This window comes from Setaria viridis, chromosome 6 (assembly GCF_005286985.2).
Source record: "Setaria viridis chromosome 6, Setaria_viridis_v4.0, whole genome shotgun sequence".
Classification (NCBI taxonomy): Eukaryota; Viridiplantae; Streptophyta; class Magnoliopsida; order Poales; family Poaceae; genus Setaria; species Setaria viridis.
This window is the reverse complement of record NC_048268.2, coordinates 9,185,605-9,303,250: the sequence shown is the minus strand read 5'-3', so window position 1 is coordinate 9,303,250 and position 117,646 is coordinate 9,185,605. Positions and strand designations below refer to the sequence as shown.

Below are 117,646 nucleotides of genomic sequence, written 5' to 3'. Positions count from 1 at the left end.
ACTAGATATACTGAACACGGCCCAATTCTTGGCTCAAATTTTCGTTTATCATCCACCAAAACAGCCCAGCAACTCGAAGTTCACAATGGGTCAGTCTGCCCCTGGAAACGGTTTCTCTTCATTTGTCAATATTTAAGTGCCTACTAGCTGATAGTATTTCTAATTATATTCTCCTAAAACATTTCAGATTTGGTAGCTTCCTGGGAATTTGTTTAGAGTGAATCATCCGGATCATAATCATTTCTGAAATCGTTTGTCCTGCTGACTGGGAAGAGTTTTTTTTTAATCGGCTATATATTTTTGTGTGTATACACCTTTTAATTCTGCAACAATCCATAATCGTAATACAACAGTCAACAATGAGCTGCATATTCTTCTCTTCAAATCTCCAGTCTCTTTCTGAAATTTTGGGTTCCACACCCCATAAACATATTGAAATTTAAAGAAAATTTCTCAAAAAGAAAAACTAACGCTAATTGCTTCATTAATTGAATGTGCAAGAACACAGCGGGGTATGTCGGAATGGCTCAGCTGCATGCCATGTGGATGGAGAAAGCTGTTGCACATGGTGATGGTGTAGCTGTTGAAACGAAACCAACTGTTATCCGCTCTATCCATCCAGGACGGGAATCCAAGGAGGACTGGCATGGCAAACGAGCTCCCCCTCCTAACTGAAGATGCTCAATCATCAGATGTTTGATCCGAAGATTACGCGAAATCGAGTCATCAGTTTGTGCGTGCGGCGTGCCTTTCGTGGCTTGAGATTTAAGTAAGTTGCTCCTCATTGTTAATGCACACTTTGCTTTTGGTGGAGGAAAGCTACTTTTGAACTAATTCATGGGATGGAGTGATGTCGGCCGACCAGCAGGGTGGACTTCGCAACTTATTTAGCAGAACAGCGTGTTACTAACTCATCACTCATCCTGGAATTTCCGTATGTGATTCCGGTGCATTAGATTCTCTCATATGGTCCACATGCTGAAATACGTAAATGGAACCCAGATGCAATGATACTTGTGAAGCTGCGGTGTATCGAATTTGATGCTTTGAAAAAATTTGCTATCAGACTTCTTGATAACAATTAATAATTTCTTGAAAATTTTCTTATAGGTGCAAATGTTTACATGCAAAGTTACTTCGTCTTTTGCTTTTGCACAATCTACTGGGGCATGATTGGATGCCCACTACCGGTGATCCAGTTTTTTTTTCACATTATCATATCCCATTTGGAAGCATAAAAACCTGAGGTGAACAGATAAAGGTTACATTGCATTGTGACCACAATTGGTATTCTAGGTGTGGTAAGATAACGTTTTATGCTTTTTATGATTTTGCTTTTCACACACCCATTTAAATTGTGTAGGGACTTTAGGTGCACAAATGCCTTGCATTGTGCCCACAAATTGCTAATATCATTGGAGGTAAGAAAGATACTGTCCTTACAAGTGGTGACTGATGTCCTTGTCAGCCAGCACCACCAAAAAGGAGTCCACTAGCAGCTGCATCCTTTGACACTTCATAAATAATTGGAACATTTAGCCCGAGTAATACAGCTCAAATCAACAGAAATCTTTACACAATTACACTAATTCTCTGAGTAGTGTATCTGTACAAGAAAGGAAAGGAACAGAAGCAGCAAGAGCAAAATGAAATGGCTTTGGCTAGTTGGATTTTGGTGGCTAGTGGCCAGTAGGCAACAAGCTATCTTGTGCCATCTGTTCCATCAGGTACACGTGAACTGGCGCATCTGTAGGACAGGTCATTGGGTGCATAATTTGGCTGGTGCCTCCAAATTAAAGCACATCATGATTATAAATGATTGGTCCTTACAATTAGTCATATAAATATGTTTTTCTGTGATCATGGTTCAAGATTATCTCTTGGATTTTTCTAATGATCAAGCAGTGCCAGATTGCCATCCTTACAGCAGACAGCAGATCTGATTACACTGAGCAAATCACATCTTTTTTTTCTCAGTTCTGACAGGTGTAGCATTTTATACTAATGTACAAAATAGCGGGGTGTGGAATTTAGCGTAGAGCTGTGCTCAACCATTATAGCGGAGCTATTCGCTGTAACCTGCTAATTAGTACAACATCGTGGTTGCGGTAGCTAGTACAGTGTCGCTATATCCCGCTATTTCATACTTTGGGGGTGTTTGGATACGAGGTGCTAAACTTTAACAGTGTCACATCGGATGTTCGGATGCTAATTAGAAGGACTAAACATGAGCTAATTATAAAACTAATTGCAGAACCCTGTGCTAATTCGCGAGACGAATCTATTAAACCTAATTAATCCATCATTAGCAAATGGTTACTGTAGCACCACATTGTCAAATCATGGACTAATTAGGCTTAATAGATTCATCTCACGAATTATACTCCATCTGTACAATTAGTTTTATAATTAGCCTATGTTTAATACTTCTAATTAGCATTCAAATATCCGATGTAACAGGTGTTAAACTTTAACAGGATGTTCCAAACACCTCCTTTGTTTTGTAAACACCTTTCCTAGGAACTCCATGCTGCTGCAGGCATGTTGTTACAGCATGTGTGTTGGGTGGCTGGCGCATCAGCGTCCATGGAGCTAATTTTGTGGCCACACGAGGTCAGGCCCACCACCATCGCCATCAATGCAAGCCTCGATTTTGTTGTCTACCGGCCCCTCTGACCGCTGCCGCCAACAGCCGACACTTTTAGCCTGTTTGGCTGGAGCCGGCTGAAAAAGCTAAAATGACTGATTTGTTGTGAGAGAAAAACTGTTCGGTGGCTGATAAGCTGAAACGGATAGGTTAAAATTTACTTTTTACTCCATCCGTCAAATTGCAGTTGGTTGAATTGTTAGTTCATGCTATATCTTTTAAATTGTTAGTTCATACTAACCAAAATGACGTACAATTTAAAATGGAAAGAGTAATACATAACTGATTTTTGTCCGATATTTTTTATTATGAATTTGCACTTTTGTCCGGTCCACAGGTCATGTAACTTGTTTCTAGCTTGTAAGCTTAAAGAATCGATATTTAGAATTTGTAAAGATAAAGCTGACATGAGATGCACAAACCCTTGCAAAGAAATCCTACAGCAACACTAAAAGCGTTAGAATCCTTATCTTCGGAACATGGCCTAATACTGCCCTTTGAAAAAAGTTGGAAACCGCATTTTCCAATCTTCTATGCTCTTATCTTATCCAATCTAATACCAGCACATATCTTTTTTTTTTTTGTCAAGGATAACACACCACATATCTAATTGAACAATAAACATGTTCCTTTTGAAACAAAAACTTGAAATGTGCTCATTCTTATAGAAAATTGCTTTATTCAAAGTGCCTTTGTAAAAAAAAGATGAGACATCTTATGACACGTATTACATTAGTGTAATTATTTATACAACAATAAATTACCCATAAATTGAGGAGTAGAAAACTTCCCTGCTAAAAAAAAATGAAGTAACTTGTGTGCTAAAAAGAATATGGTTGATGCTGGTGGGGAAGAAAGAGGCTAGGATCCTGAAGCCACCGGAAGGAAGAACCCAGACCTAACAACACCAACAAGGGGCGGCGATATAGCTGGGGAGTAGTTCACTTCCCCTCCCTCTCCCCTCTCCTTCTTCCCCCAGCTACTCCCCGTCGCGTCGCCCCTCCTCCTACGTCTCCTTCCTCTCCCCGCTTCCGCTTCCTCGAAGCGGAGCGGAGGCGCGCAAGCAATCGGCGCCTTTTCTTGGCGTGCACAGCCCCTGATCGGCAGGACACCACCCGCGGGATCTCGCTTGCTGGCGTGGCCGCGCGAGATTGAGGCGGGGCGGCGGTTGGATTGCGGAAGCCGCTGCGGGTGGTGTTGGCGCTTCGCGGCCGGCCGGGCGTCTGGTTCCTGATTTGATCTGCTGCGGAGGTTGAGGCCGACATGGCGGCGCCGGGAGGGCTCGAGCAGTGGCAGAAGGACGGGTTCTTCCCGGCGGCCGAGGAGGTGCAGGAGTCGGCGGACTTGTGAGTGCCTTCTTAATCTGGGTTCGATTCGTCGAGTAGGGGCTGCAAAACTCGATTTTTATGCATGTCTACCGTTCGGCGATTGTTTTTGCCATGAATTTTGGTTGTTCTCCTTTGTTGGAAACATTGGAATGCTGTCTTTGATTATTTGGTGGATTTGGTGTACTGTGTTGAGGATTGAGGATGGGATTCTGAATTCCTGATCCGTGCTTGTTTGTGCGGTCGAGTAATTCTACTAGAATTTTTTTGTTGAATTTTCTATTTCATTCTGTTAGTGATTAGTGTGCTTTAAAGGTTGTCGGTTCAGATTAAGATGAGATTTGGATGCTTGTTTGCACTCTGTTTGGTGAACCGCTGGTTAACATTTTGTGGCTCTACCTATTTTGGCCATACTTTCAGTTTAGTTCAGATAGTGATTTGGTGATGTTCTGGGTAAAAGAATTGGTTCTTTGGTGCCCCCTTATATCTTATTGGGTTGATTTATGTTGGTCTTTTGTATTGTGTGGTTGGGGCAACTGGGCAAGTATGTTGCTAATTTGCTCGAGTTGACAATTCTATTTCTTTTTTATTTTGCCATGTAAGTGCCGTTTGGATTGTGACAATTAATACAAACCCTTGATGAAACAGACATATACACTTGCTAACAGTTATATTTATTTAGGAACCTAATAGTTTATTGCAAAGTTATTGAATTTGGTGAATTCTTGCAGGATGGAATCTATTTATAGAACTTGGATGCGAGAACGAAGTAATGGTTCTAGCTCAGAGGAGGTAGCTGATTTGCAAAGGGAGCTTCAGACAGCTTTAGGGACTGCAAAATGGCAGGCATGTTTTTACCTAAACCTTTGTTGTTGACTTGTACATATGTTCATATGCTGCAAAAGTTTATTGGTCTTGCTAATGGTCACCAGTGACTGTATTTGCAGTTGGAACAGTTTGAGAGAGCTGTAAGTTCCAGCAATGATAAGTATTCACTGGAAGAGGGTACAGTGGCCAGACGTCGGCAGTTTGTTGTAGCAATCAAGGATCAGATTTCTCGTGTAGAGAAAGAAATAAACGGTTCTTCAGTGGACAGTGGCAGGAGAGGGCTCAACTGGGTGAAGTTAGATGATGAGGAGCGAGATGATCTAGTTGCTTTCCTTTCAGCACCTGCAGAGTTCTATTCAGAAATGAAGAGTACAGATAGTAGTTACCATATTCCATCCAGGCAAAAGAATGTACCAATTGGCATGAACGATCAGAAGGATGCAGCTTTGATCATTAAAGACATTCATGAAGTACCACCCAGACAAATTTCTAGTGTTAAGAGTGATGTTTGCAGTCTAGCTGACCAGTTACATGGCCACAGAACAAATTTGAGTTCTGGTGATGGTCATTGGAAGATTGACATTGGTAATGAGATGGATGATGATAGAAAATTATCTCCGAACGGGGTTCAGGCCTCAAGTCAGACAACTGCTTTATCAGGCATCCGGAGAAGTACAGAATCTTTAACAAGAGTGAGATGGTTCTGGAATAGCTTGTGGAAACCGAAGAGTGATGAACATCGTCCATTAAGATATGATATGCCAAATAATCTGGACTTCAGGGTTATATCCTTATTAACACAGGTATACCAACTTCCCCTGCTGCACCACTCTATGGTAGATTTAAGGTGTTAGATGTCAATACTCTTATATTTCACTTATATGATAGAACCTAATGATCCCTGGAGATTTTGAGTCGTTCAAATAGTGTAGTATCCCTGATGGTTACATGCCTCCTTTAAATAAGTAACAAAATCAAACCTTGTTTTTTCTGGAAAAAGGTAATGGACTCAACCCTAGACATAGATATTTACGACTGATATTTACAAGCTATAAGCAAGAAATTGATATTATGATATTTCTCAAGATACTCATGGGAAGTTAGAAGAATATGAATAAAGGGCGTACCCAGTGTGAAAGCTCCCACACAATGTGGGGTCTGGGGAAGGGACTTCCTAGACAGCCTTACCCTTGCAAAATTCTTTTAAAATTCTGCAAAGAGGCTGGTTCGAACCCAGGACCTCCGGGCCACAAGTGTAGAAGTTAGGAGAATATGAATATTGATTTATTTTGGCTACTGTATGCCAATGCAGATGACATATTAGTGCATCCGAAACTGAGTGTTGCTTACTGTTTTTTTAATAAAATTTATGAGGTTACACATGGACATTAGCTTTTCTTGGTGCATAGCAATCCTATTTGCTTTCTTTAACTGTACGATCCATTTTATAAATGTTCTTTGACTGGTTTAATCCAATGTCAATCACTTTTGATTAAGTTTATTTATAAACTTGTTACTTGTTCAAGAAACTGGTGCTACCATTTTAGCTAATTTCTAACAACTCGTGGTTATGTTTTACAGAGATTGATAGGGCTAACTGAAAGAAGCCGAAGTTATTTGACAAGTTGGAAGGAAAGTTCCAGAATTTCTGCAAGGACGGGTGGGCTTCATATACAAGGCCAACAACAAACCATTCAGTTTGGCCGTTCTATTCGGATCACCCTCTTACTGGTGTTGAGTATCTTTCTAATAGGTTAGTGCCAAACTTGTCATGTTTCCTACTATGAGAAGAATATATTCGCTTGCACCATAAGAAACAACATAGATATCTGTCATGCTTTTCGAGCGTATAATCTATCCAATCTTGAGTGGGGATCACCATGGCATGCCTTTTTTTTTTCTCCCATACTCACTGTGGATTTATTTAATATCATTCATAGCTTGAAGCATAATGACCTGCATCAACATGGATTGATACAGTGTTAATACTGCACCTGACAAGGACATTGATGATCAAATGCATAAGTAAAATGTATTAAAGTTTGGTTTCTTTTTGTTCTAATGGATTATAGTGCATTCTTGTATTACATTACATTACATACATTGGCATACATTAAAATTGCATTTTGAGAAGTCTTGGCAATAGCATAACCAACAGTCTTGGATTAAGATCAATGTTCAGCTGGTCAATTTTAACAATGAAACTATGTGTTTTGCAGTACCATTTCTCGTCTCCTCTGCATAGCAAGGCTTAAATTGTTTCACTGGTGATGCAACCATCGGGACAATTAATCAGGGTTCTGCTGTTCAGAGAAGTGTCCAATTTTATTATACAAATCATGATTGGCGCTATTTTACAAGCTCAAGCTCAGGCAAACACTGCAAAGCGAGCATGTCCTTGCATGTGTGGCTGCATGGATGGCAGGAAAATGAGCACATTGGCGAGGATATTGATGGCACAATGCATGATTCAGGATCATAAATTCCTCACCAGCACATAATCATCATGAGGCTACTCAGATTTATGGTTGATTTGTTATCTGTTGGGATGGCTGGTTTCTGCCAAATGTAGACATCTGCTTTCTCACCCCCTGTTTCCCCACGAAGGCAATTGTAAAAAAATGTAGATCTGATGGAAAAGATATAAAAAAAGATGTGTCAAATGATTTATACGATTTGTCGAAAGTACCGAGAGTCTCGGTGAATGAACCGTTTGAAGGATCTGAAGGTTATTCATGGTACTGCATTTGTCAAACTGTTGAGGCACGTATGTATGATTCAGGTTTCAGGTGCCTGTGGAAGTGTAACAAGCTGTTGGCTACCTGCTTTACTGATCCAGGTTTCTACATTTTTCTCAATTGTATGGATACCTGAACAATCCATAGGTCAGTATCTCACCCTTTTCAAACTATACGTTGAGGAAGTTTGAAATCCTCAGAAATTTTGTGATGAATTGTTGCCTAATCGAGTAGCCGATGGTCTCAGGTTGCAAAGCTTGAAGAGGTCAGCAGAAAATCCGCCTTTTTCTCAGAATACATAAAAAGAACCATCCACCCTTGCTCCACGAAGATGGATGCCGCCCCTCTTTTCTGTGTGAACATGCAAACGCTAGCAATAACTCTCTTTTGGTTTGTTTACTTGTGTAGAATTAATTAATAATAAGTTTTTTATTTGAAAAAAAATAAGATTCATCCTCACAGAAAGGACCTGCAGTTCGAAAATCAACTTAAAGACGATTGACGAGGAACACCTCATGATGCTTTTTTTGCATCTTATAACACTTCACTTCCCCACGTCCTCCGCGCCCCAGCGAGCTCGTCGCCGGCTCGCCGCCTCTCCGTCCGCGTCTGCACCGACGTCCGCAGTCGGGCTGCGCCCCCACTCCTCACTCTGCATCGCGTGCTCAGCTGCTCTTTGCCCCCTTTGTGCTGGCACCGGCCGGATGAGCACGTGTTGTCAGTTGTCACCATGTCGGACGCACCCCACGTGTTCGGTAAAATGCTTATGCCGATGCTGCTCCCTAGTGAGGATCTGGATTTTGCGATGAATGGGCACAACCTGCCATCACACTGAGCCCCTCCATCGAATTACTCGACCAGCTAGGCGAGTTGCACGAGGGACTAGTCTGTGTTGATTTAATCAAGGTATGAATTCTTGAAATCTGCACAGCACTAACTAATTCAGCTTTTTTTTTTTAGAAATGGACTAACTAATTCAGGTAGGCGCTGACTGCTAAATCACAAAAGATGCAATTCCTTCTGCCTGCAACTTATGTGATTGTTTGCTATACTTATCTTTACAATAGTGTCTTTTGGAAGCCTGATTGGAATTGCAGCGACAAATCTTCAAGCGCAAGGTACTAACGCCAAATCGTAGCCTGTTGGTGTTCCATCAATTGAATTTAGCAGTATCATCGATTTTCATTCTATGGTAGCACGGCATTATTGATTCAGTTCAGTTTGACAATCGCTGCACACATTTGTTCAGTGCCCAGACCTCTCCTTGGAGAAGAATTGGAAGGTACTGTAGCGTGGCATTTAGATGTATGTATACTCGCATCACCAGTCATTAAACTAGATACAGCCATCTGGACCCAAAATCTGCAAAATGCATCACCTGATGCTAGGATTGAACATTGTGATTGTTTGTTTAGGATTAAACTGCTAACGAATTAGACATTTTGTCTTGATATTTAATTAATGGAAGTTGATTGAATTATTGCAGGTAAACGGATGCCACGGATGATGGTTTTTGGTTGGACCCTGGGGACTTGCAAATTGTACCTGCCAAAAGATGAATGTTCTTCAGGTAGTCCCCCATTGTTCCTAATCTGCTTAACTAGTGTGTTACAATGGCAATATGCTAGTCCCTCCAAAAGGAAAGTACAATAAGATACTGATACAACGAATCGGAAGCAATGCAAAGGTTGTCGTCGAGGCTTTTCATTGGACACAGAGAATGATTCTGCAGCATTCATAGTTAAATGCACATTTTATTTGTGGCGACTTCATTTATAATTGTTTAAAGTGCTCTGTCGAATGCAATAATATAGCCAGAAAATCCTCTTCAAGCAACCAATTATTTCAGCATTATTTATGTGACGATGGCATGAACCATCTTCTGTTATCTGAACATTGAACTTTGATCGAGTGTTACTCTGTACTGTTTAATTAAAGATCTGTATAGCAGAAACTGACAAGATCACTTTCTTATTGGGCGACCCTTTATTTAGACCATGGAGAAATTCAAACCATGGATGTAAATTCTAAACGCAGCAAGACAACACACTACAAACCGAGACACTGTCAAATTGAAACTTAATACTACATACGCCACTAGACATCAGTAACTGCGTCCCCAAAACGACCAGGTCTTTGCAGGCTTTCCAGAAGCAAAGCACAGGGTTCCATCCGGCAGTTCTGGCTGGTCAAATGGAGTGCACAATGTTTTGGCAGCTCCAAGCTCCCCTTCCCCCTTCGTCCGGGCTTTCACATCTTTCTCGACTTCCTCTTCATCGCACCATGGCGCCAAGATCAGTCTTTTGTCATTCAGAGCTGCGATGAACTCATCCCATGTGTGGATGACTCGGATGCAGGCATCTCTCCTTTCCTTGGCTGCCCTGAACAGGTTTTCTTGAATCCCATCTAGCAGCACTCTAACCTCCTCAACCAGATTAGCCACAGGAACATCAACCTTCACGCCATTGTCTCGCCGGACCATACGGACCAGTTTGTTCGCCAGATCTCTTGGGCCGATCTCGATCCTCAAAGGAACACCTTTCATCTCCCAGTGAGAGTACTTCCAACCTGGATTGTGATTCTCACGGTCGTCGAACTCCGCTCGGATCCAGGATTGGCTGAGGGTGTGCACGGCGGATTCACACGCTTCCTTGAGAGCAGCCATCATGTCAGCGTCCTTGTAATAAAGCACAGGGATGACGATCACCTGGAGTGGCGCCACCCTTGGTGGCATCACTAAGCCCTTGTCGTCGCCGTGTGTCATCACCATCACCCCGATCGAGCGCGTCGAGTACCCCCAGGAGTTCTGCCAGACATTCGACCTCGAGCCTCTGTCGTCCTCAAACTTGATGCCAAACATGTCGGCAAAGTTTTGGCCGAGGCAGTGGGATGTCGCTGCCTGGATCCCACGGCCGGTGTTCGGGACGAATGCCTCGACGCTGGTGGTGTAGAGACCGCCGGCGAATTTCTCCATTTCGCTCTTCCGTCCTTTGATCACCGGAACCGCCAGGAACTCCTCGTAGATCCTCCGGTAGAGCTCCAGTACCTGGAGAACCTCCTCGTCCGCCTCCTCCCTCGTCGCGAACGCCGAGTGGCCTTCCTGCCAGAGGAACTCGCGGCTCCTGATGAACGGGGTCGGGTCGCTGAACTCCCACCTGACGACGTTGCACCACTGGTAGCACCGGAACGGCAGGTCCCGGTAGCTCCGGATCCACTTGGAGAAGTACGGGTACATGATGGTCTCGCTCGTCGGGCGGATGGCGATGGGAGCTTCGAGGTCGGAGTCGCCGGACTTGGTGACCCAGGCCACCTCCGGAGCGAAGCCGTCGATGTGGTCCTTCTCCTTCTGCAGGGCGCTCTCGGTGACGAACAGGGGGAAGTAGTAGGGCTGAGCCTTCAGCCTCCTCATCTCGCCGTCGAAGAAGCCCTTCAGGAGCTCCCATACCCCCACCGCCGACGGCATCAGGATGTAGCAGCCGGAGACGGTGTAGTACTCGATCATCTCGCCGTGGACGATGACCTCCGAGTACCAGTCGCCGAAGCTGACGTCCTTCTTGCACGTCATCCCCAGCTTCGTCTCCTTCTTCTTGCTCTTCTTCACATTGCCGTCGTCGTTGCCGCCGGTCGACATGGCCTGATGGTCACTGCTGATCGATTAGTTCTCCATGAACGGCTAGCAGTGGTGAACCGAGACCAATGATGAGAAATCAAACATTGTTACCGGGTCGTAGACGACGGCAAGATCCCAAGAGGATGGCAACCGAGTCGATGACTTGAGCCTCTCCAGGTCTCTCGATCGCGGCGTAAGAGGGAGCCGGTTGATGACGGCAGGTGCTTTCTCCTGCTGGCCTGCGATGCGTCGTTGCTTTTTGAAGGGTACGCGCAGATGCACGTTGGTTGACCGAATTGGTTTCGTTGTTTCCTGGCTGCGTGCGGCGTAAGTTTCCTTGCTTGGTGTCTTGCCCGGCAAGGACTTGTACGCCGGCCGGCTACGTCTTTTTGTCCTTGTTGTATTTCGAGCATGCCAATTTAATTATGTATATGTATCTCCAGGAGCTCTATAGGTTGGAGGCAGTACTACTGATGATGAATGACACTGCAGACGTTGACAACTAGTGAAGCTAATGACACGAAACCACCAAAGTGAGGAAAGTCGTCTCGGTTGCATGCAGAATTACAAAAACCAGACGTTGACAACTAGTATAGCTTAATCGTCTCTGCGCGCTAGGGCGGAGTACCTTCATAGAAAGAGGTCGATCAGTGCATCACCTCGGTCGTGGCTCTTGGCGATCTCTTACAGGGACCAAGACTCATGATCGGTAAAGGCCCTATTGCAAACTCAGAGCTCTTGATTATTAGCGTGCTAACCTCGAAGCAGCTCCAGCGTTTGATTTTGGAGGGTGTTACGAAGAGAGAAGAAGATTTCCAGGGTGCTATACGATGGACCATAGGGTGCTTTGAAGCACCCTGTAGTTATCGTGCTAGATTTTGCACCTGGTGCTTTAAATAAAATATCTTTCTTTAGAATAAGTGGGTGGTAGGATCCCAGTGTAGTGAGAGAATAGAGAAGAGATGAAAGTTTTGTTAGGTATATTTTATTCCATATGGGATCTACTTTTGATAGAGTTGAATGGTTGTACGCTTGGAGAAACAAGCATTTTGCACCTGCATAACATGCATGGCAGCACCTAGCACTAACCTCTGTTAGTGTGGCACCGTCCGCTACCAATTAGGACCCACCAACCCTCGATGCGACGAGCAAGGTGTGCCGTATCCTTATGTTTCCATTAACCTCTGTTTCTAAATACTTGGCAATCTTGACCAAATACGGTTACTAAAGCAATTCACTTTTTAAACAATGAAATGACCAAAATACCCTCATGAAGCTATTCTTAAGTGTTTCTAGAACATTCCTATAATATTTGTATAAGGGCAAAATAGGAAACTGAGTTTTTGGATACGTGAAGTGCCTGAAACAAGTAAAGTGGTCAATTAAAGTATATTTGGAAACGGAGTACAATTGCTCAGGAATTTACCACGCACCCTCAAAAAATATGGTGGAATATGAGAATCTTCGGTGTTGGAGTCCCATTTGTCCTAAATATCTTAATAGGGACACATGCTACGCTCATATCTATAGTTATATCGCCCTAAAGCCCGGTTTGGTTCTTTAGGAGCTCCTAAAATTCCTATCACATCGAATGTTTAGATACTAATTATGAGTATTAAACCTAGACTAATTACAAAAACAATTTCATAGTTGGAGGCTAATTTGCGAGATGAATCTATTAAGCCTAATTAGTCCATGATTTGACAATGTGATGCTACAGTAAACATGTGCTAATGATGGATTAATTAGGCTTAATAGATTCATCTCGCGAATTAGCCTCCATCTGTGTAATTAGTTTTATAATTAGTTCATGTTTAGTTCTTCAAATTAGCCTCTGAATATTCGATGTGACATGAATTTTAGTTCGGACTAAAGATCCAAACATCCTGTAAGTTTTCCTATCCTCAGGTGCGTCAACGCGGTTACCGCCTCTGTCGTCGCGCCGTGTGACCGACGAAGCCTCCTGCCGCTCGCGCCTATTGCCTCGCGCCGCGTGGCCGTTGGAACCAAGTCGTTGCCCACGGAAAAAATCGCCCTTAGCTGCTTTGCTTGCCTCGCGGTGTCACTTCCTCATCCTCGCGTTCGGCCGGTGCTCTAGGCTGTGGGCATGTATTAGGAAGTATATGTGTATTTTAGGATGTATTTATCCTTTCCTTGTACATTTGATGTATTCTTTGTACTCCAAGCCATATTGGCCATATACATAGAGGTCACCCCGTCATTAGGGTGTGCGGTGTTTTCCCATCTACTTCTCTACATGGTATAATGAGATTAAGATCATGGGCCTCCTCTCCATGCGCCTTCCCCCTACTTAGCACAACCCTAGGCGGCACTGCCTTGCTACGCCGCCGCCTCCCACCCTCCGCTGCACCTCCCCGACCGGCTCCCCAACCGCCTTCCATCCCCGACCGGCTCCCCAACCGGTTCCCCCCCGGTCATGCACCATGTCCTTCGCTGACTCCTCTAAGTCCGGCAACACCACTGCTCAGGCTGCTAATCCTGTACCGCCTCCTAGACCGCCCCCTGTGCATCTGTGCCGCCACCTACCACCAGTGGCTCCTCTAGCGATGCGCCCCAAGCTCCTCTTGCCAGTGACGCACTCGGCAACAGCAACGGTGGCTTCATCATGTACCCAACGCCGCCACCCGCCGTCCACCCCTACGTCACCATCTCCGTCAAGTCTCATGTCCCCGTAACGCTGACGATGAAGTCCAATGCCTACTCCCGATGGGCGTCCTTCTTCAAGTCCATGGCAAGTTCGGCCTCAAGTCGCACATCGATGGCACGGTGGCGCCCCGACCCCAGGACCCCAACTGGGATCAAGAGGATTGCTACGTCCACTCCTGGTTCTTTAGCTCCATCGACGACTCCGTTCTCAACCTCGCCTTGACCAATGACGATCAGACCGCTCGGGATCTTTGGCTCACTATCGAGAGCCTCTTTCGCGCCAACAAGTAATCCCAGGCGATCTTCCTCAGCCACGACTTCCACTCCATGACGCAGGGCGCCTCCTCCATCGCCGAGTACTGCAGCCGCATGAAGACCCTCGCCGACGCCCTCCACGACATCGGCCATCCCGTTCAGGACTCCCATCTTGTTCTGAACCTCCTCCGCGGCCTCAAGCTGCGCTTCTCCAACACCGCCGACGACATCACTAACTCCTCCACCAGCTACCCGTCCTTTGCCCAGGCACGGGACATGCTCAACCTGAAAGAACTTCACCTCACCAACGAGGAGAAAATCTCTAACTCCACCGCTCTCCTCACCGGGACCTCCTCCTCTTCTGGCTGTACAGGCGAGTGTCGCTCGGCAGCAGCAGTAGTAGCCGCGGTAGCAACGACGGCGGCAAGAAGAAGTGTCTGAAGAAGGGCAGCGGTGGTTTCCAGGAACCCCCTGGTGGCGGCAGCTCTCATGGCGGTGGGCCCCCACGGCCCACCACCCCGTGGTTCTGTTTTAGTCCCGGGGCGGGCGCCATGGGTTTCCAGTAGGCTAGCGACAGAGGGAGCTGGCACGCCGGCGCCCCTAGTCTACTCGGCCCCCTCCGTAGGCTCACGCCGCCTATGCCCCTATTCAAGCGCCCACTCAGGCGTCAACCTGGGACCAAGCTGGTCTGGTCGCTACCCTGAACTAGATGGCACTGCAGAATAGCAGTTGGGTGGTTGACTCAGGTGCCTCTGGCCACATGTCCTTCTCGGATGGTATTCTTCTTTCCTGACTCCCTCCCTCATTACTGTCGGTAATGGTCACACCCTTGCTATCACATGTCGTGGCAACTCCACTCTTACCACCCCCACCTGCCACTCCACTCTTACCACCCCACCTCTCACTTTCGTCTTAATAATGTCCTTGCTATTCCTTCTATGATTTGTAATCTGCTTTCTGTTCGTCAGTTTACTAAGGACAATAACTACACCATAGAGTTTGATGCCTTTGGTTTTTCTATCAAGGATCTTCCGACCAGACGCGTGCTTCTTCATTGCAATAGCACCGACGATCTTTACACCATGCCTCCAGCAGCCAGCTTTACATCACCCCACGCCGGCCTCGCCATCTCCTCCAGTTTGTGGCATCTCCGTCTTGGTCATCCCGATCCTACCACCATCACCACACTTAGATAAACTTCACCCATTGCTTGTAATAAAGATAGTCATACTCTGCGCCATTCATGTCAGTTAGGTAAACATGTGCGGTTACCTTTCTCACATTCTAGCTCTCGCAGTTCTGCTCCTTTTGAGTTAGTTCACTGTGATGTTTGGACTTCTCCCGTAGCTAGCATCTCTGGCTATCGCTACTACCTAGTAATTTTGGATGACTTCTCGCATTTTTGTTGGACGTTTTCTCTAGTTCACATGTCTGAAGTCACCTCACACATCACTGATTTCTGCGTCTATGCTCACACGCAGTTTAGTCTTCCTATTCGAAGCGTCCAAGCTGACAACGGGACCGAGTTTGTCAATAAACCTCTCACTTCTTTTTTGACTTCTCGGGGTTCCACTTGCGCCTCTCATGTCCCTACACTTCTCCCCAAAATGGGAAAGCCGAGCGTGTCCTCCGCACCCTTAATAACATGACTTGCACATTGCTCATTCACGCCTCCATGGCCGCTCCTTACTGGGCCGAGGCGCTCGCCACCACCACCTATCTTCTGAACCGGCGTCCATGTTCTGCCGTTCAGAATGACATCCCCTACCGCCTCCTTACTCCCAGCCTTCCGAGTACTCTCACTTGCGTGTCTTTGGTTGTCTTTGCTACCTAAACCTTTCAGCCACGGCATGCCACAAACTAGCTCCTCCCTCAGCCGCATGTGTCTTCCTTGGTTATCCCTCTTCTCACAAGGGGTACCGCTGCCTTCACTTGTCCACCGGTCAGGTCATCATCTCTCACCATGTTATCTTCGATGAGTCTATCTTTCCCTTCTCCTCTCATCCTACTCACCCATTGTAGCTTGACTTCCTTTTGTTGAGCCCCTCCGATGTTCCTGCTTCTAACTCGGTCGCCCCATCATCCGACGTTAAGCAGTCGCAGCCCTCACCAGTTGTTTTGCAGGAACTCACCAACGACGACCCCGCCATCCTGTTCCATGGGCCGACCGTGTCCCTCGCTCCATCTACGGGCGGGTTGCCGCTCTCCACCGCGCTCTGACCTGCTTCGACCGCGACCGCGGCGCGCCCGTTCGCGTCCCCGCCTGCTCCGACCGCGAACGCGCCCCACACGGGTGCAACCCCGATCGCACCGGCGAGCGCTCCGATCGGTCGGGCGAATGCTCCGACCGCACCGGCACCCGCCACGACCGCACCAGGGAGAGCTCCGCTTGGTTGGGCGCACACTCCGATCGGTCGGCTAGACGTGCCACCTTGTGCCAATGTCTTGTCGGGCAAGTGGATCTTCCGGCATAAGTTCCATGCTGATGGGTCTCTCGCCCAACACAAGGCACGCTGGGTGGTTCGTGGCTTCTCCCAGCGTCACGGCATCAACTATGATGGGATCTTCAGTCCAGTTGTCAAACCGGCGATGATACGGACCATCCTCAGTATCGCCACCTCTCGCGCCTGGCCGATCCACCAGCTGGACGTGAAGAATGCCTTTCTTCATGGACATCTAGCGGAGACCGTCTACTGCCAGCAGCCTCCCGGCTTCGTCGACCCTGTCACCCCCCATTACGTTTGTCTCCTGCAGAAGTCCTTGTATGGATTGAAGCAGGCCCCGAGGGCGTGGTACCATCGGTTCGCCTCCTTCCTTCGATAGATCAGCTTCATCGCCTCCACCTCCAACACCTCCCTCTTTGTATGCAAGGAGGGACTACTCTACGTTGACGACATCATCCTCACCGTCTCGTCCTCGACTCTTCTTTGGCACATCATGGAGCGTCTTCACTCCGAGTTTGCCATGATGGATCTTGGCGACCTACACCACTTTCTCGGCATCTCTGTCACGTGTTCATCCCAGGGCCTATTTCTATCTCAGCGACAGTACGCCCTGGATCTTCTTCAGTGTGCTAGCATGGCTAAGTGTCACTCTACAGCGACTCCCGTTGACACTCATGCCAAGCTTTCAGCACACGACGGTGCCAAGCTCCAAGACGGCTCTGAGTATCGGAGTCTTGCTGGGGCCCTTCAGTACCTTACTCTGACTCGACCTGACCTGGCGTATGCGGTTCAGCAGGTGTGCCTCTTCATGCATGACCCGCGCGAGCCCCACATGGCCCTGATCAAGTGCATCCTGCGCTATGTGAAGGGTACGCTCTCCTCCAGACTTCACATTAGCACTGGTCCTGTTCAATCTCTGACTGCCTACTCCGACGCCAACTGGGTTGGCTGCCTGGACTCTAGACACTCCATCTCCGGCTTCTGCGTCTACCTCGACGACAATCTGGTGTCTTGATCCTCCAAGCGCCAGACCACGGTGTCTCGTTCTAGTGCTGAGGTGGAGTACCAGGATGTGGCTCATGCTATGGTAGAGTGTTGCTGGCTGCGCCAATTTCTTCAGGACCTTCATGTCCCGCTTGCTTCGGCCACTATTGTCTACTACGACAACGTGAGTGTTGTCTACATGACAGCCAACCCGGTGCATCATCGGTGCACAAAGCACATCGAGATTGATATTCACTTCGTCTGTGAGAAGGTGGCCTTGGGTGAGGTCTGGATCCTCCATGTGCCATCCTCTCATCAGTTCGCGGACATCATGATGAAGGGCCTGCCAACTCCTTTGTTTACTGAGTTTAGGTCCAGTCTGTGCATCCGTGATCCTCCCGCTTCGATTGCGGGCGAGTATTAGGAAGTATATATGTATTTTAGGATGTATTAATCCTTTCCTTGTACACTTGATTTATTCCTTATACTCCAAGCCATATTGGCCATATATATAAAGGTCACCCCCTTATTAGGGTGTGTGGTGTTTTCCCATCTACTTCTCTACAGCATAACAATGCTGCCGGTCCCTCGCCTGCACGGCTCCTGGTGCTGGGGGCTCGCGCCGGCCGTCCCTGCTGCTGGAGTTGGAGCCGACCGACCATGCCGTCGGGACCGCGCCGCTAGGCTGCCGCCGAGGTCGTGGCCGCCTGTGCTGCCGTGGTCGGGCCGCCTTGTTGCTAGGTCTGAAGCTGGGGTCGGGGCCAGTTGGCCTTGCCGCTGGGTGGAGCCGGCCAGCCATCCGTGCTGCTAGGGGTCGACAGCTCGCTCTACCGCCGTCACGCCGGCTCAGGGAGTCGCCCCGCTGGGACCGTGCCGCCGGGGTCGTGGCCGCCACGCCGTCGGGGTGGAGTCAGTCAACCACCCGCGGCGCTAGGTCCGCTAGCTCACTCTGTCGGGTTCACACTGACCAAGGGAGTTGTGCTGGCCACCTCCGCCTCTGCTAGGGTCGGGGCCAAGCTGTCCGCGCCGCGTCTGCCTCCTTAACCGCTGGAGCCAGGGCCGAGGTGGTCGCGCCTACTTTCTTCGCTGCCGGGGTGCTGGTTATACAGGCATGGCGGTATCAAATTCGAGAAGATACTTGTTGAACAGTCGGTGTTAGACCAATCTATCAACTTGAACTTCACTGCCGCAAGATTTTATACCCTTCTGGAATTATATGATGGGCATATGATCCAACAGGATGCAAACCAGGTCAAGTTTTTAAACTGGCCACTGTTGGTCGCTCCCAAGGGGCGACTCGGGCGGAACCACCGCCGCCGCCCCACAGCCCGTCCTCTCCCTTCCCTGCCCCACATTGCTGCCGGGGAGTTCCGCCGGAAGCCCGCGCGGGCTCGAGGAAGGCGGCAGCCGAGCGATTTTTCCTCCCCTTCTCCTCTCCTCATCCTCCCCCATCACATCCTGCTCTTGTGCCATGGTGGGCTACAGCCATGGTGGTGCTCCAGCCCCCTGATCTAATCCCCTGCTGCTAGGATCCACGGCCCTGCTACTCAAATAGCAGGCCCTTGCTGTTCCTCACGGGACCCAGCATCCTCTGGGTCGATGGCCGCCCTGTCTGTTGGCGATCATTATTGCAGCCTTTTTAGTGCTATTTAAGTGGTGTTTCTGGACTAAATCTTATTCTCACCCACGACTTGGCACTTGAAATAATCCCATATTCGCATATGTGTTGTATTTTAGATTACATTGCAAAATGGTAGGAAATAATACACAAAATGAAAGGTTTTTCTACAAGTTGGATTTGATCTTGGACTTTGGATATTGGAAGGTCCAAACACGAACATTGAACTGCAGGTCCGCAAAAGGAGGCGAACTTGCACAGGTCATATCTTCCCCATTCGAACTTTGATTGGTGCGAATTTACAGAGAAAATTGCATGCCTCGAAAAAATCTAATACTTTTGTATGTAGCGCTTGGGCATTGAAGGCCTGTAGGGGGTAGGCCGATCAGCCTAGAGAAGCCCAGGCCAATCGGCCTAGCCCTTTTCTAGGTCAGTTCGAGGTGCCTTTTGCCCCACGGCACCTCTGGACTATAAATATCCCTGTTCTCCAACGACACATGCATCCATCCACCAGAAGTCGATGAAACCTAACCAGAGGGAGCTGACGGCCGCCGCAAGTCTTCAAAGTTGTCTAGGGGATGGCTTAGGCCATACCCCAGCCACCATGGCCTCCCTGCGTGGTTGTGCCGTGGTGGAGTTCAGGACGATCATCAATGCTATGTGCTCGGAGGTGATGATCTAAATACATCTATTATGTAAGCAATTTTTTTCATGCCATTCGATCTATTAGCGACTCAATACCTCCTTCTATGCTTTCTGTCTATCATGGATATGCTTGTTCCTAGTCTAGTTTCGGATTAGACTATTTAGCATGCTTGGTATAATCATGGTGATTAGATCTAGTATATCGATCCTTCATGATAGCTAGACATGTCCACCTGTGTTCGTACCCTTAAACTGACTGCACCGATGGGGGGATCGTGATGAGGTCTACTTTCCGTGTAGGGTGGGGGTTTTAGGGAGGTTGACCAGAGGTGGTAGTTTAAAGATTACTTTGGATTAGATGCATGATATGCTAGAAGATGATAGGCTCTTGTTACCCTTGGTTATTCTATCTCATATGTATCTGTGGATGTGATCAACCTATGCTCTATCATTCATATCTATTAGGTTTACCTTTATATGCAATCGATGCTTCAAGTTAGGACTAATCCGTTATATTAGATGGAAACCCCTAGTCAGTTCACTGCCGATCCACGGATTGATAAACCTTGGATGAATACTCTAAGGAAAAAACTACTATGATCCGTGCGCTTGCGGTTGACAAACTGGCGTGCTAATTGCCGTCAACAAGCTTTTGTGGCGCCTTTGCCAGGGATCGGCAACTCAAACCCTGGGGCGATCTATCTAACTTTTCGGACTAACCCTAATTTTTTTATTGCATATATCCTGTTTTTCTTGTTTGCATCCTTGAAAGTAGGTAAATACTAGACGCCCGATGATCAAATATGGACTTTCAGCAAGTCTAGATTTACTCCGATAAGATGATAACGGCATCAAGATTAACTCTTTAGCAGTAGGTGCTAACTTTGTTAGTGGCCTAGCGTGGGCTTTCAACGGGGTGCGGAGCAGCATGGGCCATTGGGGTGGGGGCGGGGGGAGGGGAGGAGCGGGAGGATGGGTGCACCGAGCAGCCATGCGCCCGAGTGGAAAAGGGGTGGAAGGAAGGAAGAAAGAAAGGAGAAAGAAGAAAGAGTCTAGCGGCCTAGCCAGTGAAGCTAGGGGCAAAAGTAACATTTCATCGTGTTTCCCTCTCCTCACCCATTTAAAAATAATAGTTTATCGAGCGAGTGTCTTCTAGCAAATTGTCATAAAACAGTAGTGTCTACCAGCATAGTGCATTCTGAACGGTATCTGTCAGCAAATCGACATCACTTTTGATGTCCTATAGCAAATTTTGCCTATCTATAATCCCCGGTTTAGGGCCTATTTGTTTGAGATGCATTTTTTTTTGAGATTTTCTAAAAGTGTGCTGCTGGCTTGTAGTTGTGAAAAGCCAACAACAATTTTTAGAAGGTGTTCTAAGCTTTTTGGACTCAGTAAGCTATAAAAAGCTTAGAAAACTGAACTGTTCAATTTTCCATATAAATTTAGTTTTTCTGAACGAGAAATTGAACTTTTCAGTTTTTCATATAAATTTAGTTTTTCTGAACGAGAAATTGGCTTTTCATAATGAGAAGCTACTAGAAGTTCAAACAAACATGTTCTTAGCTAGATGAAAGTGTATTCTAGTTCAGAATGTTGATTCAAGATGGAAACTTGTTGTGCACTCTGCTTAGAATCAAAGGATTCCTGAAGAAATCAAATTGGTGTGTGTGCTGCAAGTAACGACTATGGAATCCATGGATGGGTCATGTTTAAGATAGGGAACAGTTCAAACAGTAATATAAATAGTAACGAGGTAATTAACAGAGACCACCATGATCAATATAGTCTTTTTCGATCAAATGAGTTGGATCATATCACCTTAATAGGCAGCAACAATCTCTCAGGCGTAAACCTTATTTTGTTTTCCGAATTTTTCTTTACCATATGCTATATAATGCTTTAAGAGACACAGAGACACGAGATTAATCATAGGCTGAACCGCGCCCAGCTAGCAGCTCGTGCTCCGCACTCTGTGCTACACATATCTACCTCGGTTGAAGCTCTGAGATCGACACTTCGTTCTCTGAAACCGTGGTCGTCGACGGCTGTTTATTATTGCCTATTAGCAGCACACCGTCGGAGCTCCAGGCACCGGATCTTGGGCGATCTGATTCTGTGGTGAAGCCATAGCTGAAGACGAAGGCCGGCCTTGATGGGGCTGGCCTGTCATCAGACATGGAGGTAGGGCTGCTAAGCATAAGCACCACCGCGGAGGCGTCTGGTCGGTCCACCGGGTTCTCCTGGACGCATAGAAGCCCAATCTCTATGCAGTTGAGGACCTCGCTTTCCGGGTACCCCCACTCGGTCAGCAATGGGTCCACCACATCCGTCATCAAACCAGCCCTCCACTTGTCCCATACCTGTACACACAATCGACGATGTCCATTACGTGAAACATATGTTATACTGGCAGAGAGAACGGAGCATTAGTCCCGGTTAGAAAACCTCGATTTTTAGTCCCGGCCTTTAGTCGCAATTGCCCCTTAGTTATCCTTTAGTCCCGGTTGATAACACCACCTTTAATCCCGATTGCCCCTTAGTCCCGGTTGCTAACACCAATCGAGACTAAAGGAATACCAACAGGGACTAAAGGTGTCTCCACGGACTATAAAATTTAGACCCGGGACTAAAGAGGCTTTAACCCTAGGTCAAAAACAACTAAGGGGGTGTTTGGGAACACCCTATTAAATTTTAACACATATCACATCGGATGTTTAGATGCTAATTAGGAGTATTAAATATAGGCTAATTACAAAACTAATTGCACAGATGGAGTATAATTCGCGAGGCGAATCTATTAAGCCTAATTAGTCCATGATTTGACAATGTAGTGTTACAGTAACCATTTGCTAATGATGGATTAACTCGCTAATTAGCACAGGGTTCTGCAATTAGTTTTATAATTAGCTCATGTTTAGTTCTCCTAATTAGCATCCGAATATCCGATGTGACACTGTTAAAGTTTAGCATCCCGTATCCAAACACCCACTAAGATTTTTATTGAGGATGGAAACAACCAAGATTTTTATTGAGGATGGAAAGTTGTTTTTCCACCGGTGATGGGAAAATCCTTACAACATTATTGCCCAAGAAATAGTGCGCACTTACATGGCTCAGCATAGACACGGAGTCTACAGCAGAGTCGTATGCGCTATTGTTCCTTCGCCCGGTCACCATCTCCAAGACTATGACACCGAAGCTGAACATGTCTGACTTGGTCGAGACATGCCCCCAGTAGGCATACTCTGGGGACATGTACCCACTGCATGCATCCACAATGTGCAACCAAGAGTCACTGGTAATTGATCTACGGTATGGATTGACTATTATTGATGCAGCGCTCAGCCCTGGGTGCTTACAGTGTACCAACGGGTCGTCTTGTTATATCTCTAGATTGGTCACCGTCAAAAGCCCTGGCAATGCCAAAGTCTGAAATTTTGGGGTTCATATCCGCATCAAGCAATACGTTGCTCGGCTTTAGATCTCTGTGGATGACCTTCAGGCGAGACTCCTCGTGGAGATAGAGAAGTCCCCGTGCGATGCCGCAGATGATTGTAAACCTCTTACTCCAATCTAGTAGGTGCCGTCTCACTGGATCTGCACAACATACAAAAAAAGGACATAAATATAGACGATAATCCACGTGAGTTCCCTTATTTGCTTAGGAACAGTAGTTTGATGGGTACCGAGAAGAAAGGTATCTAGGCTTCTGTTGGGCATGTACTCGTAGACAAGAAGCTTCTCCTTTTGGAGGGACACACCCAAGAGCCGCACTAGGTTCCTGTGCTCAAGCTTGGCAGCCAGAACAAGCTCGTTCTTAAGCTCTTGGAATCCCTGTGAGGAGTTCTGTGAAAGCCTCTTCACAGCTATCTCTTCCCCATCTTGTAATGTACCCTGCACAAAAGAAAATACCTATTCTTACATTTTCGTGACACTACACTGCAATTCACGATACTAGTTCTGTCAATATGACTGTACCTAGTATATTATAGTACTTCTCATTTGTGTGTCTATACATATAGGTGAAAATGTACCTTGAACACTTCTCCAAAACCTCCCTCTCCAAGCTTGTTTTCTTCCGAGAAATTGTCGGTTGCATCTCTTAACACCGCTAGATTAAGTTGCTCCGGCTCGACATATCCGATGTCCTCCTCTTTGCTACTGTTGTCTGTCACAAAAATAGTATGCAAAAGACTGTCATTATTATTAAGTAGAATCATGTTGGCTCCTTTTTTTGTAATAGGTAAAGCTCATGGAAAAAATAACCCTCAATACCAAGCGCAAATTTTGTGGGGCCATCCGACCATGCCTGCATGTACAGCTAGCATAAATATGCACTACACATAAATGTTTTCATGCTCTGCCGGTCAAAATAGCACTGGTGCTGATGGCCCTTTCCAACCGGCTAGGGAGATGCTGGGTTGAAAATGTATTCAGCTTTGATCTAAGGGCACATATCTGGTGCTTGTCAAGCCTTAGAAGGATGAAGACCGAATTCGGAAATCTCTCGTGGTGCAATGGAACTATGAAAGGTTAAAGATCCCGCGGCACATGAATGACTTCATGATAACCTTATTAAGCATTTGTGGCAGCTCCATGGTAGTGTGTGGTAATCTATGTTTCCTTTATTCATATTTACTTTGGATTATTTATTTGATGCATTTGGATCATATTTATGTTTGAATTTCTGCATTTGAAACTTAGATGAATCGTGTGTGATAGAAACATCGCTAATTATTTGGACATGAACATAGCGTATTTGTAACTTTTATCTGCAAGTACATAGCGAAATAGTGTTAAAAAGACGATTATATTGGGAACCTGCTCCAATAATCCTAAAAATTATATTAGGACATTTCTAATACTATCTTATTAGTGATGGAATATTGTGGGACTGCTCGGTTGCTGTAACTGAACTCTGCTGCACCCAGTAAAATGGACACAGCCAGAAAGAAAAATCAACTGAGGTTTTAAGCGTACGCGTACCTGGCGTTCTCTTCCGATTGGCATTTCTTCTGTATAAGAAAACACCAAGAATCACGAGTGCAATAAGGACCGTTCCACCACTAGGGAGGGCGACGGCGAGAGTGGAACCAAGCCCCTTTTTTCCTGCATTTGAGTGAGGTATTACCACTGTCGGTCAGGTCGTGCTTTCTTTAGTTTTTTTTTTACTTGTGTCACGTCTACTTCTAGATTGCCGTCAACTTGTCCTACACCCCCTATACTGCCCTACAGTGCTTTCATGATGGGACACTTCTGCAGACCGGGTTGATGCATTATTGGTCATATTTGCTGAGAGGTGACCGAAATTTTAATTGCTTTCAGTCAACGAACAAAATAATATATCATATGTCTATACAACAGTTGAAAGATTACTGAGTAATAATCTATCAGTTTTTTGGACCCTAGAATTAAGATCCAACGGCCTATACTTTGTCCCTTCCTTCGCTACGTCAGTGTTTGCGGGCACATCATGATCCAATCGGCTACCCTGAGCACCATGGCGCCGCCTGTTGTGTTTCTCTGCCAGCGAGGGCAGTCAATCTTCCTTCATCACTACTGATGTCTACGGATCTGCCTGGAATCGCCATCCTCCTCCGTGCATCCTCTTTCTTGTTCAATGATTTTTTTTCGTGGCGCCCCCGCTCTGCCTCCAGCCACAAATCTCCCCATCTCTAAACCTAGAATCGAAAACCCAAACTTCATCGGAGAAGATAGGGTTGCCGACTCTAAATCTGTCAATGGATATCTAGTATTGTTCTAAATTAATATACTAAATTTGAAGTATAGAGATTGTATCCATTTGAAATGCAACGTGTAAACATGTCTCTGTTTGCAAATATGTGACATTTAGAACATTGTTTATAAACCAGTTAGTTAAATTGAACTAATTAGCCCGTGCTAAACATCATATATATATATATATATATATATATATATATATATATATTAAAAAAGAATGAAAATATGTAGTGATTGAGAAGCTCACCCGCACTTTGTCCGATGAAGTTGGACGGAGCTGGCGCTGGAGGGGGCGGTGGATCAAGTTTGAGATCATAGTAGGTGTATATCTCCATGCGAAGGTAGCAGTTGTAGCCGAGCACCACCCCACCCAGGTTACCATAGCAGCAGCTAGGCAGCCGTGGCACCGAGTCCTGCAAGCACTTTTCGCACTCCGCCGCCGTCAGATCCCTCATGCACTGCATCAGCCCGTACATGGTTCCGTTGCGAACGCCGGGGTCATATACGGCCTCCCCCGTCGCGAACATCGGCGCCTCCGGCAAGGAGGACGGCGCCGTGTCGCCGGAGCCGTTGACGACGCGGGCGCCGAGCCGCGTCATGAGCGTGTAGTATGTGTTCTCGAAGGCGCCCTTGTCACGGGCCTCCCCCTTGTTATACATTTCGTTGCGGTACTTCTGCTCGTAGGGCGTGGACGTGTTGGTGTCGGCAAAGCTGACGAAGCAGAACATCGGCGCCGGATATGTCACAGTGGAGCCGTCGTCGTACCAGATGGCGGCGCGGCGGCTGTTGCTGTTGCACCAGCTACGGATGGCCACGGCGGCGCTCCGGAGGTACCTGGCGCAATCGCCACCAGCGGAGTCGCCACGGCAGATGCCTCGGACGAAGGCGCGGTTGGTGCCGTTGCCGCGAGACAGGGAGGCGAAGCCCGTCGGTGCTGCGGCAGACGGTAGCGCATCAAGTAGCGCGACGACGTTGGACCAGAACATGCTGTTGGTGGTGGTGGAGGAGGAGGAGGATGGCGGCAGCGGCGACGGCGATGAGGGAGCAGGAGATGGCGCCGCCGACGTTTGGCAGTCGACCGACGTGAACCGGCTGTCCATGGACATCACGAAGGTAGAGAGGCTCGCCACCATAGCAAGGAGGAGCAGGCCACGGCCATGGCGGTGGCCGGATGGAGACGAAAGCATGGGTGGTGTTCTGATCGAGGAAGTAGCTAGGAAGTTAACGGCAATGGGATCATGGCAGCCTGAGTGGTCATCACAGTTGGATGCATGATTGGCGTAGACAGGGCATTTGGCAAACACTGTATACTGATAATGACACGACTTTGTTCGGTGGACCTTCTCCATCCCTGCAGTCAATGCAGAGTCGTCGGGCGTCAGGTTGCATGCGGATGCACTTGCAGGTTGATATTGATATGATTGCTATTAGGTTGACATAGTAGTAACTAATTTGTTCAGTTTCATCACCTCATGGTGAACTTTACATGGTGTTGGGAATGCACTAACCATAATTTTATTGCACCTTTTATCTAATCAGTGTAAATTTCATTTTCTATTCTTTTCCACTATCTCAGGTCTAAGGAACTAGCAGGTGTACCACTCGAAATCAACTTACTCAGCAATTTCTCGAGGTGGGTCAATCTAACACCATATTCATTAACATGTGTTCATATTATTAATCTAATATCTCTAAATCTATGATCCATGAAAGGTGATAATCAATTAATACATGTGCTAGTCTGTGTGTCATTATTGTCCCACACAAGGATATAGACTAGGGATCATTTAGAATAACATGATAATCAACAAAGAGTTCCACGAACAAGCCATGTACTTGATAATCAGTGTAAATGATAGTTACTCAAGTAACAAATAACACTTTGTTCAATAGTACATAAATACAGTCATGACACAAATCTCCCACACACACTAGGATCACTGATGTAAATATCTAATACTCATAGATTTGGTGTGCGCCTCATGGTTTGGTTGTGGAAGAGGCTTCCTCAATGGATCAGCAACATTCAAACCCGTGTGCACCTTGCAAATCCTCACATCACCTCGATCAATGATCTTGCGGATGAGGTGATAGCACCATAGTATATGTTTGGACTTTTGGTGTGATCTAGGCTTCTTTGCTTGTGCAATAGCTCCGCTATTATCACAATAGAGATCCACTGGACTAGACGCACTAGGAACAACACCCAACTCAGAAACAAATTTTCTGATCCAAACAGATTCCTTTGCATCTTCAGAAGCTGCAATATACTCCACCTCCATCGTCGAATAAGCTACCGTATCTTGTTTGGAACTTTTCCAGCTTACTGCCCCTCCATTGAGTCAGAACACAAAACAAGAGTGTTATTTGGAATCCTCCTTGTATGTTTGGAAGCTAGCATAGGTGTAACGTGTTACAACGAGCTCTTCTTCACCTTCAAATACTAGGAACCCATCCTTAGTTCTTCTAAAGTACTTAAAGATGCCCTTTACAACTATCCAATTTGCCTCACCATAATTTGATTGATACATGCTCGTAACACTTAGAGATAGGAGATATTGGCCCACGTGCATAGCATGGAATACATGATTGATCCAATAGCCGAAGCATAAGGAATCATTCTCATCCTTTCTTGCTCATCAGGCATCGAGAACAATTTCGCATTTTAAATGGGAACATCTGAATTGGAGACATATGTCTACTGCATCTGAACAATCTTTAAGTAGCAGAACAAATTAGCACCCACTGATCCAGGTTGCAAGTTATCAGACTTCTAATGCAATCTACTTCTAAGGTCCTGTTTGGTTCTTTAGTCCCTCCTAAAGTTCCTATCACATCGAATGTTTAGATACTAATTAGGAGTATTAAACATAGACTAATTACAAAACCAATTGCGCAGATGGAGGTTAATTTGTGAGACGAATCTATTAAGCTTAATTAGTCCATCACATTGTCAAAACATGGACTAATTAGGCTTAATAGATTCGTCTCGCGAATTAGCCTCCATCTGTGTAATTAGTTTTATAATTAACTCATGTTTAGTCCTCCTAATTAACCTCCGAATATTCGATGTAGTCCAAAAAAATCCAAACACCCCTAGGAAGACTTAACCTCAGTTGGTTCTACTATTTGACAGGGCAGAAAGACACCGAGGCCTAGCCACCTGTCTTTTGAACTACACACTGATTGTTCCACATTGTCACAGCAAAGCAGGATAAAGAAAGAGCGATCCGTTGCAGGACAACAGCCAACTAATCAATTCAGAACAACTTTCTGCAAGTGCTAACAGGCAACAGCCATGCCAAATTTTGTTTGAAATGAAAGCAAACATCTATATAGGAAAATATCTAAGAAAGAACACTGTGGTCGAACAGTCCACGATTCAGAGGGGTCTACTCACCAAGCTAGGAGGAAGAGCGGCAAGATTTACAACATCCCTGTACGCCGATGATACGGCGATTTTCATTAAGCCCACACGCAAAGACATCTCCAACTTGGCAAGCATTCTGCAAAAATTTGGAGAAGCCACATGACTACGCACGAATCTGCACAAGACACAGATTGCGCCCATCAGCTGTCATACCATCGACCTGGACCGCTTACTCAACGATTTGCCGGTGACAAGAACAAACTTCTCAATGCGCTACCTTGGCCTCCTCTTATCAACAAGGCGTCTCAGAAAAATTGAGTTCCAACCACTCATAGATAAAGTGGCAGTTAAACTATCAACATGGACTGGACGTAGTCTAACACAGGCAGGAAGAATAACTCTCACAAAGTCGGTCCTCTCATCGCAGCCAGTATATTTCCTTACAGCTCTAAAACCAAGCAACGAAGTACTCCACGACTTAGACAAAATCCGTAAAAAATTCCTCTGGGCAGGAGACCAACAACTAACCGGGGGTAAATGCAAAGTCAATTGGACGAAAATCTGCCTACTGAAACAATATGGGGGACTGGGCATCCCAGACCTTGAGAAATTAGCACGAGCCCTCCGGATCAGGTGGCTTTGGCATGAATGGGTGTCACCGGAAAAACCCTGGCACAACACGAAAACCCCATGCGACGAGTCTGACAGGCAACAGTTTGTTGCATGCACGTCTATCACCCTGGGCGACGGCAAGAAAACCAGTTTCTGGACATCTGGATGGCTACATGGCCAGCGCCCAAAGGACATCGCCCCGCTCCTCTTCACCATTTCACGCAGAAAGAACAGGACCGTCCATGATGCCATCAGTAATAATAATTGGATCCGTGACCTCAAAATCGACAGCAACATTACCACTTCTCATCTAGTGTCGTTCGCCCATTTGTGAAACATGGTCAGTGGTACGGAGCTGGGAGGCTGACACTATTACCTGGAAGCTGACAAAATCGGACATGTACACAACAGCCTCGGCATATAAAGCACAATTCCTGGATTGCACCGAAACACCGAATATCTCTTCTATCTGGAAATCGTGGGCGCCACCAAAGTGCAAATTCTTCGCGTGGCTAATTACACAAAACCGAGTTTGGTCAGCTAATAGATTGGCCAAGCGCGGTTGGCCTCACAACGCCACTTGCGCTCTGTGCAGATGTACTATGGAGACTAGCCACCACATGTTGGCCGAGTGCAGGTACACAAGGAGAATCTGGGATCTAACGGCGACATAGCTGGCGCAGCCTAATCTAAGGCCTAATGCATGGTGACCCTCATCCAACACTCTGGAATGGTGGACTTCTATCACTACAACACCGGATTCACCACGTAAGGCCCTAAGAAGTCTCACTCTTCTAATCATGTGGGAGGTTTGGAAAGAGCGGAATGCACGTATTTTCAACAGGCACGAGACCTCACCAACGACACTGATGGCGAAAATTAAGGATGAGGCCTCAGCTTGGCTCTTGGCGGGAGCCAAAGATTTAGCGTTACTTTTAGCACGCGAGTAGTCCCTTAAGACTCCTTTTTTCTTTTACCTTCTCCCTTTTTTCTTTTACCTTCTCAGTTTTTTTATTTCTTTCCTGTACACTCTGCTCTATCAATGAAATAGGCACTTTCTCGTGACCGTTCGTTCAAAAGAAAACCAACTGATACTTCACGTCAGGGCCCTGCACAGACTCTCCTCCTTCCCGTGTCGACTTAGGTGTGTCTGTTAGGTTGACCAAGGATTTCACAGTGTCAGCGCCGAATCTGCCTGCAAGGGCACCTTTCTCAGCAATCACAAATGATTTCTCTTTGACAAAGCTTTGCAGTTTCTTGGTATCAATATTCAGGCGCTCTTGGTCTACAGCAATAGTAAAATGAAACAAGCAATTGTTAGTCGCTGTGTTGTCTCAAGGAACTAGTCAAATATACACAGTTTGACCAAACTGACATAAGTTTCCTTATGCCTAAAGGGGAAATAATTGCTTAAAAAATTTCTAGGAATTTTACAGAACTGAAGGCAAAACATTTCAAGGGCCCAAATGAGTCCAAGAAGATTTTGGATGCTAGAAGATAGCAGTGGTGACAAAAGAAAAGAACAAACCTTGGCACACACTTCTTCACCCCCAAGCTTGTCTAAAAATAACATGCACCAAAAAATAATATGCAGGAGTAACCACCCAAGCATGATCCTCTAGATTTCAAATCGACAAATAGAGGCTTGCTCCACATATGTATTGAACTTTCATCATTAGTAATTTCAAATGCATTTGATTTTTATAGACCAAGATTCTGGAGGGTACCTTTTTCCAAAACAGTATGCGCCACATGAAAGGGAACACGGGCAAAAATATCTGATCCAGGAAACATTAGCCAGTCTTTGGGGTCATGATCTCCACAAGTAGGGCATATCTCCTTTATCAGCTGCTTGCCAGAGCTTCCTTCCATTTCTTTCATTATGACCTCAAAGGGAGATGGCACACTGGTTTTGGTTGTCCTGGCTTGTTTACGGAGGGCTGTCACTGTTGCCATTTCTCACCTTGTCATTTTCCACCAACTGATATCACAGAGAACAACGAAACACAAGCAATCAATCGTGACACTTATCTATTTAAAATTCAAGCCAATAACACACACAGACCTGATGCATTGCCAGAAGAACTTGCTCTGCACCAGTCTCAATGTCAACCAGAGTCTCTTGAAGCTGCTTCATGTTGGGATCCATCATGGGGCTGAAAAATAATGTCAAAGGTGTCAGTAAATTTCTTAAGAAGAACATGGCATCCTCATATTATACACTAGTATCTTAAAGGGGCATACACAAATACACAATCTTCACTTCTTCATAGTCTCAATTCTAGCTATCCTTCTTCTATGATAGAAGGTACATAATTCTGTAAACCTGAGATAGTTCGTGCTTGTACGAAAGTAACATTAAGGTGAGTTGCATACTAGCATTAAAATTATCTATACTGCAGTACATTGACCACATTGCTCCTAGCTGGTGTGATAACACACCTCAGGTCAATACATAATTTTCTAGCTACTTCAATTTTAAATTTGAAGGCTCGAATGGTATACCAAATAAATTAGAGAACTTTGGCATACACAGCTTAAATTTGAAGCCTCGAATGGTATACCAAATAAATTAGAGAACTTTGGCATACATAGCTTAAATTAGAGAAGGTGCTGGGCAAGGGCCGACATGAGGTTGCTAGTCCCTAACCCAAGGATTCCCGCACAGCACCTGCTCATATGACTTGACACATGAGATCCAAATCCAAAATTTCACAATCCCAGTGATTTCAAAAATTGATGTAAGTGAATTATCGAGTAAGTGAAATTATCGAGTTCTACAGCAGTGGCGGACTCAGCTTTTTGTTAAGACGGCCAAATTCAGCAGCCAAAAGTACCGCTACAGAGTAATAGCGAGTGTATTATAAAGGTCCATTCCGATGGCCGAATCTAACCAGAAAACATAGATAGTTTTCATACTGTTACAATTTAAGCATGTAGTCGTTTAGAAATGACATTTCATCCAAAAAGTAATATAATTTGAGCCTGAAATCAAGTAATATGTTTTCTTTTACATGGAGCTAAGTTTCGAGCAGAAATGTAGGTATTGGGGTATCTAAACACACTTGTTTTTTGTTTACACAAAGTTAGATGAAATCACAACTGCGCATGTCAAATTAGAAGACTACAAAATTATCGGAAGCCTCTGAAACACTCGGGTGTTGTATAAACACTCCCTTAGTTTTCGTTTCCGCAAGGATGGTTACGTCTAGAAAGTGATTTAGAATCCTACGACGTTCAGTTAGTATTAGGTGTTGTTGAGCACATACGCAGTTACCCACCCAGGCTTTGATGTGGGTACCTACTTCCTTTTTTCTCATGTCAATGCCAAAGTTTTTAGCCTCACTTCTAGTAGAAAGTAAAAAAAACAAGGATAAATTTTTTTTGCAATTAAAAAGGGGTTGAACACTTTTCTCCTTCTGGTCGAGCGCCGGCGGTGCCTGCGTCTGCCTACCTCCTCCCAGCCGACGCAGCGGTGCGCGAGGTAGGACTGTAGTAGGAGAGGAGAGAATAGAGGAGGAGCAGAGCCGGCGGCACGCGTAGGCAGCAGCTGAGGAGCGAGGGCCAGGAGGGCGAGTCGCGACTCGTTCCGACTCGCGAACAGAGGAGGCGAGGACGAGCAGTGGGTCATTTGCGCTGCTGCTTTGCTCTAGTTGATGGGCCTGGGCCTCTTGCTTTTAGTTTGAAAATAAAGAGGGGTAGTGGACTTCGCTGGACCACGACTAGGGCCACGGCCCGGGTGGCCTTAGGCGCAGGTCCACCCTGACAGCACAATTGATGTAACCAAAGAAAATTATAAGCCATCCGGTTGAGTTGGACTATTCAACTTATACGCTTTCCGCAATTGATCTCTAACTAATCTGCCATTTGCCTGCTGAGCCATTCTCAGGACTAAAATCAAATGCATTGGATGCTTAAGTTGTTGAGTCATGCTATCAATAGTTGCCTGGAGCACAACTTCTATTTCTTAAAAAAAATATGTACTCAAATCTACAGATAAATTACCAATAGATGAACTGCTAATTACAACTTCAAAGCTGCAAATTTGCCTCCTCGCTACTACAGAGAATCAGTTTTGTTTGTACCTGTGGGGATCTAACTCTTCAACCTGAGGGCTCAAAGCGCACTCGGGCCTAAGGAGGCACGTCCCTACTGCCTGGAACTCGCCACCCGCTGCGCGCGGCAAGCCCGTGCCCGGTGCCCACCGCCTGCCTAGGTGCCCGGCCACCGCCACTGTCGCAGCGCTAATGCCTGATGCTAATGGTCATGTTGTTTTTCCATAATGTTGGTCCTCTGCATCACAAATTCAGAATCCATGATGCAGTTTTTCTGTGATGGACTCAAAGTTGTAAGTAGATGTTTTATTTAATTACGAAAATAATACCATTATTTGGTAGAAAGTGAGGTAGGGTATTATGCTTCCTTAGTAATGTCGTACATGCAGATACACTGTTTTTGCCACACACATGGAGAGCTTGTCAGAACTTGCAATGATGTATCCAAATGTGAATATCCTCCATTTCGAAGTCGACTTGAGAAATGATCGCTTGGATTTCAAGGTCTGTACCCAACACTGATAATTTCAGGAATTTTGTTGTTCATGTCTGTAACATTAACACTGTATCAACCATTGCATCAGTTCCGCCTGAAGGATGGCGTCAGAGAGGTACCACACTATGAGCTTCTGCTGGCTAGGGTGGCCGATCTCCCTGTTTCAGTGATTGACACCGCGACGAGCATCACTTCACAGATCACAGAGCAGGTAACCTGGTGCCTACTTATTCCTATAACAAGGCTACGGCATCATCTTTTGGGGTTATGCTATTGCTATTATAGGATGTAGCCAACTGCTCAAAATCAATACTTCACCCTATGTGTCATATTTCTATGGCACCCATTTCCATCTCACATTTGCACAAAATTTACCAATATTGCCTGTTTCCTTCACCTGGGGGGTGGTGATCTCTGGACTCCTATTGACCTGGTAAATTTTTTGTATTTGCCCTTTTGCAGGAAATGACAAGGATGGATGCCAACTGCGAGGAGTTCCAGTCTTTTCGGATGGCGTACCAGGTCGCGCAGCGGCTTGTATGCCTGAAGTACTCGAACCAAGGCGACGACTACATCCGTGAATCGCTGCGAAATCTCAAGGAGGGCTATGCTGCAGACCGGCTGACATGAGAAAGAGGATGTTCTCTGCAAGAATTGGACTGTTATGGGCTCAGGCCCTTATATATGTCACAACGACATGTTAGTATGGTATAGTAATAATTTTATCTGTTGCACTTTCCAGTTTCCACGCCAACTCCTAGTCATCAAAGGCGCATCATTTGTAAAATCTCGCGTAACAAGTAGAGCATGTAAATCTCTAGAACAAAGCAATTGTATCTGATCCCAGCCTCAGAACGTTTACAAAAGAATCACTGCAAAATACGAAACACCAAACGAACGAGATTATATCTGTCGATACATATTTGCATATTTGCACAAACAATGCTCGCATTGTCTTCTGCCCATAACACAGCACGTAGCACCTGAGAGTTGACACAATGTTCATGAACTAATCCAAATAAAAACATAGACTGTCCATGAATGAAACAGCGGCAGCTAGTATCCCTGACAGCCTGGCAAGTCCATCTCCGGCAAGAGGCTGCGGATGAGGCGCACGCTCTTGCCCGCCGTGGTCGGCCTAGGCGCAGTGGCGGCGACGGAGGCGCACGAGCTGGGGGCGCCGGACGGAGGCAGGGACGACGCCGGAGTCGTCGGCGACGGCGAGGGCTCGATCGTCCTGAAGTGGCCGCGCGCGACGTGGACGTTGGCGTAGGGGTTCCCGGGCGGCCAGTTGCCGTTGAAGACGACCTCGTAGCCTTCCTCCTCTGCTCGATTAACTGATCTTTTTGCTACCATGGAATTGATCGAACTGGATCAGGTAACAGCAATATTGCACAGACGATTAACTGATTGCAGCAACAGCACAAATCGACTTCAGGAAAAAACAACAAATGCTGATTGCAGCAGCAGCACAAATCGACTTCAGAAAAAAAAATCTATCACTTCAGTTGATATCAACTCCGTGATATTGCATGATAAATCCCCACCGCTGCCACTTCCCACAATCCCACTGCCTTATGCAAAATGCATCTCATGATAGTCACATTTGAGATACTCAAGAGTCAAGAGATGGCAAGTCTCACTGAATGCATCTCAAAATGCACTTCTCATGGAGTAACAAGCAAGAGGAACACGACAATGGCTCGAATAGATTAAGCGATTAATATTGATTTCAGCGGCAATGTTTACAAAGGATCGTCGACATACTACATATCTGACGCGTCTCTATGAACAAATAGCAAAATATATCTGATTGTGGCCTTGTGGGTCTCCGCACAGTAGTAGCCAACTCTTGAATCTGTTGGATAATACAAGCTCGGTCAGTGTTAGTTAGCTAGAATAAAGGAACTCAAATTCTTTGAGCGTCTGTACAGGCCGTTGATGCATGTGTTCATGCACCGGCCCTCCTTTCTTTCAGCAGAGTCGTAGGACTAGGTGGGGTGATGGCCAAGTCTCTGAAACGTGGGATGGCGCGTTTCATGCAGAGGCGAGGGGATCGCAGCGTCGTTGTGAGTTTGGGCCACTATCTACTTGTATTTCGGATCTTTATATTGAGTTTGGGAGTCCAGAAAATGCCAGTTCGTTCGGCACCAAAACTGAACTGTGTTACTCGCGTTCATTAGCGTTCTTGAGTGTTTTGTGTGAGTTCTAGGTTCCAAGGGGTGCTGTTCATCTTCTCCGGCGACGGGTGCCGGGATTTGAAGGCAACAAGTGGTATCAGAGCGGTTACGACCCGGGGAAGCCATGTCTTCGCTGCCCAACCTCGGCGGGAGGTCGAGGACGCCAGTGGGGCGCCGGCGGCCGTCACCGTCGCCACCGCGGCGCCAGCCGCGCCCGCGGTACCGCGACGGCACGATCATCATCGAGCGCACGGTGGAGCGTCGCCTCAAGGACATCGGCAGCGCCAAGTGGCCGATGCTCACCAAGACGAACTATGGCGCGTGGGCGGCTATGATGCGCGTCATGCTCAAGTCGCGCAAGCTCTGGGACGCCGTCAACCTCTGCGACGCGGATGAAGACGAGGACGAGATGGCGCTGGAGGCCATCTGCAAGGCGGTCCCTGAGGACATGGTGGAGGTCATGGCGAACAAGTCGAGCGCGCGGGCGGCTTGGGAGGACATCAAGACGGCGAACCTCGGCGTCGAGCGGGTGCGCAAGGCGAAGGCGCAAACACTCCGCAAGGAGTTCGACTCCCTGTCTTTCAAGGACGGCGAGTCGGTCAGCGACTTCCAGGTGCGGATCACCAAGATCGCACAGCAGTTGCGCACCCTCGGCGACGACCTTGACGAAACGGTGGTGGTGCGCCGTTTCCTGCAGGCGGTGCCCAAGCAGTTCCACCAGATCGCCATGTCGATCGAGACGCTCTTGGAGCTCGGGGACATTCCCCTCGAGGATCTGGTGGGGCGCCTCAAGGCTGCGGAGGAGAGGTATGAGCTCACCGGCGGCGGTGCTGGCGTTGCACAGCTGAACTTCACCGAGGACGAGCTCGTGGCGCGGGTGTCCAAGCGCCTCCAGATCAACTCCGACAAGGGAGCGGGGAGCTCGAGCGGCTCGTCGGGAGGACAGCCACGCGGTCGTGGAGGCGGTCGCGGAGGCGGCCGTGACAAGACTGGCCGTGGTGGCCGGCAGAAGGGCTGGGATGGGGCTCCCAGGGAAAAGAAGGGCAACGGCGGAGCGCGCAGCAACAGCCGCGACGTCGTGCGGGATGAATGCCGCTACTGCGGCGTTTGCGGTCACTGGGCCAAGGAGTGCCCGAAGCGCCGGCGGGATTCAGCCCATCTGGCCCAGGCTGAAGAGGAAGAGGAGGCCCATACTCTTCTGTTGGCGACGGCCGTCGAGGAGGTCAACGCCACTCCGTCCCTATCGGCTCCGGCCGGTGCGACGGCGACACCATCGCCGATCCACCTCGACGAGAGCCACCTCTTCGTCCAGCTTGGCGAGAGGAGCGACGGAGCCACCACAAGATGGATCCTCGACTCGGGCGCCACCAATCACATGACTGGTGCCCGGTCAGCCTTCGCGGATCTCGACGGCAGCATTCGTGGCTCCGTGCGTTTTGGCGATGGCTCCACGGTGGTGATCGAGGGGCGCGGTACTGTCCTCTTCAAGGGGAAGACCGGCGAGCATCAGAAGCTGGTGGACGTCTACCACATTCCCAGGCTGACGGCAAACATCATTAGCCTGGGCCAACTGGAGGAGAAGCGGTTCAAGATCCTGCTGGAGGACGGGGCTCTGAAGATTTGGAATCCGCAGCGGAGACTGGTGGCGATCGTGCAGCGCGCGGCAAACCGGCTCTACATCCTCAACACCAACGTCGACAAGCCGGTGTGCCTGGCGGCGCACGCAGAATAGGCGTCGTGGCGGTGGCACGCCAGGTACGGCCACCTCAGCTTCCAGGGACTCCAGAAGCTATCGAAAGGGGAGATGGTTCGCGGGCTGCCGCGGATCGAGCACGTGGATCAGGTCTGCGACGGGTGTCTCGTTGGCAAGCAGCGGCGCGCACCGTTCCCAGCGGCAAGCAAATTCAGGGCGACGCGGCAGCTGGAGCTCGTGCACGCCGACCTGTGTGGGCCGGTCACACCACCGACGGCTGGCGGCAAGAAGCTGTTCCTGCTCGTCGTCGACGACATGAGCAGGTACATGTGGCTTGTGCTCCTGGCCACGAAAGATGAAGCGGCGGCTGCTATCGTGCGTCTCCAGGCACAAGCAGAGGCGGAGGTCGGGCACAAGCTGGGGACGCTGCGCACTGACCGGGGCGGCGAGTTCACGGCGCGGGCGTTCGGGGAGTACTGCGCCGGCAAGGGCATTCAGCGCCACCTCACCGCGCCGTACACGCCGCAACAGAATGGCGTGGTGGAGCAGCGGAATCAGACCGTGCTGGGGATGGCACGGTGCATGCTCAAATCCATGAGTGTACCCGGGCGGTTCTGGGGCGAGGCTGTGACGACGGCAGTCTTCATCCTCAACCGGGCACCTACTCGAGCTCTGAACGACAAGACGCCGCATGAAGCATGGTATGGCCGCAAGCCCGCTGTTCATTTCCTTCGCACATTCGGCTGTGTTGCGCATGTGAAGGTGGCTGGAGGCCATCTGCGGAAGCTCGACGATCGAAGCACGGCCATGGTGATGATCGGGTACGAGCCGGGCACGAAAGCCTACCGGCTCTACAACCCGGCGACGGACCGCGTGCACGTCTCGCGGGACGTGGTGTTCCAGGAGGGGCGTGCTTGGAAGTGGGACGAGGATGGCGCGGCAAGCACGGACGGCGGCGACGACGACCCGTTCAACGTCGAGTATGAGTACGTCTACACGCCTGGCGCGGCGGCACCTGGAGCAGCAGCAACACCGCGCGCGGCATCGAGGGCGCTGAGTGTGACATCGAGCAGGCCGAGTGCGGCCCAGAGCGTGGTGCCAAGTGCACACACAGAAGCTGCAGCACCGACGGAGCAGGCTGTGGGCGGAACACCTGCTCCACTCACGCCAAGCGCTCCGGCCACACCACTTGGGGTGGAGTTCGTCTCACCACCAAGCCATGGCATCGACCTCGACGCTGACCACGATGACGGGGCTCCACTGCGTTTCAGGAGACTGGATGACCTTCTCGCTAGCACCAATCCAGTGGAGCAGCAGGAGCTGATGGTGGCCGTGGGTGATGGGGAACCGGCCACGTTTGAGGAAGCACGGGGTGACCAGAGCTGGATCAAGGCCATGAGAGAGGAGATGGCCTCTATCGAGCAGAACAACACTTGGTCCCTGGTGAGTCTCCCTCGCGGTCATAGAGCTATTGGTTTGAAATGGGTGTTCAAGCTTAAGCGTGATGAAGAGGGGAACATTGCCAAGTACAAAGCGCGTCTCGTTGCAAAGGGTTATGTGCAGCAAGCAGGAGTTGATTTCGATGAAGTGTTTGCCCCAGTTGCCAGAATGGAGTCAGTGAGGATGTTACTGGCAGCAGCAGCTCAAGAAGGATGGTTTGTACATCACATGGATGTTAAATCAGCCTTCCTGAATGGTGAACTCAAGGAAGAAGTCTATGTTCAGCAGCCACCTGGATTTGTAGCTGCTGGACATGAAGAGAAGGTACTGAAGCTAAACAAAGCCCTGTATGGATTGAGGCAGGCGCCAAGAGCTTGGAATGTGAAACTTGATAGCAGTTTGCAGGTCAAGGGATTTACAAGGTGTGCAAGTGAGCATGGAATGTACACCAGGGGTGCTGGAGAGGCTAGAGTAGTGGTTGGAGTCTATGTGGATGATCTTATTATTACTGGTGCCAATTCAGCAGTAGTAGAGAAATTCAAGGAGGAGATGAGGCAGACTTTCAGGATGAGTGACCTTGGCTTCTTGTCTTTTTATCTGGGGATTGAAGTCAAGCAGGGGAACAAGTGTATAACTCTGGGACAACCTGCATATGCAAAGAAGCTGCTTGAGAAGGCAGGAATGGTGAACTGCAATCCTTGTAGTACACCAATGGAGGTCAGATTGCAGTTGTCCAGCAAAAGCACTTCAGAGGAAGTGGATGCAACAATGTACCGCAGTTTGGTTGGGAGTTTGAGGTATCTGGTTCATACACGACCAGACATTTCTTTCGCTGTGGGGTATGTCAGTAGATTCATGGAGAAGCCAAGACAGGAACACCTTGCAGCTGTCAAGCACCTACTGCGTTATATTGCAGGCACTATTGATTATGGGCTTGTTTATCCAAAGCTTACAAAAGGAGATAGCAGACTCATTGGTTACTCTGACAGTGATTTGGGGGGAGATGTGGATGAGAGGAAAAGTACTGCAGGGGTAATCTTCTTCTTGGGAGGGATGGTAATCTCATGGAGTTCTCAAAAACAGAAGACAGTGGCTCTATCCACATGTGAAGCCGAGTACATGGCAGGGGCAGCTGGGGCATGCCAAGCTGTGTGGCTCAGGAGGCTGCTGAGTGACATTGCAGGGGAGAATGTTCAGCAGCCAATTTTGAAGATGGATAATCAATCAGCAATTGCCTTGAGCAAAAATCCAGTGCTGCATGACAGGAGCAAGCACATAGACACCAAATTCCATTTCATCAGAGAGTGTGTGGAAGATGGGAGAATCAGCCTGGAACATGTGAGCACTCAGGAGCAGCTAGCTGACATTCTGACAAAGTCATTGGGGCGAGCACGGTTCTGTGAGCTTCGTGACAAAATCGGAGTTGTCAGGTTGAAGTGAAGACCGAGCATGTCTTAGGGGGAGATTGTTGGGTAATACAAGCTCGGTCAGTGTTAGTTAGCTAGAATAAAGGAACTCAAATTCTTTGAGCGTCTGTACAGGCCGTTGATGCATGTGTTCATGCACCGGCCCTCCTTTCTTTCAGCAGAGTCGTAGGACTAGGTGGGGTGATGGCCAAGTCTCTGAAACGTGGGATGGCGCGTTTCATGCAGAGGCGAGGGGATCGCAGCGTCGTTGTGAGTTTGGGCCACTATCTACTTGTATTTCGGATCTTTATATTGAGTTTGGGAGTCCAGAAAATGCCAGTTCGTTCGGCACCAAAACTGAGCTGTGTTACTCGCGTTCATTAGCGTTCTTGAGTGTTTTGTGTGAGTTCTAGGTTCCAAGGGGTGCTGTTCATCTTCTCCGGCGACGGGTGCCGGGATTTGAAGGCAACAGAGTCTTGATTGATCTAAAATAGTGACAGCAGTTTGATCTATCGACTGAAGCGGTAACCACTAACTAGTGCTTGGTCAATAGTAGCAGCAGGCAGAAGCTCAGCACATGATAAATCCCCAGCGTACCTCCCACCGCCCAATGCAAAAATGACATAACAATATTTGAGGTGACTATGATCAGCAAGAAGGGGAGAAAATTGACCAAACAAATTCTGTATATGTTAAAAATGGGATCCATTTGCAAAAGCAAGAAGGGGATGTGTATAATTTGAACAGAGAGAGATCGTGATCACATTGCTATCAGCCAGTGGAATTTACTCTTCTCTGAATCTCAGGATCACACAACTAAAGGCGGATGTGTTTTTATGCGGAAATAGCAAAAACACCATGTTGTTAATTGGGGTACAGTAATTTACTTCAAAAAAAATTGGGGTATAATACCAACAGTTCCACAGCAGTAAGCCAGTAACCAGCTCTTTCCCTTGGCAAGGGCAGAAGTATTGGATCAAATAGCAGAAATATTTGAGAGATGGCTTGCTAACTGAATAATTTCAGATACTTTCAGCAAACTGAGAAAATGACTGATTCCTGACTGCCTGCAGCAGCAGCACGACTCAACTTAGGTGATCAGAAGGAAGTGCTACCGACACCTCCAACTGCCTAGTCGCATGTTTGAGATAATCGGGAAGCAAGAAGAACATAACAAGAGCTCAATCAAATTAACCAGCTAATGATGTCAGCAAGAACGTTTACAAATAATCATTCGAACATATAGTACATATAAATCATCAGAAGTTAAGAGAATTTACACCAACCATGCTGGGAACTTTGTTGCCCCAATAACGCATGGTCGCTTGAGACTTGAGACACGATCCAAAATCCATGAGCTAATCAAACAAAAACAGAGACTACTCATGAACGAACAGGCAACGCTTCAAACAGAATCGAGCGGCAGCTAGTATCCGTGCAAAGCAGCCTGGGCCTGGCGCTCCATCTCCGGCAAGAGGCTCCGGCGGATGAGTGGCACGGTCTTCCCCACCGTGGTCGGCCTTGTCCCGCCGCGGCGACCACGGTGGCCGTGGTGTCGGAGGCGGACCAGCTGGGGGCGCTGGACGGAGGCAGGGACGGCGACGGAGAGGGCGTGATCATCCTGACGTGGATGGACGGATCGAGCAGAGGAGGAAGGCGAGAGCAGAGGTTTGGTTTGGGGGATTGCGCGGCAGAGGTTTGATTAGCAGATCGGGCCGAAAGACGCGGTTTCTTCCTAGTCCGATCGGAAGGAAGCATAGGATGGAAGGGCCAGTTTCCGTGAGGGAGGAGCAAGCAGAACGAATCGAGGGTCGGATGGGTTCCAGCTGCTGGGCTGGGGGCAAGTAGAACGAATCGAGGCTCCGGATGGATTCTTTGCTGATAGACTAGGCCACCAGCCCATTAGCGTAGGATTTAAGTAGATTGACTCGTAGATCGGGCCAAGCGACGCGGTTTTGGGCGAGCTCGAGAGGGAAGGAGGAAGGAAGTAGGATGGATATGGCCCACTTTCCGTGACAGGGCAAGTTGGTTGAATTGAGGCCGTATGGTTTCCTCCATCTGGCCCATTAATTAGCATTTGATGAACCCATTTTAACTTTTGGGTGAGATTCAAACAAAACATCCTCCTTGGTCTATTTGACTTTTCCCCTCTAAGAAATGAAACAAGATGTCCTCTCAAGACGAACTGAAATTTCTTTTTCTTTTCTCAAAAAAATCGATATAAGCTTGTCCTCGAGCTGAGGAACAACTTCAGTCGACATCTACAGTTCAGGGACAAAGCTTAAGAATTGACACCAGTCATCGATAGAAGTACGTTCCAAGTCACCTCAAACTAAATGTTGCGGGTCGGTAATCGTGATCTCTAGGTCGAGCGATGGCTCAATGATAATGTCCCATCCTTTTTCTCTCGTGCTATCTTTACATGACTATAGCTTGGTTTGGTTCGTTTGCTTATTTTTAAGCACCCGTCACATCGAATGTTTAGATACTAATTAGGAATATTAAACGTAGACTATTTACAAAATCCATTACATAAGTAGAGGCTAAACGGCGAGACGAATCTATTAAACCTAATTAGTCCATGATTTGACAATGTGTTGCTACAGTAAACATTTGCTAATGATGGATTAATTAGGTTTAATAGGTTCGTCTCGCTATTTAGCCTCCACTTATGTAATGAATTTTATAAATAGCCTACGTTTAATACTCCTAATTAGTATCTAAATATTGATGTGACACTTGCTTAAAAATAAGCAAAGGAACCAAACACCCCTTATATCACGTGCACTGCAGCTTGAACCAGCGTGACACCAAATCCATGTCCACGCAATGTGCTTGGACGCCCAACGGTAAACGGTCCACCTAGCAAACACGCTTGATGAACCATTTCTTTTCTTTGCTCGAAGCAAGAGAGCTGCCCGACTACCCGTGCCGTCGTTGCAGTAAGCAGTAAACATCAGCCAACAGCCATTGGTACAAAACCTATGCAAACACTGAAACCAGAACAAAAACAACAAGAACAACCAGAACGGTAGAAGAAAATGAATAAAACGGGTCCAATTGTGAATTGTAAGCAATTGACGCGCCACAGGACCGAGAAAGAGACGACCTATGTCAGTGCGTGGCCGACAACAGGTGCCCTACAGAAGCAGCACCAAAGAGTCCTTCGGCTCCTGCTGAGATCCAGATCACTAATTACTTGGACCGAAATGTGCAAAACGAGTTACAATAATTATCACAGGTAAGTTACAGCGAGCGCACATATATTTCTGCGTTCCCTCAAACCTGTTTGAGCCGTCTGGTTGACTATATTACAAACTTTCTTTCCTAGCAAAAGAATAGACCTAACTGATTTAAAGAAAAGATTTCCTAGCAAAAGAATAGACCCAACTGATTTAAAGAAAAGATAAAGATATGTTGCCTATCTAACCCACTGACTAATCCTCCTCTGTTTTCTATAAATCAAACTGCTGAATACGCACCATCGACTTACACAACCACCACTATACTACAGTTCTCTTTATGTCAAGACAGTCTGCGTGTATGAAACGTGCTGCGTGCGTCTTATGGGAAGAGCGGTATAAAATTATTGACTTTTGTCATGATGCTTCAGTGTTCCAAAGATCTGCCTCAAGAACTGCTTCTCGCCACGGTATCTGTTCAAACAGGGCACGTTGGAATGATTATCACAGGTAAAATAGAGCGAACAATATAGTTCTGTGCTGATACGGTGCTTACATCTCAAATGACGAGATGCTCAGGCACATGATGCCAATTGCTATGTGAATGGGAACGGTCTGCTTAAACCGTGTTCTGTTCAAGAACACCCTCTCAGAGAAAACTGTGGTTAGAGCAGAAATGAGTAAAATGCCCCATCCTGCTGGCACGCAGCGCCGGAAGGAGAATGAGCCCTGGAAACAATGTCATCTGGTATTAACTTCTGTTAAAGAAGAGAACGTAGAGAGATCACAATATGAAATATGACCAATACTATACCTTGAAATAGTTTTTGATAAACATTGCAGAATATGTGATTCGTAGCAACATATCTTTACATACAGTCAAGGCCCAAATGAAGTTGATCAAGGAAAAATGCATTCAAGAAAAATTAGAATGCTATACTGTTGTCATTAGTCAAAGGATACTGATGCAATTAGCAGCAATTAACCCAAGAGCTCCAGCAGATTTAATCAGAACAACATTCAGAATTATGTAAATCACCGAGAAAAGAAGCAGCATATCATTTGACTGCTTAAGTTGGTTTTCATTTGCAACAGCATGAAGAAAAGCTTCAGATGTGCCTGAAAGCACAGATGAACATAATCAGCATATTTCATCTGCTCTGGAACCATGAACTAGCATTCCATGATAATTTATGATAAGATCACCCGGTTCTCAACTATATAAATGCATATAATAAACTAAGTTACTCATTCGTAATCGCATTTATGTAACCCAGTAATAGCTATCATATCGAGCAGGACCAACTAGGTCATTAAACTGTTGTCTATCTAATGTGCTATATGCATTAAAACTAAGACACGATTCAACATAAGTAAAGGCAACTATCAACTGTAGGACGGTGAAAAAAAAGAAATATACAATCATTAATTAACTTTATGAAATATATAATATAAACATGAAATAATCATAAAGTGGATGTAATGAATACAAACCATTCATTGCTAAGCTGATGATATAAAAACAATAGTAACGAAGAATAACTGGGGCTTCTCTATCACTGTGTCTGTCCCCATAGAGTAGTTTTAGAAGGGTATATGAATAACTTGGACCAAATGAAATGATCACCAAACCTGCACATTTAGAGAATAAGTTCACTGATTGTGGAGTTCTCAAAGGAAACAAGGACAATGAAGTCGATAACTAAAAGAACATTTTTAAGAAGAACGCAAGCAATCCGATTGATTGATTCTTACACAAGGTAAGGGCCGCGAGTAGATTAATGCTGGAAATACAAACATATCAGTGTCAAAATATGTACCTATTAGCATAATAAGCTTTAGAGCCCCAAGCAAAGAACCTTCAAGATTGGATATATTTAGGGGAGTTTCTCCTGTGGATAAAGGTCGTACAGGTAAATATAAAGCAAAAGATATGATAACAGTAGACTCCCAGTAAATTTTGTTTATATCATCCAGATGCTTAGTAGGCAAAACTTTATATAGGGCCTTCTTCAGATCATAGCCCATTCCAATAATGTGAGTGCAAGGCCAAATGCTAGAGGTAAAATAATAACATAGCTTTCATGAAAATTCAGGAGTACAAGAAAGAACCTGCCAATCGGGCAAATGTAGTATATGAACTCTCCTCAAATGGCAGGAAAACTATCCGAACAACCAGACTACCTGAAAAAAGGAAATAAAATCAATAGATATGTTCAATCCACTACAATACTAGCAAACAAAAGTAAATGAAAAAGAATATTGTGGGCACACTTGCCTAATTTATCCACAAGACCATATGCAGCCTGGTTGTATGGAGTATCAAATGACACAAGGACAAATTTCTCGCCTTCTTGGAGGATCAGTTTCCTGAAAGTCTGGCCTGTAAACAACATGCACATGTGCAATAACTGTTTATCGTAGTCCATCAGGTTCGATAACCTGACAATAATTTAGCATCAATAAGCAAATAGAAGTGGACTCGTGAGAAATCAAACCTAAAGATATAAAAAAATGCAAATACAGATTGAGACTAACCTTAATGGAAGGAGATCAGAAATTTTCATATCAGTAAATATAAGAAAATATGAACAATATCCAAAGAAAATGAAGGCCCCATAGACAACCTGGGACAAAGAAACAAGAACCAGCTTGTGCTGCGAGAAAATAAATTATTATTTTAGTGATGTATTGATCAATGAAAACAATAAGAAAAGAATCATTATTTTTCGAAGATGAGCTTTAAGGTAGTTCAAAATCACATTAAATTTTAACTAAAAAACAAGATTAAATTAGGCAACTAAATACAATAGATATTCAATAAAGTAAATGACTCATGACTATTACCACTTTAATATGTCCTTTTACAAGGATGAAAGTTGTTAAACAACGGAAGAGTGTAGCTGCCGGCTCAGCGTACACTCTTATGTTATAGTACTTCTTTTTCTGGGAAATAATATACAATGGTTCTGCCAGTAACTCCAGAATACAAGCAAATCCTGCCATTTAAAAAAAATATGTCAGCTCTTAACATATGAAAGAAGACAAGGTGTAACAGCATGTAAAGTGAAAGGGCAAGAGGTTTTCATGCACTATCTGTCCTCAAACCTTTTTGAGCTTCATGCATGTTTAATCTTTTTCACATATCAATTCTTGACACTGCAGAAGTCTAAGTAGATGGCTAACAATTAGGAGTCAGTATCAGGTTCCCTCTTTTGATCTGTTGAACAAGCAGGAAAACAGGCTGGGGCAACGTTAAACTGCCAGCTCAATGATTTCTACTAACTGAATAAGTGATTCATATCCCCCACAACCTTGATGCATCTTGATGGTAATCGTAAAATGTGCTGGAATCTTTGATGCAAGGCTCTAGGACAGAGATCCGGCCCTTGAGATATATCTAGGAGGAGATGCTTAGCTAAAAATATTTCTTTTTTTCTTTTTGGTTTTGAAAGAGAGCTTGGGGTAGACTGGTAGCGTGATTACAACCACAGCCGAGTAGCTCCCTAACACAAATGAGTGTCTGGTCCCTCCAGACTACACGGTGCACCATATGCTTAGCGAAATTAGCAAGTTCATCAGCTACCATATTACACTCTCTTATCATGACATGCTGCAACCTCTGGAAGAAGGCACATCAAAGCCATTATTTCCTTGAAAGAATATATATCTTCTGCTAGCAAGTGTGCAGAGCTAATAGAAGCATCAAACAATTAGATTCTAGATGTTGATTATGCGTTCAGCATATTAATTTGTCCCAGTTGATACAACTAAGGAACAGGTTCATTGGCATGAGATTTTATTCTCAAAGGAATATCAAAGATCAACTATTATGCTTAGCATGAATATAGAAAAGGTGAACACCAGAGCTTATAAGATAAATTTAGTGCATGCAAGATGACTTACCGATGATCAATATAGCTTTCGCATAGGGGTCAGATAGCTTCAATTTCTTTACACTTAGCACAAATAGGCTACCAATAGAAGTAATTACAATGGCAAATGGAACTACCATCCAAGCTACCTTTAGTACCGCTTCATCAGTCAACACATCACTGTAACATAAAGATAAACTTACCATTTTAGATACTATAAAAAAAGAAGATTTAATGAGTAGTGAAGATTAGAATATAACTAGGGATTTTTTGGTTGGATCCTATTTAAAGTATGATGTTAGTATCCCTTTTAACACAATCCACTTTTCTCCATTTACCATTCTCTGAAACTTCTAAAATGACAGAGGGCTCAATTTCTATGATTGCTTTATCTAGTCTCCGTTTTTCTTCACTCCTAAATAGCACTAACAAACAAGAGATTCATTTCTCTCATAAATAACACTAACAAACAAGAAAATTATTCATTTGAGCTTTCTTTTTCATACTCTCCATCCAGATTCCAAACAGAGTGCAAATGTTTCACATAAGAAATAGAAAACGCATCATATCAAATAGGAGTAACAATCTGATGTCCATACCAATTTGTCCATACTATGTATTGTGTTAGTATTAAGTGGTTGTGACAAGTGAAACATCTTGAAGCATAATTACCGTACTGTTGCTTAATCACAATAAATAGGTATGCCACACAGTTGAACATAAATAGATGAGCCTCACAATTGGGCCTAAATCGATTCATGAACTCCATATATAGATTCATCTTAATACCTCTGGGAATCATTACGCAAGCATGCACGCCGAAACCCCTCCCGGCTTAAAAATAAGATGCAGTTCATAAATAGAGGAAGCTGCAATGCGAATGCCTGCCAAAACAACAAGTAAATAAGTGAATATTTGTATTAGGTAATATAAATAAACAGAAGCATCCATGAATATAGAAAAGCTATTGGTTGAGTAATGAGTATGTTGCCATGACATTCTAGGTGTTTTGAATCATTGTTATTCTTGGTAACTCCATGAAGAAAACAGCATAGCTTACCTTAAACCGCCCAAGCAAATCATGATAATGTCTAACCATTTTGAAATTTGAACAGACCCCACACAGTCACCATGAGGACAGAACTACAATGTATCAACTCCTGAACTAGATCATCAACAAAATCCAAAGAATCTACGTTTGAGAATAAAACGCTACCTCTACCCAGCCACAAAGGGGGCCTGAAATTCAGACAGCGCGTGCACAAAATTCTAAGGTCCACATGAGAACTAACACCGTGGGTTGGAACCTGAAGACAAAATTCCACTATCAAACTGTAAAAATAACTTCACATCACGAGGATCCCCAAACGCAAGCGCTGCTTCCTGAGGCAACGGAAATCATAACCCTATTACAGTGGGTATAAAAGGACGAACAGAGCAGAGGAGAGATCCATACCGACACCGCGCCGTCGTCTGCGCCGAGCTGGCGCACGAACCAGATGTTGAACACGAATGGAATAACCCTTGAGAGGAACTGCGCAGCTGACACAAACAACACCGAGCATTAGATCCCCAAATCCCAGCATCCACACTAGTCAGTAACCACCCGGAGACTGATCGAGAAAAGCGGAGCAGAGGGGGCATGCATGGCCCGAGGCGCACTCACCAAAATTGTACTTGAAGACGCCCATCACGGCGGCTCCGGCCACCGCCGCAGGGGGCGCCGCGGCGGCGGGGACCCCTGCTCCAGCGAGAAGCGCCGCATCATCCATCCCACCGGCTTCTCGGCGGTTGCAGAGGGGAGTGCCCTGCGCCTGGCCCCCCGGTGCTTGCAGTTGTACCTCAAATCCTGATCTGGTCAGAGGCACTATGGCTGCAACTTGATTTTCAGTATGACTTGTTCTTGATCTGGCCGTAGCACCTAGCAAGCCCTGTTTAGAAAAATAACAACAGAGAACCCTAGTTATAACCAATATTCAGGGAATACTCCAGTTAAATTATAATATATCAAAGCAGCAGCTAGTAGTAGACATCATTCTTAATATTTTTATTTGGCCACATTGTTCAGGAAGATGTTGTTTAAGAAAAAATGGACCTAGCCTTGTAGGTTCACTGAATTAAAAAGGCACATTAAACGACAAGTGATAAACATGACAGATGCTTGGAGAGCCATTCAGAAATTTGACATATGCAACATGTCAAAACATGAAAACAGTGTTGGGTCTTAATCTTGCTCTTGCAAAACATGTCTGAATGAATAAGCAAAACAATTATCCTTATCTCTAGCTCTCATGCATAGTGCTCTGCATGCTATCCTTATCTATTTAAAAAAGTGCAACAGTTCACCAACGCACAAGTCATTAGCATACGGCTAACTTACCTTGTTGGCAGTATTGTCGGAAAGTCAATCAATCCCCTCGTACAACCCTTCACCAGATATAGCACAAGTGCTCTGGATGTACCTGTGTTCCAAGGAATAGCTTTATGTTAATACTTAGCATGCGTATATCTGTTAATTCCAAAATCTGGTAGCTCACAGATTCTGTAAAAACACAATTGCTAATAATTAAAATGGTGTCAAACCCTAGGATATAGCATTACATAGGATGTGAACTGCGAAAGCTACATACTACTACCAAGTAGTACCAGGGAACAGAGCATGAATTATAATTAACTAAAATACTTGATTACACAGAGCATGAATTACAGGGAGCATGCTAGAGCGTTCAGTGCTTTCAATAATGCAGAGAGGGCTGCTAATTGCTATGGTGTATTAGTTGGAAAAATAAATTTAGCATGGTGCATTTTCTGAAATGAAGTTACAGATTCAAGAGAACGAGGCCATGAATCAGTGAACCCTGATGCTCTGGAACAACAGGAACATAACCAAGACAAAAGCTCACAACAAGGAGTAGCAACATTCATGTTTCCAAGCTGTGCTGAAGCTTGAAGCGTTTCAAGACACAAGATCTAAAACATAACGATCTTCCATTCTTGAAAATCAAGATCGACATGCTAACTACAAGACCTCTCATCATTTCAAGATAAGAAATAGATGAATAAAGATGCTAAGTAGACCTCTCATCACGACCATGAGCAGCACAAACCCTAGACAATCTGAGTCTGAGATGAGGAAAGGGGAGAACTCACAAATCCAAGAAGGTGGAGGCGCCGTGGTGGATCCGGATTGCAGAGGAGGCAGCCGCGGGGGTGGTGTTGTATATCCGGATTGCAGAGGAGGCAAACGAGAGGCACCGGGGACGGCGGCGGCGGCTCCTGGACAGGGATGGGGACGTGAAGGGGCAGCAGCGCCTGGACGGGGACGGGGACGAGGACGCGGAGGAGAGGCGGCGCTTGGTCGGAGTGGACGACACGGCGCAGGTCTACTCCGTCGCGGTGACGGGGCTCGAGCCGGCGGCGCTCAGCTTCCCGTGGCCGCTCGAGGTGTACGGCTTCGTCGCGATGCGGGATCACTTGGACTTCAGAGGAACATCATCTTTTGCCACGCTAACCACGGAGGTAAGAATGTTGACGAATAGGCAGTTGTGATTTGTTTTTTACTTATATTTTAAGTCGCATGCAGTTCATTGACCGATTGGCGATTGTCCACTTTTATTTTTTTTTCTTTTTATTTACTCGCTGTCTCGCCATTTTTTAAGGGTGTCCCTCCCTATATATGACTGATCAAATCCAAGGGTGTTGGTGTTTCCTTAGATTGGTCTGTAATGCTCAGTTACCGCTCATGGTTTTAAGGGCTTAGAGCAACTCCAAGAGGCTGCTAATCTTACCCCTAATATCTTTTTTAGGGAAAAAGAGAGAAAAAATGAACTCCAACAATCCACCTAAACCTTCCCTAATTTTTTAGCGACGCTAAAAAACAGCCTGCCACCGCGTATATTTTAGCGTTGGTGTTCCTTCCCCAATCCTGATTCCCGCACGCCCGCGCGTCCCTTCCGATGAGCCCAATACGATGACGTGGCCTAGGTTTGAAATATTGGGGGCTATTTATTAGCGATCTGCTGTGGACTGATATGTTTTTGGGGAAAAAAATTTTTAGGAGAACCCCCAATACATAGTTTTGGGGAAGAATATTTTAGGATACTCTTGGAGTTGCTCTTAGGCAATAGAAGCATGCAAGTTTCTGCAGTGCATTTAATTTTACTTGTCATGCTGATCCTCTTCAGTTGGTTTTATTGCAATAATAACTGAGCACATTTATGAAGATTATTATATTCAATATGTATCTTCTTTGCAATTTAAAGTAAACCTCCTTATTGCTCTCATGACTTTAATGTCATGTTAGAGCAGGTAAAATGTCTAATGTGACATCTCTTTGTAGCTGGGTTTGGATTTGCCTTATCCCATTGATAAATTTCTGGTCTTGGAGTGTAAAGTACAGTTTGTGAGTTCAATGGGCCGAGCTATACAAGTGTATAAACTGACATAGCCCGCACTCCCGGGGTTTCTGCAGTCGCGTCTAGCTGCCCTCGCTGCCGCCCCTAACTCTCTTGTCGCCGCTGGGCCCGCCCGAGCCCGACTCCTCCGTCCGACAAAGCATCGAGGGGCCAAGTGCGGGGCACTCCCCTCTGCAACCGCTAAGAAGCCGGCGGGATGGATGATGCGGCGCTTCTCGCTGGAGTAGGGGTCCCCACCGCCGCGGCGCGCCTGCGGCGATGGCCGGAGCCCCCGTGATGGGCGTGTTCAAGTACAATTTCGGTGAGCGCACCTCGGGCCATGCATGCCCCCTCTGCTCCGCTTTTCTCGATCGGTCGCTGGGTGGTTACTGACTAGTGGATGCTGGGATTTTGGGATCTAATTCTCGATGTTGTTTGTGTCAGCTGCGCAGTACCTCTCGAGGGTTATTCCATTCGTGTTCAACATCTGGTTTGTGCGTCAACTCGACGCAAATGACGGCACGGTGTCGGTATGGATCTCTCCTCTGCTCTGTTCGTCCTTTTATACCCGTTGTAATAGGGCTACGATTTCCGTTGCCTCCGGAAGCAGCGCTTGCGTTTGGGGATCCTCGTGATGTGAAGTTATTTTTACAGTTTGATAGTGGAATTTCATCTTCAGGTTTCAACCCACGGTGTTAGTTCTCATGTGGACCTTAGAATTTCAGGCCCCTTTGTGGCTGGATAGAGGTAGCGTTTTATTCTCAAACGTAGATTCTTTGGATTTTGTTGATGATCTAGTTCAGGAATGGATACATTGTAGTTCTGTCCTCTTGGTGACTATGTGAGGTCTGTTAAAATTTAAAAATGGTTAGACATTATCATGATTTGCTTGGGTGGTTTAAGGTAAGCTATGCTGTTTTCTTCATGGAGTTACCAAGAATAACAATGATTCAAAACACCTAGAATGTCATGGCAACATACTCATTACTCAACCAATAGCTCTTCTATATTCATGGATGCTTCTGTTTATTTATATTACCTAATACAAATATTCACTTATTTACTTGTTGTTTTGGCAGGCATTCGCATTGCAGCTTCCTCTATTTATGAACTGCATCTTATTTTTAAGCCGGGAGGGGTTTCGGCGTGCATGCTTGCGTAATGATTTCCAGAGGTATTAAGATGAATCTATATATGGAGTTCATGAATCGATTTAGGCCCAATTGTGAGGCTCATCTATTTATGTTCAACTGTGTGGCATACCTATTTATTGTGATTAAGCAACAGTACGGTAATTATGCTTCAAGATGTTTCACTTGTCAACCACTTAATACTAATGCAATACAACTGTACAATTTCTACAATTTACTTTTTTTTTGAAGTATCATGCTTAATTGATTATCTTCTCCGGTTAAGTTTGTTGCAACCTTGAATACACTACGGAGATTCAAATATTCTACACACATCTCTTTTGAACTCTCTTTGTGGGGTAACATGATATGATTTGGTTCTATAGTTGGATCATTAAATTTGAGAACTCAAACTTGGACCGTGTAAAGTAGTTCAATTTATAAATAAAATAATCTTTTCTACTTATGCTGTTGTATTTCATATGGTCCTTTATTTTTGCAACAAACTTTTTACACGTATATTAGTTTTAATGAAGCAGAGCATACATGGTCCTTTATTTTTGCAACAAACTTTTTACACGTGTATTAGTTTTAATGAAGCAGAGCATACATGCATAGAGATGGCAATGGGTACCCGAAACCCAAGTACCCGACAGGTTTTGCCCGATAAGAAGGCGGGTATGAAAACAGATCTCTACCCGTGGGTACACTAATGGGCAGTATCATCTACCCATCAGGTAAGCGGGAGCGGGTACATACTACCCATACCTGTGGGTAAAATATACCCGTCTACAATATGTGATAAACTCGTAAACTTGCACATTAATAGTGAAGGATAACTTATTAATATTGATACATAACTAATAATTTCATGCTTTATTATACTATTAATTGGTTAAGAATTGTCATTTATCTTTTTTATGTACTCAAATTCGTTGATGTATGCGCTTTCTCATGTGCAATGTTCATGATTCTATTAGTTTACAGCGGGTATGTTATCGGGTACAAGTTACCCGACGACAGCTCTAGGCAAATTTTATCAAGAACCGAGAATCGAACCGAAAAAGTCGAGAACCGAACTGAATATACCGAGAACCGAAATCTTGGTTCCCTGTTCGGTTCCTATTTCCTTGGTTAACCAAACTAACCGAGGAACCGGCCCAACAAGGCCCACTTGACCCCGAGCTGAGCGTAACCCTAGCCGCATCCGTTCCTCACGCGGTTCTCCTCCAGACCTCCACCCGCACCGCATCCGTTCCTCAGGCCACGCCGCCTCCCGACTCCTCAACCTCACCCCATCACTCGTGCCGCCCCCTCCCTCCCGGCTCCTCAGCCTCACCTGCGCAACCGCACCGCCCCCTCCCGACCGGCGCCGCCACATCCACTGGCTGGCCTCCACTCGCTCTCCCTCGCCCACGCCGACGTCACCGACGAGGCGGTCCACGGTGTGCTCACCAGCTGCGGGGCGCTCGAGTCCCTCACCCTCAGGAGCTACCCCTTCCTCACCTCGGTGACCATCGGCAACGAGAGGCTGCGGGTCCTAGAGCTCCTCGGTCGCCCCGCCTTACACGAGCTCCGGGTTGCCACGCCGGCGCTCGAGTCGTTCGCCTTCCACGACCGGGTCTACTTTAGCGAGGCCGATGACTACGCCATTCCCATCGAACTGGGTGACAAGCCGACGACACCACCATGACCATGCCAAGCCGCCGCCGGCGGCCATAGCATTGATTTTTTTGGAAGCCGGAGTTGGTCGGTTTGTTCGGTTCGGAATCGGAACCGAACTGAACTAACTAAAACCGAACTTCGTCAGTACCGATTTTTTGGAAGAACCGATCGGTACCGACTTTCCTAGGAACCGAAGTACCGAAGAACCGAGGAATCGGTTCGGTTCAGTTCAATAATACCGAATGCCTAGGGCTACCCGACGGGTAAAAAAACCCGCACAAGTGCGGGTATGGGTAAGAACTTGTACCCGCATGCGGGTATGGGTTTTTTAGCGGGTAGAATTAGAGTTGGCGGGTGCGGGTATGGAATGGCACTACCCAGCGGGTATCTACCCGTTGCCATCTCTATACATGCAGTACTTGTCCTTGGTGTTAACTGGTCCTAGCTGTGCAGTAGTAGCGTGCGATATTATGAACTTTGAGATTGAACTAAAAAGTCAAGAGTAGTAGGAAGTCTGAATACAAAATCCTAAGCTTCCTGGTCATTGAGCATAACTGTATTATTGCTAGGTCTTCATATGGTAAACTTTATAGAGAGATGCACACCAACAAATATTGCACATCAGAGCTGTTGTTCTCTCAGCTTAGAGATGCAGTGGAGGCAACAGTTGATGTCAAAGTTGTGGAAGGGTCATGGTGTCTGGATTTCTGCCCACGGCTTGTTGCTCGCACTAAAAGTTTCCCTGATGCTGGAATTGTTGCATTTGATCATCGAGGAAGCATAGTGATGAGTGATGAAGGCACGATCCAACTTTCTCGATCAGTCGTCACCGTGGAATCAGATGGTGAGCTCCAACTTATTGTAGAGGCTCGAGAACCTGGTAGCAGTGCAGTTGTTGTCAGTGATACAATGAGGCTTACTCCAAAAAGAATGGGTACAACTGATGAATATTTTAGCATTGGGTTCTGTAATATGGAGGTCTGCGTGTCTTGGTCACTTCTCTTACCGTTTCTCTAAGATAATCCACAAGATTCCTCTGGCAGTAGTTGAGAATTCATCTAAGCTTATTATCTACAACGTTCCTATGATAGAAGTGATGAGTTATGACCCTTGTAATGCAGTTTATTCAGTGCTAGCTGCCTAGCTACTGCTTGTAGTTTATAATCAACATGACTTGAACATTCTGTCCCTTTGCATTTTCCTAACAACGGCTTTGAGTACTGTGCATGGTGAAGTTTTTGCTATATTATCCTTATGTTACTGATGTTGCTCACAGACCAGCTTATCATCGCCTTTACGTCTAAAAGATGCTCTATTGAAAACAATTTAGACAAAGCAATGGCAACATCTTTGACCTTCAACTTGTTTTACACTGAAAACTTCTAACCATGAGCCTGGTTTGGTCATTTCTCCCACAATTTTTAACACACCTGTATGACCGCAGTTTTTTTTCTTTATTTAAGAAAATATTTAAATTATAGTGACCATAAGTATCTACTCCCTCCGTTTTGTTTGGCATGGCTCCACTCTGGAAGTCCAGCAACTCCACCAACAAATCCAGCCAAACACCCCAACTCCAAAACTCCATGGAGCAGCCAACTCCATGGAGCTGTAGTGCAAATGGAACTCTAACAACCTCTTTTGAACCTCCTTGTGGAGTTGGTGGGTAATTACCCACCAATGCCACTGGTTACACAAAAAAATGGTTCATTCTATTCTCCCGAGGCCCCACTCACCGCCCCAACCCCTCCCATCGCCACCCCGCCCCACTCACCGAGCTCCGCCCGTCTCCGCCCAAGCCCCACCGCCCGTCACCGCCCAAGCTGCCTCGCCGCCTGTCGCCTCCTAAGCCCAAGCCCCGCCCCCGTTGCTGCCCAGCGCCGCTCCTTGTCGCCACCCAAGCCGTCCCGCCGCCTATGGCCACCCGTCGCCCAAGCCCCGCCCCCGTCGCCGCCTAGCGCCGCCCCCGTCGCAACCCCCCACCGTCGGAGATCCTCTGCCGGCCGCCGCCGGAGATCCGCCTACGGCCGCAGCCCCCCGCCGCGCCCTTCCCACCCGACCCCGAGGCCGCCCAGCGCCGCCCCCGTCGCAGCCCCCTACCACCGGAGATCCTTTGCCGACGGCCGCCGGAGATCCGCCGACGGCCGCAGCCCCCCGCTGCGTCCTTCCCACCCGACCCTGAGGTCGCACCCTAGCCCGGCGTCGCCATTCGCGTCCGGCCTCACGGGCCGCCTCTTCGGCGGCCACCATGCAGCCGCCCACTCCGCATCGTGACGGGCCTCGGGAAGCCAGGATGCGCCTGGCGATGCTCCCGTCGTCGAGCATCCTGACCCTGTGGATGCGCCTGACGACGCGCCAGCCGAGGCCAATCCAGCCGTGGGACATCGGCGCGTGATGAGGCTGTCGCGGTCGTTGGCGCCGGCGACGGGCGCCCGGCAAAGCGGGAAGGTGCCACGGTCCTAGAGCCACGGCGCGACGCAGGTCGATGATGCCCTCCAGCGTGGCGGCGGGGGTGCCGCAACGGGTGCAGTCGGCGACGGGTTCGCCCTGAGCGTGGGGTCCATGGAGGCGGTTGCACGTGAAGCACCAGAAAGACGCCTCCATGCCGCTGGTCCCAGGCATCGTCATCAATGCCACGCGACTGTTATCTGGTGATGTAGCAGCGAAGGATTAACGTTTGTCCCAGCAGCCAAGCTCAACATCTGTCGGTATCGGATAGAGAGGATGAAGAAGATGGGATAGAGAGGATGACAAGTAGGGTCTAAATTGGGGGACAACAATGACAATTCATACTGAAATCGGTTTTTTTTGAGCTAAGAGCATTCATCTAGCCAAACACCCCATTTTAGTTCTGGAGTTTTGGAGTGGAGCTGGCTCCACCTGGAGTTCTGGAGTGGAGCAGCTCCACTCAGAGCTGGAGTCATGCCAAACAGGGCCTAAGTATATGATGCCGCTGACCTTTTTCATTTGTTTGACTATTCATCTTTTTTACAAATATTTTTGCAAATAGATAAACCTACGAGTTAAATCTAAAGTACATTTGACAATAGATATAACGATACACATTTTACTTTCGTTAACTAACTCGTTCAATAGATATTAGTGGTTAAAATTGAAGTAAAAAGTCAACAACGTTATATATTTAAGAACGGAGGGAGTATTTATTTTCTAAAGCTGTGTAGCTATACATAGGTGGTACTTGTTTGTCTCCTTAAATATGCATCCGTTTTCATGATAGACAGACATTTCACCGTTTCACAAGTGGAACTTGTTGAAGTAGCAGTGCTTAAGAAATCGGTAGATGTTTCAGTTTCCAACTTGATCTGAACTAAAATAATTTTAGGAGGTTTTCGAGTCAAAATAAGAACCAGGTCAACGAAGCACCGCCCCGGTCGGCCAACTCCCGTTCTCCAGCACAGGAATGGGTTCTCCGGCACAGGAACGGATTCCCACGTCTCGCGTAATTTTGCCCGCCCATTCAGCTCCCCTCAACGGAAGTCCGTTTACCCGATCCCCATTGCCGAATCGGCTCCGCTCCCAGACCCTACCAATCCCCCGCACCGTCTCCACTCCGCCGCCGGCCCACCAGCTCCACACCGTCTCCGGCCTCCTCCATGCACGGTCTCCATCCAACCTCCTCTCATCTTCTCCGGTCTCCATGCACGGTGAGGCGCACACTGGAGATGGCGGCGGGGGTCGCGTGCGACTTGTGCCGCGAGGACCAGCTGGAAATGGAATGCTGCCGCGGGGGCCTCCTCCCCCGCTCCACCGGGCTCCCGGACCTCGTCCCGGATGGCGAGGAGGACCGCATCAGCGCCCTGCCTGACGACATGCTCCTCCATATCCTCGTGCGCCTTGGCTGTGCCCGCGCCGCCGCGCACACGGGCCTGCTCGTGCGCCGGTGGCGCGGACTCTGGGCACGCCTCCCCAAGCTCACCTTCCACCGCATCTCACCTGACCCGCTCGACGCGGCGCTCGCCATGGTCGCCCGCCTCGCGCCGTCGCTCCTCGACATCCATTTCTTCAACCACCACATGCTCGAACCGGCACGCGTCTCCTCGTTGCTCCGCGCCGCGGCAGCTCTGGCGCCGGCAGAGTTTGTGTTCTACGTCAGCGGGGGCTTACCAGTTACCACCTGGTTCCGTCGAGCTACCCTGCTTCGACCGCACCGCCTAAATCAAGCTAGACTTGTACTACGTCGGTTTCACGCTGCCGCCCGCAGGAGGCTTCCCGGCACTCGAGAGCCTCCACATGGAGAACTGCCACATCGACATCACCGACATGCTCACCCGCTGCCCTCTCCTGAAGAAGCTTTGGGTTCTTGATTGAAATTTGGACTCCGTCATGCTCCACTTGGAAGCCCTCGAGGAGCTAGCTGTGTATGCCAATAGGCAGATTAGGCATATCAACATTGTGGCCCCTGCACTGAAGAAGCTGTATCTAGATGCCCATTGCGGTATCCACAAGAAGTTCACCTTGTCATTCTCGGCACCAGCAGTGGAGGATCTAACATTGAAGCGCGAGTGTCGGGCGATAAGTTACAGGTTTGGTGTCATATGGCGCATGTGGAGCCTGACCTTTAGCACATGTTTGCAACCCCTTGGGCATACTCAGCTGGCCAACAACAGCGAAAGTATGTATCTGCATCCGCTGCACCGCCCTCGTGGCGTCCTGTCACTGAACTTAGAGACCAATGTGCGTCTACTAGTCTCTTGCTCATTACCCCTGCTGCAATGGACTAAAGTAATTTGAATTTCACTGCGTTCTTCCAAAATGTTGTGCAGGTTTTGTCAGGAGATGCAGCCATGACCTTTGAGCAAGAGATTACCGGTTTCAGGTTACCGACTTTTCTGTTTTAGAGCTGGATGTCACACAAAGTGGGCATGTTTATGGAGCAATCGTCCTGCATCTTCTTGGCCTTTGTACCTCCATACAAAGGCTTAAGGTGACGCTAGTTCAAAGATCAGACATATATATTATAATGAGGGTCCATTGTAGCTAGCTTGTTCTTAGTTATGGATGCAAAATAATTTCATTTCCTTTATTCTTGATTGGTCCAAGTAGATGATGGATTACAATCCATTATTGTGTATGAATGGTGACGAGATTATACAGGACAGAATGATCGATATAAGCCCTCTGATCAAATGAGATACATAACCTTTACTCTTACTCTGTGATCTAAATTTTTCGTTACATGCTACATATGCTTTAAGATACATGAAAATGAATAATTAATTATAGGCAAAATAATCGAGCCCAGCTATAGCGGCTTGTGCTGCGCACTCTGTGCTACACATATCTATCTCGGCTGAAGCTCTGAGATCGACATCTCATTCTCTGAAACCGAGGTTGTCGAGTACTGTTTACCGTTAATCAGCGGCACGCCATCAGAGATCTTGACACTGGATCTTGATGGGTGATCTGATTCAGTGAAGCCGGAGCTGAAGACGAAGGCTGGCCTAGACGGGGCACGCCTGTCATCAGACGTGGAGGTCGGGCTGCTGAGCATAAGCACCACTGCAGAGGCGTCTGGTCGGTCCGCTGGGTTCTCCTGGACACATAGGAGACCGATCTCTATGCAGTTGAGTACCTCGCTTTCCGGGTACCCTGACTCGACCAGCGATGGGTCTACCACATCCACCATGGAACCAGCTCTCCACTTGTCCCATACCTGCACAGATGATCGATCGTTGTACATTTATGTGAAACAAATGTGACATGGGAATATCCTTACGGCATTATTGTCCATACACTTACATGGCCCAGAACAGATATGGAGTCTGAAGTGTCGTTGTATGCGCTGTTGTTCTTTCGCCCGGTCACAATTTCCAGGACTATGACCCCGAAGCTGAATATGTCTGACTTGGTTGAAACATGCCCCCAATAGGCATACTCTGGGGACATGTACCCGCTGCATGCATCAATGACGTGCAATAAGGACTCACTAATAATTAAGCAAGGGTATTGCCAGAATTTACAGGTTGCTATTGGTACTTACAGTGTTCCAACAGGTCGTCTTGTTATATCTCTTGTTTGGTCTCCACCGAAAGCCCTGGCAATGCCAAAATCTGAAATTTTGGGGTTCATATTTGCATCAAGCAATACATTGCTTGGCTTTAGATCTCTGTGAATGACCTTCAAGCGTGACTCCTCGTGGAGATAGAGAAGTCCTCGTGCGATACCGCAGATGATGGAAAACCTATTGCTCCAGTCGAGCTGTTGCCGTCTCACAGGATCTGCACACACACAACGAGGAAGAAATATAGAAAGATGAATTTGTGAGAGATCTCTTATTTTGAATTTGAGCAGTAGTTTGATGGATACCAGAAAGGAAAGTATCTAGGCTTCTATTGGGCATGTACTCGTAGATGACCAGCTTCTCTTCTTGCAGGGACACTCCCAGGAGCTGCACCAGGTTCCTATGCTTGAGCTTGGCAGCCAGCACGAGCTCGTTCTTAAGCTCTTGGAATCCCTGTGAGGAGTCCTGTGAAAGCCTTTTCACAGCTATCTCTTCCCCGTCCTGTAATGTACCCTGCACAACACAGAGGACCTGCTGTTACCTTATGTTCGACTAACCACTCGTATATTTAATTGCACCTTTTAGTTAGTTTAGAATTAACAGCCTGGTAATTCACGATAATTGTTTTCCATGACTTAATGTACCCAGTATATATATTACAACTTTATTTATTTATATAGATGAAAATGTACCTTGAACACTTCTCCAAAACCTCCCTCTCCAAGTTTGTTTTCTTCCGAGAAATTGTTTGTTGCAGCTCTTAACACCACTAGATTGAGTTGCTCGGGCTCAACATATTCGATGTCGTCTTCTTTGATACTACCGTTGTCTCTCATAAAAAAACCTGCATAACGAAAAGATGAACTTAATTGCGGTGAAAGACTGACATTGTTAAGTGGAATCTGGTTAGCTCGTTTTTTAGAAGTAAGCATCTTGAATAGACAAGGTCAATGCCAAATATAAACTTTGTGAAATGGGGTTCAAAGACTTTTTAATTACAAGCTATGTAAGCACAAAATCCTTTCCAGTTGTAAAGACTTTTCCCATCTAAATATACTTCATAGCACTGAGTTGACGAACCGCGCTGGCAGAAGCAGAACTTACTGAAAGTAAGGGCATACCTTGTTGTGTTTTCTTCTGGTTGACCTTTCTCCTGTACAGGAAAACACCAACGATGACGACTGCGGTGAGCACCGTTCCAACAGGGATGGCGACGGCGAGGGCCGTCACATCAACCCGTTTTTTTTCTGCGTTTGAGGCAACCCGTTAGTCACCTAGTGCTTGTTTTTCTCCATACTGCCCTATTTTTCTTCTGGTTGACCTCTACGAGTGCTAATCAGTTAAACCAAAAATTCTAATCTACAATAGGAAACAGCAGACGACACAATTTGTTGCCTTTGCTTCAACGTCGACATATCCTACACTCCGACTGCCCTAATTTTCAGGACACCTCCAGTAGTACTGCCACAGGGATTCTGCAAATTGTATCGACGGCACACGCACATAAGGTCTTTCACTCAGCGACTTAAGTGTGAAGTATCCAGCGTTAATGACTACTTCCTCCGTTTCAAAATGTAGATCATTTTGGCTTTCTAGGTACATATATTTTGATATGTATGTAGACATAATCATATATTTAGGTGTATTGCAAAATCTATGCATCAAGAAAAGCTAAAACGACCTGCATTTTGGAACGGAGGGAGCAGTAGCAAACTACCTGAGTGTTCGTTATGTGAGTCAATGGAGGCTCAGCTCGCATGATAGAAGATGCCTGCTATATTATTTTCTCATGCACTTATGGAATCACAGATAATAGCAATTGATATGGCTTCGACAGATTGGACTGAGATTTTTATTATCTTTAGACAACTTAACTGATATATATAAAGTGAAGTGCTAGGTGAGTTATAGTTTTGTTTTAACCAAACTATCTTAAAGTTGATCAAATTTGTAGAGAATGGTATCAATATTTACAACACCAATTGCCGATACTCTTCTCCAGTGGCGGAGCCAGGGGGCTGGCAGCAGGGGCCATGGCCCCCCTTTTATCATGAGAGAATAACATTTTTTACCCTTACATAGCTTTGATGCATGATGGGCTTAAGCATGAAGTAGCAGCTGGATAGATCTTCTCAGCTTGTCTAGCTAATTTTCTATTACTATGTCTATACATGAAGGCGAGATCAAAGCTAATTCTTAGCAGATTGTACTGGATTCTAATTTTCCTGCTGCAACAAATTCATAACTAGGTGAAAAAATAATTATCCATCCTTAATTTGACCTCAATTAGGTTCATAATACATAAACAAATACACTTATTAACGAGCAATAAAGACACGAGGAGCACTATAAGCAAAATAAAAAAGAAGTTGTTTTTTCTAAATTTAGTGCATATATGATATTTTGACGAACATGTTTGGTTGGCCCCCCTATATATAATTCCTGGCTCCGCCATTGCTCTTCCCGATGATCAAATATAATATGTTTCACTTGTTACATCTAGCATGCAATTTCCTTTTGATAACTTTTGGATATAGCACTACGGGAAATCTTGAATTTGCCGAGTGTAATTATTTCGCCGAGTGTATTATTTCGGGCACTCGGCGAAGGACCGGTTTGCCGAGTGCAATACCAAAAACACTCGGCAAACATAATACACTCGGCGAAGGACCGGTTTGCCGAGTGCCACCACAAAAACACTCGGCAAACACCCACGAGGCACTCGGCAAAGATGGACACTCGGCAAACTGCCGAGCACGTGACTTCCCCGTGCCGCCGCCGTCGCGACTGTGTGATGGACGTTAGGCTTTGCCGAGTGTCTACGGGGGGCACTCGGCAAAGCCACTAGTTTGCCGAGTGTCGTGATGGGACACTCGGCAAAGTGGTGAGTATGCCGAGTGCTAGGGGGCACACTCGGCATACTATTGGGTTTGCCGAGTGTCTTTTGACAAACTCGGCAAAAGTAAATTTTTTTCCCTCCTCCACCCTCCAAACTTTTTACACTCCACATGTATGGCATTTGGCACTGCATGGTAGAAGGTGGACTATTTTTTGACCTGTTTGCTATATTTAATCAATTAATTTCATTTAGTGTAATTTTTTGATTTACGTCAAATTTGAACTGCAGGTGGTTGGAATAATGGAATAATATGAGTGGAAAAATCATATTCATGTTAGTGAGTCCAAATTGAGGTCTCACCCAGAAAATGAAAAGAAATTTCGAACATTTTGCTAAGGAAACACGACTACGAACGTGTGGTCAAATGATTGTTTAATTCTCAAAAATACAAACGAATTATGGATTATTTCGTGCTTATGTTGAACTATACCTGTGGTGTTTATGAATTATGCCTGTGGTTGTGAATTATCCATATGGTTGTTTATTACAAATGCCTGTGATATGTGTATTGTGAATTGGGAGGGGTCCGTTATACGTGGCAAAATGTCGAAAGGGGGGGGGGTTCTGGTCACTTTGCCGAGTGTAACACTCGGCAAAGAGGGGCCTTTGCCGAGTGTTTGTCCGAAGGCTTGTTTGCCGAGTGCTAGGGACAAGGCACTCGGCAAACAAGGGGTCTTTGCCGAGTGCCAGGCGGGAGGCACTCGGCAAAGGCCCTAATTCCCGGCCACGCGGGCAGGGGTCTTTGCCGAGTGGCCCCCCTAACACTCGGCAAAGGGACCGTGTTTGCCGAGTGTCAGGCGCGCGACACTCGGCAAACTCCCGGTCTTTGCCGAGTGTTGGCACTCGGCAAAGACCCGGTGTTTGCCGAGTGCCTCCCGTCTGGCACTCGGCAAACCCGCCGTTACCCCGACGCCGTCAGCGCGCATTTCGCCGAGTACATTTTTTCGCCGAGTGTTTATGGCCGTCGGCAAAATGTTTGCCGAGTGTTCGAGTTTTGACACTCGGCAAACTAGTCTTTACCGACACAAAATTTGCCGTGTGCTCTTTGCCGAGTGTTACACTCGGCAAAACCTTTGCCGAGTGCCCCGGGCACTCGGCAAAGCTTCTGTTTCCCGTAGTGTAGGACATACTCCGTAGGTAGTATATATGATGCAGCGGTACAGTTTACCTTGCCTTTCTCCGATGAAGATCGACGGAGCTGGCGCTAAAAGTGGTGGTCCGTCGAGGGCCAGATTGTAGTAGGGGTATATCTCCATGCGCAGATAGCAGTTGTAGCCGAACACCACCCCGCCCTGGCGACCAGAGCAGCAGCTCGTCAGCTTCCCCACTGAGTCCTGCAGGCACTTGTCGCACTCCGCCGCCGTCCGATCCCTCATGCACTGCATCAGGCCGTATATGGTGCCATTGGGGGCACCGGGATCGTACACGGCCGCCCCTGTTGCGAACATCGGCGCCGGCGACGACAACGTGTTGGAGCCGTTGACGACGCGCACGGTGAGGTTGTTCATGAGCGTGTTGAAAGCTCTCTCGAAGGCAACCTTGTCGGACGCCTCGGCCCTGTTTTGCATCGGGTACCGGTACGCGTCCTCGGAGGCGGTAGACGCGTTGGTGTCGGCGAAGCTGACGAAGCAGAACATCGGCGCCGGAACGTTTGAGCCGGAGCCATCGTCGTACCAGATGCCGGCGCGACGGCTGCTGTTGCAGGGACTCCGCCGGATGCTCAGCGCGGCGTCCCGGAGGTACGTGGCGCAGTTCGACGGCGTGGTGTCGCCACGGCAGAGCCCCCGGACGAAGGCGCGGTCGGTGCCGTTGCCCTGAGACAGGGAGGCGAACCCCGTCGGCGATGCGGCCGACGGGAGGGCATCAAGTAGCGCGACAACGTTGGACCAGAACGTGCTGGTGGAGGAGGACGACGCTGAGCAGTTGACCACCGTGAATTGGTTGTTCTGGGATGTCACAACGTTGGAGAGGCTCGCCACCACCATGGCAAGGAGGAGCAGGCGGCCTCGGCCATGGCGGTGGACGGATGGTGATGACGGCATAGTTGGTGTCCCGAGGAGGTGACCTAGCTAAGCGACACTTTGAAGGATCATCGCAGGAATCTCGATCGTCTTCACATTTGGGTGATGTGCTGTGACACTGTGAGGCCGGTGGATGACAGACCAGAAGCCGCACAGCGTAGAGTCCGCAAATATTGTTTCTTGTTGGCTGCTATGTAGTTGTCCACGAATTCAGTCAATGCATTGTCCTCGTGCAACAGGTGGTTGATGGCACAGCTGTCTTGACTTTTCGGTGAACGTATGGAAAAATATCTTTCTTTCCCGTGAACGTATGGGAAATATCTTCATTCTTAATGTGTCTGGACTCTATTTTCATTTATTAATTGTTTAACCACTATCCCAACTCTTTATGAAAACCGTTCTAGTTAAATTTGGAATCTTTACCTAGCAAGTAACGTTTCTGCCTGGATTTTTCATCCGTCAGGCTATTTTTCAAAAAACCTCCTGACATTTCGTGATATCAACCCGCAGTCCAATTCTGAGTATAGGGGGGCTCGAGTGGAAAAAATAGGAAAACGAGGGATTAAAGCGAAAAGAGTTCCGCTCCCTCGTTCCCCTCCCCTCCCTCGGGGGATCGAGATCCGCCGTACTCCGTCCGGCTCCGGTCCCGTCCCTCGGGGGATCTAGACGCCGCCGCTCCGTCCGGCCCTCCACCCAGCTCCCTCGTTCCCCTCCCCTTCCTCCGCCGCCCTCCCTCTGGGGATCTAGCCGCCGCCGCTCCGTCCGGCCCTCCACCCAATGTCCACCGACGACCTCCCGCCATCCTCCGACATCGACGTCATCATCCTCCGTCGACTTCCCGCCGCCGCTCCGTCCGGATCCGGGGCCTGCGGTTGGTTCCCACCTTCGCCCTCCTCCCCATGTCCATCGACGACCTCCCCCCGTCCTCCGACATCGACGCCATCATCCTCCGTCGACATCCCGCCGCTGTTCCGTCCAGATCCGGGGCCTGCGGCCGTTTCCCACCTTCGCCCTCCACCCCATGTCCACCGACGACCTTCCGCCATCCTCCGACATCGACGCCATCATCATCTTCAGGGACCCGCGCGATGCCGACCGTGTCGACCCGGTAATGGCCAGCGCATCCTCGAGGCGGCAGCGAAGCGGGCAGCGATTGGAGTGGAGGCTAGACTGCCATGAGAGCTCGCTTCCGATTCGAATCGGAATCGAGGCTGAGTCGGGGCCAGACTGCTAGGAGAGTTCGCTGCTGAACGTCGGAATCAAGGCCGACTTGGATCGGAATTGAGGTTGCGTTCTTGCCTGTATACATAGCTGCAGGGTTGGGCATCTTCGACGTGTTTGTGCCAGACTGCCAGGAGCCCAGGTCCTCCTCGTTGTTGAGAAACTGCTCTGCAACACGCGCATAGATCACCTCCATCGATGCCAACAGCTCGTGTGCCCTAGCGTGTTTGGCTTCTTACTCTACTTCCACAAAAGGTACGTACCATCGACGCCAACAGCTCGTGTGCCCTAGCGTGTTCGGCTTCTTACTCTACTTCCTCAAAAGGTACGTAAGCATTTACTTAATACGAATGTTACTAGGAACATCCCCTTTGAGGATGGAACTCCGCCTCGCCCGACCCTTGGTCCCGGGGTCGGATGCGCCCGACCCCTTGAGGGTGGAACTCCGCCTCGCCCGACCATTGGTCCCGGGGTCGGATGCGCCCGACCCCTTGAGGGTGGAACTCCGCCTCGCCCGACCCTTGGTCCCGGGGTCGGATCCGCCCGACCCCTTGAGGGTGGAACTCCGCCTCGCCCGACCCTTGGTCCTGGGGTCGGATGCGCCCGACCCCTTGAGGGTGGAACTCCGCCTCGCCCGACCCCGAGTGAAGCTCCGCCTCGCCCGACCCTGGGTCCTGGGGTCGGGAGTGTCCGACCCCTGAGCGGAACGTTGGAGTAGTCCGAGGCGAAGTCGAATCCGACGCGTAGTCGAACTCGAACTGGTTGACTTTGAACGTCTCCTCCTCCTCCACTTCCAGGAGGAGGCTCCCGCCCGTCGAGAATGGCCACAGCCACGACGGCGCGGCCGTCACCTCCAGGAGGTCCTCGTGTCCACCGACGACATCCCGCCGTCCTCCGACGTCGACGCCATCATCCTCCGATTCTTACGCCACTTCAGGGACCCGCACGACGCCAGCCGTGTCGACCAGGTAATGGCCACCGCATCCTCGAGGCGACAGCGAAGTGGGCAGCGATTGGAGTGGAGGCCAGACTGCCAGGAGAGATCGCTTCCGAATCGGATCGGAATCGAAGCTGACTCGGGGCCAGACTGCCAAGAGAGTTCGCTGCCGAACCGGATCGGAATCGAGGCCGACTCAGATAGAAATCGCGGTTGCGTTCTTGCCTGTATAAATAGCTGTGGGGTTGTGGCCAGGAGCCCAGGACCTCCTCGCCATCGAGAAACGGCTCAGCAACACGCGCAGAGATCACCTCCATCAACGCCAACACGTGCCGCAAGCTTCTTACTCTACTTCCACAAAAGGTACGTAAACATTTGGCCTCTCTGAAATTTGCTGATTGTGAGATACCGTTAGTTCACCACACATAAGAATGGATCCATGCTTCTGGCAACAAAGTACTCAGATGGCCAGTGATTGATATGGTCTTGCAAATGAAAATTCTTGTTCAAAGTTCAAAAATGGTACGAACAAACGTATAATAATGTGACAGCAAGTAATGACCCGTAGCAACACACGGGCATTTCTGCTAGTAAATAGTTAAAAACACAATGGCAATTTATTAACAAGTCCGATAGAAATTACAAACAAATCTAACCGAAATTATAGCAAAGCTAACAATTTGCCTAAGATGTCGAAGGGGTGGCAATATGCCGAGGTGTCATGGCGCAGGCTGGGCCAGATTGAGGCTGAGGCCAAGCATAGCTAAGACCTTGGAGATGAGCTCTAGGAAGCGATGGCAAGTGATGGTGTTTTTGTTGCGGTGTACGTCGTACAAATATCTCTGAGCCCACTAGAAGATTTGGACAGTCCTAAATATAGGATTGGATATTGAGATGCATCTGACATGGAGACTATGACGCATAACGGTGTAGTCTACGTGGAAAGATAGAAACTAGTTGAGGATTAAAAAAGTACTCATAGTAATGTTGACACCGAATTTTGACACATGTCTAGAATCGGCGTCAAGAAAGGAAGGGAGCTGATACGACGGGATACAGTTGGGAATCGACCGATTGAAACTATAGTGTTTCGGCCGACTGGCGGAATGAGGAGGCTGGCCGATTGGGAGTCAAAGTGGCTTAGCCAATATGGGTCTAAGATGGGCCAAGATGAAGATTTACTGAAGAAAGAGATAGGCCCGTGAGGAAATAATAACCAACTCGAGTACGAGTTGTGTTTGTAAATATCTATTGTCATTTAAAATTAGAGATAAATCCTAGTCGGTTAGGAAATCAGTTGTAACGGGCTATAAATAGCCAGCTTTAGAGGTTTGTAAAACACAACACATCAATCAATACAACAAATCTACTTTTTCCTCACAAATTACTTTCAAGTCGATGACTTCACCAAAACCTTTTCTTTTTCACGAGTTCGTACGAATTGACAGGACTGCATTGACACGATCTCCGGTCAATTGGTAAGTTCCGCTTATCGAATAATATCTAAGCTTTAACTTCGGGCGCATCGCTGTCGTTTCGTTTAGATTTATTCACGAGTTATCGATATTAACTAGAATTATGGATTTTATCTATTGCTTTAGTTTTATCACCAGTTATCCAGCTTGAGATACGGACTATCGGCTTTTTATCGTTATTTACATAATTACTATATAGCCGATTAGATCTATTTTAAGTGTTGCTTTTGTAGCGTTATCTAAGTTACTCGAGTAGTTTCTTTGCAATCGCTACGTAGCCATCGGCTGTTCAACAGCCAGTTGCTCACACAGTGAATCGGCCGATTCGCCGACGCGCTCTTCAAAACAGATCAAAATCTTAGCCGATCGAAACCTGTGGAATTTAATACCTTTTCTTTCCTCATCAATCAATAGGTCAGATTGACTGGCATGCTGCACAAACCGCACCAGGACGATAACCCGAACAGGAGTTAAGCAGATTCTCCCGGGTAGTGTGTCCGACGCTGAGGGTCATGGCCGATTTTTAGCGTCAACACACTTTTGGCACGCCTAGTGGGACCGAAACAAGGTCTATCATGTCAAAAACTGCCGAGATTTCCGAAGACAACATCATCGAAATCACTGAAGCAGATCTCAAGGACGACCAGAGGGCAGAGGTAGCAAGAGCTTTGGAAGAATATAGAAAGGCATGCCTACAGTCCTTTAGTCGAACCAGGAACGGGGAGACGGTCAAAAAAGCCCTTCTGCCAACTGCTCGCCACATCACCGTCGCTGAGGACTCAGGAAAGATGTCTGATATGATACAACAGTCGGTCTATTAGGCTATGATCGACCAGTCTAAGGTGATGACTAACACTGTATACAACACCGTCATTAGCTCCATGGTCAACGACGTAGCTCAAGGATATCAGGGACCTGCCTACGGCCCTCCCATCGTGGCACCAACGAGAAGCTTCCCAATGGTGCCAAACACATCCCATTCAGCTCAGCTCCACAGCCGATACAGATGCAAAGTGGGGGGGGGGGGGGGTAAAATGCTTCAATGCCCCTAGGATACGACGGCGCAATGCTCTATCAAACACAAGCGCCGTTTTACCCTTCACCAACTCTCCCCGTGCAACCACCACTCCCAAACTCGGCGCCGTGGGGAGCAGCCGCAACGCTTGCTGATCAGGACCTGTCGACTAGTTATGGAAAATCTTCAGTACAAGCACTCTTCCAATTGGCCCATCGGCCGACAGTGACGCAATACCAACAGCCAACTACAGAAATCGGCAAGGGGGCAGGAGCTCTGGAACCCCTCAGGACTGCAGCACCATTGGCATTGTACGAAGAGACGGCGGACCCGCTACGTCAAGCTAACCCTGTGCTGCATCAGCCATCGGCCCCTCAGCCGATAACCCAGCCGCAAGGCCCACAACACGTGCCTGCCTATCATCCGATTGCGGTACCACCAGTCCAACAACACATGCCAATTCCTCAACCGGTTGTGTATTAGCAATTGCCGCATCAGCAACAAGTGGACTGGACCGCAAGGATAGCTGACATAATACAAGACCAGTTCGGTTTGAAGCCGAAGGTGCAAACATACACATACAAAACACCGTACCCGCTCACCTATGATCTGTTGCCGTTCCCTCATCGGTACAAGGTGCCTAATTTCACTAAGTTTTCAGGCCTGGATGACACATCTACGGTTGAGCACGTCAACAGGTTCATTATCCAGTGCGGAGAAGCTGCTAAGCAAGATGCCTTGAGGGTTCGGCTATTCTCGTCATCTCTTTCAGGATCGACCTTCCAATGGTTGACGACCCTACCGCCCAACTGCATTGTCACCTGGGCCGATTTAGAGAAACAATTCCACAAATACTTCTACGCGGGGGTTCACGAGATGAAGCTTTCGGATCTAACCAGCATTAAGCAAAGAAGCGATGAGCCAGTAGCCTGCTACATACAGAGGTTCAGAGAGATCAGAAACAAGTGCTATACCCTGGTCTTGACCGATGCGCAGTTGGCTGATATTGCTTTCCAAGGAATTCTGCCGCACATCCAAGAGAAGTACGCCTCCTAGGAGTTCAAAAGTTTGAGTCAGATCATTCAGTGGCTGTCCGGCCAAGAAGTGCACCCCTTCGATCAATGAAGAAATTTTCAGAAGAAGGTGCCATACGTGGAAGGACCCAAATCGGAAGAGGAAGTAGAAATCGGCCTAGCAGAATGGGTGAAAGGAAAGAAGCCGATATCGTGCTTGTTTAGTAGAAAAGAACCAAAATCTTTTGGTTTCGACACATCAAAGGCCGACAAAATCTTTGACCTGTTGCTCCAAGAAGGACAGATCAAGCTCTCACCTTACCACACGATCCCATCGGCCGAACAACTCAAAAAGATGAAATGTTGCAAGTGGCACAACGCCACATCCCACAACACGAACGAATGCAAGATCTTCCAGCAACAAATTCAGCCACCTATTGAACAAGGAAGACTCAGGTTTGAAATCCCAGCAAAACCAGCAAAGCCGATGAAGATTGATCAACACCCTTTCCCTACCAATATGGTGGATGTAAGGAAAAACGCGCTTCAAACCCGAGTGCTGACATTAGAATCGGCCAAAAAGAGCGGTGTAGTGGATCCCAGAAATCAGACCTCGGCTGAAGATCTTAAAGGCAAAGGCCGAATGGAAACTGAAGGCTAAGGTTTGGAGAGACCGCGATGCCCTGTCACGTCCAGAGATCTGCTCAACAAATATCAGAGGCAACGAGAAGACTCGAGACATCACGAGGAGATAATTCGCCGGCACGAAGATCACTAGAGGTGTCCATTTTTTATCCATTGTTGGGAACACAACCTCAAGTTACCATCAGCCGATGATTGCCCGGAATGCAACAATCAGTACCGTGGCGGTCATCTATTCAAGAGGTCATGCTCCAGAGAGCCGATCAGCAGAAACATGCACGAACAAGAAGATTGGCGCGTTTAAGTGCGTGATCGGCTGGGGGGCAGAATAGACCTGCGCAATCGGCTGGGGGGGGGTAGGATCAACGCACATGATCAGCTGGGAGAGATGGCCGATGCAAGAGTCTTAGATGAAAACCCTTTGGGACGTGAGCCAGACTGGGAATGTGCGAAGCCGCCCAGCAAACTAGTAAATCCTAGATGGTGTCCAGACGGTTTGACCAAATCCCAAAAAAGGAGAGTCCAGTGCTTACGCCAATGGGAACAACAAGAAGAGGAACAAAGACAAGCGACGGACAGGAGAGGCGACAGGTCTTGGGTTTGGCGCCCCAAAAGAAAAAATGATGAAGAAGACAAAGATCACAAGTCGGCAGCTGATGTCAACATGGTGTTCATCTTGCCGATGGAATTCATGGCTCCTGCTAACCAAGCCGATACGGCGGAGTTTGAGGAATAGATGGCACAATTGGCTTTAAAGCCAATGGCCGCCACTTTTGAGAAACCCGAAGATGATAAGCGCCAGCATCTCAAAGCCCTTTTCCTTAAAGGACACGTCAATGGGCGACCAGTCGCAAAGATGTTGGTGGACGGGGGCGTCGCCGTGAACATCATGCCATACGCCATGTTCCGTAAGCTGGGTAAAGGAGAGGAAGATCTAACCAAGACAGACATGATGCTCAAAGATTTTGAAGGCAACATATCTCCAGCCCGGGGAGCGCTCTGCGTCGACCTCACCATCGGTAGTAAGACCCTCTCCACCACTTTCTTTGTTATTAATGGCAAAGGGTCCTACAATATGTTGCTCAGGCGGGATTGGATCCATGCAAACTGCTGCATCCCGTCCACAATGCACCAGTGCCTCGTTCAATGGGTCGGTGACAACATCGAAGTAGTCACCGCCGATTCCGCCTACAGCGTTGCCGCAGCCGACGCGCAACAATGGAGCTGTGAAACCGTCAGATGCATATCTAGTAGAGCATGGGATACTGACTTCCTGAAGGTGTCCGATTTCGGTCTACAGCCGATCCAAGCAGTCGGCTCTGAGAATCAAATTAAATGGATCAGTTCATCCTAGAAGATGGGAAGCTTGGGCACGGTTTCATGTCGGCCGATTCATTGGAGATGGTGGGCCTTGGAAATAGCAGTAAGCCGAGGCCGACTTATATTAGCGCTAGGCTAGACCCCGAATATAAGCGTGAGCTAACAAGTCTTCTGAGAGAATTTAAAGATTGTTTCACTTGGGAGTATCACGAAATGCCTGGTTTAGACCGGTCTATTGTCGAACAACGGTTGCCTATAAAACTAGGGTATCGGCCGTACCAGCAGCCTGCGCGGCGTTGTAATCCCAAAATTTTGCTTGACATAAAGGCCGAGATTACAAGACTAATCGAAGCAGGGTTTACTCAGCAGTGTCGTTATGCTGAGTGGATTTCAAATATTGTGCCCATCTACTAGAAAAATGGGAAGCTACGCGTATGCATTGACTTCAGAAATCTTAATCAAGTGACACCAATGGTTGGGTATCCGATGCCAACGGCCGATGTGTTAATAGATTTCAGAAATCTTAATCAAGTGACAACAATGGTTGGGTATCCGATGCCAACGGCCGATGTGTTAATAGATTCGGCTGCAGGACATAAAGTCATCAGCTTTATAGATGAGAATGCTGGGTATAATAAGATATTAATGGCCGAAGAAGATATCTCGAAAATAGCTTTCAGGTCTCAAGGCCACCTCGGTTTGTTCGAATGGGTGGTGATGACCTTCGGTCTGAAAAATGCCAGAGCCACATATGAACAGGCCATGAATTACATATTCCAAAAACTTATTGGTGCCTTGGTGGAAATCTACATTGACGATGTCGTAGTCAAGTCAAAATGACACCGGGAGCATCTGGCCGATTTATGCGAAGTGCTGGAATGCACGAGGAAACACGGGTTGAAGATGAATCCCAACAAGTGTGCATTTGGCGTGTCAGCCAGTCAATTCTTGGGCTTCGTGGTCCACGAGCGTGGCATCAAAATCACTCAGAAGACTATTGCCTCCATCAACAAAGTCGTTGCCTCACAGAACAAGACTGAGCTGCAATCCTTAATTGGCAAGGTTAACTTCATCTGGCGATTTATATCAAACTTGTCTGGGCGTATCCAAGCCTTTACCCCATTGTTGAAACTGAAGCCCGACCAAGAGTTTGTCGGCTGAATGCGTGGTGGTGTGCAAAGATGATGTCGTCAAGTACATGTTATCACTGCCGATTTTGAAAGGAAGAATTGGAAAATGGATTCTGGCGCTCTCGGAATTCGATCTAAGGTACGAATCGGCCAAAGCCGTAAAAGGACAGGTAATGGCCAATCTCATGGCTCAGCATTGTGGACCAGAAATTGCCGTCGTCGAACCAGCTTCGTGGACACTATATTTCGATGGATCCTCATGTGGGGCCGGGTTAGGAATCGGCATCATTCTCCTATCGCCTCGGGGGGCAAGCTACGATTTCTCTCTGCCGATTGAGGCATCTGTCATGAATAATCAAGCAGACTACCAGGCCATTTTGAAGGGTATCTAGCTGGTCAGAGAAGTCAAGGCCGATGCGGTCGAAATTTTTGGGGATTCCATGCTCATCGTGGACCAATTAACTGGAAAGTCCGAAGGCAAAGATGACATCCTCCGGATTTATTACGAAGATTGCCTCCAGCTTCTAAAGGAGTTTAAGTCCGCAATAATCGAGCATATCCCTAGAGGTTACAATGAGGAAGCCAACAGACTTACCCAGCATGCCTCCGGATATCGGCCAATTCAAGGAGTTATAGCCGTCGAACTTGCCGATGATGACTGGAGGAAAGAAATCGCTGACTACCTAAAAGAACCGTCTAAAAAATTTGATCGGTGAGTGTGTTTTCAGGCTACAAAATACGTATTACTCGAAGATGACTTATTCTACCGAACGGTTGACAGAGTATTACTCAAATGCCTCGGGACAAAAGAAGCCAAGATTTTGATGGGAGAAATCCACGAGGGCGTATGTGGAGCTCATTAATCGGCTCATAAGATGAAATGGATGATTTGGATCAATGGTTATTACTGGCCGACGATACTCGAGGACTGCTTTAAGTATTACAAGGGGTGTCAGGATTGTTAGAAGTTCGGCAATGTGCAGCGTGAAGCAGCTTCGGCTATGAACCCAATAATTAAGCCGTGGCCGTTTAGGGGCCGGGGGATCAACCTCATCGGACAGATCTATCCTCCATCGAGCAAGGGGCATAAGTTCATATTGGTGGCCACCGATTATTTCACTAAATGGGTAGAAGCAGTCCCTCTAAAAAATGTGACATCAGCTGTCATGATTGAGTTCGTGGAAGAGCTTATCATCTACCGATTTGGCATTCCTCAAACCATTATGATCGACCAGGGAACAATGTTTACCTCAGGAGAGTTTGAGAAATTCACCATTGATATGGGTTTTAACTTGTTAAATTCTTCTTCGTATTATGCCCAAACCAACGAACAAGCTGAGTCGTCCAATAAGGGGATTATCAAATTGATTAAGAGGAAGATAGAAGAGCAACCGAAATGATGGCATGCAACCTTAAGTGAGTCTTTGTGGGCCTACGGGATGGCCTACCATGGCACTACTAAGGTATCCCCTTATCAATTAGTGTATGGGCACGATGCAGTATTTCCTTGGGAATTGAGGACTGGGTCTAGGCGCACATCACCTCAAGATCAATTAACGACCGATGACTATTCGGTCCTCATGAAAGGGGAACTGGACAATTTGGCAGGTCTGCGATTGAGGGCCCTAATCAGTATTGAGAAAAATAAGAAAAGGGTCGCCAGGTGGTACGACAAGAAAATCAAGGTCAAGGAGTTTTCCCAAGGGGATTTGGTGTGGAAATTAATCTTGCCAATAGGGTCTAAGGATCCAAAATACAGCAAATGGTCGCCTACTTTGGAAGGGCCGTATAGAATCAATTGAAGTGTGCCGGGAAACACGTACATACTGGAAACTATTGAAGGGGGAGGAATTCACGAGAGCCTTAAATGGGAGATATTTAAAGAAGTACTATCTCAGTATATGGGTCGATGCCTAACCAACGAAGTGATGTGTCGAGCCTTTATGGCCGATTCCTATGGATTCGTGTTCGTGTAGCCGGTGCAGGGAGAAGCATCATCTCGAGGACGAAAGAAAAAGGAAGAGGCTTTACCCAACAGGGCCAATTATTATTCGGTGCATTGTTTGATACATGGCCGACACGGTACAAGTCACCCTTAGAACAAAAGTACCAACACATTATGATACAGCTATTGGCGCTTCAGCTGGGCTTTGTTTGCATCGATCTCTCTTTGGATTCTGCCGATCTCGATCAGGAGTCGAGAGCTTTTGTCCTCCACTTCTGCCATGGCGTCTTTAATGGTAACTTGACGAGGTAGTTGGTGGCTTCTTTTGAGAAGCGGTTGGGATGCTCCTACCCCGGCGTCCTCAAGAATGATCTGGTGAGGTAGCTGATGACTTCTCTCGATCGACGGCCTTCTGGAACAGTTGGCTTCAATGTGATCCAAGATCTTCTGGATATGGGCGGGGAGATGATCTTTGAGTTCTTCATGGTGGGCTTCAATCAAATCTTTATCCACTTGCATCAGCGATTCCTCGGAGTGCATGATCTCAATAGCCCGCTCTAGGCCAGGGCTGAGGCGTTTCGGCTAGGAAAACAACAAAAAATCACCCGTCGTTAAGTCGATAAGCGTTGGGCGGGGGAGAAAAGGAGATTTCATACCTGATTGACAGAGGAAGAGGAAGACATTTTAGCACCTGGCTTAGGGGTATGGAAATAGTCAAGTTAAGAACAGAAAGCTGGGCGAGATGCGAATGCCCCTGGAAGAAACATGGGGGTCTCATATTTATAGAGGGAAAAGATGAGGGGCAACGGTTGGTAAACGCGTCCCTTTAGAGCAAATGACCATTGAATGAAAAGCTGCGAGGAAGGACCGTTCAAGTTTGAATTCACACAGTAACAACAAAAGAGCATTAAATGTGTGTACAAGAGTGGTCAGTATCTAATACATTCACCCAAGGAGGGTGTTGATGGCCGCGATTGCCCGCTGACGAATCTGATCGGCCGAGTCTAAAATCCTCTGATCATCGTCGGTTGATCCAGGAACTTCCGGCATGTTGTGGTGAAGTCAGATAGCTTCATGGGCAAGGGATTGCCTCTCCTGCTTTAAATTGGTGATAACGGCTAGGAGGTCATGGAGTTTTTTTTCTTCAGTGGCAATGGCCTTCGTCACCTGCTCCATCTCCTTGGCAAGCTCTGCCCTATGTCGTTTGAGACGATCTATGGCGCTGACGATGTCTCGGCAAGAATTCTCAAGGACGCCAATTCGGTGATGCACCTCCTGAGCTCGATGCTTGTAAGAATCTTCTTCTTCACGTGCCTTTGCCAGTTTGGCACGATCAGCCATATGCTATAGAGCTCTAAACACCTAAATCTGCATCAATTCAATATATGCTGTAGGGGTAAGAGCTTTCTCTGTGTCTTCTGGGACTCGGCCTTTGATTTCATTGAAGAGCTGCCGAATCGGCGAGGCGTCTTCCACCAGTCGGCCGATATCGTCCTGGAGAAGGATCCGTATGCTCCGGAGCTTGGTGCGAACTTCATCAAGAATTGAGCTCAGAACAATATGGTGTGAGGCGACCTCCTCATCATCGGAGAGTGCGACCGCGAAGGAGAAGAGGCTGTTGTTGGGAGTGTCTTGCTCCTGGTGAAATAAAGGAACGGGTTAGCTCACAGCGGTAGAGAATTGGCCGATTTAAGCATCAAGATTCCCACCTCTTTAAAACGGATTTCATTTGTTTGTGTGGGTGGGAACGCTGCCCTTGGCTCAGGAATCGGCACGATCGGCTCATCAGAAGAGGAAGACTCAACGATGATCGGTGCGGTGCTTGAGCCGGCCTGCTAGAAAATGACAAGAAGAAGGCCTCTGTAAGTATGAAGGAACAATTGAATCTGAGGCTTGATACTGTTTATTTTACCTCTACGGATCGTCGGGCCGATGGTTGCTGGAAAGGCACGATTGATGTGCCCGGGGTGGCCTGCACCAAAAATCGATCAGTTCTGGCTAAGGGTCGAGAAGTTCAAGTAAGATATGTATCCTTTACTGCAGCTAGAGGATTGCAGGTAGTTCTGTTTCTACCTAAGGGTCAGCCGATTGCTGCGAAGTTTGCTCCAAGAGGATTTGTGCAGACTAATAAGAAATAGAGGTCAATGCTGATGGTATACTTATAAAGATGAGAAGCATATAGAATTACCTGGACGACTTCTACCATTAAACATGCGGCTGCCATTCCGGCTTCTGTAGCAACCTGGGGGTCGACCTCTTGGATGGCTGGCATAATTGGTGCAGTTAAGGACTCAGCCAACAGTGCCGACGATTGATCAACCGATTCTGTGCGGGCGCGCACCCGACGGCTTGTCTTCTTCGATGAAGATATCTTTAGTTTCGGCCTCAATCGGCCGGTGATGATGTCTTCCATCGATGGGGCGCGGAAGCCGATAATTGGGGATGGCGTGTACGGGTGGTGATTCTCTATCGGCTGTCCACTTCGGCTGCGTGTTGGAGGGGGCCGACTTTCAGACTGCGTAAAGAAAAAATCAGTAATGGTTCAATAGTATAAAGGTACAATACGAAATCGGCCGAAGGGATCAGTACCTCTACATTCGGATCAATATTGGCAGGGTTGAGCTTGTTGCAGTAAGTTGCGGGAGACATGCAGAAGAGGTGTTGTTTCCATTCACCCCACCATAGCTTGAATTGTTGAACGGAAAAGGGAGCTACCATCCAGTTGGTCAAATCAACAGTGCTAGAATATGGAATTAGGCTGCACAACCGATTGTATTCAAGTCCTCTGGAAAGCTCTTCCCAAAACTTCACACGGCTAGCAAAATAAATTGCAATCGGCATCTGTCCTAGGCCGAATTGCCGTGCTGCCACCGATGGGTTATAAAACTCGTAAGTTGGAGAATCTTTTCCAGAGAAAAAGTTTGCTGGTAGGATCCCGGGCTTGATCAAATGCCCATGAGCTTGTTCTCAAAGGAGCTAGTGGTTGAGTCAAAGCAGTCAGGGTTCTCGAAAAGTGGTTCGGCTCTGTGTTATGGATACCAGCTCATGGTCTCTTCACTGAAGCCGGTGTAGAAGCATTGGAAGTATTCAACTGTTCCTGTGGGGGTAAATTTACTACCTGGGAAAGATGATGCTGCCTCACGAAAGGAAGTGCAACGCCGGCGTGACTCTGGGTCATCTGACTCAATGTTGGGGAAGGTCTTGGATTTGATTCGTTCTCTGGAGATCTTGCTCATGTACAAGTTGAGCCACATGGTGATAAACCACCAGGGACCACCAGGGTTTCCAATCGGCTCTCCAGTTGATAGCTTTACAGCGATCTGGTGTAGCATATGGTAGGCCGATCCCAACAGGTGTTTCCCTAAGGGGACATTGGAGCCCCTCGCTAATGCCTGGGCTAGAGCTTGTGTGTTGGATGAAGGGCTGACTACTCTACCACAGAAAAAATGTTTCTCCAGCCACACCATCAGGAAGGCTGTGTGCTCTCTATCGTTGATGGTTTCGGTTTTCATATTCTTCTCAATGTAGCCTTTCCATCCGCCGATTCATTTTGTTTCTAGGCGATGAGTTGGTTTGATTTGGAAGTCAAAGGGCTTGTCGGGTGAAGAAATGTCGAGGCCGGTTAGCATCAGAACATCAGCTAGAGTGGGTGTCATGGGCCCGTGGCCAAAGAGGAACGCATTGAGGGTGTCAGACCAGAAATGGGATGCTGCGATGACTAGGGGCTCATTCTTCTCTATTTGAGATAAAGACAAGTTTATGTAATGGCCGATTTTCTGTTCGTCCCAAAGAACCCTCTTAGAATCTGTTGACACCGGATTTTGAAACGTGTCTAGAATCAGCGTCAAGGAAGGAAGGAAGCTGATACGATGGGCTACAGTTGGGAATCGACCGATTGAAACTATAGCATTTCGGTCGTCTGGCGGGAGGAAGAGACTGGCCGATTGGGAGTCAAAGTGGCTTAGCCGGTCTAGGCCTAAGATGGGCAAGGATGGAGATTTACTGAAGAAAGAGATAGGCCCGTAAGGGAGTAATAACCAACTCAAGTACGAGTTGTGTTTGTAAATATCTATTATCGTTTAAAATTAGAGATAGAGCCTAGTCGGTTAGGAAATCGGTTGTAACGGGCTATAAATAGCTAGCTTTAGAGGATTGTAAAGGACATCACATCAATCAATACAACAAATCTACTTTTTCCCCGCAAATTACTTTCAAGTCGGCAACTTCGGCAAAACCTTTTCTTTTTCATGAGTTCGTACGAATTGGCAGGGTTGCATCGACACGATCTCCAGTCAATTGGTAAGTTCCGCTTATCAAGTAATGTCTAAGCTTTAACGCGGGCGCATCGCTGTTGTTTCGTGTAGATTTATTCACCAGTTATCGATATTAACTAGAATTATAGATTTTATCTATTAGTTTAGTTTTATCACCAGTTATCCAGCTTGAGATACGAATTATCGGCTTTTTATCATTATTTACATCAATTACTATATAGCTGATTAGATCTATCTCATGTGTTGCTTTTGTAGCATTATTTAAGTTACTCTAGTAGTTTCTTTGCAATTGCGATGTGGTCATCGGTTGTTCAACAGCCAGTTGCTCATACAGTGAATCGGCCGATTCGCCGACAGCACTCTTCAAGACAGGTTGGAATTTTAGCCGATCGAAGCCTGTGACATTTAATACTTTTCTTTCCTTGTCAATCAACAGGTCAGATTGACTGGCATGCCGCGCGAACCGTACTAGGGTGAGAACCCAAACAGGAGTAAAGCAGATTCTCCTGGGTCGTGTGTCCGACGACGAGAGTCATCGGCCGATTTTTAGCATCAACACACTTTTGGCATGCCCAGTGGGACACGAATTAAGATCCATCATGTGGAAGGCGGCCGAGATTTTCAAGGACCACCTTATCGAAATCACCGAAGCAGATCTCAAGGATGACTAGAGGGCAGAGGTGGCAAGGGCTTTGGAAGAATATAGAAAGACGTGCCTACAGTCCTTCAGTCGGACCAGGAATGGGGAGACGGTCAAAAAATCCCCTCTACCAACCGCTCGCCACATCACCGTCGTCGAGGACTCTGGGAAAATATCTGACATGATACAATAGTCAATCTATCAGGCTATAATCGACCAGTCCAAGGTGATGACTAACACTGTATACAACGTCGTTGTCAGCTCCATGGTCAACAGCGCAGCTCAAGGGTATCAGGGACGAGCCTACGCCCCTCCCATCGTGGCACCAACGAGAAGCTTTCCAACGGTGCCAAACACATCCCATTGGGCTCCACAGCCGATATAGATGCAAAGTGGAGGGTACAACACGTCAATGCCCCTAGGATACAGTGGCGCGACACCGTATCAAACACAAGCGCCGTTTTACCCTTCACCAGTTCTCCCCGTGCAACCACCACTCCCAAACTCGGCACCGTGGGGAGCAGCCGCAACGCCTGCTGATCAAGACCCGTCAACTAGTTATGGGAAATCTTCAGTACAAGCACTCTTCCAATTGGCCTATCGACCGACAGTGACACAATCCCAACAGCCAACTACAGAAATAGGCAGGAGGGCAGGAGCTCCGAAACCTCTCAGGACTGCGGCGCCACTAGCATTGTATGAAGAGACGATGGACCCGCTACGTCAAGTTGATCCTGTGCTGCATCAGCCATCGGCCCCTCAGCCAATGACCCAACTGCAAGGCCCACAACACGTGCATGCCTATCATCCGATTGCGGTACCACAAGTCCAACAACACATGCCGATTCCTCAACCGGTTGTACATCAGCAACAAGTGGACTGGACCGTGAGGATAGCTGACATAATACAAGATCAGTTCGGGTTGAAGCCGAAGGTGCAGACATACATGTACAAAACGCCGTACCCCCCAGCTTATGATCTGTTGCCGTTCCCTCATTCGTACAAGGTGCCTAATTTCACTAAGTTCTTAGGCGTAGATGACACATCTATGGTTGAACACGTCAACAGGTTCATCATCTAGTGTGGAGAAGCAGCTATACAAGATGCCTTGAGGGTCTAGTTGTTCTCGTCATCTCTTTCAGGGTCAGCCTTCCAATGGTTCATGACCCTACCGCCCAACTCCATTGTCACCTAGGCCGATTTAGAGAAACAATTCCAAAAATACTTCTACGTGGAGGTTCACGAGATGAAGCTTTCGGATCTAACCAGCATTAAGCAAAGAAGCGATGAGCCCGTAGCCAGCTACATAGAGAGGTTCAGAGAGATCAGAAACAAGTGCTATACCCTGGTCTTGACCGATGCGCAGTTGGCTGATATTGCTTTCCAAGGACTTTTGCTGCACATCAAAGAGAAGTACGCCTCCCATGAGTTTGAAAGTTTGAGCCAGATCGTTCATTGGCTGTCCGGCCAGGAAGTTTGCCCCTTCGATCATTAAAGGAATTTTTAGAAGAAGGTATCATACGTGGAAGGACCCGAATTGGAAGAGGAAGCAGAGATCGGCCTTGCAGAGTGGGTGAAAGGGAAGAAGCCGATATCATGCCCATTTGGCAGAAAAGAACCGGAAACTTTCAATTTTGACACATCAAAGGCTGACAAGATCTTTGACCTGTTGCTTCAAGAAGGACAGATCAAGCTCTCACCTTACCACACGATCCCATCGGTCGAACAGCTCAAGAAGATGAAATATTGCAAGTGGCACAATACCACATCCCATGACACGAACAAATGTAAGATCTTCTGAGAATAAATATAGTCAGCTATTGAGCAAGGAAGACTCAAGCTCGAAATCCTAGCAAAGCTGATGAAGATTGACCAGCACCCTTTCCGTACTAATATGGTTGACGTGGGGAAAAATGCGCTTCAAACCAGGGTGCTAACGTCAGAATCAGCCAAAAAGAGCAGCGCGGTGGATCCCAGAAATCAAACCTCAGCAGAGGATATTAAAGGCAAAGGCCGAATGGAAATTGAAGGTGAAAATTCAGAGAGGCCGCGACACCCTATCACATCCAGGGATTTGCTCAATAAATATCAGAGGCAATGAGAAGACTCGAGACGTCACGAGTTGATAATGCGCCGACACGAAGATCACTTGAAGTGCCCATTTTTTATCCACTGCTGGGAACGCAACCTCAGGTTACCATCGGCCGACGACTGTCCGGAATGCAACGGTCAGTATCGTAGCAATCGACTGTTCAAGAGATCATGCTCCAAAGAGCCAATCAGCAGAAATAGGCACGAGCAAGAAGATTGGCGCATTTCCGTGCATGATCGGCTGGAGGGCAGAATAGACCAGCGTAATCAGCTGGGGGGCAGGATCAACGCACGTGATCGACTAGGAGAGATGGCCGACGCAAGAGTCTCAGATGAAAATCCTTTGGGACATGAGCCAGACTGGGAGCGGGCAAAGCTGCCCAGCAAACCAGTGAATCCTAGATGGTGTCCAGACGATCTGACCAAATCCCAAAAAAGAAGAGTCCAGCACTTACGCCAATGGGAACAACAAGAAGAGGAACAAAGACAAGCGACGGACAGGAGAGGCGACAGGTCTCGGGTTTGGCGCCCCAGAAGAAAAAACGACGAAGAAGACAATGATCACAAATCGGCGGCTGATGTCAACATGGTGTTCATCCTGCCGATGGAATTCATGGCTCCTGCTGACCGAGTCGATACGGCGGAGTTCGAGGAACAGATGGCACAATTGGCTTTAGAGCCAATGACCGCCACTTTTGAGAAACCCGAAGATGATAAACGCCAACATCTCAAAGCTCTGTTCCTTAAAGGACACGTCAATGGGCGACCAGTCGCAAAGATGTTGGTAGACGGGGGGGCCGCCGTGAATATCATGCCCTACGCCATGTTCCGTAAGCTGGGTAAAGGAGAGGAAGATATAACCAAGACAAACATGATGCTCAAAGATTTCGAAGGCAACATATCTCCAGCTTGGGGAGCGCTTTGCGTCGACCTCACCATCGGTAGTAAGACTCTCCCCACCACTTTCTTTGTTATTAATGGTACAGGGTCCTACAATATGTTGCTCGGACGGGACTGAATACATGCGAACTGCTGCATCCCATCCACAATGCACCAGTGCCTCGTTCAATGGGTCGGTGACAACATCGAGGTAGTCAGCGTCGATTCCACCTATAGCGTTGCCACAGCCGATGCGCAACAATGGAGCCGTGAGATCGTCAGATGCATATCTGGCAGAGCATGGGATAGTGACTTCCTAAAGGTGTCCGATTTTGGTCTAGAGCCGATCCAAGCAGTCGGCTCTGAAGAATCAAATTAAATGGATCAGTTTGTCCGAGAAGATGAGAAGCTTGGGCATGGTTTCACGTCAGCCGATTCATTGGAGATGGTGGACCTTGGAGACGGCAGCAAGCCAAGGCCGACGTATATCAGCGCTAGGCTAGACCCTGAATTTAAGCGTGAGCTAACGAGTCTTCTGAGAGAATTTATAGATTGTTTTGCTTGGGAGTATCACGAGATGCCTGGTTTAGACCGGTCTATTGTCGAACACCGGTTGCCTATAAAACCAGGGTATCGGCCGTACCAGCAGCCTGCGCGGTGATGTAATCCTAAAATTTTGCCTGACATAAAGGCCGAGATTACAAGACTAATCGAACCGGGTTTATTCGGCAGTGTCGTTATGCCGAGTGGATTTCCAATATTGTGCCCGTCTACAAGAAAAATAGGAAGCTACGTGTATGCATTGACTTCAGGAATCTTAGTCAAGTGACACCAATGGATGGGTATCCGAGGCCAATGGCCGATGTGTTAATAGATTCGACTGCAGGACACAAAGTCATCAACTTTATGGATGGGAGTGCTGGGTATAATCAAATATTAATGGCCGAAGAAATATCTCAAAAACAGCTTTCAAATGTCTAGGCCACCTCAGCTTGTTCGAATGGGTGGTGATGACCTTTGGCCTGAAAAATGCCGGAGCCACGTATCAACGGGCCATGAATTACATATTCCACAAACTTATTGGCGTCCTAGTGGAAATCTACATTGACGATGTCGTGGTCAAGTCAAAAGGACACCAGGAGCATCTGGCCGATCTACGTAAGGTGCTGGAATGCACAAGGAAACACGGGTTGAAGATGAATCCCAACAAGTGCGCATTTGGTGTGTCGTTCGGCCAATTCTTGGGCTTCATGGTCCACGAGCACGGCATCGAGATCACTCAGAAGACGATTGTCGCATCAACAAAGTCATGGCTCCACAGAACAAGACCGAGCTACAATCTTTAATTGGCAAGGTTAACTTCATATGGCGATTTATTTCAAACTTGTCGGGGCGTATCCAGGCCTTTACCCCATTGCTGAAACTTAAGCCCGACCAAGAGTTTGTCTAGGGGGAGGAACAACAAAAAGCATTGGACAGCATCAAACAACACTTGGTCTTACCTCCAGTATTGGTTCCTCCACAAACCAATAAGCCGTTCAGATTATACCTATCGGCCGATGAACGGGCCATTGGATCAGCATTGGTCCAGAAGTTCGAGGGGAAGGAGAGAGTAATCTATTATGTCAGCAGGAGACTTCTAGATGCTGAAACTAGGTATTCCCCGGTAGAACAATTGTGCCTTTGTCTATATTTCTCTTGTACCAAGCTTAGGCACTATTTATTATCGACCGAATGCGTGGTGGTGTGCAAAGATGATGTCGTCAAGTACATGTTATCACTGCCGATTTTGAAAGGAAGAATTGGAAAATGGATTCTGGCGCTCTCAGAATTCAATCTAAGGTACGAATCGGCCAAAGCCGTAAAAGGACAGGTAATGGCCGATCTCATGGCTCAGCATTGTGGACCAGAAATTGCCGTCGTCAAACCAGCTCCGTGGACACTATATTTTGATGGATCCTCATGTGGGGCTGGTTTAGGAATCGGCATCATTCTCATATCGCCTCGGGGGGCAAGCTACGATTTCTCTCTGCCGGTTGAGGCGTCCGTCATGAATAATCAAGCAGACTACCGGGCCGTTTTGAAGGGTATCCAGCTGGTTAGAGAAGTCAAGGCCGATGCGGTCGAAATTTTTGGGGATTCCATGCTCATCGTGGACCAATTAACTGGAAAGTCCGAATACAAAGACGACATCCTCAGGATTTATTATGAAGATTGCCTGCAGCTTCTGAAGGAGTTTAAGTCCGCAATAATCGAGCATATCCCTAGAGGTTACAATGAAGAAGCAAACAGACTTGCCCAGCATGCCTCTGGATATCAGCCGATTCAAGGGGTTATGGCCGTCGAGCTTGCCGATTATGATTGGAGGAAAGAAATCGCCAACTACCTAAAAGACCCATCTAAAAAAGTCGACCGGTGAGTGCGTTTTCAGGCTACAAAATACGTATTGCTCGAAGACAACTTATTCTACCCAACGATTGACGGAGTGTTACTCAAATGCCTCAGGGCTGAAGAAGCCAAGATTCTGATGGGAGAAATCCACGAGGGCATATGCGGAGCTCATCAATTAGCTCATAAAATGAAATGGATGATTCGGAACAATGGTTATTACTGGACGACGATACTCGAAGACTGCTTTAAGTATTATAAGGGGTGTCAGGATTGTCAGAAGTTCGGCAATGTGCAGCATGTACCAGCTTCAGCTATGAACCCAATAATTAACCCGTGGCCGTTTAGGGCTGGGGGATTGACCTTATCGAATAGATCTATCCTCCATGAAGCAAGGGGCACAAGTTCATATTGGTGGCCACCGATTATTTCACTAAATGGGTAGAAGCAGTCCATCTGAAAAACGTAACATCGACCGTCATGATTGAGTTCGTAAAAGAGCACATCATCTACCGATTTGGCATTCCTCAGACCATTACGACCGACCAGGGAACAAGGTTTACTTCGGGAGAGTTTGAGGAATTCACCACTGATATGGGGATCAAGTTATTGAATTCTTCTCCGTATTATGCCCAAGCCAACGGACAGGCTAAATTGTCCAGCAAGGGGATAATTAAATTGATTAAGAGGAAGATAGAAGAACAACTGAAATGATGGCATGCAACCTTAAGTGAGTCTTTGTGGGCCTACAGGATGGCCTGCCATGGTCCTACCAAGGTATCCCCTTACCAATTAGTGTATGGGCACGAAGCAGTATTTCCTTGGGAGTTGGGGATTGGGTCTAGGCGTACGTCACTTCAATATCAATTAACGGCCGATGACTATTTGATCCTCATGAATGGGGAGCTGGATGATTTGGCGGGTCTACGATTGAGGAAAACAAGAAAAGGGTCACCAGACGTTATGACAGGAGAATCAAGGTCAAGGGGTTTTCCCAAGGGGATCTGGTGTGGAAATTAATCTTGCCAATAGGGTCTAAGGATCCAAAATACGGCAAGTGGTCGCCTACTTGGGAAGGGCCGTATAGAATTAATCGATATGCACTGGGGAGCGCGTACATACTGAAAACTATTGAAGAAGAAGAATTCATGAGGGCCTTAAACAGGAGATAGTTAAAGAAGTATTATCCTAGTATATGGGTCGATGCCTAACTGACGAAGTGGCGTGTCGAGCCTTTGTGGCCGATTCCTATAGATTCGTGTTCGTATAGCTGGTGCAGGGAAAAGCATCGCCTCAAGGACAAAAAATAGGAAGAGTCTTTACTCAGGTGGGCCAATTATTATTCAGTGCATTACTTGATATATGGCCGACACGGTACAAGTCGCCCTTAGAACAAAAGTACCAACACATTATGATACAGCTAATGGCGTTTCAACTGAGCTTTGTTTGCATTGATCTCTCTTTGGATTCTGCCAAGCTCGATCAGGAGTCGAGTATTTTTCTCCTCCACTTTCGCCATGGCATTTTCAATGGCAACTTGACGAGGTAGTTGGTGGCTTCTTTCGAGAGGCGGTTGGGATGTTCCTGCCATGGCATCCTCAAGAACGATTTGACAAGGTAGCTGGTGGCTTCTCTCGATCGGCAGCCTCCTGGAATAGTTGGCTTCAATATGATCCAAGATCTTCTGGATATGGGTGGGGAGGTGATCTTTGAGTTCTTCATGATGGGCCTCGATCAAATCTTTGTCTGCTTGCGTCAGCGGTTCCTCGGAGTGCATGATCTCAATAGCCCGCTCTAGGCCAGGGCTGAGGCGTCTTGGTTGGGAAGACAACAAACAATCACCCGTTGTTAGATCAATGAGCGTCGGGCGGAGGAACAAAGGGGATTTCATACCTGATTGACGGAGGAAGAGGAAGACATCTTAGCGCTTGGCTTAGTGGTATGGAAATAGTCAAATTAAGAATGGAAAGCTGGGCGAGATGCGAATGCCCCTAGAAGAAACATGGGGGTCTCATACTTATAGAGGAGGAAGATGAGGAGCAACGGTTGGTAGAACGCGTCCCATCAGAGTAAAGGACTATTGAATGAAAAGCTGCGGGAAAGGATCGTTCAAGTTTGAATTCACACGGTAACAACAAAAGAGCATTAAATGTTTGTACAAAAACATTCAATATCTGATACATTCACCCATGGAGAGTATCGATGGCTGCGATCGCTCACTGACGGATCTGATCGGCCGAATATAAAACCCTTTGGTTGTCATCGGCCGATCCAGGGACCTCTGGAATGTTGCGGTGAAGTCAGATGGCCTCATGGGCAAGGGTTTGCCTCTCCTGCTTCAAATCAGCGATAACAGCCGGAAGGTCTTGGAGTTTCTTCTCTTCGGCAGCAATGGCCTTCGTAACCTGCTCCATCTCCTTAGCAAGTTCCGCCCTACGCCATTTGTGGCGATCTATGGCACTAACGATGTCTGGACGTGAATTCTCAAGGATGCCGATCGGGTGGTGCACCTCTTGAGCTTGGTGCTTATAATAGTCTTCTTCTTCACGTGCCTTTACCAGCTTGGCACGATCGGCCATATGCTGCAGGGCTCTGAATACTGGGATCTGCATCAATTCAATGTATGCTGCGGGGGCAAGAGCTTCCTCTGCGTCTTCTAGGACTCGGCCTTTGATTTCATTGAAGAGCTGCCGAATCGGCAAGGCATCTTCTACCAGCTGGCCGATATCATCCTGGAGAAGGATCCGTATGCTCCGAAGTTTGGTGCGGATTTCATCAGGAATTGAGCTGAGAGCAATTTGGCGTGAGGCAACCTCCTCATCATCGGAGACCACGACCGTGAAGGAGAAGAGGCTATTGGGAGTGTCTTGCTCCTGGTAAAATAAAGGAATGGATTAGCCGACAGCAGTAGAAAATCCGCTGACTTGAGCATTAAAATTCTTACCTCTTTAAAGCGGATTTCATCTGCTTGTGTTGGTAGGAGCGCTGCCCCCACCTCAGGAACCAGCACAAATGGTTCATCAGACGAGGAGGATTCAATGATGATCGGCGTCGTGCTTGGGCCGGCCTCCTGGAAAATGATAAGAGGAAGGCCTTTGTAAGAACGAAGGAATAATTAAATCTGGGGTTTGATACCATTTACTTTACCTTTGAGAATCGTCCGGCCGATGGTTGCTGGAAAGGTATGATTAATGCGCCTAGAGTTGCCTGCACCAGAAATCAGTCAGTCCTGGCTAAAGGTCAAAAAGCTCAAGTAAGATATATGTCCTTTACTTCAGTTGGGAGGATTGCGGGTAGTTCTATTTCTGCCTGTAAGCTCATCGTCAAAGGAACTAGTGGTTGAATTAAAGCAGAAGGGTTCCTCAAAGAGTGGTTCAGTTCTCTGGTATGGGTACCAGCTGGTGGTTTCTTCACTGAAGCCAGCATAGAAGCATCTGAAATACTCGACTGTCTTGGTGGGAGTGAACTTACTACCAGAGAAGGCTGATGCTGCCTCACCAAAAGAAGTGCAGCGTCGCTTTATTGATGGATTTTTTGCCGATTCAATGTTGGGGAACTTCTTGGTCTCAACTCATTCCCGGGACACTTTGCTCATGTACAAATAAGGACAGAGCATGATAAACCACCAGGGACCACCAGGGTTTCCAATCGGCTCTCTAGATGACAATTTGACAGTGATCTGGTGCGTCATATGGTAAGCCGATCCCAACAGATGTTTCCCTAAAGGGATGTTCGAGCCCCTCGCTAATGCCTCGGCTAGAGCTTGCGTGTTAGATGAAGGGCCGACTGCTCTGCCATAGAAAAAATGTTTCTCCAGCCACATCATTAGAAAGGCTGTGTGCTCTCTATCGCCGATGGTTCCGGTTTTCATATTCTTCTCAATATAGCCTTTCCATCCGCCGATTCCTTTCGTCTCTAGGCGATGAGTTGGTTTGATTTGGAAGTCGAAGGGCTTATCGGGTGAAGAGATGTCGAGGCCGGTTAGCATCAGAACATCGGCCAGAGTAGGGGTCATGGGCCCGTGGCCAAAAAGGAACGCATTGAGGGTGTCAGACCAGAAGTAGGATGTTGCGATGACCAAGGGCTCATTCTTTTCCATTTGAGATAAAGACAAGTTTATGCGATGGCCGATTTTTCTGTTCGTCCCATAGAACCCTCTTAGAATCGGCCATCCTTTGGAACCATTCCCTCCAACATGGAGTCTCATTCGGCCAAGATCTAAATGTGCATGTCCACTGATTCAGATCCATAGGGGATTGCTTGAAGGGGATTCTATAGGTTTCTAAGTTGATAAACTCGGTTGGATTTGGATTTCCCATAGGACTGAGACCAATGAGGCCAGGGGCATCAGAAATAGGGATAGTGATCCTGTGCCTAAGCTCCTGAGAAAGGAATAGAAGAAAGCCTAAGAATGGATCTTGCAAAAGTGCGAAATGATTAAAAGTAAAAGGGAAAGGTTTTGTGGTATTTACCTCTAGGATGAAAGCCATGGTCGCTGATGGTATCTGCATTGAAGTAAACAGAGTAGGAAGATTGGAAGATGAAGGAAAAGCCACTGGAGGAATGGAGTTGGAAGTTGAAAGGGCGCCGGAGAATGGGAGTAGATAATTCGTCGGAGGATGAAGGGCTTTTGAGTGGAGAAAAAGCGGCGGATGGTGCGAATATTTAAGGACGAGAGAAGGGTAAAGGCAGGATTTTTACCGCGCCGTCCACACAATTTTCGGGAAGAGTGGTTGCCTTGGGCGCCCAGTTCAAAAAGGTTGAAATCATCAGAGAAAGGACTGCGGAACAGAAAGGAGTTTTTGCCACGCTTGCCTCGGAGAGGGAGTTAAGGTTGAAAAGAATTTCGAAGCAAAAGTTGTGTTTTGCTCCGAAACTGGGGGGGCATGTGTTGACACCGGATTGTGACACGTGTCTAGAATCGGCGTCAAGGAAGGAAGGGAGCTGATACGATGGGCTACAGTTGGGAATCGGCCGATTGAAACTATAGTGTTTCGGCTGACTAGCGGAATGAGGAGGCTGGCCGATTGGGAGTCAAGGTGGCTTAGCTAGTCTGGGCCTAAGATCGGCCAAGATGAAGATTCACTGAGGAAAGAGATAGGCCCGTGAGAAATTAATAACCAACTCGAGTATGAGTTGTGTTTGTAAATATCTATTGTCGTTTAAAATTAGAGATAGATCTTAGTCAGTTAGGAAATCCGTTGTAATGGGCTATAAATAGTCAGCTTTAGAGGTTTGTAAAACACAACACATCAATCAATACAAAAAATCTACTTTTTCCTCGCAAATTACTTTCAAGTCGGCGACTTCGCCAAAACCTTTTCTTTTTCACGAGTTCGTACGAATTAACAGGGCTGCATCGACACGATCTTCGGTCAATTGGTAAGTTCCGCTTATCGACTTATATCTAAGCTTTAACTTTGGGCGCATCGCTATCGTTTCGTTTAGATTTATTCACAAGTTATCGATATTAACTAGAATTATGGATTTTATCTATTGTTTTAGTTTTATCACCAGTTATCCAGCTTGAGATACGGACTATCGGCTTTTTATCGTTATTTACATCAATTACTATATAGCCGATTAGGTCTATTTCGAGTGTTACTTTTGTAGCATTATCTAAGTTACTCTAGTAGTTTCTTTGCAATTGCTACGTAGCCATCGGCTGTTCAACAGCCAGTTGCTCACACAGTGAATCGGCCGATTCGCGGACGCACTCTTCAAAACAGATCGGAATCTTAGTCGATCGAAACCTGTGAAATTTAATACCTTTTCTTTCCTTATCAATCAACAGGTCAGATTGGCAGGCATGCCGCACGAACTTTTCTTTCCTTATCCAAAGCAATTCAATCCAACCAACACATATGACGTAGGGTATTATGCTATTCAGCGGTCCGAACCTGTGTCTAAATCGTGTATCTGCATTTACCTTCAAGTTCCTGACCACAACGAGCCCCGCTAACTAAAACACTACCTCGGGCACCCCCTGGGTAGGTTGCCGGGTTTAAACACTTTTAGCTAGCGGCCAAATAGGGGACCTCGCCAAGAATCCACTAGCGAACTCGATGGCACAAGTCATCATCAAGCCAATCGTCGTGTTCGAAGCAGACGCGACGTTTGTCTTCGGCTCCTAGGTTTGCATCACAAACGATGCTAGAAATTTCCATCACCACGTTGCATCGACCCCAGAAAAAACCAGCAAATCACAAAGCTCCAGCGCCAAGCTCTGGAGAATCTCATCGAGAATTTTGGCAAATTTAAATTTCTGATCTAGTCAAAGGCTGGGGGAACGAGTCCAAGTTCAACTCGACTTCTCCCGCCAGTCGGTTGACTTCTACGAGCCAGCACATAAACAATCGTGTGCGCCGGACTACCACCTGAGTTGATTCCCCTTTGAACTCCCGAACATGACCACTAGTTATCAGGTTGCCCAGTCTAGATCACAATCCGATACGAATACGATCGAGGACTTCGACTACTATTCAGAACTGGAAGAGGAGACTCCTTTATCAGGTCTGTAGCAGGGCCTGGTAATCACACCAACTCCCCAAGCCAGATTCGTCTAGTGGTCCAACATGAAGCCACCTACTCTTGCTAAAAATGACGATTTGCGCCTCATCGCTTACCTCGATACTCTCCCATATCAGGAGGGAGCTCCTCTGTCGCCCATATACAAGGAAGGTGACACCACAAAGGTCATCACTTCAAGTTTGGGTAGCTACTCTCTAGAGCGAGAACTTTTCACCATCATTACTAGACAAGAGGACGATGAAGAAGAGCAACGGGACAGAAACCCACGACATGAGCATCACTCGGATGATGTCTCGCAGGATGAACTCACTGCCAATGTTGTCAGAAAAGAGACCGAAGCTCAAAGAACTTGACGACAAGCTAGAAACGCTGCAAGAGCAGAGCGTCATCGCCACCTTGCAGCAGGCCTGCCAATCCAGAACCTGGATAATGCCTTTGAAGCAATTCGAACGTGTCACCACCGTACTCCTCTGGCTACCATCACGTCTATTGATCTCAGCACCCACGCGATGCATCAGAACAAGTACACAAGACAGTTGGCTCAACTGGTGGAACTCGCGTACGAACAACTCGATCAGCAGAATCCAATACAGTCAATCCGACACTCCCCATCCTAGTGAAGTCAACATGGCAGCAGCCATAAAGGCCCTCCGTCCAGACCAAGTCAACTCGGAGGCACCAGACCAAGCCAAGATGGAGTTGAAGGTAGTCGGGCATGACCCTCGGGAGGCCATGGCCACCGTGGGGCTAACCTAGAGCCTGAACACCCAGTAGAAGACCTCCACAGCAACATCAACACTAGCCGCGATGCTCGTACCGTCATCGACGCATAGCGTCACGAGCGCGAGCAAGAAGTCGAACACGCAAGAGATGATACTGACAGGTTCCTCGCCTTCTCAAGATGTGTGAGGAGGACAATTCTACCCAAAAAGTTCAAACCCCCGGGTATCACCAAGTACGATGGTAAGCAGGACCTAGTCCAATGGCTCCAGTGCTACTCACTGTCAATACAAACAGCTTGGGGAAATGATGAGACCAAAGTCATCTACTTCTCCATCTGCATGGAGGTGGCGCTACTCACATCGCTCAACTCATTGGATAAGAACTCCATAACTCATGGAAGGACCTCAAGATAGCATTCACCAACAACTACGCAGGGGCAATGCAGTGTCTGGGCAACAAGATCGACTTGTCTCAAGTTAAACAACAAGAAGGAGAGACCCTGCGGAGCTATTTATGTTGCTTTTTTGAAAAGTAGGCCACAATCGTGGATGTGACGGAGCGTGACATTATAGACTGCTTCCAGAACGGCCTCCACGACCGTCAGATGTTCCAGGACTTCAGCAGAAGACGCCCCACCGATGTCAAATCTCTCAAAATCATGGTACAGATGTGGGTAGATGAAGAAGACAGGGAGATTGAAAGGTTTGAGTCCAATCGCAATAAGGGCAAGAACAAAAACAATCAGAGCAATGGCCAACGCACTGACAAGAACTGCAACGATCACCCTAACAATGACAACCAAAATAACTACTCGAGAGGTCACAACCGCAAGCGAAAGCAAGACAATACTATCACAGCAATTTCGTAGTCGTCTAAGAGAGGTGGCAGCAAGAATCAAGATACACCCTCATTCAACGAGCTCCTGAAAAAATAGGGCCCATGGCACCCATACCACAAGCACTCTGTGATAGATTCTTTCAGTCTACGTAGAGTCATGAAGGACCTACTAGAGCCATCTAGCACCAAAGACAAGGTTAAAGCCAAGGAAGATCAAGATGATGATGACAATGGAAAGTTCAGAACTCATCCAACACCGTCAACGTCATCTTCGACGGAACCTCGGGTACTGCAACTAAGCGGTCCTAGAAGCTCATTCTTCGAGAGATAATGTCCATTGAAACTACAATGCCAACATTCCTCAAATAGTCAGAGGTGCCAATTACTTTCTCTAGAAAGGACCAATGAACTAGTTTTTTAGACCTAGGATGGTATCCCCTCATCCTGGACTCGGTTGTTGCTAGCTCTAGATTTACTAAAGTACTCATCGATGGTGGTAGCAGTCTTAACGTCCTGTTCACCAAGACACTGAAGAAGTTGGGCCTCAACATCACCGATATGCTCACCCCAACGAACTCCCCGTTCTATGGATCGTCTCGGGCAACGCGGCTGAACACCTCGAACAGGTGGTTTTGCCAGTTACCTTTGGGACCAAACAACGCTACCGGACAGAATACATCCGGTTCGAGGTAGCGGACTTCAAAACATCATACCACGCCATCCTCGGAAGACCAGCATTGGCCAAATTCATGTACTCTCCCTAAGCGAAGGGAGTACTCTCCCTATGCGATCGTATTACGCCATCATCCCGCACTATGTGTACTTAGTACTCAATATGTGGGGACCCAAGGGAGTACTCTCCTTACGCCAAGACCTGAAGAGGTCGTATGACTGTGACATAGAAGCCGTGGAGCTAGCAGCAACTACCCAAGGACGAAACTCGATGATGCAAGTCTTTGCTGCATCCAAGAAGCTATCCCCGTCAGAACTCGAGATTCCAAAAAAGAAGTCGGGGGCAACGAAAGTCAAGCCAGCAAGTGAAGTAGATATCAAAACCATGGACCTTGAGACTGGTGATAGCTCCAAAACAACTGTAATTGGCACAGGGCTGGATCCTAAATAGGAAAGCGCGCTCATCAGCTTCCTCTGGGCCAACCGAGACATCTTAACGTGGAAACCAACGAACATGTCAGGGGTGCCCTGGGAGTTCATTGAGCACTCCCTTAACGTGAATCCAAAAGCTACACCAAAAAGGCAACACCTACGACGATTCGCCTAAGATAGAAGGGAAGCCATCAAGAAAGAGCTGGCCAAACTACTCACAGCGGGCTTCGTAAAAGAAGTATATCATCCAGAGTGGCTAGCCAATCCCATCCTGGTGCGAAAAAAAATAATAATGAGTAGAGGATGTGTGTCGACTACACAGACCTCAACAAGAACTGTCCAAAGGATCCCTTCGGGCTCCCTAAGATCGATCAATTCATCGACTCCCCAACTGGATGTGCCCTCCTCTATTTCCTTGATTGCTACTCGGGGTATTGCGCGATAACTCTCAAGGAGGAAGACCAGATCAAGACCACGTTCATCACCCCATGCGGAGCTTTCTACTACACAACAATGTCTTTCGGGTTGAAGAACAAAGGCACTACTTATCAACGGGCAATCCAGGAGTGCTTCAAGAAGCAGCTACACCGCAACATGAAAGTGTACATGGACGATGTGGTTGTAAAGACCAGAAATCCTGACAACTTGATTGCAGATTTAGAAGAAACTTTCGCAAGTTTGCGAGAGTTCCGGTGGAAGCTCAACCCGACAAAGTGCGTCTTTGGCGTGCCCTCCGGGAAACTACTCGGGTCCATCATTAGTCACCGAGGCATTGAAGCTAACCCCTAGAAGATCTCCGCCATCACTAAAATGCATGCCCCATCAGGCATCAAGGACGTCCAGAAGCTAACTGGATGCATGACAGCCCTCAACATATTCATCTCAAGGCTTCAAGAATGTGGCCTATCCTTCTTCAAACTACTCAAGAGGCAAGACAAGTTTCAGTGGACTGAGGAGGCAGATCAAGCCCTACAACAATTAAAGGACTTCCTATCAAAGCCACCGGTCCTGATGGCGCCAAACCCCAACAAAGACTTCCTACTCTACATCGCCGCAACTACTCACGTTGTCAACATGACGATTGTGGTTGAAAGACCAGAACCAGACCATGTATTCAAAGTACAGAGGCTGTCTACTTTGTAAGCGAGGTGCTGTCAGATTCCAAGGCTAGATATCCACCAGTCCAAAAGTTGTTGTACGGGATCTTGCTCACCTCGTGCAAGTTATGACATTACTTCCAGGAGCACAAGATCTCTGTTGTCACCGACTTCCCCCTAGGAGAAATTCTCCACAATCGGGATGCAATAGGAAGAATATCTAAGTGGGCAGTACAACTCGGAGCATTGTCCTTGGAATTCAAATCAAGGACTGCAATCAAATCCCAGGCCCTAGTCGATTTCATGGCAGAATGGATAGAATCAACTACCAACTTAGGGATATGGGTACCCCATGGGTCCCCACCGACCAGGATACTGGTTGGTCCTGATAAGTGGGCCCGCCTGACCAGAGCATGCGGGCCAAGGACGTGAAGATACTTGGAGCACAAGACAAGGAGGCCGGGTGATTCAAATTAGCCTGGATGTTATGGGATACATATTGTAATCCGACTCAGATTACCTTCCATGTAACTACCGCGTAGATTAGATTCAAACCGATTTGTAACCCTAGGTCATCAGCCTATATAAGGTGGCCTAAGCGCCCCCTGAGGGTAATCCCATCACATCAACTTTCAAGCAATACAAGCCACCAAGCATACAGGACGAAGGTTATCACTCTCCGGAGGCCCAAACCTGTCTAAAATCCTTGTGTCCCTTGTGCTCTCGCGATCAACTTCGAGTTCTTGGTTTTGTAATCGCCTCCACCTACAAATCAACCACTTGGGTAAGCCCCTGGTGGACTACCGGGCTACTAAATTCGACACCAACGCTAGCGGAGTGTCTAGAGCATGGGTCATATATTTTGATGGATCACTCAAGTTTGAGGGTGCCGATGTAGGAGTACTCTTGATATCTCCCAAAGGCGAACAACTTAAGTATGTCCTGCAAATTTTCTGGGTAGTGTCCAACATTGAAGCTGAATACGAGGCACTTCTGCACGGGCTCCGCCTGGTAGTGTCGCTAGGAATAAAGCGATTGTTGGTCTACGATGACTCACTAGTGGTGATCAATCAAGTGAACAATGAGTAGAACCGCCACAAGGAGAACATGGATGTGCACTGTCTAGAAGTACACAAGCTAAAGAACAAATTCTCTAGTTTGGAGTTCCACCATGTAGTTCACAACAATAACGTTGCCGCGGATGTCCTATCCAAGCTTGAATCTACTCGTGCTCAAATTCTAGCAGGGGTTTTCATCCATGAGCTACACAAGCCATCCATAACGGAGCCGGCACCATCAATAACCACTGATCGAGGTCCTACCACACCAAATTGGGAGGTCATGATGATTGACGTAGACTGGAGAATCCCCTTCATCGACTACATAAAAGAGCAAAAGTTACCATCAGACAAGACATAAGCAGAGCAAGTCTTACGACGCAGCAAGAACTATGTTCTAGTCAGAGACAAGCTTCATAGAAGTGGCGCATCGTCAGGAGTACTCATGAAGTGCGTCTCATGGCAAGACGGCAATGACATACTGGAGGAGATCCACAAAGGCATTTGCAGAAACCACGCATCATCATGCACAATCGTGGGTAAACCCTTCAGATCAAGGTTCTACTAGCCTACAACTCTTGCTGACGCCATGGAACTAGTCTGCCGATGCTAAGGGTGCCAAGGGTGCTAATTCTTCACCAAGCAACAACACGTCCCTGCCTACAAGCTGATCACCATACCACCCTCTTGGCCTTTCGCATGTTGGGGGCTAGACATGATTGGCCCACTGCCCACAACGCTTGGAGGATCGAACCGAGTACTAATGGCAATTGACAAGTTTACCAAGTGGATCGAGGTGAAGCTAGTAACCTGCCCAAAGGCAAACTAAGTACTCAATTTCCTCGATGAAATTGTCCACCGCTACGGCTTCCCCAATCGCATTATCACAGACCTGGACTCCAACTTCAACAATCACGAGTTCAAGGAATACTGCAAAAATAGTGGGATCGATGTTCGGTATGTCTCTATCGCTCATCTGTGGGCCAATGGCTAGGTTGAGTGCGCTAATGGGATGATACTAGTAGCTCTCAAGAAAAGGCTGCATGATATCAGAAACATAAAAGGAGGCATGTGGCTCAAAGAACTACCCAATTACCTCTGGGAGCTTCGTACCCAGCCATGCAAGCCTACAGGGCAATTGCCCTACTTCCTCATCCAGTCTGCAAGGTACCTTGAAGAAATCTGCCGCTATCATGATCGCAACATCAAAGAACGTTCGTGCAATATGGTCCTCAAGCGCATCCAAGACACCAAGGAGCTGCACAAGCTAAACTCACCATGTGAGGGACTGTTCGTTGTCTCCAAGGTCACTGGACCTAGGTCGTATAGGCTCCAACATCTCTCTGGTGAACATGTTGACAACTCGTGGAACATCAAGCAACTCTGTTGATTTTATCCCTAATTTTGATTTGCATATTCATGGAAATCAGCCGTCGAATTCAACAAAGCAGTCAATGTTCTTGCCATAATTCGACTACTTATTTCTACTTTATCGTGGCTTGTAGAAGCAAGTTCGCAGTACTCCTACTGAGCTATTAAGCTCCCTGGGCAAAAGTTGCCTAAATATGGCTTGTAATAACAAGTTTGAAATTTTTTAAGTTATTCAACTCACTGGACAAAATTGTCCAATTGCGGCTTGCAAAGCAAGTCTGCAGTAATATTCATGAGTTAGTTAGCTCATTGGACACATCTATCCCTCGGCGGCTTATAGAAAAAGCCATCAGTTCCTCCAGAGTTAATTAACTACCTGAGAGACTATCCACCAGACAAGTCTTTCTAGTCGCGGCTTGTAATAACAAGTCTACAGTTCTAGGCTTTCCAGAGCATAACATTAATACATCTCAGAGAGGTTGTAAAGATAGACTCTAGTCGTTGAAACCCTGAAGAGACCTCTATTAAATAAGTCTACAGCCTAGGTAGGTTGAGTACTCGTGCACTGCAACAAAGGTACACAACTCGTGCAGTCGCCTACCACGCCCTCAGCGACGGGTGCCAAATTGGCTTTCGGGTAGAATGACTTCACAAAGCTCAACACTTGCTAGCAGATTGACTTGGCTATCTTCTGGATGTAGTTGGACAATTTGTCTAGCATGTCCTTGAGTATTTCTGGCAGAGGACGCGGCTCCACACCTTCAACTGGAGGCTCTATCATGTCCGCAATGGGCTGGGCGGCTTCACATATTTGCTTTAGAGCAAAGGAAGCATTCTTCGCCTCACGGCTCTTCAAAGTCTCCATAGCTTGAACAAGGTCGGCCTCGCCATCCTCGCACATCTTGTTATCCTTCTTAAGGTGATGCTCTAGCTTCTCGATGTGAAGTACAAGCTTATCATGCTGGTCGGTCACACGGTATTAATAATTCTTCCAATTCATGACCAGTGCCTCGAGATCCTTATTGGCCTTTTTCAAAGCTATACATGGATATACAATAAGGGTCAAAGACTACAGAGCAGAATTAAAAGACACAAGTTGCAAGAGCAAAGGATTGCCATTTACTTTCTGGCTCAAGGACCTTTTCCACCCAACAAGATGATCCTTTTGTTCCGTGAGATCCTGAATGCGATTGCGGTACTCGGCGGCTATCCCATCAAACTTCATAAGTAACCACGAGGAGTACTCTTTCTCTTTGGCAAGCTCCACCTCCAGTGCCTCCGCATGAAGTACTGTATCACCATACCCTTCAAGCAACTATGACTTGTGGTGGGAGTGCTCAATGATGTCCTATAGCATAAAAATCAGTACTCGTGGCAATTCATAAGCACAAGTTTACTAATTATTTCCAACAAGACAAGGGAAGGAGGATATACCTGCATATAGTTTCCCGGGCAATGATGCGACTCCATCATTGGTGACACCATCTCAAGGTTCAAATGGGTTATGGATTGGATGTCCTCCAGAAAGATATTCTTATTAGCTTTAGATTCTGCATGGAATTCTTCTTGCGGCACTAGGGCATGACTACTCGATGGTCCAGCAACTGCAGCTTCCGTCACTATGGCTTCCAGGGCTGCTGCCATTTCAATATCTACAACTAACTCGGGGGCTACAGAGGCCACGATGCTAGAAGTAGTCACTGGGCCCTTGGGCAATGGCTCAGGGGCTGGCACTTCTACATTTTCCATTGACTCGACTACCTTGTGCATCAATGTAGCCACACTGGCTACATCACTTGGAGTAGTCGTTGTCCCTTCATGTTCCTCTTGAAGCGTGAGGGTTGCTGACGTCGGGGCAAGATCTTTTGCTGAGGGGCCAAGGCCATCAGTACTTGATTTTCGCCAGGCCCTGACAATTCCATATCAGAGGATTTCCTACATAAGTCAAAGCTTTAGCGACACAACAAGTTGGTTTTGAATTACAATTAGTACTCGAAAGGATGCATGAATATTACTTTGAAGACCTCCTCAGTCGTAGGGTGGGTTCACCAAATAGTCACAGTGGTTTGATGTAACGCCTTGGGTTTAAATCAGCCCTGACCCCTGACACTTAGCAAACCACGGTTTTTCTCTAAGTACCAAAACTAGTGTTCTTCTGAGCTTTGGAGATTTGGATCCCCAAATCCACTGTGTTTTTGGACTCGGTCCAATTACAAGAGTTGGGCTTTGGCCTAAGATCTACAACTTTTGTTAAGGCAGCAGAAGTAGTGCAGTTCGGATTTTGGGAGAGCCAGAGACTGGAAGATGGACCCAGAAGAAGGATCCCACGGATCTATCGGGCCAAGCGCACCAGAGAGCGCGTTCGCCCTGTCTCAGAGCCTCGCTGCCGCGTGGCAGGACCTCCCCGACGAGCGCCACCTCGCCCAGTCGCCGGCCGTGACCCGATGGATCAGCGCGCCTCCTTCCCAATCGCGCACGGAAGCGCCCTGCAGCTCTTTTCCGCCTCGTCTCGTCTCGCCCAAGATCTCGCCGGCCGCGCCAGGCACCCTGTCGCCACTACGACCAAGGATTGGCCGCTGTCGCGCCAGTCCGCCTCGCCTCCCGTGCACATCTCCTCACCCGGATCCCCGGCCGCGCACCTCAACGCCTTGCGGCTTTTCCGTCGCCCCTCAGTCGCACTGCCCACACGCGCGCCCCGCGACGATACCGCCTTCACTAACCACTGCGCCGGCAGTGACAACTCCTTTCCCCCACCTCGCCAATAGCGTGCCACAGCAAAGCCGCTGGTTCTACGCTTGCTAGCATCACCGCTCGCCCTGTCACCTCGCCTGCAGCGACCTCGCCTGCTGTGCCCTTCCTTCCTTCCTACCACACGCTAGCCGAGCCGCTGCACCCAATCCGGCGCTTGACGCGACCAAACCCGCGATCGCTCTCACCAATCCTTCTCTCCGGCAAAACCGCGCCTGCATAAGCTCTATCTCCAGTGCCCAATGACCGAAGACCCTATCCCCGAAGCTCCGCTTCGCCGGCCAATGGAGGCGTCGACCAATCGCCGCCACGGCAAAGCACTCCATCCTCTTTGACCTTATCCTCACGCTGCCCGAACCCCTTCTCTTCCGTGCAGCTATAAGAGGGAGTACCAGAGCCTCTACCAAAGTTCCCTTCCCCATCGTTGCCTTGCCGCATCTTCCTCTATTTCATGCTCAAGTGCTACCGCATAAGATCTTTGAGGAACTCCCCCTCTCCGCTCAACACCCGCCTTTCCAACCCCACCAGCCACTTGTTTCCTCCGCACGGTGCTAGAGCTTACTTGTTGTCCACAAGAAGCACCGCCGCCGCTGGAGCACTGCCGGACCTCGCCACCGCCCAAGCCTTAGCTCCTTAGTCGTTCCGCCTGAGCTTGTTTCTTCCCGACCCCAAGACTTCGTCAGTAGGTCCAAAGGTAAGCTGCTGACCCCTCACCGTTTCGCCCGACCCCTTTTCCGTCTCGCCCGACCCTGTCTGTTTCGCCCGACCCTTGTCCGCCTCGCCCGAGGGCTCGACTGTATCCTTTTCTTTTGACCAAGGGTATCTGTGTAAAATTTTAGGGATTTCTCTATGTTAAGTCTGAGGACCCCGGTACAGTTATTCCTTAGGTCTGAGGGTCAGATCATAAGTTTTTCCCGATCCGACTCCTTTATCTTGTTCTCCATCAACAGAAGCTTGGGATTCCACACCTTTTTGTAGTTTTGCTATAGTTTCTGGGCTAAATCTTTCAAGTGTTGTTGAAATACCCGGTGCCAGAAGATGGAGCAGTAGCCAAGCTGCCGACCGCATGAGCTGAAGCAGAGCACCCAGAAGATCAGTTTTCCTCCGCCCCGATCGAAGGCAAGCCCCGGAGCATAACCTAATCTTTCTAAACTTGCTCATGCCTTCATTTGTATGTATGTGCATTTACATTATAAGAGTTGTTTGAAACCATAGATGCATGACTTAGTTCCCTTGATCTGAACACTAGCATGACAAGTCCGAGTAGTTGCAGTGCTTAATAGGACTCGGTAAAAGTCGAGTGATTCCCTATCACTCGCGAGTTATAGGAGTTGCTTGTTCTCCTTCTGGTTACAACTATAAGGACGGTGGACGGGGCAGGGCCTTGTGAACTCTTTTTGGTGGTCGGTGGATTACCTCGTCTGTCTACATGAATCTGTTAAGGTCAGAAAGTGATGGTGTTCGTGATCAAGTGTTTGAAAGTACTAATCTCATACCTAGTATGGGATGGGGAAGCCTAGTACCTGATTGGACCAGGATGTGAGCGGTTCAATCCACTGTCTTTGGAACAGAGTTTCCCTTGCGGCCGCATGTAGTGACAAGTGTGGTCACAGAACAGTAGAGGCCGGGTCTGTGGAACCTTGTACCAAGAGAAGTGGGCCCGACACGTGTTAGGGGATTGATGGGGACGGCTGACAAGGGAAGCGACCCTCTGTGGTGCGTAGATATTGTGAGATTAGTTTCACCATGCATGGTTAAGAAATTCGAATTGATTCGTCTACCTCTCACAGTTTGAGACTGCTTGATCGCTATGCTACACTGAGTAAAGATGGAACATGATGATGATATGAACCTTGATGCTTGTTCTATACATTGTTTGGAACTATGTTTGTTTAGCATAAGTTGTCAATGTAGACTGGTTAATGAACTTAGAATCAGAGCTAAAATATGGAAAGTAAGGACCTACTGTAGTCGCTTTTGGCAAAGCAAACCCCTCAGCCAAAGAGCCTTGCATGTCTAGAAGTTGGTGGAGTAGTTTTCCCACCGGTCGGGTAAGTCTTGTTGAGCTTAGCAGCTCAGCCTTGCTTGTGGCACATCTTTCAGGTGATGTTGAAGCTTCTGAGTGTGCTACTGTTGGCACTTGGCCTCCCCAGCTTCCTCCTGGGTGGACGGTCGAGTGGGATCCCTCCTCGGACGGTGAGGAGAGGGATCATTGATGTCTTGATCGGCCTCATCAGGAACATCCAACCCCAGCGCTAGCTTCCGTTGTTTATCTTTCCGCTACTCATGAACTCTGTAAAACTTTGATTTCCGAACCAGTGTTGAAAGAAATAAATGTACTTGTTTAAGTGGATGATTTCTTGTATTCTCTGGAACCACTCACCTTCCTATGATCTATGCTAACTCGGTCCTGTATAGCGGATTGCCGAGTTAACTTGATTAAAGCATATGATCGCGTGTTAGGCGACTTAATTGTGCTTTAGCTAAGTTAATCCGAGCGGTTCCACCACACTTCACAATTGCAGATGATGCTTTCGGTGCAGCCTGCACATCCACAATGGGATCTTGGCCAGTTTTGAGCTTCGCCTCTACTACTTGAGTTGGGTCTGTGCTAGTAGGGTTCACCACCTGGGGATCAACCTAAACGGCATCTCGAGGCTCTGGATCATCCTCAATCTCGATCAACTCCTCGGTGATCGGCGATTTGTTTTGAGCGTCTACAGTGGCCACCTTCTCCGCTTTGGTCGCCTCGTCGAGTACCTGCAGACCACCAGTATCATCTTAGTTAGACATGCTAGTGACATTGGAGACTCCATTTGGGAGTATATGATACTCAGAACCTTGTTCTTCCTCATAGGTAATTACCTTGGGGGGCACATTATCCGCAACGATGGATTTCTTCACGGCCCGTTTTGCAGCAATGGTCCGTTTCTTCTTCGGAGGTGGAGGGATCGTGGCTTCAAGCTCATCTGTAGCCAAGCATTTTTTTGCTACAGAGGAAGACCTAGCTATTGCAGATGGTCAGGCCTCGGCTTCATATTTCTTCACGGCATCAGAACTAGTGCCACTGGAGGACTCGACTACTTCTTTCTCCTGGTCATCACCTATCATGCCTTCCCGTGTAAACACACGAGGAGTGGCTTCACAGAATTTTTCAGATCCAGAAGGAGGATCAGAGAAGTACAAAGCAACATCTTCCTGCAAAATGAGACAAGTCAGTTGATAAGTTCATTCAAAATAAGTATTCGGGGGCTAAGGCCACGAGTACTTACAGGCTTCGACGGGTTGGCGGCACTGAATTCCCGCACAATAGTGGGGATCTCGCCCACATTCTTGAACATTCGCTTGAGCCTCGCCATAATTTCAGCCGTGCTAATTTCATCAAGAGAGAATCTGGAAGGGTCATGAAGGACAGTGTACTCATAGCCTAAGTGATAACGCTGCTGCAGCGGCTGAATCCGTCGCTTCATAAAGCTGAATGCGACACCAAGACCGGTCAGACCTTGTTTCTTCAGATCTCCTATCCGCTTCACTAGCTTGGGTACTTGCAGGTAATGACCATGCTTTGGCTCATCAAGCCAGTAATTGTTCCATGAGGGGTGATGCCCTGTCAGTTTGGGTAGTTTCGGATCATGGTTGCCAATGTAGCACCACTTCTCCTTCCACTCGGTGTTGGAGTCTATCAACTCGTAATCCAGATACTGGCTACTTATTGTCTCCCGCATCTGCATCCCAGCATCTCCAACCATGAGGGTATGATCTTTTGCAGGTTGAGGCTTCACAGGGAAAATTTTTCGGAACAACTAAAAGTGCAGCCTGATCCCCAGAAAGGCTTCGCACAAATGAGCAAAGATTGCAGTATGGAGGATCCCATTGGGGTTCAGACGCACCAACTTCAATTTATAATAATGCAGTAAACTCCAGAAGAAATATGAAGAGGGCAATGAAAGGCCTTGCTCAATGAAGTGGGCAAAAATTACTGTCTCATCGGGGTAGGACTACAAAGGGCAGCCGTTGCAATATGCAGATCTCCGATTGATAAATTCTTGACATTCGATTAAATTGGTGGCTATGAGCACCTTGATGTCCTCCTCCTTCAGAATTGACCACTTCCAGGCGCAGATGGGATTTGGCGATGCAGTTTGATCGGTCTTCCCGTACATCAGCACTGGCAACTGTAGCTCCTTCTTCTTATCGTACCTTTTCTTCTTCTTGCCCTCGGCCACTTTAGACGCAACAACCTTCCTTCCCATCTTCGATGTCATGAGCGTTTTCAGTCGAATTCGCTCAGGGGCTGCTTGGTGGGGAGACGGTGGCGCAAGCGTTCGAAGATCGAACAATGAGGGCTCCGCTAGGGATACATTATGGAGGTTGGAAAGGCAACTGGCAAAGGTAAAATAGACGGGATAACTTCCTCCATTATTTATCACAGTAGCGCGGTAACAACGACGCAAATAAAGGGATTTCGGTTTCAAGGATTCCCAAAATTTCGGGCACTGGATTAGCAGTTACCTTTATTTTTGGAAGAGATAAGATTTTCTTTCAGCGATGGTCACGTTGACCAGAGGTTGACCCTTATACCCCCAAACTAATTGGCAAAAGGCTTGAGAGCTGTGTGCCAAGTGTCCATCGACAAAAAAGTTTTTTTTTCTGAATTTTAAGGGGAGAGTGATACAAATTAAGGATTGACCCTCAGCTTGATTATTCGATCAACCTAAGGATTGTGGGCTACTCCATATGGAGTGCAACTTTCATTGCACTTCGATATAAAATTCAAGATTGAAGGATATAAGACTAAGTTAAATGAGGCTTGAGTATATTTTAGCCACATGACAGTCTTTGGGTACGTTTGAAGATGCAACCTGATGAAGTATTCGAAGAGCACCAAAACTAGTCCGTCTTCGTGTGTTTTTTTTTCACGTGTGGACGTGCCCCGTGTGTGCTGAGCGCCACCATGTACTGGACGAAGGCGAAGACTTGAGTACCTGACTATTTCTTCTTCGATGGACAGATGTTCCTGTCGGTGACTGTAATTTTGGCTGGCAGCCGGAAGAAGAGTTACACCTCGGTACATGAACCTGTCGCCGTGCAATACCGTTGCATCGACGACTATGCCATCCATCCGCGTATCGCTTTCACCAGCTGAAGCGTATATCGCCGGGCACCGGCCGGTCGTGCTTCCATCACTAGCCTTGCCGCCGAGTGCCGACAAGGAAGAAAGGTATCTGCAATTTCCCCTTACGTTCAATTGGAATAAGTGCCGCCTCGTTTTACTGCTTTGATTTTGTTGGACAAATGCCACGTTCGGTGTGCTTCGATTGTTCTCACAATTGTCCTGTTTCCGAATAGTCAGTGACCGCCATTAAACGTACGGCAGGCTTTCCTAGCCGTAAGCTAGTATATATTCTCTGTCTAGTTTTTTGTTTTGAGAAAAATCTAATAAAATTAACTTTGCAGCTGAGAAAACAATATTGACACAGATAATTCTGACTGGCACAAAAGTTCTTCTCGTACATCCCCATGGGTGTTGCTGAATGGAGTCGAACACGGACAAATAAAGCTGGCTGCACTTCCTCACAGCTTAGTGCTGAAAGTTAAGACAATATCATTTTCTTTTGGTAAGATTGATTAAAGCTAAATTTGTATCGGCACTTGGGTAGATATTGAGCTTACTGTATTGAAGTTGATATTTCAATATATTTAAATTTCCTGCCCACTTGCTTATTCTTGGATGCACGCCTCGTGGCAAAATGTGATTGCAGCCGAAGTAATCAAAGAGTATGTATTATAGGCCAAAAGAATTTTCGTGGCTGACAATTAGGATTTTACTTTTCTTATGGAAACAATAGCATGACTTGACTCTTCTTTTTACAGGAAGAAAGCAGAAACATGCAATTGCACTACAGAAGGACTCGTGAAACAAGAGGATGATCCAAATAATTAATTTTAGTCCCAGCGTCAATCGATGGCTAAGCATTTTTCCTTTTTCTCTGATTAATGTGGATATTTCTTAAGAGTACGTGATTAGTACAGAATATAGACCGACGATTTTTATAGTATTGCAAAGTTACGTTTTACATAATACGGTACTCAGGCCTACAGGAAGATTTGACTATTTCAGCATTTATTTACCTGGCTATGTATACTGTGCAAATCAACCCCTTTTATATTAATTCGTCACGAAATGAATTGGTGGTTCAAAAGGTTTCATTACAAAATTTACTATGATAACATGTTTGTATGAAGAAACATCCGAGAAAGTGAAGAAAAAAATTAAGGACAAAGCAGGCAACCCACCGTTTGTTGCAATGGCACATATAATTATTATATATGGTCCAAGTTTCATTCTCAATAAATTGGGTGTCATGTTAGAATTTTTTATGATATGACAAGGAATTAGTAAAGACAAAAAATGAAAGGGGTTTCATGTAGGTATACCATGTGTGCACTCTTCTTAACATAACTTGTCTCCTGCATTTTTATATCTGTGAAACAATAAGGTTGAAACAATGCATTGTAGGTGGCATTCTTGAAAACATACAAATCAAACACTTCCGGTGATATCTCCGTCAACTGTTTCTTAAATAGTTCTATTCCCACTAGTTAAATGAACTTCTTAAAATACTTGTTAAGCAACTTCTTGCTTTAAACAACATATATATTCCATTCCTTTGATTTAAGAGGGAGGGCACTAGGTGAAGAATGAAGATATATGACTTGTCTGCTTGTTTGGAGCTAGAACAGATCTGTTTATTCATGCATCTCTTGCTGCTCACGGTAAAGATATATAGGCCCATTGTCCTTGGCGGGTAAATAACTAAATATAGTATGATAACTTTCCTGCCAATTTTCATTAGGTGGCACTCTATAATGACATTTTAATTTTTATTAGGACGCAGCTGAATTTTCAGCTGAGATATACTTCTCATGATTTGGAGAACCAACAATGATAGTGCTTTCCCTCTGCATGTGGACTGCTTCTTTTTGCCATCACATATTCACACTCTTCAGTGAAAGAGGGAAAGGTTTAACCCTTCCTGTTTTAGTCTCATCATCTTGTTTTATCTTTTGAAGGTAAAAATGAAGACTTCAGAAAAGGAACACTTTATTTTAGTCTATAGAAGCTAGCTTCGTAGGACTCAGCTGTTGCAATATCACAACATTTGGCGTGGGTATTCATAGTGTTTTCTACCTAGGCTTATGGGTAACGGTCTAGCGTATGATTTGTTTATCATTCCATCAGTGTCTGGAAGATCATTTTTACTTCTAGCATCCCATGTAGTTCTGTTCAAAATTAATAAGACTTCCTTTATTAAAAAAGATTTGACATCTCGAAGATATCTGGACCCTGCCAAAACAAGGCCAACATATGCTTTGATTACAGTATACCGACCTGTTGCTATCTGTGGTAGCTATGTGTCCAGACAAGCACACCACGCTGACTACCGATCATTTTATTCACTTACATACGACTATATATAATAAACTAGCTAATGCACCCGGAAGTCGTTATTTTGCGTAGGTGCTCATGCATGGTGTTGGCGCAGGACCGACGGCATTCTTCACGGCTTCCCACCGTAGCCTGGCGCTGGTTGACCACCACCGTATCCTGGCACTGGCTGACTACCACCGTATCCTGGCACTGCTGGACCTGCCGGGTTCGGGCAAGGCCCGGGTATACAGATCCTCGTGTAAGCATCTGCACGTAAAATTCATGCATTGGGAGTCATGGTGATGGCTTTGCTATATGCATTATTGTTGGTGTTCAAGAATTTAGAGAGATCAGTACGAGTTTTGCCACGGGTACCGGAGGTTTCGGCAGCAGCAAAGGATGAGAAGAGGAGGAGGGATGCGAAGCACAGCGCCACAAGGCCTCTGCTGCTTGCCCTGACAGTAGTAGTCATCGTGGTTCTTGTCGCTGTTGTTGATGCGTGCTCAAGTATGTAGATGATGTATGTTGGTGTTGGGAGGGCTAGACATTGCATGGCTATTTATAATTGGGAGCTAGCCTGCGTAAGTGCCGGTCGTGCACAGCTTGCTGACTAAGTGCTGACCATCGTAAGCTGGGAACGAATTGTGACGGTGTATGGCTGTCGTCATGGCATGCACGGTAAATTATGCTCCGGCTATTCGAGTCTGAAAATGGGGTACCATGTGAAAATGAACGACGGTTAGGAACTTGTCTCGTCAGCGGAATATTACTCTGCACGTGCGCAAACGGGTGTTGATGCGATGTTGCCGGCATCCTGGTAGCAAACGAGGTAGAGGTCGTTGCTGGAGCTGTCTGTTTTCCTGACTCGTCTTTCGTTGCCTTTTCAGCAGCATGGCGGTGGGGTGGAACATTCCCTTGATACAGCAGTCAACGTGGTAGAACTTAGAAGTAGCATGTACCTGCCTAAGGCATTTTGTGGCTTATTGTTACTTTATTCAGAACAGAGGTAGTGTTTAGGTAACTACCTTATCTCCGATAAAGGAAACAGAACCATTAATCCTGCTTAGAAATGAGACATGTATGTTACAACTGAACGGCAAGGCTGTTGTGTCGTGGAACTCCTGCAGAGCCGTTCGGCATTCTTGGTTGTCCACTAGGATAGTGTGGGTTCACTACCAGATTGACAACATGTGCTGAGAGTATTGTATTTTAATTCTCCTGCAGGGTCTTGTCGCTAAGGGAGCGTTTGGTTCCCTTTGCTTATTTTTAGCACGTGTCACATCGAATGTTTAGACACTAATTAGGAGTATTAAACATAGACTATTTATAAAACCCATTATATAAGTGGAGGCTAAACGGCGAGACGAATCTATTAAGCCTAATTAATCCATCATTAACAAATGTTTACTGTAGCAACACATTGTCAAATCATGGACTAATTAGGCTTAATAGATTCGTCTCGCCGTTTAGCCTCCACTTATGTAATGGGTTTTGTAAATAGTCTACATTTAATACTCCTAATTAGTATCTAAACATTCGATGTGACGGATGCTAAAAATAAGTCAGAGGAACCAAACACCCCTAAATGTTCCTCGGTGATTGGTCGTTGCTAATTCATAACTACCCTCGGCAACGATTCAGACATAACTACCCCCGTGGGCCATTTAGCTTAGAAAATAGTATAAGCTGAAATCCCCATCGGCCGCTTGCTACAAACTCTCGGTAAATGTTGTAGATCGAGTAGTGGTTGTGGGTTCCTCGACCTGCTCTCCTTCATCATCAGTGTTGGCTTACTTATTGGTCATTTCCGTCTGTTGTGTACCTGCACCCAAAAGATAAGGCGGATCATATGTCGTTTTCCAGCCCTCGTAGTGATCGCACTAACACTTTGGTTGGCATTAGCTTCCAGTTGCTCTGGGAGCTTATCTGCATTGTGGTTCATTGTGGTTAGGACAGGATGAGGCCAACTGAGCCACTTGAGTTTCTATTTTTTTTTTGAAACTCAGCTAATTTCTAATGATAAAATTAAAACCTCCCATTTTGGAGGCTAAGGACTCGAGAATTTTGTCAGTAGCAAGAAACTTCTCGCTAATGTTATAAGTAATTTGCTTTTGTCCAAGCACTAGATCTTTAATCAAAGGCTAAAAACTGTTATTAAAGTTGTTACCAAGCTTGGATTTCGAATATTACTGTGGACGGAAGCCAGAATTATTGGGATTGCTGCTCCCAATGGAGTTGGCGTCCTTCCGAAGTGTTGGGCAACTGTTGCCCGAATGTCCGGGGGATATCTAATTATCTGCCACCGTAAGAAATAACGCTTCTTCAAAAACCACTTTTACAATTCCATCTATATTTTTACCACCGGAAAGAAATTTTAGTTACACAATCACTATTTTGGCCTCCGTGGCGCGCTATGTCACGGTTCCACGCTGAACGCTGCTCGCTAAAAGACCCCGATGCCCTTGGCCTTATCCTTTAGACCGCCTGTCCCTGTCCCGACCAGCCAAACCAACCATTCCCCACCTGCTCGAACTCTAGCTGGACCCCGACGGCGATGGTGACGGATCGAAGGTAATTGCTCTGTGACACCTGCTCCAAGAATGGTGTTCTCGTAGATGTGAGGTTCTGGATTCCCATGAGGTCCCCTGATTTGCATTATTTCATCGTTGTAGGCTAGTATTCTAGTAGATGTGAGGTTCTTGCAGTGATTAAACATGAAGCCTAGCGAATGCCCTCCATGGTAAGCTGTCTTGAACTCACTGCACCGCATATGCATGTCTCAGGGGTTGGGGATTTCTAACTTCAAATTGTTTCATTGTTTATGATTATGTCAGGATTGATCATGGCAATGCTTTTAGAATAGTTGTTAAATTTGAAAAATGTAAGGCAAATCTGGAGTACTCTGGTGCTTTAGATATTGGTGAGCAATGGCATGATCTGTGGATTGATAGATGCAGTGGGTACAATCTTGATTCATTTGTTACTAACATGGCCAGTAAGATCATTTGGGGTTCTACACAGACACTTGTTGTGTGGGCAGTTGATAGTGACAATGGTTCTGAATTGAAGATCAAAAGTAATGAGCAGTTTGAGAACATGATTAGGTCCAGGTTTCATGATAGGTTGGCTAATTTGGTAGTGGAAGTAGTTGAAAAAGGCTATCAACACGAGGAACAAGCTTGTGAAACTAGAGGTGGATCTATGGTCAGTTCAGGTGTCACCAGCCAAGCACAACCAGTACCTAATTTTGCTGAAAGGTTAGGAGAGACATTTAGTTCTAATGCAGGGGCAGGTCAGATAGTTCATGAAGATGTGGCACCTGAGATTGTGGATTGGGACTCTCTGATTATCCTCCCTGAGCCTAATCAAGATGGTCAACCAACTATAGTGGCTGATGAAGATAGAGTGTTTGAGGCTATAGGTTTCAAAGATGCAGATGAGAGAGCAGAACAAGCAGCAAGAATAGAAATTTCCATTCCAGAAGAAACTGAACATGACTTGAGAGATGCAGGCTATAGTGTGGATGACAGTGATCCTACTGAACCTGTTATGGATTGGGATAGGAATAATCTAGAAATGTGTGTTGGCACAATGTATCCTTCTATGGTTGAATTCAGACTAGCAGTTAAGCAGCATGCCATTGTCAATGAATTTGAGCTAGGCACTGAGAAGTCTGACAAGTCCAGATTCAGGGGCTTTTGCAAGGCTACTAGATGCCCCTGGATTATTAGGGCTAAGACACAAAAAGATGGTTTTGTCAGGGTATGCAATTTATTACATTTAGGCAATTAAATCTTAGCTTTATGTTATACTGACTACTGTAATATTTTCATTAATGCAGGTTCAAATAAACAAGTATCATCATCATTGTGCTTCAACAAGTAGAGTGTTGGGAAAAATGGCAAACCAGGCTTGGGTTGCTGAGAGAGCCATCCCTTTACTGAAGAGGAAGCCTAGGCTGGGTGCTAAAGAACTAAAGGAGGAACTGGAGGAGAAATATAAGATTCAAATTCATTATCAAACTGTATGGTATGGTAGACAGAGGGCAACAGATAAACTTTTTGGGAAATGGGATGACAATTTCGACTGATTGTACAGGTTCAAGGCTGAGGTTGAAATGAGAAGTCCTGGCAGTGTTGTTGAGATAAATTGTGTAAAAATTGGTGAGAATAAGCATTTTAGCAGATTCTTTTGTGCATTCAAGGGTAACATAGATGGTTTCTTAGGTGGCTACACGCCTTACATTAGCATTGACTCCACTGCACTAAATGGAATGTGGAATGGTCACATGCCTGCAGCCTTTGCTCTTGATGGTCACAATTGGATGTTTTCATTAGCATTTGGTTTCTTTGATTCAGAAACCAAAGAGAATTGGATTTGGTTCATGGAGCAACTAAGGAAAGTTATTGGTGTTCTTCCAAGGTTAGCAGTATGCACAGATGCCTGCAATGGGTTAGAAGCTGCAGTAAAACAGGTATTTTCATCGGCAGAACAGAGGGAATGCTTCAGGCATCTTATGGAGAACATGAAGAAGAAGTTCACAGGACAAGTTTATGCATTAAACATGTGGCCTGCAGCTAGAACATACTTACCAGAAAAACATAAGTATTTCCTAGATAATGTTATTGTAGCCAGCCCTGATGTAGAGAAATGGCTTCAACACCATCACAACCTTCTGTGGGATAGATCAAAGTTCTCACCAGATATAACGTGTGACTACATCAACAACAATTTGGCTGAGTCATCGAATGCATGGATAAACGAGTTCAAGGACCTACCACTGCATTGTATGGATAAACAAGAAGGGTGTGATCATGTTTGAGAAAAGGAGAAGGATATCTAGAGCTTTGCCTGGAGTCATACTGCCAACTGTGATTCATCAGCTAAATGCATCCACAAAGGGGTTAGGACACTTTAAAGTCACTAAGGGTAGACCTGAAGAAGCTGAGGTAACAGAGATTTACAAGGATGAGGAGGTGAAAAGACATGTGGTATATCTGGATGAGAATAACTGCACATGTAGGCACTTGTAAGTCACAGGAAAGCCTTGCCCACATGCTTTGGCTGTCATCACTACAGAGAGGCAACCAGTGTGGGACAAGTATGTGGACATGGCTTATTCAATGCAAAGGATCATACAGGCATATGACATTGGATGGCCTAACATAATAGATAGGAGCTAGTGGCCACAAGTTCACAAGGGCTTCAAGCTGTATCCACCAGATGCCAAGAAAATATCTCTGGGAAGGTAGAGAAAGAACAGGATACCTTCTTGCTTGGAGAGGTCAGGAAAGGCTACAAGGCAAACAAAATGTTCTAGTTGTGGTCAACTTGGTCACAGAAAGGGGAGTTGGAGGTGTGAAGTGACAAGGACCAAGAAAAGAAAGAGATCCAAGAAGACAAAGATCAAGGTTGGGAGAAAGAAGGCAAAGACTACTGAGACAGTGGAGGCTACAACACCAAGGACAAGAGCAGCAGTAGCAAGGGAAGCAGCAGCAAGGGAAGCAGAAGCAAGGGAAGCAGCAGCAATGGAAGCAGCAGCAAATGAGGAAGCAACAACAGCAAGCCAAGAAGCAGCAAGTGAAGCAACAAGTACAACAACAGCAAGTGAAGCAACAAAAGCAGCACCTGAAGCTCCAACACTGAAGATCAAGGTTGGGAGAAAGAAGGAAAAGACAACTGAGACAGTGGAGGCTACAACACCAAGGACAAGAGCAGCAGTAGCAAGGGAAGCAGCAGCAAGGGAAGCAGAAGCAAGGGAAGCAGCAGCAATGGAAGTAGCAGCAAATGAGGAAGCAACAGCAGCAAGCCAAGAAGCAGCAAGTGAAGCAACAAGTACAACAACAGCAAGTGAAGCAACAAAAGCAGCACCTGAAGCTCCAACACTAAGGTATGATCCCCTATTTTCCTATCTTTCTTATGTGAACAAATAACTAACTCACATCACTCTGAATTTGTACAGGAGGCTTGATTTTGAAGGATCATTGGACCTGGTGCACATAACTGATCCTGAGCCTTTAGAGACAATTCCAACACCTTTGGAGACAATTCCAGCCAAGAAGATGACTCCAAAGAAGAAACTAGTGACCAAGGTATTGAAACTTTCTGTAGCAAATAGAATGAGTCCAAGAAAGAGAGGGGCAACTAAGAAGTGATGTGTGTCAGTTTGAACTATGTGTTGTGGTTGAACTATGTGTGTCAGTTTGAACTATGTGTTGTGATTGAACTATGTGTGTCAGTTTGAATTATGTGTTGTGGATGAACTATGTGTGTCAATTTGTGTTTCTCAAGTTGAACTATGTTTGTGTTTCTCAAGTTGAACTATGTCAGTACTGAACCAAGTTATGTCAGTTTGAACTCAATCATTCATCACATAATATGCATTGTTCATTCATCAAATACTACCATTCATTCATCACACAGAATATGTCCCTATGCCAATGTACTACAACACGTATCTTCTACTTCAACACATGGCCAAGGGACATGCCAATAATGCCTACAAATAGCATACACAACACAAACACAAGCTTCATTAATTTGTCCAACTTTGCTTCCAGATCTTGATTCTGCACTTTGCCAGGAACTCGTTCTTGCACCAACCTCCCAGGCTGGAAGTCCACAGATTGGTCCTCTTCTTCAATTTCATGCTCATGTTCACGGTCAAACACCTTAATCACTTTGGCGTCAACCAAATCATTCAGATACTCCCTCTGCCACCGATAGTAGTCACACTTATTTGCCATCTGTAGACAAAACCGCATCAAGTCAAGAACAACGATTGCCCCAAATGCAGCATGAGAGCAACAAACTAACTCACCCAACCTACGCCCCAAATGTAGGATGAGAGCAACAAACTAACTCACGCAACACGTGGCCATGGTTGACATTGTCCTTCTTTGAGTGTCGCTCAAACACCCTAGGCTTCCCGCAGTATGGGCACTGGACCAAGGGAAGGCCCGTTTCTTCCCCAACCCCTTCCTGTGCCCTCCATATGCCGGAAGACTCTGCATCATTCAACATTGCCATCGCTGTCGCTGCCTCCTCTGCCGCCGTCTCCACCTCCGCCGCTGCCACTCCCTCGGGTTCGAGCAGGTGGGGAATGGTTGGTTGGTCTGGCTCAGCTCGGGACGGGGACACGGCGCCCAGTGACTAGAGGATAAGGCTAGGGGCACCAGGGTCTTTCCACGAGTGGCGTCCAGTGTGGAACCGTGACATGGCACGCCACGGAGGCCAAAATTGTGATTGTGTAACTAAAACTTCTCTCCGGTGGCAAAAATGTAGATGGAATTGTAAAAGTAGTTTTTGAAGGAGCGCCATTTCTTATGGTGGCAAATAATTAGATATCCCATTTTCCACTCGACAAAACTAATGCCCTCCGGAACCGAATCTCTAGCTCCTAGCAACTTCAGGATGATGTGTCCAGGAGTACATCATAGCATGCCCAACAATGGAAGATTGGCTTACTATCCAAAATTTCTTTTATGGACTGAGTCAGCAAGCCTAGGATCACATTAATGTAGCACCAGGAGGAGCATTCTACTCTCTTAATGTCACCTGAGCTCGTGAACTCGTTGAAAAGATCACCTCAAAGCAGATTTGGAAGGAGGAAAGACAGAAATCTCGAACACACGAAGTACACCACATAGAGGGTGTGGATAGGCTTGCAGCTAAGATGGACCTCCTAACGAAGAAGCTAGAGCCTCTCACTCAGGAGACTAATCAGATCATTTATTCTTGGATCACGTATGAGACATTAGGTAACACCGGGTGGAAAATACTTTGGCTAGGAATGCATTGGAGCAAGCTTCCCAAGTAGTGAAGGTGGT

The 117,646-nt window shown here is 46.9% G+C and overlaps 6 protein-coding genes, 1 long non-coding RNA gene and 3 pseudogenes across 12 annotated transcripts; 4 read left to right on the top strand and 6 right to left on the bottom strand.

Annotated features, from left to right (window-relative positions):
- Positions 1-3,507: 3,507 nt before the first annotated feature.
- On the top strand, positions 3,508-7,541 carry LOC117860974 (uncharacterized). The gene is made up of 5 exons (XM_034744421.2): positions 3,508-3,993; positions 4,704-4,818; positions 4,920-5,603; positions 6,382-6,553; positions 7,020-7,541. The coding sequence occupies exons 1-5, from the start codon at positions 3,911-3,913 to the stop codon at positions 7,043-7,045; spliced, it is 1,080 nt and encodes a 359-aa protein (XP_034600312.1). The 5' UTR covers positions 3,508-3,910; the 3' UTR covers positions 7,046-7,541.
- A 1,893-nt stretch (positions 7,542-9,434) lies between these two features.
- On the bottom strand, positions 9,435-11,474 carry LOC117860973 (proline--tRNA ligase, cytoplasmic). Of its 2 annotated transcripts, none has more exons than XM_034744420.2 (2): positions 11,260-11,474; positions 9,435-11,182 (listed from the first exon to the last, which is right to left on the bottom strand). In XM_034744420.2, the coding sequence occupies exon 2, from the start codon at positions 11,167-11,169 to the stop codon at positions 9,643-9,645; it is 1,527 nt and encodes a 508-aa protein (XP_034600311.1). In that variant the 5' UTR covers positions 11,170-11,182; positions 11,260-11,474; the 3' UTR covers positions 9,435-9,642. The 2 variants fall into 2 exon arrangements, with proteins under 2 accessions (XP_034600311.1, XP_034600310.1); XM_034744419.2 differs by having other exon boundaries at positions 9,435-11,172; positions 11,260-11,473.
- Positions 11,475-21,521: 10,047 nt separating this feature from the next.
- LOC117861578 (cysteine-rich receptor-like protein kinase 10) lies at positions 21,522-26,787 on the bottom strand. 2 transcript variants are annotated; one of them, XM_034745148.2, is made up of 7 exons: positions 25,754-26,785; positions 24,751-24,873; positions 23,799-23,932; positions 23,451-23,658; positions 23,124-23,361; positions 22,873-23,026; positions 21,522-22,124 (listed from the first exon to the last, which is right to left on the bottom strand). In XM_034745148.2, exons 1-7 carry the CDS (start codon positions 26,691-26,693, stop codon positions 21,750-21,752), a joined length of 2,172 nt encoding a protein of 723 aa, XP_034601039.1. In that variant the 5' UTR covers positions 26,694-26,785; the 3' UTR covers positions 21,522-21,749. The 2 variants fall into 2 exon arrangements, with proteins under 2 accessions (XP_034601039.1, XP_034601040.1); XM_034745149.2 differs by lacking the exon at positions 24,751-24,873 and having other exon boundaries at positions 25,754-26,787.
- A 3,774-nt stretch (positions 26,788-30,561) lies between these two features.
- Positions 30,562-31,920, bottom strand: LOC140223176 (uncharacterized; annotated as a pseudogene).
- Positions 31,921-36,343: 4,423 nt separating this feature from the next.
- Positions 36,344-37,951, top strand: LOC140223175 (uncharacterized). The gene has a single exon (XM_072294719.1). It carries the CDS (start codon positions 36,344-36,346, stop codon positions 37,949-37,951), a length of 1,608 nt encoding a protein of 535 aa, XP_072150820.1.
- A 6,017-nt stretch (positions 37,952-43,968) lies between these two features.
- Positions 43,969-51,328, bottom strand: LOC117861581 (uncharacterized). Of its 4 annotated transcripts, XM_072294400.1 has the most exons (16): positions 50,966-51,327; positions 50,196-50,277; positions 49,482-49,746; positions 49,272-49,357; positions 48,605-48,699; positions 47,847-47,995; positions 46,788-46,939; positions 46,479-46,597; positions 46,215-46,382; positions 46,053-46,120; positions 45,761-45,832; positions 45,435-45,572; positions 44,904-45,059; positions 44,755-44,807; positions 44,497-44,669; positions 43,969-44,414 (listed from the first exon to the last, which is right to left on the bottom strand). In XM_072294400.1, exons 3-16 carry the CDS (start codon positions 49,585-49,587, stop codon positions 44,345-44,347), a joined length of 1,605 nt encoding a protein of 534 aa, XP_072150501.1. In that variant the 5' UTR covers positions 49,588-49,746; positions 50,196-50,277; positions 50,966-51,327; the 3' UTR covers positions 43,969-44,344. The 4 variants fall into 4 exon arrangements, 3 of the variants coding, with proteins under 3 accessions (XP_072150501.1, XP_072150503.1, XP_072150502.1); XR_011898441.1 differs by lacking the exon at positions 44,755-44,807 and having other exon boundaries at positions 44,497-44,685; positions 50,966-51,328; XM_072294402.1 differs by lacking the exons at positions 49,272-49,357; positions 49,482-49,746; positions 50,196-50,277; positions 50,966-51,327 and adding an exon at positions 49,032-49,108.
- A 6,836-nt stretch (positions 51,329-58,164) lies between these two features.
- LOC117861583 (F-box/LRR-repeat protein 25-like) lies at positions 58,165-60,113 on the top strand (annotated as a pseudogene).
- A 13-nt stretch (positions 60,114-60,126) lies between these two features.
- Positions 60,127-66,120, bottom strand: LOC117861580 (cysteine-rich receptor-like protein kinase 15). Its single transcript, XM_034745150.2, has 7 exons — positions 65,094-66,120; positions 62,148-62,273; positions 61,719-61,870; positions 61,332-61,539; positions 61,006-61,243; positions 60,765-60,918; positions 60,127-60,678 (listed from the first exon to the last, which is right to left on the bottom strand). The coding sequence occupies exons 1-7, from the start codon at positions 65,965-65,967 to the stop codon at positions 60,307-60,309; spliced, it is 2,124 nt and encodes a 707-aa protein (XP_034601041.1). The 5' UTR covers positions 65,968-66,120; the 3' UTR covers positions 60,127-60,306.
- A 43,547-nt stretch (positions 66,121-109,667) lies between these two features.
- Positions 109,668-110,399, bottom strand: LOC117861179 (uncharacterized). The gene is made up of 2 exons (XR_004641712.2): positions 110,193-110,399; positions 109,668-110,084 (listed from the first exon to the last, which is right to left on the bottom strand). It is a non-coding gene; the product is annotated as an uncharacterized lncRNA (long non-coding RNA).
- Positions 110,400-112,371: 1,972 nt separating this feature from the next.
- On the top strand, positions 112,372-115,834 carry LOC140223174 (uncharacterized; annotated as a pseudogene).
- Positions 115,835-117,646: the final 1,812 nt, after the last annotated feature.

Coding starts and splice junctions, on each gene's coding strand:
- LOC117861581 (XM_072294400.1), bottom strand. CDS start 49,587: ATGGATGATGCGGCGCTTCTCGCTGGAGCAGGGGTCCCCGCCGCCGCG. Junction 46,598..46,787: donor TAAAAGGACATATTAAAGTG/GTAATAGTCATG, acceptor ATTTTCTCGCAG/CACAAGCTGGTTCTTGTTTC. Junction 45,573..45,760: donor AAAGCTTATTATGCTAATAG/GTACATATTTTG, acceptor CTAAATGTGCAG/GTTTGGTGATCATTTCATTT.
- LOC140223175 (XM_072294719.1), top strand. CDS start 36,344: ATGTCTTCGCTGCCCAACCTCGGCGGGAGGTCGAGGACGCCAGTGGGG.
- LOC117860974 (XM_034744421.2), top strand. CDS start 3,911: ATGGCGGCGCCGGGAGGGCTCGAGCAGTGGCAGAAGGACGGGTTCTTC. Junction 5,604..6,381: donor TTATATCCTTATTAACACAG/GTATACCAACTT, acceptor TATGTTTTACAG/AGATTGATAGGGCTAACTGA. Junction 6,554..7,019: donor GTTGAGTATCTTTCTAATAG/GTTAGTGCCAAA, acceptor TGTGTTTTGCAG/TACCATTTCTCGTCTCCTCT.
- LOC117861580 (XM_034745150.2), bottom strand. CDS start 65,967: ATGCCGTCATCACCATCCGTCCACCGCCATGGCCGAGGCCGCCTGCTC. Junction 62,274..65,093: donor CTTCATCGGAGAAAGGCAAG/GTAAACTGTACC, acceptor CCTCAAACGCAG/AAAAAAAACGGGTTGATGTG. Junction 61,871..62,147: donor CCAGAAGAAAACACAACAAG/GTATGCCCTTAC, acceptor TTCGTTATGCAG/GTTTTTTTATGAGAGACAAC.
- LOC117860973 (XM_034744420.2), bottom strand. CDS start 11,169: ATGTCGACCGGCGGCAACGACGACGGCAATGTGAAGAAGAGCAAGAAG.
- LOC117861578 (XM_034745148.2), bottom strand. CDS start 26,693: ATGCTTTCGTCTCCATCCGGCCACCGCCATGGCCGTGGCCTGCTCCTC. Junction 23,027..23,123: donor AGACGACCCGTTGGTACACT/GTAAGCACCCAG, acceptor GGATGCATGCAG/TGGGTACATGTCCCCAGAGT. Junction 22,125..22,872: donor CCGTGTCTATGCTGAGCCAT/GTAAGTGCGCAC, acceptor TTGTGTGTACAG/GTATGGGACAAGTGGAGGGC.